The sequence below is a fragment of the Oenanthe melanoleuca genome, chromosome 2 (genome assembly GCF_029582105.1).
Source record: "Oenanthe melanoleuca isolate GR-GAL-2019-014 chromosome 2, OMel1.0, whole genome shotgun sequence".
In the NCBI taxonomy this organism is placed as follows: Eukaryota; Metazoa; Chordata; class Aves; order Passeriformes; family Muscicapidae; genus Oenanthe; species Oenanthe melanoleuca.
In genome coordinates, this window is record NC_079335.1 from 39,339,057 (window position 1) to 39,473,682 (window position 134,626).

At 36.5% G+C, this 134,626-nt stretch overlaps 1 protein-coding gene across 3 annotated transcripts; it reads left to right on the forward strand.

Annotated features, from left to right (window-relative positions):
• The first annotated feature begins 22,740 nt into the window (after positions 1-22,740).
• On the forward strand, positions 22,741-87,860 carry RB1CC1 (RB1 inducible coiled-coil 1). 3 transcript variants are annotated; one of them, XM_056483998.1, is made up of 24 exons: positions 22,741-22,910; positions 35,572-35,690; positions 37,515-37,642; positions 40,021-40,147; positions 40,412-40,582; positions 50,702-50,904; positions 52,036-52,471; positions 56,350-56,520; positions 58,318-58,502; positions 59,439-59,625; positions 59,707-59,788; positions 60,615-60,676; positions 61,555-61,658; positions 64,454-64,580; positions 69,602-71,517; positions 75,181-75,340; positions 77,491-77,599; positions 77,720-77,960; positions 78,945-78,996; positions 80,050-80,097; positions 83,015-83,073; positions 84,835-84,971; positions 86,490-86,560; positions 86,895-87,860. In XM_056483998.1, exons 3-24 carry the CDS (start codon positions 37,572-37,574, stop codon positions 86,970-86,972), a joined length of 4,797 nt encoding a protein of 1,598 aa, XP_056339973.1. In that variant the 5' UTR covers positions 22,741-22,910; positions 35,572-35,690; positions 37,515-37,571; the 3' UTR covers positions 86,973-87,860. The 3 variants fall into 3 exon arrangements, with proteins under 3 accessions (XP_056339973.1, XP_056339975.1, XP_056339974.1); XM_056484000.1 differs by having other exon boundaries at positions 84,835-84,962; XM_056483999.1 differs by lacking the exon at positions 22,741-22,910 and adding an exon at positions 35,083-35,164.
• Positions 87,861-134,626: the final 46,766 nt, after the last annotated feature.

Genomic DNA, 134,626 nt, shown 5'->3' on the forward strand with positions numbered 1-134,626 from the left:
GAAGCATTTTCATCCCCACAATTTTCAGTGACAGACAAAAAATTGCAGGGAAGCAAAGCCTACAACAATCCTAACTTGGTTTAGTGCACATAATTTATCTCTCTATCCACACTCAATTAAACAATATGGTGTGAGGCTCATCTAATTTCCTTGTTCCAGCACACAGACACCCACCACAGAAGTTATTGGGCTTTACATCATTTTACAGAGCTATTCTAACTAAGTTAAATTAACAGCAGCATTTTATTTATTAACCTGCACAGTGCTTGCAGTGGATAGTCTCTTGCCAATCTCAGGGGCATTACAGCTTGGTTCACACACAGGGTGTGTCTGATCAAACACATCCAGGCACTGACACGTGCTCGACTCATCTCATGACCACAGACAAACTGGCTGAATTCTATCCTATGATCAGAGCTCCAAGAAACTTGAGTTAATGTCAATATTACCTTTCTTGCTATTTTCAACCTGCAGAATGAAATTATAACTGCAGCATTTGGGAAAACATCCATAATATTAACCTTTGGATTGAGCACTGATAAAGCAAAGTTGAAGTCATGACAGTTTCTTTAGGGTCTAGAAAACAATTCTTATGAGCAACAGCTCAGGGAGCTGGGGTTGTTTAGTCTGGAGAAGCAAAGGCTCAGGAGTGACCTCATTACCCTCTACAATCACCTGAAAGGAGATTGCAGTGAGGTCGGGTTCAGTCTCCTTTACCATGTCTCTGAAGAAAGGATGACAGGAAATGGCCTCAAATGTCCCAGGGCAGGTTCAGATTACATATTAGAAAAAAAAAAACAACCAAAAAACACTGAAGAAGTCATCAGGCATTGGAATAAATTGTCCAGGGTGGTGGTGGAGTCACCATCTCTGCAGATATCTGGGTGTGGCATCTGGGGATATGGTTTTGGGGTGATTATTTGAGTTGGCAGCTGGATTAGATGATCTTGAAGGTCTCTTCCATCCTTGATGATTCTGTGATTCTGGAGTTCTTGCCTTGTTGTACTTTCTCCAGGATGGAGGTGTAGTTTAATTCATAATTGTACATTGTGAAACATTTGATTTTTTTTTTTTTGTTTGTAATTTTAAGGAATGTTACCTGAATAAAACATCTAATTTTAATGTTCACTTGTCAGTAGGAGCATTCCTGTGAGACCTCTTGTATTTTCCTGTATCAACTCCCATCAAAGATGAAGTAGAAAAAATACAACAGCATCCATTACTGAAAATAAAATTGACTTAAGCCTGCTTAGTCTGAAGTCTTAAATTATGACAAATAGCATTATATATCTAACAGCAGGCAAGTCTATTTTGGAAATAACAGAATTACTATTTGCTATGTATTCCTAGTCTTCTTCAAAAATTGCATTGTCATCAAAAGTCACAGGAAGTGTGATTGTATTAAATGTGTTCAAAGAGTATATTTTCACACTAACCACAAACAGAAAAAAAGTTCTTTACTTTCACACATAATACCCAAAATACCATCCCAAGAAGACAGAGACTGGTTCCTCATCATGAAACAGGGGGAGAATGAGAGAGCACAGGCACAACATTAAACAAGAGAGATGCTGCCTGGATACACAGAAGAACTTTCCCCATGGAAATGTTGTCAGGCACTTACTTGGATCTGGTAAAGCACATCCTGTTCAGCTCCACCACATGAAGTAACCACACACTCAGCCTTGCTTATGGTTTATAGACATAAAATCAGGACAGGTAAAAAAATCAAGCTGTCCTTTGGAGGGTTTCAATTCTTCCTGAAGAATTCTGAAAGATTTATAAGGAAAGTAGTTCAAACTCCAAAACACTTTAGAGATGCTTTAGATACCTATAGCAGATGGAAGAGCCTATGTGTGAACATTTTAGGCATTTGGAAAGGCATAAAAAATCCCTAATTTATTGCTCTATACTGATCATCTAACAAGAAGAGAGAGCATTTCACTTCTCTTCTGTAAGATCTCTGCTTATTTCTTCACTTAATAATCTCCCCTCTTCATTAATAATAGCAATAAGGATTCATATGGAAAAAAAATCGTGGGAGAGGAATTTCACTGTCATTTCTCTTAAGAAATTACACAAATGTTGCACTGAACTGACCCAAAATGTAGCCTGAATTTTGTATTGTATCAATATTTATCAATATATCTAGCTCACTTGCTGTTGTATTTCATGAAAATTATTGTTCATTCAAACTTTCAGTCTTGCAAGGGATCAACTTACCTCAGCTTGCCAATATCTAAAACAGCTCCTTATTCTACCATGACCTTTTCCTTCTGGGTGAACTAGGGGAGGATTTGATGTGGAATACAAGTAAAAGTAAGTAATTTTGGAATTTTCTGCAGGATGGGATTTCTGTTTTTCAGTTCCCTACAAACTCAGTCATTGTCTCTTCCATAATCCTCCCTGGTCATTCTGAGAGGGTAAAATATTGTGATCAAGTTGCACAGACAGATCTCATGGGATGAAAAATGCTAGTGGAGAAAATTAGTAACCTGAAAGCATTTTAACCAAGCAGAAGAATTGAAGTTGTGTTTCAAACAGGAATTTCCATGTCTTGTACATTCCAGATGCCAAATTGTGTCAAATCTCCACACAGAGTTGCCAGCATATTAAGTAATTTCTTACAATAAAAGAATAGGCTGCTTCCAGCCCCAATCCCTGCTTCTGCCCTACTGTTTTATTAATGTATTGTGACCAACTGGAAGGGGAAATTCATGGCTGAAAATTAAACCAGTAGTGAGAACAGGCTATTTTTAACTTGCCCCTATTCCCTGCCTATCAAACAGCTCCACAAACAATATAGATGCAAATGAAGCATAAACTGGAGCAATAGCTGACATGACTGTTCAAAGGAATTTAAGTATAAATTAATGATTTTCCTTCATCATGATGAGCTGGGTATAAGTGCTTGTGAGTCTTCTTTCTCTTTATAAAATTATCCTTTGAGAGCTGCAAACTGTGAACTAATTTTAATGAAATACCAACTCAGAAATTTAAAGATGTTAAGGTTCATACTGCACACCACTTTGTCACTGATCATCCTAGATGAAGCAGCCAGCTAATGGGATCCTCTCCTGATTCTTCATTTCCGTTTCAAATATTTGGAAACCAAAATTACATAAAACACATAATAAAATTATCAAAACCTTCTTATGTTCCTGTTCCCTCACTCCATTTCTTTCCAGACTTTATGGATCTGTTACTGAATAACTGGAACTATGACTTTTCTAAATACATATATATGGTGAAATGGATACTAATATTGGTTCATAGTGTCTTCTTCCCTGAGCATATTTTTGTGCAAAGATTAATATTGAGTAGATACTGTGCCATCTTTACTTTTCAGAACTATATAACTCCTAACATCATTCTTTTCTCTTGCTGAAAGTTTTTCCTTGATTTAGCCTCCTCAGCTTTTCTGCACGTTTCATTTTTCTGCTGTTTGATTACTGAATTGTCTTGAAGACTGAACATCTCAAAATAGCACCAATCTCCTGGCACCAAGTAAAAGATGGACAAACAATCCAAGACGGTTTCTTTCTTTCTGCTCACATTAACATGCAGGTCCTCTCAAGCCAGTAATGAAACATTCACTGAACATATTCACCAGACACTGAGAAAGCATGTGAATAGCTCACTAAAATAATGTAGCATATCTTTCTCTTATGAAGATATGTTTCTTATGAAAAACTGTTAATGCTATTACCTAAAGGAATCCTTAAATACTTCCACTGTGACTATTAGTTCTACTAGTAAATACATAAAATAAAGGTTTTTTTTTTTTCAGTAGCCTTTTGCAATGCAAAAAGTAATTCAACTGACTTTCTGCTGTAAAATTTAAATATAGGTAAGCTATCAGTTTTTTTAACTCTTTTAGATCAAATGCATGCAGAAGTAGGACCACAGATTTCTAATTTGCTTTGATTGACTTATTAGTTTTGAGGGAAAGAGATCTGCTCTGCCCATACAAAATGTATGTGACCATAAATCTGTATTTAGTCATGACTTGTGAAAATAGCACATTCTCACTTTATATTTCAGCCACAGTAGTGCAGAGTAATGCTGTTTCTCCCACATTTCTCACTCCTGTTTGTGCTCCTTCCTGTAAATTCTATGTTGCTATAGTATATTCCCCTTATTTCTCAAAAATTATCTTCCATTTAAGTGCTTTCTTTGCTTTTTTTTTTAATAATGGGTTTCAAAATACTGTTTCAGAGCATTTCTTTAAGCCTGGAATTTCAAGGACTATAATTAGAGTTTTCAGTCATTTATCTTTAATAACTAGAGATTTAAATAAATATCTCTTATTATATCTTCTAATAAATCCCTTAACGAATTTGGAAGAAGCTATGAAAATAATTTTATCTATTAGTTAGCATCATCAAAGAAAGATTTTTTAAAAATTAATTTTCCCCCTTAAATTTTCTTTTGTCTGTATCCCGATTCCCATTATGCACATGGGAAGACAACATTTTTTTAGACAACTATTTCTCAGATATCCCTTATTTTAACATCTCTAAATCAACTTGAACATGACTTTCCATACTAAGAAGTTATTTTTCACTGAGCTGAACTCCATTCACCTTTACTAGCAGCAGGGTGAATTTCTGCAGGGGAGGAAAAACACATCTTTAAATAGATTTGATACTCAGGAATGGAAAAATGAAGATAACAAGTTGTCACAGTTACAGTACATCTATTTCATTTCTCATGAGGTTGCTGCTTTTGAACCTGCAGGCATCAATTTAGAAAGAATTAGCTATGGGCTTGAGTGAATTTATTGGCCTGATACCATAGGAAGAATTCCTAGTCAGTTTGCTCTAGCACCAAAATTCTTTCTGTTCCCTGCCAAAATTTTAGGAGTCTCAGTAACTCAAGCAAATTTTTCAACTTTCACACATTTTTGCCAAGACAAAACTATGGTTCTAATCAGTGGAAGTATCTTTCCTTTAAATATGTACATTACATTTTTTGGTTTTCCATTACCATGGTCTCATCTCCTGCAGAAAAGCAGCTTTTTCTTGCTGACACAGTTCCAAGGTGCTGCTGCTTGAATGGAAGATTATTCAGGTTCCCAGACACTTGTTGCTATCCCAACCCAACTGATGGCACAGCCTTGTCTGAGAAGCTGGCTTGATACTTATTGAGGTTTTACAAGTTAAACCACAACTACAGCTCCTGAAATCTGCCTTAACATGTTTGCTAAACTAAAACTCTAAGTTTTCATTTAAATAGTGCAATCTCTATTCTCATGAAATTAACTGTATTTATAAAATCTAGTTAACAAAATACAACTTTTCTGTAACAAAACTTCACTGATAACACTGAAATTAAAATTAATTCAGTCAAGACACTGAAATTAAAATCGAGGGAATTTTCATATATATAATCTGGAGAAAAATCTGATTTGCTTTTGCAAAATTCTTTGGTTTTTTATCACCTTGGAAATTATTTGATGAAGTGTCAGTACAAGAATGAGTTAATATTTCAGAATCTCAATTAGAGCTGACTTATTTAAATAAATATAATTTTTAAAAATTGTCTTATCAGGAGTAGAGCTTTGGCTCTGGCTGACTGGGGATTTGCCCTACAGAAAATAGCCTGGGATGATGGTAGACAAGAATTTAGGTAAAATTAAAGTGCTCCCCTGTAGTGATGTGGCTGCATTAGCAAGAGTGCATCAAGAAGTCAAGAGAAGTGATTGCTCCTTTCTATTCAGTATTTGCAAGGGTAACTTTGTCCTCTTCTGTGTCCTCCTCCTCCCCAGCACAAAAGAGTCTGAGACAGTGGAAGAAGTCCAGCAGAAAGTTCTAACATGGCTGGGGTGCTGTAGTTTAACATATCAGGAAAAACCCAAAAAAAGTGGCTTTTTTCAGGCTGGAGAAGAGATGACTAAAAGTGTAACTGGTCTTCAGCTACACAAATGCAGGCTATGGAAGGCTCTCACTCCAGCCTCTCTATAGTGCATAGAATGACAGGCAGTACCCTCAAGTAGTAGCAGGGGAAATTCTGACAGGTTCAAGGACAAATGAAAAATAAAAATAGAGTGGTTAAGCACTAGAATATGTTAATCAAAAACGTGAAATCTCCATCCTTGCAAATACCTAAAAGAAGAATGGACAAGCCAAGAAATCCCTTCTGGACTAAAATATTTTGTGATTCTAAGGTTAAGTTAAGCAGAGAGGATATCTGTTCTTTCCCAGGAAAGTAATAAATGGCTACATTTAATCACTCTGATAAGGCCAGCCAAAGCAATAAATGCCTCCCTAGAACTGCTGAAAATTGATTAAACACTGCCTTCAGCTAACCCAACATTAGAGCTATTACAATCTGTCTACTCTTTGCCACTCATTGTCCAGTGACACATTTTGGCAGTGATGATTTATCATATAAATGTATCAATTGCAGAGCTGAAACTTGCTTTGTTTAGTGAAACTTCCCTGGACATCTCTATCATCTCATCAGCACCCCGTGTACTGTGCTTACAATTAGTCTGCCTCAGACATGAAAGGGTTTGTGTATCCTCTATCTATGACACAGGCACTGCTGCATTACATGGACATATACAGGTCTTCATGAAAATGTAACCTTGACCTTATTGAAATGAGTGGTTAATCCCCATAATTGTAGTAAGGAATGCACCCCCATTCCTCTTCATGGAAATGGTGCATGGGAAAAGTCTGGAGAGAAACACCCACAATTATTTCCAACACCCAAAATAAGAAATGATGATGCTTTTCCCAGTCATTTATTCAACAGTAGTAGCTGCAGCAGTTTTATAAATCAGAATATCTCAGAATATATAAAAAAGTTCTGCTGGAGACTGTGCTATTTACTGCAAAAGTATAGAAATGGAAGGTGGCATGTCTATGCAGCAGTAAATTTCCTGTTCTGTCAAAAGATACTTTACACTTTAAAAAGGTTACATAAAAACTTTGAGCTTAGCATTATTTTATGCATTATCTATGAAACATTTCCTTTTCTGTATGTAGCTTGCTTCTACACCTACAAGAGCATTATGTCAGGAATGCCTCAATTTGAATCTTTTCCAAATGATGACACTAACCAGCTGGACTATATTTTCATTTCCCAGGAATACCTCCTGGCCCAAAGCATGACTCTGTTTAACAGTCTTACTTTTGTTAAGTCTGTGAAATAAAACTTGAGCAAAAGGTAGTTATTCCCAGGCAAAAACCCCTGACACATATTATTTGCTATCCAGACAGTGACTGGGGCTGCCTGTAGCCCTGGAGAAATGTCATTTCACCATTTTCAGGTTACCATGAACACTGAGACTTTTGACACTCCTTGAGAGAACTTCTGTAAGGACTCCTCACTGTCTTGCAGCACAGTAGGTGGCTTAGAAAGATATCTCTGTGTTTGTTTAGCTTCACTTACTTTTCAGAGAGAAAAATGTGGGGAAACACTGGTTTAGCATGTTTCAGAATAACCAGTCCTGTCTCCAGTTTGTTTTTGTTTTTTTTTAAGCTGTCTTTTTAAATCAGCATTTTTATCAGCATTTACCATTAACCTTACCTGAGTGTGACAGTAATTAAGCAATTCACTCATCACTTTTGGATTATTTATTGTGCTATAATAAGAACTGGTTGCTGGATATGAGGAGCTCTTTGTACTATCATGACAACCCATACACAACCCATACTGCTTTATTGTACTCAATATACTATTCCACTATCCTGAAACCAATTAAATCATGTGGTATGTTAAAAAATATATATATACTTTCATTCACATGTTGATTTAGATTAACTGAAGAAAATCTGAGATAATTCTATTTGTCATTTGCTCTAGACAAATGTTTCTATGTTTCATAAAAACATCAATATTCTTGAAATACATCTTGGATGTAAATTTGTCACCTTTTAGTAAGACAGGAAATTGGATTTTCTAGTTTCCCTTCTACAGTCTAGATCTGCCTCTCCAGAAGCAATCTGGATCTCACATCAAAACACTCCAAAATCTTCTGAGACCTGGCAAAGGCTTTGTGATCCAGCCTCTGGAGAAGGTTCTCTTTTTCAGTGCCAACTATATGTTTGTAACAAAAATTGTTAACTAGTATTTCCAATTTAACTTTCCAAAACATACTGCCTCCATTTCCCAAAAGGCATCATGATTTTTAAATAAAGTTCTGGTAGGCTATCTCATCCATCTAAAATGCAGTGTCCCATTCTGATAGATTTATATAACTTTTCCATTTTTATTGTAACAGCATGTTTCTTTTCTGTCTGCCCTATTGCTTTTTCTTGTTTTCCTTTGAAACAGAAACATGTTTCCAGTTCCTTGACTTTGCCACATGTTAAATGATTCAGACTGTTTTTATTCTGCTCCTTCCAAAGATGCTTATTAAAAAGTGTTTTTATTCATCTATTATTACACTGGATTTATTATTGATAGCAGGAATAGCTCAAGGCAAGAAAAAAATCCAGTTGAATGCTTTTTCAGACTGCAGAGCTTTGCTGCATTTGAATTAATAGATAAAGTACTTGTTTTAATCTAAATTTCCAAGTCCTTAATGATGAGACTGTCAGAGATGGAAAATTTTGTTTTCTTTCCTTATATACACAATGGAACTTTTTTTATGACTGAATAAAGAATTCAAAAGCACACCTTTTACCAGAGTATAATTTCATTTATCTGACTGTCTTAACTCTGGCTATGAGCTGGATGCAGGGAAAAGGAAGTTGGAAATGATAGAATAGCTCCTTAACAGGAATAGATGTAGACATTCAACATCTAAGATTTTGGATACTGGACTATTTTTCAGAGATTGACATCTAGTTTTAAAATGACCATGAGCCACAAGCTCACTTCACCCAGAAGCTGTGATTTTCAGAAATAATCATGGAGTATAAGAAAAAAACATTTGGCCTTATCAAGATATAATAATGTGAAATACAAAGAATGTTTCTTTATTGTCCATTCAAGTACTTTTTATTTTTCTGCTATGAACCTCTTCTTTCAAGTCTAATATGAAATGAAAGTGCAGTATGGATCCTGTCCTTCTGTTGTACAAGTTCAGCTCTTAGCTCTGTCACAAAACCTTTTATCTTTGAATTAAACATGCCACAACTTTCAAAGAAAATACAGAAAATGAGGTCATTAACATTTAGAATACTAACACAAAAACATATTTAAGCAAAACTGACAACACTGATAATATTGCTTTTTACATGCAAAATATATAACACCATAAATAACACCAGTAATCATAGAAGATAACCCTACAGAATGTGTTTTCAATTATCAGTTATCAAAATCTTGTTTGCAATTACTATCCTTCACTGTCATCTAGTGTACAAAAGTACTTTCTGCAAGTGCTTGGTGAAGAAGAAAAGTGCAAGAATGCACAGAAGAATGAAACACTAATTTTTCCAACTTCATTTAAAAACTTTTAATCAGAAAGTAATTCCTAAGGTTTACTGCTGCCCATCTAGTTACCCAGCCTTGAAAAAAAAATACTGCTGAGTATGCATGGCCAGCAAGGAAATATGAAATGGAGAGGAAATTCAGAGGGTTAAATACCAATACTATTACAGAACATAGTGGAGCAGGGATTTCAGATCTCAGTTGTATCAGGGCTTTAAGGGCTACAAGAAAGTACAGTCAAAATATGTCTGTCAGTTTGAACAGAAGAAATAAGTATCTAGTGTAGAAAAGCACTAGAATATATTGCTAAATAAAACCCCCAACCCCCCTCAACAACTAAAAATTTAATTGCCCAAACAATAACATTCAATATATTAAATATATTAAATATATTAAATATATTAAATATATTAAATATATTAAATACTAATATTAATATTTAATATATCTCATATGTTCCTATGAATTGTTCATCTTTTCTACATAAAGTATTAAGAAAGCAAACATGGCAGGTTCGAGTTAAGTTCTCTTAGGGCATTTGTGAGGTATTTTAGTGAGGAGTATTTCAGTTTGCACAGTGAAAAACAGAGCCATATTCACAGCTTATATGCTTGAGCCTTACTCTTCACAAACACACATGTTTCTAATTTTAATTAGCAAATTTGCACTGAAAATATCTGATCACCTTTTCAAATAAATATTTATTAATTTTCAAAATGAAATACCATATGAAACTGTTGTTTCTACCTACATGTTCTTGCCACAGCCACATGACCAAATTCAGTTTTAATTTCACAACATTCAAACATTGCACAAAGTATTTTGAGTAAAGTGAGGACTATATTCAGGATTGTAAAAGGAAAAAGGATTAAAAAATAAACATGAATATCATGAGATGATGTTAATCTATTTAGTTCTGGTAAACTTGGCCTCAAGGAACCATGACACCAGATACTTAAAATGACAAACTTAATGCAGAGCATTAATATTTGCTCTTGAATGTAAGTTTGATGCCAAATGTTCATTACTGGTTCACTTCATAAATGTTACTCAAAGTGCAAAAGGAAGTATAGTGAAGCTAAGTAACCCAAAATTACGTAAGGGCAATTTATTAACATAAAAAATATTAATTAATTAAAGGGTGAGTATAAATAATAATACTCAAAAAGTTGCCTTTGCAACAAAAAACCAAACCCAAAAATCCACAAAACAGCAAAACCTCACCACTTATTCTTTGAATTAATAATAATAATAATAATAATAATAATAATAATAATAATAATAATAATAATTGAAGAACAGGTAAAAGTTGCACTGATTCAAAATTTAAAAAAGAATGGATTCATATTCATCTTCTCATCCTTGCAAAGTGGCAGAAATATTATTACAGGTTCAGCTGAAGGAATCTGGATTAGTGTCTATACAATTTAAGATGAAAAAAAATAAAGTCCTCACAAAAAATTTAATTTTAGAATAATAATTTGGCAGTTAGTGGAAGAGCAATATAAACTTTGCATTCTCGATTAAGGTAGATATTAAACTTAAAAGGGTAAGGAAAAGAAAAGTTTCAGCCTATTTAATATTACTTTCCTTAATTAATTTTCCCTGCATTTGCTGTGTCTAGAAATAATCAATGACATTGACCAGTTTTCAGCGAGCAAGAAAACAGTTCCTATTTCTTCAGTTAGTAACTAGCAAAATTTCATTAGTTAAAGGTTCTGAAAGTATTTAAACTCATTTTCTGTAAAGAAAACAATTTCTTCTATAAATTTTAAGTGTCATTTCCTTTCATTTTTTTTTTTTTTTGCTATAGTTATCTTTGAATTGTAAACATGGTAATTTTCAATTGGAACATAACTTGGAATCCAGTAAGCATTTCAAAAAACTTCAATCCTTTGTGAAATTAAGTACAATATCTAGTAAAACATCTCTTTATTAGCACCTGAATATTTGATGTCATGCTGCATTGGACCTCTAAAATTCTACTTGCTGTTTAATAGTGCATTAGAAATATTCAAGGATATCAATTTCAGAAATAGTAAAAGACCTTCAGACAACTTTGCAATCATTTGACAGTAAAATAAATAGAATAAACTGAAAATAACTTTCTAGCAACTCTCCTAGCCTCACAAAGGGTTCTACATAAGATATCCTGCATTGGAATACAGTAGATATTCCTAATGCTGTCCTTTAATGAAAAATATAGAAAACTAAATCCATCCTTGCTAAATAAGAGTTTGGAAAAATACTTAAGAATCAGTTAGAGAGAAATACATAAATTGCACAGGACTGGCATGCAGATTGCTAAGACCATTGTTCTTTTTAATATATATATTTTCTTATCTCTTCTGGGACGGCTGTTTTACTCCTAAAATAATAAAATAAAGGAATTATTTTAAAGATACATCCTTAAAAATCCAAAAGGAAGTGTGAAAACTTACGAAACTATATATCAAGACTGGATATACTGCACACCATGCATGTTTAAAGAATTTTAAAAAGCAATTTGTATCACCAAACAGAGAGCTCCCAAAACTTGCTTTCAGACAGATTAAAAATGTAAAGACTAGCAGTGACCTCTAGTGTTGCAGTTTCATTACTGCAAAACACTCTTTGCTAGCAATAAACCACAGCACCCATGGAGCATCCAGGGACTTTTAGAATTTGTATTATTCGGATATTAGTGAAGCACACAAGCAGCTCCTTTAAAAAAGAGAAAATGTTTTGTCTGTTACCTAAAGCTGAGAGCAGCAGAAACACTCTGCTATTTCTCCAGTTGAAAAGAAAAGAAAAGAAAAGAAAAGAGAAAAGAAAAGAAAAGAAAAGAAAAGAAAAGAAAAGAAAAGAAAAGAAAAGAAAAGAAAAGAAAAGAAAAGAAAAGAAAAGAAAAGAAAAGAAAAGAAAAGAAAAGAAAAGAAAAGAAAAGAAAAGAAAAGAAAAGAAAAGAAAAGAAAAGAAAAGAAAAGAAAAGAAAAGAAAAGAAAAGAAAAGAAAAGAAAAGAAAAGAAAAGAAAAGAAAAGAAAAGAAAAGAAAAGAAAAGAAAAGAAAAGAAAAGAAAAGAAAAGAAAAGAAGAAAAGAAAAGAAAAGAAAAGAAAAGAAAAGAAAAGAAAAGAAAAGAAAAGAAAAGAAAAGAAAAGAAAAGAAAAGAAAAGAAAAGAAAAGAAAAGAAAAGAAAAGAAAAGAAAAGAAAAGAAAAGAAAAGAAAAGAAAAGAAAAGAAGGAAAAAAAAGGGGAAAAAAATTACTGTTTGGGTAGGAAGTGCCTATATGTGATGAGACAGTGGGTAACTTTCTGTACTCTTCTTTGCACATGTTTCAAGAACAAGGATTATGTATCAGGTGAGATGCCACTCCTGCTGGTTTATAAGCCCAGGGCAAGTAGGACAAGGGGAACAGGAGATAGTGAATGAAATGATCTTCTGAGGTTTTTCAAGGCTTCCTCTTGTCACCAAGCACAGAAGAGTAATGTTTCTGTGTCTAATTCCACTTTTGGATCTTGCTTACTCTCACTTGTGCCTCATTTTTTTCCTTCTTAATATTTCCTTCTTTTTTTCCCCTCTAACTGTGTTAAACACACTGTTGAATAGTTCCTTATAGTAAGAGTTTTCATGTGCTCTTATGACTTGGGTTTTGTTTAAATGCCTCCATTTTACTGCTGCTTTCTATATCAATGTGGATGTGTTGGTTTGCAAAAACACAGAGCTCAGGCTGGGTTGGCCCATTGAGGATTTCCACTCTGCTGGCTCTGCAGCCTGGCCTGAGCCACACCATCTTCCTACAGTTGTGCAAAGCAAGTTCCCCTCTGCTTTCATGGTCTGAGATCCCATGCAGAGCATTAGCAGTGTGTGCTCATCCTTAGATTGGCTGCCAGCAGTAAAATCACAAAACAATCCCCTTCATGCTGGAATATTCTTCACAAAAAAGTTAACAGGCACAACGATCTTAAGGCTGTGTGGAAAAAAAAAGGGTTTTTGAGATGGTAGTTTGGAGAATTTTTGAATTACAGATAATTGCACAAAATTCTTGAATTTCTATATGGCATTGGAGAGCATAATGCAAAACCAAATTAAGGCAGGCTCAGTTCATAAGAAGCATTTGGGACAGACCAAGGTTTCTCCTCTTCTGCATCCTAAGCAAACTCACAAATTGAGTCAGCACATACAAAAATAACAAAAATTTGTATGACAGTTTCTCCTGCACTGTCTTTAAAAAATAACCTCAGAACTAAGCTGGAACAAAACCATCAACAATTTCTTCTTTAGATAAATCTAGATTAAGTGAGTCTTTGTGACAGTTCAGTGACCAGCAACAGCTTTTATTTTATATTCAAAACAGATACATTTTTTTAAGATGAAGGGACGTATGTAAACTTGGCACTTACTCTTGACTAACTTTCCAGAGATCAAAGTACTGAGAAAAATTAATTGAAAACACACATACAAATTAAAATGTAGATGAAAATTGATTATCTTAGAAAGGTTTTACTAGGCAGATAAAAATACCAAATTTCACAATCTAGAGAGAGCTACTGCTAAGAGCTTTTCCACTTATATAGAAATGCAGTTCAAATTTTAACAACAGCAACAATGAAACTAATCAGTATTATGTAAAAAAACAGAGGAAAAGAGAAACTGATAGGAGTAATGTGAACTCAAAGCTATGAAACATGGTCCACAGCAGTCAAGGCAGGGGTCAGTTGCTCTTTTTGTCCCCAGAGTCCTAGAACTAAACATTGAGCCTACAAAAGAGTGCTGAAACTATTAATGACATGAAAATTATCTTCTAATTAAGAAAGTGACTGGACAGAGATGAAATTTAAGTAAGTTCAGCTAACTTGGGGTTTTATGCTGTGGTCTGCTGAAGTTAGTATTAATAAAAATGTGAAAATTAGAGAAACTTCAGAAGACTGGAAGGATTCATGTTATGGCAATGTTCAAAAAGGGCAAAGAAATAAAACTGCTTAATCTGTACTCAGATCTGAGATCTACAACATACTTTTTCTTTATGATGCCAATGGTGCAATTCAGTTAATACAGCTAGAAGAATTAAGAACAGTAAGTATTGCCCAGAAAGGTTTTGTGAAAATGGACTCCCACAAGTAAATTTTGGCTAAAATTATGCATTTGATTAAAGCACATACCGTTACTGAAGTTAATTTCTTTCTTGTTAAATAAGAAGCAATGCTAAGCTTTATCTAGATTTTGTAGCTAGAGTGTAAAAAAGAAAAAAGAAAATCGAAATCAGTCTTCAAGGAAGCAGGAATATTGTGCCAGGAGCAGGGATTTTGGGCATCTTTAGCTGAAATCTCAAGCCACAAGCCAGCCAACATCACAGCAGTCAGCCTGGAAATGTACATCACCAGGCCCTCCAGTGAGCCAGGCTTGGCATTACAGTTTTGACACAATTTTCCTGCTTTCCTGAGCTCAAATAACTAGGCAGGCATTGATCTTGATTACCTCTAACTTGCTTAGTTCAGTAGAAGACAGTAATTTGTAATTACTAGAGATTTGCATGTGTCAGTTTCTATTTGCTTGTCCTTCATACACTGGTATAAAAATGTACTAGATGAGATAATTTTAGAAATTTATTGTAGAAAGACATGAATTTAAAAGCCTTGGTATTTCTAACTGCAAAATAACCTAACACAATCTCCATATCTCTAAAGAATTCCCTGTGAACACAGATTTGAACAATCTATAGATGCTTTTAAAATGCATGGGAAACATAAATGATGCAATCAAACCATCTGAGCTGCTGTGTTGGAAAGCTCAAGGGAAGAGCAGATTCCAAAGCTGCAAAGCTCTGAAAGAAGATTCTACCAGCACCCACGCCTGATCTCATCAATGAATATAAAAAAGTTCCTAAGAATGAGTAATGAATGCAAGTGCACTCAGAATAGTCAATTTTCTTTTTTTTCTTCTTTTTTTTTAATGATTTAAAATCTAGTTTAAATTATTCTACTCCTACAGTATCTTTTAAAATAATGTAGCTAGGTATTTAGGAATATTTGAAAGGTATAGTCTCTTCTGGAAATGCACAGAATCACCATTTCAGTGCACTCAGTTCATCACTTCAGTTTACTCTGTTAATTGAGGTCAGTGACTAATTCTTTGAATTGAGACCCTGGGAGCTGTAAAAAAAGGAAGATGGTTTTGTTTCTATTCCATTCAGAAATATAAGTGAAAGGAAAAGGATTGAATAGTATAAGTTACCAGAAAAAAGGACAAATAGTATTCAATATGTTAATAGATTGTATTTTCAGTTAGCAATTAACTTTTATGTAAGTACAAAGTGGGTTTTATTTATTTGGTTTAAGGCTCTTTGTAGTTTATTTAAATAAATTAATAAAATATATTAAGGAGTTTCAAGTTTGCATTACTAGAAAGATTGGGAATGAGAGAGGAATTTAGATGCTTAAAGATTTTAAATGCTTTAGATACTTTAGATTTTTAAAAGTACTTATTAACAAAATGTAAAAACCCCCAAATGTCTAAATTAGTGACTCAGATTAAATATAACCATAATTTTTAGCCTCTAAAAATAGACTGCACATTAAAAGCCAAATATAGAAGGAGTGGAAGCATTTAAGTCTAGAAGCATTTAACTCCTGAGTGCCTGATGAGGTACATTTCCAGGCCAGCTGCTGTGATGCTGGCTGGCTTGTGGGCTGTGGTTTCAGCTGGAGATGCTTAAAATCCCTGCTCCTGGCACAGCACTGCCATTTGGATCTGGATTCCCACACTGTTCCACGGGTTATAGTGAGACACAAGTCCACTGGCATGCAGGGCTGGGGGAGAAGCTGAAGCTTGTACCCCTTGGTTTACAGGTTCTGTCTTTATGGTTACCAAACCAGGAGAGTGAGTGATGCAAATGAAGAAAGGACCAGAGTATGTCATCTGTGAACAGAAAGATCATCAGAATGCTGCTTTGTAAATGGGAACAGTATACTTTTTTTTTTTCACAACTGTAAAAAGAAAAATACATTAAGTTTCTAGCAATACAGGCCAAACAAATTCCTGGTATAACTTCTTCAACTGAAATATCTGCATGTGTAATTGATTTTTTTTGTTAGCAGGAATTAAATTTTAAAAGTATGATTTTATATGTGAACAAGGAGATTTGCACAGATTAACAAGGAGCTCCTGGACAAAAACAGAAAAGGGAAGCCTACAGAGGATGGAAGTGAGGTAATCTGGATTGAATACTGGAAAATTGTCCCAGTAACCAGGGATCAGATTAGGACAACTAAGGCCCTGAAAGAATTAAACCTACCAAGGGATCTCAAGGACAACAGCAAAAGCTTCTATAGGTACATAAGAAGTAAAAGAAAGATTAGGGAAAATGTGGGTCCTCTCCAGAAGGGATCAGGGGAGTTCTCCAGGATATGGAGAAGGCTGAGGTACTCAATAACGTTTTTTGCCCCAGTCTTCACTGGCAAGTGCTCCAGCCTTGCAGAAGGTAAAGGCAGTGACTGGAAGTATGAAGAACTGCCCACTATAGCAGAAGAGCAGGTTTGAGACCATCTAAGGAACCTGAAAAGTGGGACCTGAGAAGTTGCATTCATGAGTCTTGAAGGAACTTGCACAGAAAGTGGCTGAGCTACTTTCCATCATATTTGAGGAGTCAGCAAAGTTCCCACTGACTGGAAAAGAGGGAGAAAATCCCTTTAAAAGGGGAAAAAATAGAATACAGGCCTATGAGTAATAACAATTTGCTCACTAGCATCTCCCCAACTCCAGCCCTTAGTAAAAGTCCAAGATATAAGAAAGAAGTTTTTTACACTGAAGGTTTTAAAATGATGGAACAGGCTGCCTGAGAGGTAGTAGATGCCCCATCCCTGGAAACATTCAAGGCCAGGTTGGATGGAGCTCTGAGTAACCTGCTCAGGTTGAAGGTGTCCCTGCCCATGGCAGGAGGGTTGGAAGTAGATGATCTTTAAGGTCCCTTCCAATCCAAACCATTCTATGATTTTATGAACATGACTTCAGTGCTTTAATATAAAAAAACTCAAAGCTGACAGTAAAGAATGGAATTCTATTCTCAGTAACACTAAATATTCAGTAATGCTTACACAGCTATATCTTTCTATCAATATTACTAAGAATATTACTGTTGTTCTATGTAGTCTGCACTGTAAGGCTTGTTTGACCTTGCTGTACTCATTCTCATCTGAGTGCTGAGCAGAAGTGGTGGTACACAAATGGAGCCTCTTAAATGAAAATGCACAACAAGGGATTTTACAGGATTATTCAGGTTATGTGTTTTCCCTTGAGAGCTTCTGTCCTTAACCACTTCTGAGGGTATGTCCATTCCGTCTTTTTAATCTGAGATTTAAATGTCCTTTGCGTATTTCTGCACAGGACCAAGACCTGATCCCATGACCTAGATGTTATATTGAGCCTAACTATTCCATTCCTGCAAGGAACTCTGTCAGCAAACAAGAAAAATCACTCATGAATTCAAAACTTGTGTAGTCAGAATTACTGAAACATTGGGAAGCCACACAATGTTAAAATCACTGGTTAGGAATGATCCATAACGAGGTCAGAGGGAGTGGCATGCTTTCAAAATGGCATCAGCTGTTCTTGAGTCACTGGCCATTCAAAAACAAATTAGTGATTGCTTTTGGACCAGCCAGTGCTCTTGAAAAGAAGCAAGAGATGAGATATGACTTGGTGTTTGCCATGGACTGCCAGGCTGCATTAAAGGATCATTGAAGTCTCTCTCAAAACACGCAGGAGCACTTGTGCTGTTGAAGACTGGTGTTGGCTTTGTGTACTCCAGGTCAGAACAGTACTTTGTCCTTTAAAAATTATTGGTTTCTGAAATGGCTCTTTAGTTGGAGGAAGACTTAAATTGAAAACAAATACTTGTTTAAGATTACTTTGCAAGATGCCACAAAGCATCAACAGAGAAGGAAGGAACTTGGGTTTAAAAAAATCAGCCTGACCTAGCAGAGGAATAAATATTGCTGTTTCCAGTATTTGAAAAAGGGAAAAAAGAAAAAACAAACAAACAAAAACCCCAACAAAACAAAAATCAAGAAAAGTTGATGAAGACAGCAATGTGTTTGGTTTTAACTGGAGCAGAGTTAATTTTCCTCTTAATATCTGGTACAGTGCTGTGGTTTTTTTATTTAGTGCAAGAATTATGTTGATAACACACTGATTGTTTAGTTGTTGCTAAGCAGGGCTTATCCCAAATCAAGGACTTTCCAGTTTCCCATGCTCTAGCAGGTCAGCAGGTGCACAAGAAGCCAGGAGGGAGAATGGCTGGGACAGCTGACCTGAATAGACCAAAGGGATGTTCCATATCATAGAATGTCATGCTTGGTATATAAACTGGAGTTGAGGCTGGGAGGGGCTGATCACTGCTCAAGGCAGGGCTGGGCATCTGTCAGTGGGTGGAGAGCAGCTGATTTAGGCATCACTTGGCTGTTTCAGGTTTTATTTCTCTCTCTTTTTGTAGTTGTTGTTATTAATATTATTATTAGAATTATTTGAATTATTATTATATTACTATTAACTTATTTGAATTATTAAAATGTTTCTATCTCAACTCAAATGTTTTACAATTATTTCCTGCTTCTCCTCCACATCTCACAGCAGAGGGGAGCTGTGTGAGCAGCCAGCTTTGTGGTACTTGGTGGCTGCCTGGGGTTAAACCAAGAGACAGCAGTAAGGGAAGCAGAAGTACACAGGGCAATTTTCTGGCAAGCAGAGCTAAAGAAAATAGGAAGATGTGGGTTTTGAAGTACATTTGGAACTAAATAAATACTGACAGTATTGGTCTGGTACTGGCACGCAGATAACAATTGTACAGAAAAACCATCACCAGACCTCACTGATACTGTGGGACTGTGCCCTGTGTCCATGACAGTGTCCCTTGCTCCCAGCCATGGCTCCTAGTTTGCCTTCCCTTAAAGAGCAGCCTGCTCTTTTTGCTCTCTGATTACAGATGCATATATACGTAGTTTAAGAGACACATTCTTTGGTATGCCAAATTTAGCACTCAAAATTAAAAGCACACAGTGAAAAACCCCTTCAACCTTCTTGGTTACTTTTCAGAATGTGAAAAAATGTATAGGTGGATCCTATAAAAAAAGAATAATAACCTACATTTTGGACAGTACTTTGAAAATGTGAAGAATTCTCAGTAACCCTGATTCAATGGTTTCTTTTCTTATATCCTAGAGTAAAAACTTCTTCATAAAATGCTGCCTTTTTACAATAGGAGTGCTAGATATAATGTTAAATTTTAGGCTTTGTTCAGACAGGCTCATGAAAAACCCTGTAATTAGTTGTTTGGCATTAAGTGGCTCTGGAACACTTTGAGAGGAAGCAACATAATGAAATGTTACAAGAACAAGCCAGAACAACCTGCTCTGCTAGCAGCACTTTGCTTCCTCCCCAGAACTGAAGTTCCTGCTTCAGTTCTGCCTGAGCTGCCTCCCAAATCAATCAACAGTTGTCCCACACGTGCTGTAAAAACCAGAACTGTGCTTAAGTGCCTGAAGCCTCATTTTATGCAATTGTTGAAAGCCTGACTGGCAGAGGTGCTTTGCCAGAAAAGTACAAGCCCTGTCAGTACTGCTGCTGCAGTGTTTGAAGAGATGATGCTGCTTCTCTTGCCAGTGTCTCAGCTTCTCAAACTTCAGGAGGTCACTATAAGTAGTTTCTCCTCAAGAGAATTTTAATGAGACTTATTCATACTTCAGGCTTACAAAACCTCAAAGTTGTTTTTGGTTGTTTTTTCTTTTTTTTTTTTTTTTTTTTTAATTCTGATGGCATGCATGCCAGTTGTTCTATCAAGTTCAATGGATATCATTACTTTAACACTAAAGGTTAGTCCTTCATCACAATAAAAAAATTCATGAAGAAGATGACCATTTCAGGAGATGCACAAAGCAGAAGCTGACATCTGCAGATCTAAAATAACACAGCTTTGACATAATTAGTGTTATATTAGAGAAAGCTGCCTTGAATTGCTTTGATAGAAACTTGTATTATATTTCCCATTACATCTGTTTCAGTACTGATGTCTTTCCAGCTCCATTTATTGTTGTAGCCTGAAGTTCCAAAGGTGTCTTTCAGAATTTGGACACATCTCTCAATAAGCTGCAGAGTTGGGGAGTACTTCTTTATGGGGTGTCACAAGGTGGCAACTGGGGGCTTTCTTTAAGAGGCCAAGCAATTGCTGTGACAATTCAACATAGACTTTAATGTGTCAAACAGGTAGGAAGCTCTCCAACATAGTAGAGGTGGCTGCTATAAGCTTACTGTGAACACCATAAGCCTGGTCCAGTTTGTGAGAAGTACCTTAAGGTACTGGAAGGCTGCAATTAGGTCAGCCTGAAGCCTTTTCTTTTCTGGCATGAGAAAAGTAAATTCTCTCAGCTTTTCCTGATAGGAAAGATCCTCCATCCCTCTACTCAACCTGGTGGCCTCCTCTGGACTCCTTCCTGGCTTGGGACCATGACCTGCTTGCACTCTTTTTTGCAATCCTCCTCTTATGTGCAGAGTATATTCCATATCTGAATATATCCTGGCCGTAACATTATGCTTTGCCATGACCTGCTGCCTATGGTGTATGTTAAGGAGGGAGAGGTGAAGATAGCAGCAAAGTACAATCCAGCTGTATGGTTTTCTCAAGGGATCTTGGCTAGAGGATTTCCTTGATGCACTGTGATCATCTCCTGCATCTCCGAGTCAAACAAAAGCCTTCATCAAAGAAAAGTTCTGTGGGCTAAGCCTCTAAAGGAATGTGCAATAAAACAGAAATCAAAAGTGATGCGTGTGTGAGGTTTACTTTTGTTTTCTCAGGCAGGAGTAAGAGGTCAGTTCCCACCTACAGCTCCTTTATGTCACAAGCTCTCTGAGGGCCCATCCCTGGGGGATGGGAGTCCAGCCTGGACACTGAGTGCACCTGGGGCCACACTCACTTGCTGGCACAGGGATGGATTGAACATTTGCTAAATTCTGCTTAGCAACTGGGAATGCAAACAGCCATCATCTTAAATGCTGAAATAACAGTCAATGCCTATGGCAGGAAAAAGAACAAAGTGATAGACAGCCCTTCATTCCCATGCTGTGAATCCTTCTCTTTTTATTTCTTTCCAGTTATCCTTGCTAGCAGGTCTCAACTTTTAGTCTTAAAAAAAATTCCTGTGTGTTTGGGAAATAGACAGTTTTGGTTAGATTGGCCATAATGATCTTACTTTCTTTACATGACAGGTGATACCTAAAAGTTTGGTAGGAACTGGTATCCCTGTAGATGCAAGTTACATTTCATAGTGTTTAAGTTGCTATATTAAAAGCTGACTTTTTTCTATTTGTGCAGAGTGTAAGAAAGTTTTGCAAGTCATCTGAAAACATCTCTTTTTAAAATTTCTTTCTAAAATTTCCAAATGTCAATGAAGCATACAAGTTATTTCAGTATAGCTCTTTATAATAAAACTCAAAACATACTGGACAGATATCTAAACATCTCTGTAGATTTCCTAAACTTTTGATCTCTTGTCATCTCAGATTAAAATGAAATGGAATAAACCTCCCGCTCGGGTAAGGCCAAGGGCAAACCTGTAAAAGCCAGTTGTGTCCTGGGCTGGATGAAAAGCAGGATTCGGCAGGATCAGGGAGGTGATCCTGCCCCCCTGCTCTGCTCTGGTGAGACCCCACTGCATCCAGCCCTGCATCCCAGCATAGGAGGGACACGGACCTGCTGCAGCCAGTCCAGGGAAGCCGGCAAATCGCCCAGAGGGATGGAGCTCTGCTCCCGGGGGGAAAGGCTGAAAGAACCGGGATTGCTCAGCCGGGAAAACAGAAACCTTTGGGGTGGCCCGATTGTGGCCTTCCAGTACCTTAAGGGAACTTGGAGAAAACACGGGGCAAGACTATTGACAAGGGCATGCGGGGACAGGTTGAATGTATCTAAATTGAAAAAGAGGAGGTTCAGATTAGACACTCGGATAAAAGACTTTAGTGTGACGGCGGTGAAGAAGTGGAAGCAGTTGCCCAGAGGTACGGCGGGACGATCTTGAACACACCCGGGAAGTACTGAGGGCGGATGGCGCTCTAGCAGCCCGGCCCAGCGGAGGGTGCCGTGCCGTGGCACAGAGGGCCGCACCCGCAGGAGCTCAGGAGCTCAGGAGCTCGGGCCGCCGGTCCCACAGCGCTCCCGGATTGCGCCCGCCCGGCCCCGCAGAGCCGCCGCCGCTTCCGCCGCGCGGTCCCTCCCGCGGGCCGCCCCCTCCCGGCAGCCCTCGCGCCGGAAGCGGCTGACGACAACAACAAACACCGGCGGCGGCGGCCGCCCCAGGCAGGGCTCCCTCGGTCCCCGCGGACCCCCGGCCCGCCCCGCCGAGCCGCCTTTCCCGGCCCGCCGCCTCTCCCCGCTCGGCCGCGGGCCCCGCCGAAGCGCTGCGCGCCCCCGCGGAGCCGCCGGGCCCGGCCGCGCGGCGCGGGGGGGACGCGCCGCCACCGCCGCGGGATGAGCGGCGCTGCCCGCGCGGGAGCCGGGGGTGAGTGCCGAGCGCCGCCGGGGCCGTGCGGGCTGCCCGCGGCGCCCCGCTCAGCCCCTCCCAGCCGCGGGGAAGGCGGGGATTCCGGTACCGGGAGGGCGGCCTTGGCGAGGGGCGGCGGTCCCGGCGCCGGGCGCGGGGCTGTGCCCGTGGGGCGGGCGACAAAGAGCCGGGAGGAGGCGAGCGGGGCTCGGGGAGGAGCGGGATCCCGCGGCTGGAGCCGGTCCCGGGCGGCTGCTGTGGGCGGCGGTGGCTGCCGGCCCTCGGAGGGAGCAGTGCTGGGCGGGCCAGGTGCTCGCTGCCCGCCCGGGGCTCCGCTGCCGGGGCGAGGATTCGCAGTGAAGTTACTACGAGCAATGACTCAGCCTGGCAGCGCCTCCGTGCTCGCCCTCGGCGGGGTCGGGCGAGCGCCGTGCAGAAGCCTTGTGTGTTTACAAACGTTGTTCTGCCTCTCCCTCGCTTGTTTACTTGGTCCTGTTCCCGAGGAAGCATGTGTCCTGTCATGAATTTTCCCTTCGGTTTCTCCTTGCTCTTCTTTAGTAGACTTTCAGGCAGTTCTGTGGATTAATGCTCGCTTTTCTTTCTCTCTCACCCCCAAAAGTACTGGGTGCTAGTGATCCAAAGGTAGAAATACTAATATAAATGCTGGGAGAATTAAATGAGCTGACCTTTGGTAGTTCTTATGTTTCTTATTTAAAATCATCTAGATATGAAATAAAAAGTCATGATTGGACCTGAGAAACCTAGAAATGTTAGTTTAGACCTCATGTAACTAAAGCTTTTTTTCTCGTGTGTCATTTGTTTTTGTCTGAAGTAATTACAAGGTATGTCCTGGCCATGAGCCATTTCTTGTGGTTCAAATTTTAAGCTTTCACCTTTATTTCTTTATGGGAAAGAATGAGCAGGTTGAGGTTTGTTTTTTTTTTTTCCTTGTATTCACATATGTGTGTGTCAAAAGTAGATTGTGCTGTTTGGTCTATGGAAGGACTTACGTTTCTGGAGGTGTGTTTAACTGTAGGGTAAAAGGAGCAGTGCTGGAGAAATAACAAGAATGGAAAAACATGTTTCAGACAGTTGAATTTGATACAACTGAGAAGTACTGAGAGGAATAATACTATAAATAGAATTATAGAATGGTCTGGGTTGGAAGGCACCTTAAAGATCATCTAGTTCCAACTCTGCCAGGGGCAGGGACACCCTCCACTATGCCTCTTAGCTCAAAACCCATCCAGCCTGTCCCTGAACACTTCCAGGGATGGGACATCCACAACTTCTCTGGGCAACCTGTTCTAGTGTCTCACCATCTTCACAGTAAGGAACTTCTTCCTTATATTCAGTCTAAACTGATACTCTTAGTATAAAGCTATTGCTGCTTGTCTTCTCCTATACACACTCATACATTAAGGAAGTACTACATAATAATAATGAATATGTGCACTATTATGATATATTTAAGTTGTGAATGTTAAGAATATTTAGTATGTAGTAACTTTGGAAATTTTTAAAAGATGAAACACATTGAAAAAATGACCTTGCTCTTATCTTGTGGTCTAATACAAACTTTTGTGCCAATAAGCAAATATTAACAAGACAAAATTTAGATATTCTAACATCATTAAGTTTAGATTAAAGTAGGCAGAGTTTTGAGTTCCAGGCAGCATTTAGAGTAAGTACCAATATATCTATTGGTACTTACTCTGAATGCTGTCTGGATCTCAAAATGGCTTTATTTTATTATGTTGAGAGTAGTAAAGAAAAAATACTTGGTGAAGAACACATGGTAAGGGACTTCAACTGTGCCAGTTTTAGAGCTGGAAATACAAATGGGATCTTTTGGCATAGTGGATTGTTGTAAGATAGGCCTAATTGCACTTTGGAAGTGTGTTATTGTTGTTCACTCTGTACAAGTAGCTGTGTGTTGTGTAGATTGTAAAATAGTAATCTGTCTTAGATGCAGTTGTGTTGCTCTAGGCTTGTGCTCAGCACAGTTTTGGGTTAGTAGTTTCTGAGATCATATTAAAGGGGCTGTCTCTCTCCTCATGTCAGGTTACTCTATTTATAATTAGAAGTGTATGCAGCAGACTTGTGCTCTGGAGAAGAGGGCAAGGGTTATTTTGAGGTCTTTTGTGGTGTCTGGTGTGTCCCTGCATGTTGTCTGAACACAGCTGTTATGTAGCCTTGCAGAAACTAAGGTGGAAAACATCATTTCTAAGCTGAACTTCAGTTATTTTGTTTAAATAGGGGACTGAGTGTGTGTTGGAGATAAGGGAGTAGTGCATGTTGATTTGTTTTTGATAAGAGTGGCTGTTACAGTGGAATCACTGGAAAGAATCCTTCTGTCTGTTATCAGTGTGTCCTTAAGTCTTTATTTGCTTTTAAACTAACTGTTACTTTCTGTGAAAGACTGGCTTAGAGTGGTGTGAGGGTCTCGAGCCTTAAATTGCACAGGATGGGTTCATTAGCATGTTCAGGTAAAGTGAAAACAAGTTAAAATGAAAAACTGTAGTGTGTGTACCCAGTTGTTACACGAGCCACTTCAGTCATTTGGATAGTGCCCAAGCAGTCACGTGTCCACTTCTGCATTTGCAATATTGCTCAAGAAAGTTGTGCTCCTGATTGTTGGTCCAGAGCTCAATGACATTATACGAACGGTTTCTGAAGATGAGGAGGGGACAAAAAAAATACCTTAATACTTTAATTGAGCCTATTAATAGTTAGCATTCTGATGCAAAGTTGTTCTTCAGTCTTACTGCATAGCAAACACTTGATTACAAGATGCCAACTTACATAATAATATTGTATTATACTGCAGGATGTGATTGAATGCAGTGATACCAAACAAAAAAAAAAATCATTAATATGTAAATTACTAATCCAATTGTAAGAATTACAGAGTGTCTGTAGCTGATTTGCCAGACTAATGATTTTGGTGTACAAGTTGAAAGATCCTCACATGAACTGGGTGTTTTGAAAGCCTATAGCACGATTAATGGTGATAAAGAAATTGCTAGCAATTATTTTTTTGAGCTAATTGACATTCTCTGGTTGCTGAGAAAGTCACTTTATGTCTATTTGTGAGTTAATTTGTAGTGCAGATCCACTCTTTATTTAGTTTTAATTTAAATTTTAGGTTTTTTTAATGTAGTTCAGTTGAAAGGCAAGTTGGAAAACATCATAGCTATGTACCAGCTCTTTCTATCTTTTCTGTTTGTAAGCAGGGTTGGAACTGGATATACTTGGTGTTTTCTGATAGGATTCAAGCATAACTATATTGTTAATAATACATGAATAATATGTCAACGCCAGTTGTTGGAAGTTGCCAACAGAAATATCAAAACAAATTTATTGATCCCACATTTACTTTCATAGATTGAGACAGGGCTGTCAGGGCAGTTCTTACTTGTCTTCTGTCCATTCCAGGTGTGTATTTTCCTTTTGTTGTTCAGGTTCAGGTTTGTGTTCCGTGGTTCAGCAGGGGTCTGAGCTCAAGCTACCAGCTCAAGCAACATCTCAGTGTAGCTTTTCATGTCCATCAGAGATGTTCACAGTTCCTTTTGGAAACAGATTTTGCAGCTGGGCCTGCTGTCTTTATCACATCGAGGCAAAACAATTATGGTGTGCTATATATAAAGTTCTAGTAGTTTGTGCATCTAGAAAATAAGCTATGGTGGACTGTTTTCTAGGAATTAGCACAAATAAGTATAAAAAAGGCATGTTTGAATGCTGTATGAATTTCCTTCTGACCTGTTAATTACTTGCTAATGGAAAGTAAAATGTAAAGCTGCTTTGTTGACTGGTTGTCCTAGTCAAATGTCCTGCATCTGTCTTGCTGTGTAATGCTATGGGATCAATGAGAAGAATGTGTGTGAATATTTGAGAGCAGCTCTGCTTAAGTAATGTTCTAATGGGTTTTTAACTGACTCTAGAACATGGATTTATTTTCTCTTCATAAAATAGCTCATGTTTTCTTGCCTCTTAAGACTTTCTTTTAAAACAGTATCTTTGATTTTTCAAGAGAGTAGGGAAGCTGTGGTGGCCATAGTGGAATAGTATGTTCAGTATTTCGATTGCATGTTGCTTTTATTTGGAGGAATTCGGTGGAATTAGTATTTGTGTGATACATCAATCTTCATTATTTTTCTTGAAGATGTGTTTGACAGGCCAGTATGCTGTTTTCATTTTGAACAGATTGAAAATGATATGTATTTTAGAGGTAGAATGCAGTATTGAAGAACTAATTATAGGGAGAGTTTTTCTTACATCATGGATTCAAAAAGTCATACCACCCTTAGCAAAGCAAAAATGTAGATTCTGTAAGAATTGCACTCTGAGGTCTGATTTTTGAATGTTTGAGGTTGCTGTTTCTAAGTTCCCAAATTCTATTTTGATTTAGTTCTATGATTGAACATGTTATACTCTTTTGTAATTATAGCTGCAGTTTTTTTTCTCTTTATCGTTTGGATGGTGGTTTTTTCCTGGTATTGCAGGCAGTATTTCAGTGTCAGTGGTTTATCTTAAACTTTGAGCTTTTTGGTGCCAAGTAGCTGTGCTGGTACGTCAAAAGTGTGAAAATTTGACCCTTATTTATTGTAGTTGGCTTAGGATAAACAGATCATACTGACAAAATGGTGCTTTTATTGATACAGTTTTTCCTCCATCCTCCACAGTGTGTATTTTTATTAAATTCAGATGAAGATTCTTACATAAGAATATATTGTGTAACAGGACTAGAAGCTGTCTTCTAATACATTGTGCTTATGCTATATTGTAAGTGTTCTACTAGTAAATTCAAGCTGACTTCTCTATTTAAAAATATTCTTTACAAGTACTTGTGTTGTCTGCTGATTGAAAGAGGCTTGATTCTCACCCAGTGGATGGTTTGAAAATATGACTCAAAATTCTCAGTTCTGTCTGAATGAAGGGGGGAGGGGTAGTGTGTAAACTTTCCTTTTTATTTTAAGGGCTTAGTGGTAAAATGCCTATACAATTCAAAAAGAAAATTGATTGTAACAACATTTTCACATGCTCTAAACAGCACAACCAGGGTTCAGTAAGGCAGGAATAGAGTTGTAATACCTCAGTCATTGTAAGTTGTGTTTTTCTGTGGTTTTCTTGGGGTTTCTTTGGTGGTTGTGTAGTTCTCAAGTTGGCAAAACTACATAAAAGAATTTATTGGTGCACGTTGTAGCTGTTATAAGCTACCAAAGATTTATATTCCAGAAGGGCACATGAAAATTAGAAACCACCTTCTTGAGATTAGAGACAATTTAATATTCTGCAAACTATCTTGCATCTTTTCTTGTTTCTCACCACATTGCTGTATCTTTTCTTTCACGCTGTTGCCAATAGAGATCCGAAGGTGATTTGTAAATATGTGATATTCAAGAAGAGTTAATAAACTGATCTGAGAAGATCTAGACATTCCTGAATATGTATTCCTAGGGAGACTGGGGGTTCTATCAGCTCTGCATCTTGCTGATGGTCATTTACTTTCAGATACCACTGACAATAAAAGAAGGTTGATGAATAGGAGGAGATTGGTTTGTGGCATGTGAGTTATAAGTAAATTTAGAATTTATCAAATTTCTCTTTTTTATCTTTAGATCATGAAAGTTAGAATACTAATTTTATAATTATTGTAGGATTCAAAAGTATTCAAAGTATTCAAAGTCTTCCAAACAAGTTTGAGAGTTGCAAACCAATTAAAGAGTTTACCAATAGAGTAGAGGATTTCCTTATTACCAGAAAACTTTAATGCTTTTAAAAAATCTGATTGCTTCTGAATAGAAATGAAGGAAGAACTTGTGACTTTTATGTAGGCTGTCAGACTAAATCACAAGGATCTTTACTTCCCTTACATTTCATTATTGTCAGTCTTTGACTTTCTTTTCCATCTGTAGTGTTTTCATTCCTGTGAAGTTAAATGCCATTTAATCAGTCTTATGTTCTTTATTTTTGTCTTTTAAATAGTTCTGGCCAAGATTTTTCTTTTTTCCATATAAAGGAAAAAAAAAGTTGTAGTATTAATATATTGTATCTGAAGAGTGAAGAAGAGGGGAAATGGCCTCCTAGACTGTATTTTGAGAAAATCTGTCGTTGGTTGCATCTGTAGTAATTGAAGATTTTTAAGTTATCTTAGCCTGCTTTATAAGAGGATACTGGTTTGGATTTTTTACTAGGTTTCCAAGATGTGTTCTGTTAGTAACTGAGGATGGCACGGGCAGTTAGAAATGTGATTGATGTCTTCAGAAAATTGTCACTTGTCTTGAATGATGATTCTGATGTTGAGTATCCTCTGTATTCACTGGCCTCTTTCCAGCCTTAGTTGAAGTGTATTTTGTGGAGTTATGTAATGAGCCAGATCATGGAACTGATTTGAGCTATCAGTATCCTGGAGAAGTGTGCTGGTTTTGACTTGTTACAGCAGTCATCCAGTTTAGTCCACAGAAATATGGGTAGTTGTACCACTGAAAGTTGGTGCAGGGATAGAAGCAGAAGAACTGGCTGAGGAGAGGGATTCATAAGTCTGGTGCTCTTTCTGTTGCCAGAGTTTGTGGTCTTGGCTGATCAGAGAGAGCATTAGTGGAAGTGTTGGTGCTGTCTTGTCTGAGTTGGGTATAAAAAACAATGGAATTTTTGTTGTCTGTTTCTTGCAGAACTGTTTGCAGACACTGGAAGGTTTTACATGCAAATTATTTTAAAGAATATGTACCTACAGGAAGAACCTTCCCACCACTATGGAGTCAGTCAGTAACTGGAATAAAACCACCTGAAGCTCCATGTACCCGAGAGTACCAATCTTTGCAAAGGGAGGCTTGTACTCCACAAATGCTTTGAAATGGCAAAATTATACATTAAAAAAAGAAAAATCTGACAAAGCCTTCAATTAACTTTGTCAAAAACTAAGGTGCAGACAGCTGTGGAGAGACTTGTTTCCATCAATTAAAAACAAAAAAGGGAAAGAAAGAAAAGGGATACTTCTACAGGCTGTGGGCTGTTTCCTAGCAATAAGATTGTCAGAAATCCTAGGTTTGTTTTCTGACTTGTACCTGTTGTCTGAGGCACAGAAGTTTTGATTTCTATCGTGTAAGAGATGTGAAGTTTTAAAAAAATGGGATAAAAGTGTACTTACTATTGGAAGAGTAGATCTTTTGTCTGATCTATTATATAGACTGTTTTGGCAGCTCCTCAAATCAGTGAAAACCAGCGTAAATAGATGCTAACAGTTATTTGAATATTTGAAAGACAAAGATTTGAAGCTTTATAGTCACATCCATATGGAATCATGACACAGTGCCTGATAATGTGCTTGTTGCCTCATGTACATGTTTGGAACTATTGCATTCCTAGAGTTCCTAGAATAAGTTTTGTCTGAACTTGTGAGAAGCTGCATTGTTTTGGGCCACACCAATTTCAAAGCCACTCTTTAATGTACAGTGTTTTCTTGCTTTTGATCTGCTCTTTCACCCTTGATGTTGCTGAGGACTTCTGAAGGCATTGCAGCACTTCCTTAGCTGAATGAGGAGCTTCCATGTAATTCAGAGCTGTAGGAGCTACTCTGAATATGATGGCCGTGTGTAACTGAAGTATTAGGTTAGTAATATATAAAATGATTCATCTTAAAGGGGGGAAGAAGCTTCTTAGACTATGAAATACTGAATTACTGAATTGAAATTCCTATTTATTGAATTGGGAAGTAGGGGTTTAGGAATGTATCCTGGTTGCTCTTCAGGATTGCAGCTTGGCTCTTGGGTTGAGTGGCAAAGACCTGCTTTGCTGACCAGCAGTGAGTTTGAGCGCTGTTAAGAACACAGTGACTGTTGGAGATGCTGTAATTAAGTAACCGCCTCTGTGCCTGATGCACATCTCAACATATAAATAGAGCTCCAGATGGCACCTTACAGATGTCAGGGATTGACAGCCTTTCTTTTAGAATACAGTGTGGCTTGAACATGAGGTTTATAGGCTTTGGTATGAGGTGGTAATGGGAGATAGGATCTCCACCTTCAGTAATATTTATCTCGGTGATTAAATGTGGTCTTCTCGTTAAATTTCTTTTGGGGGAGTAGGAGAATTAAATTTTTGTCTGCAGCTGGGTCAGGAGTATCTACTACTTATTCATCATACATCTTAGGGTTTTGGGTTTTTGTCTTAGTTTTTCCTTTAAGTGCCTTTTAAAGCATATTTCCTTTCACCAGTTGACTATCCAGAAATGGTGTGCATTTGCACTGTGTTTTAGAAACATAGCCGTCTCTGTTGCACAAAGCATTACTAAAGAATGTGTGCCCTCACAATGAGGTCATTCTTTCTATTCTTCTGGTGGTCGTAGTAGTAATGTTCTGCAAAATTAAGGTATTTCTGGTTAGATGCATTAGGTTGCAGTATTGAAGAAAGATCCTTGAAGCCTGCTTTTAGAGAGGGTCATACAACTGACATTAAGAAAAGTGTTAGTTGCATTAATTTTAGCTTCAGTTTTGCTGGGGTCTGCAAGTTGGAGCAAGAGAGCATTTTTTGAGAAGGGCACTTGGGAAAGAAAGGAAGTAGAAGTAGAAGGCAGGTTTATTGAAGAAAAGAAAATTAATTGTAAGGTACATTCTGCACTGGTCTGTGATAGAGTTGCTTAAGGTGAAGCAGGAAATTCTGTTCTGAAAGGTTAAATCACAGGAACTGTAGGCAAATCTTAAGATTTGTGGTATGGAAATGAAGCATAATTTAATAACATGCTAATGTGCTCCAAAGTTTACTCCAGCTTGAGAGGTACTAAAGTTATATTGGCCTTGAGGGGAGATGTTACCCAGATAAGATATTTACTGACTGAAGAATAGCACTTGATTCTTTTTAAGCATGTCACAAACTTGCCAGCCTTTGCCTCACATGAATTGCCCTTTCCACAGACAGAAATTCAGTGGTGATGTCCTGTGAGGCTCCTGACCCTGGCAATGGGGGTAATAACATTTATGACTCATATAGGAGACACTGTTACCTCTAGTGTAGCCTCAGCACTTCTGCAGTAAGGGAAATGAAAATTCTTTATCAGCAGCACACAGATGGTGATCACACAGAAATATGTGAATTTGTAATAGCAGTGTGGAAATGCAGGCACTGTATGCCTCAGGTAATTCAGCTAGTTCTGTCTGCTTTCAGCCTTGAGCCCATTTTGACCTGGAGTTGTATACAGGGGGAAAAAAGAGTTTGGGGCTCTTGGTTCTGTCTGACCTGGCAGGTGAAAGTATACAGATGTGGAGCAACACTTCCCTAGGAACAAAAAGCAAGTTACCTTATACTGCTTGTGTGTTGCTGTTGTGGATGGAATTTTACACCACTGAGTTTAAAGGAAAGTGATTACTTTTGCATAGTTCAGTTTAAATTTTATGGTGTTAAAGAAAAATTTATCACTATCTCTGTTTGCTTAGTTTAGTTTGTAATCCAGATTATAAAGGAAGTATGGGAAGAAGCATAAGCATGAACAATTAAGATAATACAGAGGGAACTTAATGACTAAAGTGAAGTTGATTAATGTCCCATTAAACCCAGATAGCATAAATGTTGATTTCTTTGTCCTGCTCTGAATGCTGAGTTTGTGAAGTTGGAAGGCATTGTACCATGAAACAATGGAACAGTCAGCATTGGATAATTAGAAGCAGGAATTCTCCATTTAAAGGCAAAAATGGGTGGTTAATGTTTCCATAGGATTACTTGTAGTGTGCTGTGAAACCTGTGATGCCTATGCTGTAATGACAGAAAGAGTCTCTAAACAGACATTAATTTCCTTTTGGAGATGTAACAGTGAGCAGATTCTGAACTGAGATACATCTCAATACTTGTAAACAGCATGTGTTGAAAGTATTGATCAACACTGACTTCAGAAGTATTTGGTTGTTGAAGAGTTTGTATTAGAAAAGATTGCAATAACTGCATTGCATTGTAAATAGAGTGTAGAGCTGTGAAATCTGTTACAACCAGCATATATTCATGACTGGTTTTGGTGTTTTATTACCTAATGTGGCAATATACATATTTTCAATTAATTATGGAAACTTCTTATGCTTTGTGCCATTCTTACATTTTTGTCATCTTACCTATTTTCTTTTATTCATGCCTACCATATTCTGTCTGATCTGGCAACTGTTCCAGAAAATTTCAAATGTTCAGCTGTTTTTTAAATGGTCTTACTGATAATTCATGGCAGTTGGTCATACAGAAGTTTATACCATAGTGTGAAGGATCTAGTTTATATGATAGCTTGACTCTAATGCTGCAAGTCACACAGTTTAAATAATCTAGGTGAATTAGTCATTTGTGATTTTGTCTGATTATGTAGTTAGCAGCTCTGTCTTCAGTAGCTGTCAAATTGTGTAGTTGTTGAACCTCTATTAAAACAAAATTAATTTCTTCAATGAAGCACCAAAAGCCTTAAAACTTGTAACACTACATAAGAGTTTCAAGCTAAAAATAAATAAATAAAGCCTGATGCTCTCCTAATGGCCTGCTGTGGTAATACAAACAGAAGACAAGCAAAATATGTATGGATATATTCTGTTGAAACTTGATGGTGTGACTTTCACCCCAAGATTATGTTAAGAACTTGTGTTACTGCTGGGTGATGATAGTATTCTGGAATATTGGAAACAAACTTGGAGGTTCATTTGTGATATGTAGCAGACCTTGCCTATAATAGTCTGCAAGAACCTGACCTTTGAAAGAAAAGAAACTTGGTCAGCTGTGGTAGATTTTCATGTATGCCCTCTGCAACTTTGAACACAGGCAGATGTTGTCCAGAGATGCAAGACTAGGGAGAGCTCTCAAAATTAATTTTCTTCTGCTGTTGTGAAAACAGGCAGCTGGAGAGAGGCACTTGGCATAGTTCCTCCTGAAGGAAGAGCTGCAGCATGTCTTTGTGGGCTATCAGTGAATCTGCAGGAGAGGTTGCTGTTTAAGGCATATATTCTCTGGATTCTCTGGAGCCTTGCTTTACATCATTTTTCTTGTCCTGGAAGTGTTCACTGAAATTTGTAGCAGCCTTGAGAGTGGATGAATTCCATGGAATTTTGTGAATTCTACTTTTTTTTTTTTTTTTTTTTTTTTTTTTTTTTTTTTTTTTTTTTTTTTTTTTTTTTTTGAGCAATTTAATACAAATGTGTTCTACCTGCATTCCCACATTGCATTAGTGTAATTCTTTTCTCCAGCATTGTTTGATGAAATGCTGGGTGAAGAAAGAGCACTTGTTTTTTGTTTTTTGTTTTTTTTTTTTTTTTTTGTTTTTTTTGGATTTTTTTTTTTGTTATCTTAGTGGTTGTAAAAAAATAAAACCGGAGATTGTGTTGTGTTCCTAGTTTGTGGCAGAAGTATTTCAGTAGTTTCATGTTAATGTGAATTACTTTGACCTAAAGCAAGTATTCATAAATTCATTTTGCTCAAGTGCAGCAACTGACTGCTGATAGCTAAATGGGAGGAGGACACTTCAGTTGCAATTTTTTTAATGGTAGCACTTAAACACACTAGTTCTTTCCCTTTTACTGTACCTTTGCTTCTGATAAAATGTCATGTGTGCATTTTGCATAGGAGTGATGAGGGAGTGGACAAAAGGAAGATAATTCTTCTGTTCCATGACCATAAAATAAATTTGCCCTTTATTAAGGTTTTCAAATGTGGGATGGAGTGCTTTTGGTTTATCTGTAGTAGCCTAGGTTGTATAAAATGGTTTACGTGTTCTAATGGTTTTCAGGCTTCAGCAAGCCTATTTTTAGTAATGGATTATCACCCTTTATAGTGCCTGATCATCTTCTCAGAAAGCTTGCTAGGGCATTAACATGATAGAAATAATGTTTGTTTGCAGTTTGGAGTTTGTGCACTTGCTTCACTGCCTTGAGCCCAACAGCTCATGATGTTCTTTGCCAAGGCTCCTTCTCCTTTGGCACTGCTACTTAACTGAACACAGTTAAAATGAACTAGGGTAGCCTAAAAAGGTCTCCTTTCCTGATCTGGCTCGTTTTGGTTGTAGTTTCCATTGTAGTTCAAAAAGCAGTTCTGGGAGAGGAAGCCCCTGGCCAAGATGCAGTGGTGAGCTGCTGGGAGTGGTAACATCTTCAGTTTATTTTCAAAAAAATAGAATAAATAAATCTTTTGAAAGTAGGTGAATGGCTTTTTCAGACCTTTTTTGGTTACCTTTCAGATAAGGAAGGTGATAATAATTCCTGAAGGAATCTGTGGGAGACAACTGCTGGATAAGACTGTTCATTCTACAACAGTAGCATGTATGCCTTTTAATGCTGGGTTTTCTTAGATAAATTACATTGTTAAGACTTTCTCTATTCTGCTCAGTATCACTGTATCAGCATTCTGCACCAGCTCCCAAAATTAATTTCAGTTAATAAAAAAGCAAGCAGTTCTTAATAGTGAACTAAATTTCTCTCCTTGTAAACACTCAAAAGTATGATTGACAGTTATTTTAAACAAAAATATTGAGCAGAAGTATTCAGATGTGTAGCAGATCTGGGCAGACTTGTGACTGGATGGCATTGTTAGTTAACAAAACCCCAAACTACTACCACATAATTATTTTTCTGGCATTAACATACATTGATTTCTGTATTAGATGTAATTATGATCATAAAATCCTGACATTTTAATAGTAATTGCATTTTGAATATTTTCTTTGCAGATCTTCTCTGGCTTTGAACAGCCATGCTACTCTATTGCCAAAAATCAAGTGAAACAAATGTGTGCTGTTACTCTCCTCCTGAATTTGAAGAAGGTGGTAGCTCTGTATAATGCCTGAAGGTAATTCTTTCTTTGTCTGAAGTTAAAAAGTTAGAGACTCCTGATGTATGGCAGATATGTCATAAATATTGTTGATCTTAATAATGTTTCTTCTTTCTATGTTTTAGTAAGGTTTAGTGTTATGAAATGGATGGATAAATGCTTGATTAAAATGTTGCTTTGTCTTGGACAGATTCTGTCTTAAATACTGCTTTATGGTTGGGTAGTAATGTTCATATGAAAACTAGGTCCTGTACAAGCCTTTTACTATGCTTAGATGGAAAAGAGTTTCTTTTTGTGTTTGTTTAAAAATGTTTGTTTCTAATTCTACCTGTATCACAGTCAGGAATACCCTTTGGAAAAAACGGTCTGTACATGAGAACGATCAATTCTGAAACATGGTCTAAAGAATTTATTAATAAAAAAAGGAACTTCTAGATAGTTCTTGGTATTCAACAGTTTTTACCTGTCTAATAACTTACTTTATAGAGTATGTTCTTCTTTTTCTGATTAGAAGTGTAGCTGGTGCCACTGAGTACAGTAGAGTGTAAGGTGTAAGGACAACAAAACTCTCTTCGGATCAAATTACTTAACTGGTCCTTTTTTATTTGATGTGCTTCTGTTTCTGAAGCCTTGTTGTGAAAATGCATGTTTTAACTAGGATTATAATTAATGCTTGCAAAGTGTGAGAATAGCTGCTGTCTTGTAAGCAAACTCTTATGACTTTCTGGAATAAATACTCTGACAAAACCTCTCCCCCCTCCTTCATATTAATGGCATATTTGTTATTTTTCTCTGTGGTTTGTCAATTTTTTTATGCAAATTCAGGCTAATTTTTGTGTCATATGATTAGCTGTGTGTACCCTGTATGTGTATCCTATTAATATTTCAAGGGAAAAGGGATGACTTATATTACCTGTGTAGTAATTTAATCCAAAAAGTCATTTTTATAATGATATAAAAATATTGCTTATTGGCTAAAACTTACAGCTTAACTTTTTGTAATTCCTTCCACATAAAAATCTCAGGTCATTAGTGACTGCAGTGCTTTATTTCTGCAGCAGCTTTAGTAGTGTGGTGGAAATTACTCATAAGCTTCCTAGCTCCTAAGGAGAAGAATGAAGTACTTCAGTGATAGAGCCTCAAATTAAATCTCAGTGTTTTATGAGGCAGGTTAAAGTTTTTCAATCTGTCACACACACTGGAAAAACACGTGCAAAGGTGCCAGGTACTTGTAGGGCACAGAAAATGTGTGTTGGCCTGCTCATTCTTGCTTGAATATTTCATGTTTGCTATGAGTAACAAAGAAAGAAGCTACAGATTTAGTTATGCTGGTAACAGAAGAATTTTTTTTTCCAATCCTTCAGTTTCTGAGGGAGAAAGTATGGATAGGGATAGCAGTGAGCAGATAGACTTAGTAGCTGTAAGTTGAGAAAGTATTAGATTGTGCTGCTGTTCATGAAATCTAGAAAAGATGTCTGAAAATTAGTATCTGTGGCTTTAAAAGGGTATTTAATAATTGAGAAAAGCCAGGTTATGATCTGGGATGATGGATTCTGCAATTGGATGTCATATTTTCTTTTTTTTTTTTTCTAATTTAGTTTCTTTTATTCTTCTCAGTGTATATTCTCATGTGTTCTTCTTACTGTCTGTATATGCAGACTTACCTTGCCCATGTTTCTGGCTAGAGACACAACATCTCTGTCTTTGGTAGTGAATAAAGAACTGTAGGAATGTGAGCACTGATATATTCACACGCTATATGTTTGAAAGACTATTTTTGAAAGCATGTGTGTGTCTTTTTCATAACTCCTGTGAAACTAACACTTGACATTTTTGTTTCAGTTTCTAAATGATTTTAGCAGTGGAAGTTATAAACTTCAGAGACCTAAAGAAATCATCATGAAGCTATATGTATTTTTGGTCAACACTGGAACTACCCTTACATTTGATACTGAACTTGCTGTACAAAAGTAAGAGAGTAAATTAATTGTGTATTGTTTGTTTTAAATTAAAAAGTGTGTGTGCTTTTGTATACTAAGCGTTTGACAGATAAGGATTAGGTTGGTTTTTTTTTTTAGTATGTCATTGTAGTTTTCCTCTAGGTTTTCTGATATTTGAGAGAATTTTGGTGGTGTTTTTTTTTTTTTTTTTTTTTTTTTTTTTTTTTTTGTGATTAGCATTTTCGGTGCCTTGCCAGTTGATTGTGTGATTCCGTGAAAGAGTAGAGAAGTTATTTACTTTCTGGGACAGTGGCAGAGGCTGACCTGCTCCTCACTGGGTGTGGTGTTGTGTTTGGTGCTTCTTGAAAAAAATGTCAGAATGACTTCTGATATTTTGTGCCCTGTTTTTTGAATAGTATTTTTATTTGGGTTTTCTCTGTAAGAGGCTTATTTTTCACTGTCTGACATCACAGAGGGAGTTCTGCATGTTTTTCTTTCTCTTTTAAGAACACTCATCATGAAGAAAATGTGTGCTCTGGAATGTTTTTAGATTAGATGCTAAAGGATTGGCATGAAGGTTTTTGTCTCGTGGCTGAATGGGTAAAAATTGGTTCTGTGCTCCAAACTATTTTTCATTATTTTATATATAAGCCCTGAACTTCTGAATGCCCAACTGTCTGAAGCATGATCAGTGTTAGAGAATCGTGGTCGAGTCCCAGCAGATTTACTTTTCATATTTTTTTTCACTGCATACTAAAAGCATCTTGCAAATGTATAGATGCTTTTTAGAGATGCTTGTATTGTATCCTTTTTCATTGTTCTCATGTGCAAGGCACCTTGGAGGTGTCTTGGCAAGAGCCAAGCTCACCTGCTGTCTTCATATTCTGTCAGTGATGAATGTGTTGTAAGTAACTGGACCAGAAAGATTTCTGCCATGGATTTCTTTTCTAATTTATTGCTTCCTTTGTCCTGAACTCCTATTTGTAATTTTCTGAAAAAAGACTATTTAGACTGTTTTTGTGTGCTCTTCTCTAAAGCCATCTGACAGTCAGGCTGTTACTGAGCATGAAATAGTGTTTCAGCCATTCTTTTTCTACAGAGTCCTTTACAGATGTGCCCACACTTCTGTAAGCTGTCTGATACATTTAGACATTACATTTCTAAATCAAACCTGCCATGCCAAGAGCTTAATAATTTGTTATAGGCCCACTTTTTACTCAGTTGGATTGTTCTTTGAGAAAGCTTTCTAACAACTGGGCCACACAAAATCAAAGACTCTTCAGTTGAACAGTGTACCTGCTTATTCTGTATATCTGTATGTATAGACTCGCTCTTTCTTGTAAGATTAACTTTCTTTGGTTCTTTGCCTGTCTCCTTGTACAGAGACAGGGCAAGTTATCTTCCTAAAGACCATGGAGATGAGAGGTGAATGGTTATTGTAACACAGCTAGCAAGTACGAGCTTGTGCTCATGAGAGATTTGTAATGAATTTTTGATGTCATGCTGAATCATGGTTATTTTAGATAATGGGTCTTTATGATCTTTTTCAAGTAATAGTAACACTGTTGTTTCCTGCCAGTTATACCAAAACTGTTGATACTTATATTGTTCACTTCATACTCTGAAGCTTTTTTATAGCTTTGCACAGGTGCTGCCACAGTGTGTTATGTTAGCTGGGGTCAGTAACTGTATCAGATTAATAAATTCTTGTTTACTTTGCTGTTTACAAGTGTCTTAATGACAAAGACTAGAACTGTCTTTATAATATGCTGTAATGTTGAGATGTCATCAGCTAGAAGGAACTGTGTGAGGCTGGTGAATTAAAACCAGAAATAGTCTATTAATATACTGTTTCTGTGTTAAAGTCTGTGATGTTTATATTAATTTGTTATATATATATATCGATTATTAAATTTCCTGTTATTGTTAAGTGCTTTATGGTATTTCACGTACAGTAAATCAGTCAGAGTTTATTAGGTGGAATTGTGGTTATGTTGTGAATAATGAAGTGTTGATAGTCTTGACTTCTAGAGCTTTAGCAAGTCAACTGTTTGGTCATAAAGTATAAATTCAAGGAACACAATATGTCTTTTACAGCTGTTATCCTAAATGCCTGGTGTGACTTAATCCAGACTTTCAGCATGCTAACAGATCTTGGAAGAAATATTGCTGGTGACTTATCAGCAATGCAAAGGCTGTTTTCTTTTAGTTGATAGCTTATTAACTGGATATTCAGAATGCAACACATCACAAAACTTAGAAATATGTCATTGTGCAGAATAAAAATATTTCTTTTAAAAATGTTCTGCTTTGACACGGACAAGTCGCCTGTTTCTTAGAGAAGTATGTAAAATTAGAGACGTAAGTAATCTGATAGCATCATCTTCTCTTCCCATTTTTTTTTTCAGTGTGGCTGATCTGAAACATGCAATTCAAACCAAGTATAAGATTGCCATTCAGCACCAAGTACTGGTTGTCAATGGTGGAGAGTGTATGGCACCAGACAGAAGAGTGTGTAGCTACAGTGCTGGAACAGTAAGTGCATGCTGCATTCTTAGCCTAAACTTTCATTTAGAGGGGAAGAAAAAGATTTATTACTAAGGGATTTTTAAGTATGTTTACAAAGTGTGTTGTTTGCTGGATATCTTTGACTTGAGAAACAGGCATTTATGTGTTCAGCTTCTAAGTGTAGATTTTAACTTGTTCTCAAGATGTGTTACCCACTTGAGGAAATAATTGATGATTCAACAGTAAGTTGCCTTTACTCAGTGTTTGGCTTTGTTTCCTTTTTGTGTGTAGGACACCAACCCAATTTTTTTATTCAACAAAGAAATGATCTTGTGTGAACGTCCACCAGCTATCCCCAAAACCACATTTTCAGCAGAGAATGAGATGGAATTGAAAGTAGAAGAATCTCTTATGATGCCTGCAGTGTTTCATACAGTAGCATCACGAACACAGCTTGCTGTGGTAAGTAGATTGTTGCTGGATTTGCACACCAAAGGAAAATGTCAGAGGGAAAGCTCAATGTAAAATACGAAATAGTTTCTTCAAAAGGCAGTAAGAATGGTGTATTAGTGATGATATACTCTTCAAAACCTTTGTCTCAGAGTTTCAAGATAAGTTTTAAAATGTGCTTGCTTCTTCAACGTTGTCAGAGCTTCTTTCAAAACTGTAGTGCAGGACACCTTTTGGTGTGTATGTTTGCAGCATTTGCAAAACAAAAGTGATCAGGTTGCTTTGGACCATGCCTTATTGCACTGCCTTGTTTTCAGTGTCCTCAGTCTGCCTCAGCCTGAAATGAGAAAAGTAACTTTGGAAGCGTTGTTAACTCAAGTAGAAAATGAACGCTATCATTTTTAAAAGCATCTTGCCAAGCTTCTGTTCCATATTTTATGTATAAACAACTGGTAGGGAATTAATAAAACTAAGCTTTTCCCCAAAATTCAGGTTGCTTATTATTGAGCACTGCCTTTTACTTGCCTATTGCATATATTTACTTGCAAAGTGGTCAGAAGTCCCATTTGATTATTTCTGTGTTGTTTTGATAGGGAAAAGCCCTGCATCATGGCCAGTAAGATACCAAGAGTGCATGCAGTAAAAACCAGCTGCATGCTAAGGACACTGACACAATGCCTTTAGTAGCTGGACTGATTGTGCTTCTGTATTAATACTGATCTCATTTTCTTTACAAATTTTATATTTACATGGATTAATTATTTTCGTATTTCTAAGGATTGTATAAGATTCCAGTTGCTGGCAACAGAATAGTTATGTGGAGCACTTCACACAAAATGAATAGTGATATGTTTATTGTCTTGGTAATGAAATTTGTTTCAGTGACAGCTTTAATGCAGTCAAGAAGAATATCTAGCGCTTGAAATGGCTGAGATTTAATACTGTACAGCAAAATTAAGAGAAAAGTGTTAATTGTTGCATGTAGAACAGGGATTTTGGTTTCACCCTTGGCATCCTAGCCTGTCAGGAGGGGGAGAGTTCTCCTGAATAATGTGAAATAATGTGACCTTGACATACTGTCTGATTTAAGGCAAGGATTGAGTTCAGGAGACTCTTTTTCTCTCCCACACCTGTTGACAGAGCTGACTTTGTAAATAAGACCTTGAGTTATTAGGTATCTGTGAGTCATAGGACTGTCATAGAGCAGAGTGGATATCTATGTGAATTCAGCTAAGGAGTAGGAGGTTTTCAATTGTGCTCTTCACAGAGTGTGAGGGTTCTGGTTTTACCAGCTGAAACTGAAAGTGCTTTAAAACGTTTTTTTGTGAAGCATTAAGAGGAGGTTGTAAAAGTAAGCAAGACTGATAGCTTCTAAGTACTTTACATTAATTTGATATGAAGAGGGGGCTGTAGTAATTGCTGCAGTCTTTGTGTTTATGTTTTATTGAGGGTAATGGAAGTGAAAGGTGATAAACTCAGTCTCATGTTTCTCACTGTTTTATTTGGTTTCTCTAGTCTGTGCCCTGTTTTCTGCTCTTAGATTCTTAATTTGGCTTTCAGTATGGTAAAAGTACTATACAATGATGGAACATATTTAGTCCCTCTGGAGTAAGATTTTTTTTTTATTTTTTTTTTACTTTTTTTTAATTCCAAGGTTTTATAAAAACTACTCCTATTTAGACTTGTAAATAATTATTGGTGCTGCTTAATCTTCACCCATTTGATTCTGAAGATTGTATTAATATGCAGTGCATATGCCTTTAAATATGTTATTTAGATCTTTACTGGCTCATTCTGGAGGCAGGTCTATAATACTATTAATATTTAGCTACGGACTGGAAAGTTTATGTAGAGAAAGTGATCATGAATTGATTTGCAAGGAGAAAATAAAATTCCATACTTAGTGTCACCTAGTAGTATTGCAGGACTGGAGGAAGTGGGAGGAAGGGGAGGAGTTGCCTTTAAACATGGATCCAGGTGGAATGGAGGTGCTATTTTTAGCTTGCAGATTTATTTTCGGGAAGACTATTATTTGTTCCCCACTTTTGACAGTTCTTCCCTGCTTATCAAATGGTTATAGTGATAGTATTTGTTTTCTCATGAAAAACTTGGAAATTTATTTAAAGATTAAATAGGTGGTAGTATTCTTAAATCTGATTCACCTTTACATCCACAGTTAATTTTATTCAAGATTTTAAGTGTTCAAAAGCCATAGGCTCTGTGTTAGGCTGTGAAAATTAATTGAGTGCTTCTCTGGGATGTCAGGGGACTGATGTATCTGTCATATGTGATAGAAGATAAGTAAATAGTCTGTTGTGATTTTTAGATGCACCAAGGTGTGAAAACTGGATAAAGAAGTATTGCAGTATTGTACTGAAGTAGTTTTTCATGATGCCTGCTTGAAGAATATTGAACAGTAATTCAGAAGAAACTGAGGGAGGACTGGTAATGTGGTTAGAGCATTAATCTTCTCCAAGGTTCACCATAAGCCTCTTGCCTGGGAGGAAGAAGGAACATGGGATATTAATCCTTCTCAAAATTGATTAAGATCTGGGGAGAGCTCTGTGGTTGTGTGATTGATGCACCCAAAGCCACACTGAGAGTACTGTTTGGGAGGATTCCTGCAAAATAGACATGAAAAATCCAAGCTTTGTCTTTTTATTAATTCTAAAGAAAGGGTAACCTGCTTTACCAGAAAAGCAGAAAGGCAGTACTTGAGGATGGAGAGGTTTTTACCTGTTGTAATTATTTAGAGCATTTTAATTAGTAAATTTGATTAATTAAGATTTACTACTAATACGAGTGCTAAATACATGAGGGTAATGTATTATATAGGAGGAAAATAAAAGTTGCAGTCGAAATTGTTGCTCATGAAAAAGTCTTACCTGTTCTTGACAACAACAATAAGCAGTGATGTGTAAATATTAAAAGAAGGGGAGAATATTTGATAGCTACTTGTTTCTATTTAATCTAGTATCTGTTCTGCTCAGAGACTATAGAATATGATCTTTAAAATCAGACTGGTATGTGGTTGCAAACATACAATGATATATGGCCTCTGATTTTTTTTCCTCTCAATAAAAGTCATTCTAGAGTCTCCTTTAACAAGTCTTTTTATGAATCCATGCCATTATGGCCTCTCCATCATTTTTTCTTTTTCTGTAATTGACAATTAATGACTTAAATTATGCTTTTGCTTTCTGCTTTTTTTTTTTTTCCCCATAATCTGTTGTTACTACTGTGTAACTAGAAATCATATTTTAATTCATAATGAAGGTCCAGGCGTTCTTATGGCCTGTTGCATATGTATTTGTAGGATATAAGTCTATGTAAAAGCAGCCATTTTCCCCCCAATTAACACTGATTTCTTTGAGTTACATGTAGTCTTCTTTTAGATTTCATAACTCCTAACCAAAAATTGTTCCTGTGGGGAACTTACCTTGCATTTGGTTTTCCATGGTACTGTGTTTGTCATATCAAGATCCATCTGTTTTCTGTTTCTTTCTGTTTTCATGATTATAACATCTATTACAGATTTTCTTAAGTTCCTGTTCACTACCTGTGATCTCATTATGTAGAATTCACAGCATAAAGATTAGGTAGCTTCAAAGAAGCTACATCTGTTCCCTTAACTCGTTCCTTTGCCATTGTGTCATTTGCAATATAATGTCTTTGCATATATATTTTTTTAAAAGCTCATTAAATCACCTTTCTAAGCCTGTTTTAATTTTATGTCTTGGCATTCTCATTTCTCCTGGACTAAAAACTTACATTTGAGATTGCCTTTTTTACGACTAGCCTGGTCTCCCACCTTTCTTGCAGTTGAGTAGTTCTTGACTTGAGCTGCAAGACCCACACAAGACAGTGGACTCTTGTCTTGTGGACAGTGAGGTGCACACAGTGTTTGCAAAAAGTTATATGCACACCAGCTGAGAAGACAAGCTGTTCTCTACACAGTATGTTGTGCAATAGGTTGTGTTGTGTCAATCTTGTGGTCTTTTAACACCACTGCTTAAAATAATTTCTGGTAGCTTAGCCTTTAGGAAGGGTGTTTTTTGTTGTTGTTGAGGTTTTTTTTGGGCTTTGTTTTGTTTTGTTTTTTTTTTTCTTGTGATCCTGCTGAAGTTCCTATGTCATTTGTCCAGGAAGGATATTGAACTTCTTGTGGGTGGGTACGTTTCACATTTCATGGAATGCTGCTGCTGTCATGATTAAACTGTCAATTCCTGTCAGTTCTTCTTTGAGAAGTGTAAATGAGGATGAGAAACTGTGTGGTCATTTCATTTGGTTGTTTAAAACCACAGCTGTAATCATAGTACATAGTCATAGATCATTCTCAGTTTAGTTTCAAACACTTGAGCTATTTAAGCCAAGAAGTACAGTCATGCTTCCTGAAAGCTCTGGACTTACTATTTAGAGAAATGTTTTTTCTACTAGAAAGTTTCTTTGAGACTCTCTGGAAAGAATTACTGTAAAATATTAATGTTTTTCAAGGTGTAAAGTGCTTGAAATAATTGTGTGGCCAAATTAATTTTGGCTAAATTATTAATCTAAAAGTCAGACACACTTCTGGCTCCTCCTAAGAAGAAGAGATTTCTCTGTAGCTCAGTGATCAGTCTCAGTCTTCTGAAGTAATTGAGAAGGGTGAGGCTAAATGGGTTTTAGTTTATGCTAAGGAACAGTGAAAGATTTACTCTAAGGTATATCTTTGTAAATGCTACTCTAGCATTTTTTTTTGCCTTTGTAACCAAAACTTTAGATCAAGCTTTTTAAAAATTGATCAGAAGGGAGTTGAGTGACTTGGAATCAAGCTAGTGGAAGTTAACACTTACCTTGTACCATGGTTTGACTCCCTGACTGTGGTGGTTTATGTCACTTCTCAATGTGGTTTTTGATGGTAAGTTTTGTCAGTTGATTTTTCCAAACATGCTTATAATATTAGAGAGCACTGGTGAAAGCAGTACTGAATAAAGTCATTAAGCTGTGACTTACAAAATAACTTTTTTGTGCTATGCTGGTAAAAGAAATACTTTCTGAGTAGTAAATAAGTCATGTCAGGAAAAAAAAAAAACAAATGTCAGAAGGTTGCAGTCACCAAAAATAACCAATATTAAAGGAGAATGGAATAATCAGCTGTTTACTGAAAGTAGAGAGGTTGCCATGAAATATCAGTATCCCTCACAGTGAAGTTGACTGCTCCAATTACAGGTTTTGAAAACTGAAATCTTGAGGGTATCTTAGGTCTAGTAGGTTCACAGGTGTTATAGCTGTGGATGTATTAGATAATGGTCTTGGTTACTAATTGTTACTAAGGTAACAGTTCCTTGTTGTGAAAGCCTTTATCTGCTGTTACAGTGTATGAGTTTGTGTAATTTTACTTTCAAGGATCAGTTTTATTGGTCTGAAGTTGATTTTTATGGTGACTGAAACCTGTAAGGAGTCCCTTTTACAGGGTTTCAGACACGTGGCAATAGGACTTTGATGACATATTTCCTCATGCCATAGAGTGTTAGAGAATGGAAAGAACCCTGCATTTCCTGAGAGCTATCTTTAGTGATAAGTCCAAAGACCACTTAAGACAAACAGACCTCATTTTCAGATAAGCAGAATTATGACAGTAGGATTCAGAGACAGTCTTGAAATTGATCCTAAACACTTCACCAGTTAATTTCTGCTTTAGACAGAACATGGTTTGTTGCTTCTACTGATTTTTGGTTGAAACCTAGAAAACAGAATTCATTATGATCAGAAGAGTCACCTAAATTTAAATTGCAATTCTCAAAGGAAATAATTCGATTAAACACTCTGTTACAACACCCAGCCAAAGATTTAATGCATTCTGGTGGCCCTGTGAATTTCTTGAAAAATTGAGTAGTGAAGATGTCTTTATTTACTCTTCAACATAACAGCATGTGGGGATTGGTCTGGGTCTTGGCACTCATGCTCTGGTAGTGGTGTTCTTTGAGGTCCTCATTCCAGTGGTGCAGTGAGGCTGTTGGTGTTCTGGATATGCTGCTGTTGCCCAGTAGGATGAATGCCGCCCTACAAGGCAACTGAAGTTAACTTTTGTGCTCTGTGAGCCACTGGGTGTCTGCCAGTAAGACCTGAGTGTGTCTGTGAACAGTCAATGACAAAAGCAAGCCTCTTGGTAGGCAGGCTTCATTTTCTGTGCTGGAGCTGGCAACCTTACTGGGAAACATTAAAACATATGTTGGATTGCAGGCCTCTACTTCTGTGCCTGATATAATTCAGTTTTTAGACTTTATTCATTTAGCAGAGAGCTGCTTAATTCTTTCTTGCATAGAGCAATGCGGTTATATAAAATAAATTTGTCTAGATCCTTCTAAAGTAGCCTGAGATCTCTCATGGAAATGTTGCATATGGAGGTAGACAGCAGGTAGCAAGAACAAGCCACATCACCTGAAGGTTTATTTCAGAAGTGATGGCAAGATAGGAAAGATACATTTGTGTAGCTTTTAATTTCCTAACTTAAAGAAAATAGCTGTTATGTAGATACTCCAGAGGCAGCAAAACAACTTCTCTGCTTTGTCTTCTTGCTGCGTGCTTTCATGTTTTGAAAGCAGGATTGACTAAAACAAAATAAATGAAATACTTGTTTGACATAGTGTTCTTGTATGCACTAGTATCTGCTTAGTGTAGTCTAAGACTGAAACAGTTCTGGCATGTGGACAAATAGTTACTCCATGTTGTTTGACCTTCATTTAGAACCATCTGTTTGAAACCTCCTGAATTCAGAGTAATATTCTTTCCTATTTGAATGTAATGGGCTTATTTCATGATATGGCTTAAGAAGCCAGATCAAAAGCAGTATGGTGTTTCTGTGGACTCTGGCTGCATTCAGGTTCACCCATGCTGACAGAATTCTCCTGTTTTCCTCCCACCACCTAGACAGAATTTCTTTGGCATGTGTAAAAATAACTTTGAGAGGATGATAATATGGGATGCTGTTGTAATACCTTGCATATGTGCCCTGAAACATGTCTGTTCATTTATGCAATCTCATTTGTAGTCTATTAGCATATGGGTAACTTTGAAAACATTACTTGAAAGAAACTTAACTAATAAATTTTGATCTCAGAGTTAGCTCAGGAAAAAATCTTTTGTTTCTGAGAGACATAGTATGTCTTAGTGCTTATGATTGAGATGTTTTAGGAGCAATATTTATTACAGCTTTCATAAGGGGATTTTTATTTTAATGTCCATATCTCCTGTGTATACATTAAGAAGCTGCAGCTCATCTAACAATGAATACCTGGTTGAATATTTAGATGGTATTAGGGTATTTTTATATATTCTTTGGGCATGTATCTTTTCATATAACAGATTCTGACACTTATTAGAATGTCCTTCTATTGCAAGGTTTCTGAAAAATTAACAAATATTAATTAGCTACTCTGGGAAATACTGTTTTCCCTTGCTTTTCTAGGAGCCAGACTGCTGAGATTGGAGCTCTTAGTTTGGTTAAATTTGGGTAAATTGCCACTGGTTAGACTCTTAGATACAGAGTGTCAGTGTTGGTTTTCAGTTGTGTAACAAACAATCTCAGTTGTGAGTATTTTTTTTTTCTACTTGTAACTTCTGTTTGTATTTGAAAGTGTTTTGCTGGGAAAACAAGCTTGTTAAAACTACAATTAATTTGGTAACACTTAGGTTCTGAAGGGAGTATCAAAAGTGACATATAATCAAGCTTCATACGGCAGCTCTAACATGTAACTTTTGACTGCTATTGTGAACACATGGATCTAGCTGAAAAAGCAAACATTGCCCACAAGATAAGAATGTCTCAGGGTGGAAAGTTTGGTCATATGATGCCTAGTGCATACTTTAATGTGTTAAACATTTGAGCTGTGCTTTGCTAAGTGAGTTTGTCCAAAGGAAAATAGAACTGGCAAAAACCTCTACTCAGGGCTTTAAAGAAACAGCTGCGTCCAGTCTTTACTTTGCCTGGTTGATACTCACTTGGAGGAACTGAATAAAAAGACTTTATGATTAGTTTTGATTTTGTGGGTAGCTTTTGTTGTTTTAAACTGTTTGAAACTCATGTGTGTTTTTGTATTTGCTCTCACTTCTGGAGCTATGTCTTGTAGTGGTTTGGAGTGGTATGGCTCCTCATTTGGAGGAAGGTTGTCTTTGAGCGAGAATAATTTTTGTGAGCTGAAAGTAAAATGTTTGTGTACATTTCCAGGATGTACATTAGAATGCAGCAGAGACATTCAGTTACCTTTTGAGTTCCATATTCTTGGTATACTTTTTTTAGTATATCTTAGGGTAAAACAGCCTGTTCTGTTGGTTCTTAATATGATAATTGAGGAAGCAGTAATTCTGCTTTTTTATATGCTGTGCAATTTGCCTTTGAATATCTTATATACAAAGTGAATTTAAGAGAGTAAAAAAAAGTTCAGATGTTCAAGTCAATTTTGCATTAGTCAGCTTATGTACATTTAAATTGTAGAGCCAAACTGAGAATAGTCCGGAGAAAATGACTTGCAGGTTTCACCATTGTCTGGATACCAGTCCAGTTGTGTTATTGGTTGATTTTTGACTTAAGAAGCAGGAGTTCCTGCTGCAAATAAAATAACCATTCTTTTCAAACCAGAAATCATCATTCTCGCATGCCCAGGAAAAGTTCAGAAAACAAGAAGAGAAATACCATCTTTACTACAAAGTGATAGGAATCTGTAATAACTTCAGATTTTGTTGGAGTTGTATATATAACTATTTTGAATATTCACTGTTCATCTGCTGATTAGCTGTCAGTGATTTGAAGGACAGTAGAATTTTGTCATGCTGCTTGAAACAAGGCTTGGACTTCTGAAACAGGGAGGATGATCATAACTTTCAGGTTTTGTCAGTATGAATTATGAAATGTTTGTTCAAAATGCTGTTCAGTTTTGTGGTTTATTTCAGAATGTAAGTGTTGTTGGTCCCTAGATTTTTTTTGAGTGTGCATATGTGCTGCTAACCATGTGTTCAGCAGCAAATGCATTCTGAAATATGCATCATGAAATGTGTTAGGTTTTTAACACTGCTTTCTCACTGTATTTTGTGTAACTTGTTTTTCCATGCATGGTTTCATCACATGTATGATAGCACAAGAGTGTTCAGTCCTGGTTTAACAGCATGTCAACCCACAAAAAATGAAAAGTCCTTTTTCTTATAGGTGAGATACTAAAACCTAAAGTACAGATGTGTGCAGGGAAGTATTTTCCAAGGAGTCTGTTACTGGTAATGTTTTGAGCTGAAGGATTTATTGTATGACTTTTTAATTGCTTTTCGATATTTTAGTAGGCCCTTTGAGGGGAACAGCCTTTTTCTTGAATTCCTAAACTTAAAATAGTTTCTTTTCCTACTAGTTGAAACTTTGGAATTTGTTACAATGAACATTGCTGTTAGTAGATTTTTATTAAGATCTGGTCATTGCCATATGTAGATCTGTTTTAACTTTGCCAAGTGGGGTGGTAAAGTCGCATCCTCTTATGGCAGTAAAATGCCTCTGTGTCATCCAGTACTTTAACAGAAAAACTTCCACATTGGTTTGCAGATGCCAAATTTCAGGATATGTTTTAGAGTTTTGTGGACACTGTACTGCTGCTCCTCATGTTGCATCTGGTTTATTAATCAATGAAAGACTTAAATTATTTGCCCTGCTGTTTCCTCATGCATCTCTTCTTGTGCTGATCCACCTGTGCTTTTTGCTGGCTGATTGTGCATTTTATTGTCTTGTTCTGAGCTTCTGCTTGGCTCATCAAAAGTGTTCTCCTTATTGGACCTTGATTGCCAGTTTTTTCTATCATATTATTAGTACAAGTGTTATTATTCATGTGTGTGTGTACCCTGAATATTTTTCTATTGCAAGTATTTAATTACTTTTATAAGGTGGTTTTGGAACTACAATTTTTGTCTCTGTGTTATGAAGCTACTTCTCAGTAAATATGCATACTTTTTTGTCATCTAATTAACTTTCTTTATTCTTAAATTTTAAGAAAATGTTATTTTTAATGAAGTTTTAATGTGTACAACTTTTTAGCTGTCTAAATTTCATACTTTTGTGTTAATATCTTCAGTAAAGTTACAGTAGCCTGATTTGTATTTTGTTGATTGTTTTTTCAGGAAATGTATGAGGTTGCCAAGAAGCTTTGCTCCTTTTGTGAAGGTCTTGTACATGATGAACATCTTCAGCATCAAGGCTGGGCTGCCATAATGGCCAACTTGGAAGATTGTACATACTCTTACCAAAAGCTGCTTTACAAGTTTGAAAATGTGTATTCAAGCTATTTGCAGTCCATAGATGATATCAAATTGAAACTTACACAGTAGGTTTGCTATTAAATTCATTCTCAATCTCCAGATTTACTCTATTTTAAACTTAGTTTTTTTGAATGTTTTATGTCTGGTGCTTATTCTGATTAAACAATCATGTATTTGTTTGATTATGTGTCATGGAGAACATTTTTTTCATTCTATGCTAATGACTTTTTGGAACTAGTATTTTTCCTTGTATTTGTCAGCACAAAGAAACCTGTATTGAATTATATGAAAGAGTAGCTCATTAATGAACAGCTGCTTAGGAGCTGGAGTCATTCCATGTGTGCACTACAAAAAGCTGGATAACAAATTTACACATTAACATTTTTAAGTATCTGTTTACACTTTTGGATTAATTGGTTTTTAGTAACTTGAACTGATCTTTAGGATTACAATCTGTGTTGAAAGTATGAAGTCATAACACAAAGTTTGAGTGAATTTGTATACCTCTGAAAGGGTTGGGAAACATGTATGTAAATATATATATATATATATATGTGTGTGTATATATTTATATATAAAATGTGTGTGCATGTATCTGTACTTGTGTCCTTTAAACTCTGGCTGTTACTTCAAAGAAAATATTTTATATCTTTGTAGCCACTGTAGTATTGTGGTATTTCAAGGAGTGCCTTGCTTAACAGAATATAAATGGATATTGTATCCTGTAAAAAATAAGCCATAAATATGTTTTGTGTTTTTAAAAAACAGTTGAGCTTCATAGCTCAAATAGAAACTATTCAAACCCTGCAAAAGTGGTCAGTCAGGACACTCATAGTCCTGATAATAAGTGTTGATATCCATGCAGATAGAAAACATAAGTCCTAGTTGTGTGTTTAAACAAAGAAGTAAGTGTGTGTCTCTCAGTTTATCAAACTGTCCTTTTTTTCCATTCAGTGTAAGCTTAGAAGTGTAGAAGATGTCATATTCAGCAGTAGAAGAGCAAAAACTCTGACTTCTTTAGCTGTCCTTCCATGATGTTGATACTCAGCACAGAAGTTATAAAGAGTAGTTGCAAAATATCTACTTCAATTCTAAAATGAATAGCAGTTCATATTGTGGGTGATTTTTATCTAGGATTTTGTGACATGTTGGCTTTTAGATACTGATGGGTTTTTTCTTTTCACTTTCTCAAAAAGCTTGGGTTCTGCTGTTTCTATCATGGCCAAGATACCTCTGCTGGAGTGCCTAACAAGACATAGTTACAGAGAGTGTTTAGGAAGACTGGAATCTTCACCTGAACATGGAGGAACAGAAAGTGAAGGAACTGAGGATGGAAAATCTGCTGAATTGGTGCTTTATCCTGATGTATCTAAAGTGAACAGTAAATCAATGTTGGCATCATTTTGCAAGTCAGTTGAACATTCAGCTTTGGAAGGCACAGAGCCTGAAAATGTAAAAGATGATAAGGAATCTGGTCAAAATGCTACTGTTCAAGACAATGAGATGTCGGTAGAGTTGAAAGATGAGGATCAGCCTTCCTTCAATGTGTCTTTGTTAGACTGGATAAATGTTCAAGATAGACCTAATGATGTTGAATCCCTGGTCAGAAAATGTTTTGATTCCATGAGCAGGGTAAGTGAAAAATTTTTTAAAAACCAAATTGCATTTTTTCCAGATGCAGGTGCTCTTGAAGTGACTGGCTCAGCTCTTTTGTAACTTGTTTCTCAGATAACTTTCTGAATGAAAGCCAAAGCATAGACTTGGAGGGATTAGTGTGGGGAAAGTGTTTTATAAGTTTGAATGATAAGAATTTGATCTTTGGGAAGATGTATAGCTTTATGAATGCTTGTTATCTTGCTTATTTTTCAAATAGCCATTTCTATTGGAATGCCAAAAGCAAAGTGATGTTATTATTATTTGTTTGCCTATTTCATAGAAACTACATATTTAGTAAATGTAAAGATTTTCCTGGATCAAAATTAATGTTATTTGAGTTCAAAATAGTTAAGCTTTATTAAAATATAGAAAATAATTATATGGTTAATTGGGATAAATTTATATTCTGTATCTCTGAATTCTTTATTAACTTATACAGAGGGGCCAATCAGAAGGGCCCAATCAGTCAGTTTATATTTCTGCTGCTGGAAGAATACAGCAGTGCTCCCTTTGCTTTCAAAATTAGTATTTTAATCAGTGAGCATTATAACCCTTTAAAATTCTTTAGCCTATAGTTGTCCTCTCTTTGCTTTTACTGTGGCTGATATTTCTTACATTGTCTAGCCTTGTTTGCATAGGCATAATATACTATTGCAACACAACATACCTTGAACAAAGAAAACAATTTCTATTGTCTTTGACACTTTATTTTTTCTATAAGGTAGGACTGGAAGACTGAATCAGTGAGTTCTAAAACCCATCTGTTCTAGGGAGTATCATGGTGTGATTGCTACATTGATACTTTGATTCTGTCTTAAATTAATTGGAGTATTTGGCTTAATTTTAAGGTCTAAGATGTTAGTAGTGCAGAAAAGACTAAGGAGAAGATTAAACATGACAAGTTTTTTTTTTTTTATTTTATCAAAAACAAGAATTGATTTTGTCTTAGTAAAAAAGTCTTTGTGAAGATGCCCTATTGGCTGAAGTCTGAGACAGTTCTCCAGTTCTCTGTCCTGTTTGTTTAGTAACACTATAAAGTACTTTCTACTATTTGAAAACGAGAGTAACAGAACCCACTAGATGGGTTGTGAGACAAGAAATTCCATTTCTATGTACAGAACACGAATATATGTTTTAAAAATCAGTATTTGAAGAGGTAGACATTAAACAATTGCTTCCAAATAAATTATAGAGGTCCAAAAGACACAAAAATGCAATACTTTGCTTGAGTATATACTCTCTCTTTTGATTAGCTTGTAGTTTTATCTGACATATATCACATGTTTTAGAGGTGCTGTCTTATACTTGTCTTTTCTGTCTCGTCTAAGATTAGGCAGAAATCCTTTTTTTTTTTTGACTATTGTAATTGTTTTGTAACTGCAGTCAATTTTTATAGCAAAAAGTTGTGTTTGAATCTGCAAAAAATGCAGTTTCTTTTTGTATTCTTGGCATAAGCAAAATTGGCAGGTAGGGAAAGTGCTTCAGTCAGAGTATTCTGGCCACCACCCGAGCAGTTGTGATTGATCAGTCCTCATCCACTTTAGTTCACAAAAAAACTCCAAAGCTTTGAAGTAATGCATTCCTGATTCTCCTTAGGAAAACATTAATTTACTCTGTTTTGATAGCAGCACAGACAAAAGATTAAATCTTTGCTCACCATTGATTTAGCATTAATTGAGTAAAGAAGTGGCCTGCAGCTGAAAAAAGAAAGAAAATCAGTATTATTTTTCTTTTAATATTCATTTGAGATGACACTTTAATATAAAAAAAATAAAATAATAGAATAAAATGACAGCAACTTTTAAAATTTGTTTTGCCTGCATTCTCACTTTGCCTCTTTCTTCTTGGAAATACGAACCATACAAATGGTTTGTGATTGCAGTTCTTATTTTAAAATCTGAATTCAGGTAAGATTTTCCTGAAAGCTTAAAGCACCAGAGTAAGAGCTTTATGCATTTGGTACTGGTAGTTTTGACATAACTGGTGTTGCAGAGAGTCTTGCTAAGTTTCTGATAATTTTAACCTCTGAATGTTTCTACAAAATGGTACTTCTAATTGCATAAACCTTGCCTGCAGTAAAAGCACTGGGTAAGTAGGAGCTAACCAGAGCTTTTTGTTAAGTGCTGTTGCAGCCACTTAAATAAGAGGCTGGAAATGGAAGATGCTTTTAAAAGGTGAAAAGAGCAATATTACCTACCAGTCAAAGTAGAGCTGAATCCTACAGATGCAATTATGTTAAAGGTGGGATGAAAATAGTGGATGGAGGAAATAGGTAGGAAAAGAATGAAAGAAATTCTCATTCATTGTAAAAAGAGATAAAACACCATTAGTTCAAGAAGGTTAAAATAGAAAAAACCCACCATATTGTTTCTTAGTATTTTGTTTGTTAAGAAACTCTTCTGGATGCTGCAGTGGACTAATTCAGGATGCTGTAGGGAGTAATGCAGAACAGGATGGCAGTGAAGATGATCCTGTAAATCAGTCTGGTTAAATACTTCTGTTTCTTGAAGATGGACAAGTGACTTGAGAAAACATTGAGATTCAAAAGATAATCACATACGAAAAGTTAACCTTTGTTTTCAGAGAATTTGGATGTATTTTGTCACATTAATAGCAGCACTGTTTGTTTATTGTAAGGAGTTCTGGGTTAATTACTAGGCTTTGTTACTTTCCCATGAAGTTTTTGGTTGGTTTTGTTTTGATTAGTTTATTTGTTTGTTTCTGAAGTAAATGGGAGACTTATTCTTTATAGTTGCTCCTTAATTTTTAATGTTTCTCGTCTCCAAATTCCTCTCTCTACCCCCCCCCACCAAAGGTTGTTTCCAGAATGAAGTGCTGTGTGTGAAAACTTAGTCAAATAGTACATTGAGGGGAAAATGCACTTTTACTTATGTTACTATTGAGTCAAATGCTTTTTTATTTGAGGATGGTGGTTGATTTGTGTGCCCTTTAAGTGGCATAAACCTGGCATATTGATGGAAGAAGCCAGTGCTGTGACAGCCAGTGTGACCTCACAAATAGCATCCTTTTCACTGGATTCCTTGAAAGAGATAGCATACCATAAGCTTTTTGGATAAATTTGGGCAAATTTGTTAATCTTCTGCTATCACCTAATGGTTTTTATTATGTTCTTTACTGATACATTTCAGGTTTACACTAAACTCTGACCTTCATAAGAGGCAACAGTTACCTACATTGTTTCTAGAACTCTAATTTACTGCTCTTACAGTGGAGCATGAAGAGTCACCCTTAATATCTGTGGACATTGGTAGACCCTTAATGTTTCAAATATATCTTTTTTTCTGAATAATGATGTGTGAAGAAATACTATGAAATAACTTTTAAAATGTGTTTCTGTTAGGAAGAAAACTCTCTAGCTAAAAGTATGACAAATAAACTATTTTTCCATGGGGTCTTTTCCAGTTGCTTAGAAATTACCTGCTTTTTAAGCAACACTCCTTCCTTAGTGGGAAAGGACTGATGGTTCTTGCAGGTTTTTCTCACTACCTTGCCTTCTGCACTTTCCATCGAGCCACATTCATGATTGGTTTTGGTTGTAGTTTTATGGACTCTGTCACAGGTCAGAGTGTCCATTAGCTAGAAAGTGCCTCTTCCTCCTGCACCTTGACTTGTCCCCTCAACTAGTGTCCCTTTATAGGGATCCAAATTGCTGTGGTCTGGTTGTAATACTTCAGAAAAATTCATACTGTGGTATAGAATTACTGAGAATTCTGAAACAGATGATAGATGTAGTCATACATTAGATTAAAAAAAAAAATTGAGGTTAAAACCCCTTATTTAACTAACTAAAATCACCTTTTAGTGTGTCAGCTACTAATAATTTTCTTTTTTAGCTTGATCCAAGGATCATCCAACCCTTTCTGGCAGAATGTCGCCAAACTATCGCCAAACTAGATAATCAGAACATGAAGGCTATTAAAGGTCTTGAGGATAGACTCTATGCATTGGACCAGATGATAGCAAGCTGCAGCAGACTGGTGAATGAACAAAAAGAACTTGCTCAGGTAATACACAATTGTGTGTTCAGCATTGGAATATGGTAGGTTTTTGATTTGTGTGTGCATTGTAAAATTAAAATGAACCAATTGCATGTCTTTATGCAAGATAGTTTTCAATATGTCACACTGTGGCTGATCAATAAGGTGCTATTTCATAATAATTTGGCATTTAAATATTGGCGGTTTTTACACCTTGTTATGTTTTTACATGTTTTAAAGCTACAGCTAGAAAATCAGAACTTTAGTTAGAGGTATCAATCTACTTAACTCTTACTCCATTTTAATTTTGAAGGGAAGTACTGAGTCCTTCATAATTTCACTCAATGATACAGGATCAAGGAATAGGCTAATGGTTCATCATCAGTGTACTAGTAAGGAGAAAAAGTATTATGTATTCATTGGACAGTGTCATTTTAAGTGATAAGAAATTTAGTTAAAGACTCTTTTAAATGTAAAATATGTAGCTCCTATTTTAAAAAAAATTTCAGTATAATATGAAAGTTATTTTATTAAATACAGCTTCTGTAATGAGCTTCAGTTAATTAGGATTGTCCTTATTCAGATATTCAGGATTGTCCTTTAATGTCTTGTTTGCTACTGAAAGTAAAGAACTATCTATGTGGCAATATATGATGTTCAGATTTTTACCATGACCTTGGAGCTGGGACTCTGAAAAAAGGCACGAGTTTCTTACTGCTGCTTGGATACTGATTATTAGTAGGAATAAGTGAACAATCTTGCCTCCCTATTTTGAGGGGGATTAGAGGCCCCCTTTGAGGAGGACAGTGCTGGGCTGAGTTGTGGAGGACCATGCTCCCTATTGCCTCTGGTCTGGTATGTGAAGGTGGATACAACCAGTATTTCTGGCAGCATTGTTTAAAAGTGGAACCTGTCTCCAGATAAGTTCAGTGAGTAAATTTAGGAAGAAGTTTGTGCTAAATCTCAGTCTTGTGGTGTTAATATTGTAGGCTAGTGCTAAGCCCAAGTGAGTTTAGTGTGATGGCTAAGCTAGTCTTCCCATCCCTTTGCTTGGTTGCCTTGAATTGTGCATGGTGCTTTTAGCTATTTTTTCCTTCTTCACTTGGATGAAGAGCCTACCTCAAGTTTACAAGTCCCACTTTGGAGTGAGAAGCCTAGCAGTCAGTTGGAAAAAGACTTTGTCACCTTGTTTAAATGCTACTGTAAATTTAGAATTTGTACCTTTTCAAGACTTGGCAGAGACTTAAATGTTCAAATCTTCATCCTTGCCATTCATTTCTTTTTATAAGTTGTCTCTTCCTTCACTTGTGATGTAAGGGTGCATTCTGCATGCAAATAAGATGTGTGGCTCTTGGGAAGAATTAGTTTCATGTGTGAATTTTTTTAGGCAGGAAATACAAATTCTTTAGCCCACTATAGTATTGAACATGTTCTAAATTGGTGTTAAATCTTTCAAATGCCAGAAGTTAAAATTGTTGTTAGCAGAAGTTAAAATGATGGTTGATCTCTTCCATCCTAGTAAAATTATGTTTCTGCTGCATTAAGTTTTGTTGTTTTCACTGATGTTGGGTAGTTGTGTAAAGTTCTATTATGGTTGTGTTGGTAACTAATTGGGAGTGAAATATGGAAGAGATTGGTTTGGACAAGACGACAGAGTGGAAAGAAAGCAACTTTGATACTTGCTTTCTTTGTGTATCATTCTCTTATACTTCTCAATGGTTACAGTAAGTTTGTTAAAATTGTTGCATTCTTAGAGAAGATGTATCACTTTCACACTTTTTGATTGTCACAAAGCTTATGTAACAAATGTCTCTCTTCCTCTAGGGATTTTTGGCTAATCAGAAGAGAGCTGAGAACTTGAAAGATCCTTCTGTGCTGCCTGATTTGTGTTTGAGTCATGCAAATCAGCTGATGATTATGTTAACTAATCACAGAAAACTGTTAGATATTAAACAGAAATGTACCACTGCCAAACAGGAGCTTGCAAATAATCTGCAAGTCAGACTGAAGTAAGTTAAAACTTTGACTTCATATTACTGCCACTTGCAGCAATGCTGTTTAAGGAATGTGTGTCCTAAGGAAATGGTTACTATGAAAATATCAAGAGTGCATATCTTGTAGTCTCTGTTAGTACATATTCCTCATTGCTCTCTGTTAGTATATATTTTTGACTGCTTAATGTTGACTTGTTTGTATTTGCTGTTTCACTTTTTCTTCAATTCTTCAATTTAATAAAAGTAATTTAATGGTTTTTATTACTTGTGGGATATGCCTTAAGACTTCTCTGGTGGTGAAGTTGCTGTAATGTTTCTTCTCAAGCACACCAGTTGGTCACCTTCTCAGTAGCTATCCTGTGGTTTAATTATACTGATGTCTGTGCTTGAAATTTTTCTGTTGATTGTATGATTAAGGGAATTGAAGATGTGGTTGCAAGACCTGAGGATTTGGTACAGGGACTGTTACTTGTAGTGCATGAGTACGTTGTGTGAACTTATTACCCAGTGTTGTGTTCTTATTTCTTCGACAGCATTCCAATCTTTAATACCTCTTGCTAAAGCTTTTCAATAAGTATTTTTAATACAAACAAAAAGTTGTGACTTTTTTGCTCAGGATGTATCAGGTTCTTTTTTAATTCTACTGGAGAAAGTTGCATTATTACTACTACAAAGGTTATTTATGCTAAGAACCTGTTAAAAACAATGTCTTAACTGAAAATGGTGACAGATGTTCATTTTTGATCACCAATGTGGATATTCTATTGTGAGAAATTAATAGGAAACTACCAGGTGACTACTTAATTCTGAATAGCTTGGTACTTTCAGTTAGCCTGTTGTTGTCCCGTGTGAAATGTTACTGTTCATTTCATCCAGACGTGTTGCTGATCTAATTTAAATGGAAAAAAAACGCTAAGATGTGATATTCTGAAGTCTAACCTGCTTTTGCAGATGGTGTTGTTTTGTAATGCTTCATGCTGACCAAGATGGAGAGAAACTACAAGCATTGCTTCGTCTTGTAACAGAGCTCCTAGAAAGGGTCAAAGTTGTAGAGGCTCTCAGCACTGTTCCTCAGATGTACTGTTTAGCTGTTGTTGAGGTTGTGAGGAGAAAAATGTTCATAAAACACTACAGGGAGGTAAGTAAACAAAACTTTGAGACTAAACCTTTCTATCAGTATATAAATTAACAATTAACTACATATTTTCTGCTTTCACAGTGGGCAGGTGCTTTAATAAAAGATGGGAAACATCTATATGAAGCTGAAAAGGCAAAAAGGGAATCTTTTGGTAAACTCTTTAGTAAGTAATTTTTCTTCTGTGAAGTAAATTGTGTTAAAATATATAGCATGTCTCTATAGTTAAAATAATTTTTATCATATTCTAAATTTCAATATCTGAAAATTTTCTTTTACTTAAATAGGAAGTGCATGCTGGTCCTATTGCAGAGAAAAACTTTTCTGTTAATCAAATCAATTAACTGTTTCATATAGATTATCCAAAATAATGTGAAAGTTGTGATTAGTGGTTGTAAAAGATGTTGTTCGTCATTATCATGTTTGAATGCAGTTTGTGCTTAAACATGCCTTGTGAGCTTTATTGTTCTTTTAAATAACACTTCTAAAACTGTTACTGAATGTTTGGGTACTGCTATGACTTCCTCTGTACTACTCCAGAAGAATGCCAGAATTAATACCCATGTCTAAAGACATTCACCAGAATTTTTTAAAAAATAATTAAAATAAAAGACTCTACTAAAAGAATTTTGATTACTTTTTCTACAAAGTCTGTAATTTATGTTCTGAATGAACAGCTAAAATAAGACAATTGAGTCAAAGTTTACCAAATTTTCTTGGAAAGAAGATGAGTAAGATTAGTGAAAATTTTGAAAATAAGCTGAGGCTTTCGCCTGTGTGACTGTTAAGCAAAAAGATGCTTCAGTGAAAGGAGTTCTGCTTGAATGGTGGGTTTTGCCTGATGTTCTGTGGTCATTTGCTATTTTATGTAGTCATCAATATAAATAGTAATGCTTCCATGTGTAGTTCAGCCATTAAACTGCAGTAGCTTTAGTTGATTTCTCTTGATGTTACATTTCTTCCTTTAAGTTGCTTGTTTGGGTTTTTTATAGGGAAGTCTTTTCTAAGGAATCGTTTGTTTAGAGGACTCGACTCCTGGCCTCCATCCTTTTGTGTATGTAGTCGTATCTTTGGGTTTATTTAATTTCTATATGATTTCATAAATTAAAAACTTGGGCTTAACTCATTGGGCTTTATTGAAAGGTCTGTGGTATTGAAAAAAACATTACTCTTGATGATCAGAAAAAAGAAGCCAGGAGAATAATTTGATCATCTAATTGTCTTGTGAATAATAGAGCAATAAAATTAATTGGATGGTAAAAGCAAGTAAAAGTTTTCCATGTAATCACTGGATGAGTGGAAAAGCATTTTTGCCTCTTAATTGGCTGATAATATGAGGGCATTGTAATTAAGCATTGCCTGTTAGCTTTGATTTTGTATAGCTTGGTTAATTGAAGTAAGCTTACTCCCTGATTCTGATGTTGCCATTGCACTTTGCCTTTTTAACCTTTTCAGCTTCTCCTTTTCAACTTTTTTTGTTTGTTTGTTTTTTTGTTTTGTTTTTGTTTAAAGGGTACTTGGAAAATAAGAATGCTACTCATTTCAATGTTTCAAATACTGAACTGAATTAATATTGGTATGTGTAGCAGCAAATAAATAAAGCTTCACTTGCCATTGCTTGTTCCTTAACTTCTAAATGCATCCATAATATTTCTGAAGCTTGGTAAGAGAGAGGAAGTTGAATTGGATGCTCATTGTAGGTCCCTTCCAACTGGAATATTCTATTCCACTGCTGCCCAAGCACTGTGATTAATTAATCATTACAAGTATAAGGGACTTTATTAGGGACACAGGACTAGACATTGTTTCTTAAAAATCTTTTGAGTAAGAGATGAGTTTACTGCTGACTTTTCTGTGTTATTAAGCTCTTTTTAATCTTCTTTAGTAATCTGATACTTGACAGTAATGTGTAAATTAATATCTTCTTTACAGACACGAAAACCTCGCAGATTTGACAGTGAGCTTCCAGATATCTCTTTGAGTGACTTGCAGTTTTTGCAATCTTTCTGCCCTTCAGAAGTACAGCCATTACTCAGGTAAGGCCCCTTTTTACACTTTGTATGTTATGGAAATAGAGGGTGTTTCCCCTATTTCCTGGGAGTCCCATCCCTATCAGTTTTTCACCTTCTTAGGTAATTTTCCATAAAGAACAAACATGGATATTTTCTAATTTATTACCGTTCTTAAGCAATGATCTTCCCTCACTTAATGCAGATACATATGTACTCAAGTCTGATGATTTGAACATGTCTATTCTGTATAGAGATGTGAAGGATTTCGGCTGTTCCTTTGATCTACCTCAGAGCAAAAAAAGCAAAAAAAAATTGCTATCAGTTTTAAACTGAAATAAACTCATAACTATGTTTTGTCAGATCTGAATGAGTTTTGGTTCTTTTTTCTTTTGCACTTTGTTTTGTGGTATTCTAGGGGAGGTAAAATAAATGTCTCCAGCTCAGCATGAGATCATAGACATCTCCTATATATTTACTTTTTCACCAATTTTATTAAACTGATTTTACTAAAAAGTGTATTCTCTTAAGTGCCTCTGCTGTCTGTGGAATGAGTAGAAGCTCTGTTTCTATGTTTCATACTTCCCAACAATGAGGCAGATGTGCATATGTAGGCAGGAATGCTACTGGTTTGTCTCACAAGCAATTTACAGGATTAGTTCCTTATCTAGAACTTGGAGATATCTTTGTGAAAAAGATGACTGCTAGAGTGAGCTTCCAAACTCAGAGCAGTCAAGGTGGAGAAATGCCAACCAAGATAATGGGCCAGAAATGGGCAGTAGCAAGTTCTATGGCAGGTTCTGCCTAGGAGGAGATTTTTCAGTATGAACACATTCAGATGCTGCATTCATCATAATCCTTCTCCTAAAAGAGATCTGCAGTTAGAGGTTAGAGATTTGAGATTTGCTGTGATATTTTTTTTTTTTCTTAAAGCCCTGAGGCTACAGTTCCACAAAGTTGGGATTGCATTTACAAAGGTAAATGCAAGAGGAAGATGCCATCTGTCAGGTTCACCAGCAGTGTCAGCCTAATACCTGTTACTGGTACATAAGGCAAGAGCTGAATTCACTGCTTTTTTTCACCTGTATTTTGGACTGGCAATCTTTTTGATTCAGAATTCCTGACTATCTTTATGGTGGTATTGGTGTAGTTAACAAGTGTAGTGAGCTCAGTCACCTTGACAGTGGATTTGCCATAGGTCATGTTATAGCTGATGTACCCTTTTAATTTCTCTTATTCTGCTCCTTGGCTTTCTCCTCATCAATTTTGTGGGGAAAAAAGTGCAACAATATGATCTTATTCCTAATGTTTGCCTGATTTTTTAATTTGTGAGAATTTTACAACCTCCCTGCAAGTTAATACTGAGTTCAGGAAGAATTTTGCCCTCCTATTGTCAGAAAACGTATCACTGACTTAAGATGTTTTAGTTGGTTTGAATTGTAGTGACATAGTTTTCCACTTGATGGCAATAGAGGTGGGATTATGTCATTCCTCCTGATCTCTGGGCTCAGGGTTGCATTTGGTGAAAAATACAGAGGGTAGTGGTGAACTTGCAACTCGAGTGGGCAAAAGCTGTCACACACCTTGGGTAGATGCTGATCTTCAGAGGAAACTTGAGAGCAGTACTTTCTTTGGTGTTTTCATTTAACATGTAAAGAGCAAGCAACAGGCAAAACTGAGACCTTGCACTAAGCTTTTTTCTGTCAGCACTGAACCTCTCAGCTGCCTAATTAAAATGATGTTTTAATTTACAGTCCTTCAGGCTTCTGAAATTATGTGTTTGGGCAGCTATTGAAATCTTAATTCTTCAAAAATACACTTGATGCCACTTGCCCTATATACTGAATAGAGAATGCAGAATACATTGAAGTGTAATCTGCTTTTACTATATTGTTAGTCTAAATGAACTCCTGCTTTGTGTTTTTAGCTTTCAACACTTGAAATTTGATCATTTAGCTTATCTGTCATGAAAATAAAATAGTAGAGAATTAATTGCTTCTTCAAAGGAAGAGCTGGATCGAAGAGAATCCAACTGGAGACAAGATATAGCCATTTACAAACACAAGTGCTTCAATTAGAGATCTAATCACTTCTGTTGCTGTGATTAGATCTCTAGGTACTACTGGCAAATGCTTTCCTTGGGAGGAAAGACTGGAATTACTTCCTCATCACTGTTTATTATTGTTGCCTTTAGGAGCTGGAACAGAGATCACACAGAGTTAGGGGAAATAAATGGGTATTTATTGAAAGGCCTTCAAAGGCCACACCCCGGCAGCAACAGTGCCACAGCGTGGCCCCTGCCCTGCCCAAGTGGCTCCAAGGTGGATGCAAAAGAGAGCTTGGTCACATGATTTTACATTTTTATAGACTTCAGTCCATTTACATACAGGAGTCAACCATCCAATTAATAGTTTCAAATTGTAAGGTGTCCTCCTCCTCTTCTCTTGGCTGGCCTGCCCTCCTCTTCTCACGTTGTTTATACTTTGGGCCTGGAGTCTGAAGAAACTGTCCTTGAGCCCATAGCTGGTATCAGACTGTTTCACCTTTATCACCCTAAAGCACAACGGAAAGTATACCCAAGCAGAACAGAAAGCTGGGATCTGAAGGCATCATTATGACTCCTTTAAACTGCCCAATTATTAAAAGAAAAATACCAGGAAGTCTTAGTAGACATTTTTCAATATAAAATAGATTAAATTAAGAAAGTATGGACCTTACAGAGAAGAAAGCCTAGTGTTTTTAAAATATGCACCTAATAATTTCATGGATTGGAGTATTAAACTAACAGTGTGAAAAAAAAGTAATCCTGTACTGTTTTTAAGGGTTCCCATACTTTGTGACTTTGAACCTCTTCACCAGCATGTACGTGCTCTACATAACCTGGTCAAGGCAGCACAGAGTTTGGATGAAATGTCACAAACCATTACAGACCTGCTGAATGAACAAAAGGTACTTTTGGTTTTCTTTATCAGTAAAAATTTAAGAGAATATTATATTTAAGACAGAATATTTTCATAATACGGTTACATCAAACACTTTAGAATGCATCTTTGTTTTTCCCAATTTAAAAATTAACTGCATAAGTTTCCTTTCTAAACATGAACTTGTAAATATTCTGAGAATATTTAACAGGTGTTTTTATTCCACACAAGTTGTAGAAGTAGAATTGCACTGTTTATATTTTGTTTTGTGATTTTCAAATCTTCTGTGTGCAGAATGTGTTCATTCTGCCTTTATTGCTTAGTTTGTATTCAGAAAATTTGTTACTTCTCTGGATTTCTGCATTGTTTCTTAGGTCCTTCTGCCACAAGCAGTTAAGGAGATTTTAGGGCTTTGGTTGGCTGTTGTGCAGTCTTTTCCTTTGAGTATAGGAGGAACAGATGGTAAAAAGATTTCTTCCTAGCTTTACTCTGCCTGTCAAAAAGATTCCTTCCCCTAGAAACTGTATTTCTGCCAATCACTTTTGTTTCTGTGCATGCAGCCTTTAACTTTCAAGGTACACGTAATAGGTTCCTTTTAGATTCTGACTGTGGCCTTTCTCAGGGAGAATTTAGCAATGCTTAAGATTTTTTCTGAAGTTGTCTGATTCAAACTGGGCTTTCTTTGCTGTAGAAAATCAGTAGGTTTTTCCAGGAGCTGTGTTATCGTCTGCAGTGTAAATTGTTCTATGCACTTGGCTTACTGGAAGCATCTTATATAACAGATAAGTCTATGGACATGTTTAATTTTGAATGGCAGTTTTCTGCTTAAACCAAGTGACATGAAGTTCTCTATCTTTTTATTTCTCTGGGATTTGGACAGCTGATTTATTGGAAATCTTTTATTTGTGTAAAATATGAAATCTGGGCTGCTCTTTATTCTGCAGTTTAGAAAAGGTGTGTCACTTAAGTAATTTCACAGCTATTTGCTCTCTTTATGAAGATTGCTTTTCAAATGAACAGTCATTAAGAATAAAAATATTAGGGCCTGAACACTAACAGCCATTGAAATTGCAGGAAGTGAAATTTTGCCATTTTCTGAACGTGCCTTTACAACAGACCTTGCTCTAAAATACAGAAGTTTACTCCCAACATGGAGCATCCTCAAATTTTTCTTGTAAGAAGCCAGGATAGTATTAGATGTTCTAATAAATTATTTTTTTCACTAAGGTTTACTGTGCCAGAAGAATGTGAAATTTGTTTTAATTCAAAATATGAATAGTAACAGTGGAAAGAAACAGAAAATGTGCCTGAATTTTTTTAAGTCTTTTTAGTTTCCCCTTCTTTGTTCTGACATACTTATCTGGAAAAATTTTATCAGTGTCTGGCTGTACTGAAAAAGATGTTTGCCAAATCAGGAAAATACTCTTTTCTTTTGCTTTTGTTTGACTAATTTGGATTCTTCACTCACACAGAAATGTCAGGTGCTTAGACAGATTTGGATAATTGTCTCTTTCCTTAGAGTAAATTGCATTGCACAGTCAGAGCTGGACCATTCATGATGTCATCTTGAAAATACCCATCTCTGTGTGTCATTTCAGTGATTCATTTGAACTGCTTTTGGAATTGTAGCAAACAGATTTGTCAGAGTTTTTTTCTTTTCAAAGGCAGTGTTCTTGTTGCTACTTCATGAAAGACACAAGGTCTTTCTCTGTTATTTTGCTCTGCAGATAATCTAAAGTGTTTTTTTAAATTATATTACTTTTGCCGGTGTAGAATTAAGTAATTTTTAAAGTGCTCCTTTTTATAGCTTCAGTATTGCTGGGAATTCACAATAAATAATTAGAAGGATGACCAAACATTTCATAATTGTCCTGAAGATGCCTACATCTTCATGCATCCACTTGTTGTGGTGGTGAACTGTCCCAGCTTGGTGCAGAGTTGGCAATAACTGTGCAGGTTAAGCATTGAGCCATATTATTATTCTCATACTCCTACCAAGGAGGCACATCCAACTTCTTTCCATACTAGTAGCAGCAGAAACCTGGTTCTTCAAATTTGACTGGGATGGTTTCCCTGGATTGTTGGTAGTACAGCAGTTGAATTCTGTCTGAGTCAAGTGGAAGTTCATCCTACTGCATCAGCCACAGCAACTGTCTTTTAATAGTTGCTTTAGGCAGAAGGGAAAAGTTGTGACTGCAGACAAGTGAGAAAACAGCAAGTCAGAGGAGATACCTTACCCCCAGAATACTGGGGGTGTTGGGAGTATTTCTTTTCAAGTGTCTCCATAGCTCTTACTGTTTCAGCTTTCAAGTTCATAGAACATTAATGATAATGTTTTACTTTAGTATTACACAGGAGTAGTTAAAGGACGTTTTTGTGGATAGTTGTTTAATTTGTTAGTACTTCAAAATCTGTTTCATTTTTAAGATCTTCTGCTTATTCTTTGTAATTTAATAGCCTCCCATCAAAGATGTTGCTGTGCCCTCTTGTTTCCATAATACAGAGTTTAAGCAGATCAGCAAATGGGTTAAAGATGTCCAGGAAAAGCTAAGGTGCTCGTGGGTAAGATGATTAAGGTGTCTTCTCAATGGTTAGTAGTTAATTAACATATGCAATCCTTCAGTATTTAAAGTTTTTCTTATAAGAGAAACTGGCTTTTCAAATCAGATCATAAATCTACCAATTCTTCTATTTGAGTTTGGAATTGAAACACTGCTTGTAATCTTTCTGAGAATTGCAGCATTCCCAGACTACTGTTTTTTGTAGTAACATAATTCGAGCAAGGCATGTAATCCTGCAATACCTGAGAACTTGGAAATTAATTCTGCTTTTCTCTATGTTTTTATTGTTTGCTCTTGACTCCTCTTCCTTTGTCATTACAAAAATTGGTGTGTGACATGTGCATACATTGCATAGATTGTAAACAGACTAGATAGCAGGCACGGGCTTCTCAGTAAACAAAGTCTTTGTGTACTTTCAGCCACTCATAATGTGAGGTTTAACTCCTCTCTAAGCAGTAGCTGGGTGCTCTCATTAGGCACCCAGCAGCCACTGCTGAGGCATGTGTTATTTTACAGGCTCAGATCATGAAGAAACAGAGTTCATTATTGTTCTACAGAGTGACAATTTTTCTTTAATTTCTCCTTTATGATATATCCTTACTCTTTACCTTCTAGGACAATTATGCAAGGTTGCCAAAAGTAGATACTATCATTCCTTTGCATGTGGATTTCTGTAGGACTTTCCTGTATTCAAAGTCTTTGAAGTGCTTTTTGTAGTGTTTGCCTGATGTGTCTGATGCTAGTTTTTGTTATTGTTAAAGCTCTGGTTTATTGATGGTAATGTTTGTCACTTAAAGCATGCTTTGAACCCAGGTATGTATCAGAATACACGCTACCCTTCAACACCTCTGTTTGTAAGTTTTCTTAGATAAACAAGCTGACATTAAATCCAAGGGAAATGCTTAAACCTGGGCTAATCAAATAATTTAAAAATGAGCATTTCCTTTCCATTTTTGTCTCATGTCCTGTTCACTTTTCATAAATACAGTATTCTCTGTGTGCAGTGACCACAAGGTTTTTTTTTCACAATGATGTAAAAATCATTGTATGATTTAGATTCATTAAAGATGCAAAAACTAAGCGAGCTGAGGTGCAAATGCAGCTCTGCTAAATAAATGAGCATTGAAACTGGAAATAGAATCACAGTTGAGAATTGTTAAACACACTTTATCTCCATTAAGAAAAGATTTGCTTGGTACAGAGGAAGACAGGGTCCCTTTTTGAGTAACAATCATTTGTACAAGATCAAGAAAGCAAAAAATAGCTATTTATGTGGCAGCAGATCAGTATTTGTCACTTCTGGGATTTTTGGAGTTCTGTTGCTGAACATTTATTGCCAAGCTCCACTAACTGTTGCCAGTCAAGTAGCTGAAATCAGTGAATGGCAGAAGTTTCTTCAATAATAGCTAACAGAGTGAAGAACACCAGACTTGCATTTTAGGTGCATGGAGGCAGTGGGAAATGTTTGGGAAAGAGGCCTGAGCGGGATCACAGAATTATCAGCTGGAGGCAGTGTTGGCTTTGTGAAGAAGAGCACCACCAGATTCCCAGCACTTTGAGACTGAACATCTTATGGGAATTTTCTACTGGAAAAATTCCCATGAGTTTTCCTTCATGAACTATTTCTTTTCAAGGTGGTCGCATTTCATAGATGAATAAAATCAAAGGAGTTCTTGGTGATGAAGGATGGAAGAGCAAGGTAATGGTTGAGCTATGGTGTTACAGAGAATACATCTAGGATCTTTCAGAGCACCAAAAACTGTTTAGAAAGCTTTGCATCTCTTCCAGGTTGTGATCCTGATGATCCTGTGCATACCCTTTAATTCTGTGTCTCACAGCTACTTACTTTATGTATTTTCACTGTCTCTGCTTCACTGTAATTTTCCTAGGAAAAATTGCTGTCCATCCTATTACAAACTATTTCAGGAATGCATCCTTGGTGGATACTGAGGCTGTACATTGCTTTTGCTTTTTGACTTACACTGGAATGTGTTCTAAACTTGCTGAAGCTTAAGGTTTATATTTTTGTCTTAAGAATCTACAGATGTATTATTGGCATTAGGGCTTCCATATTCTCTGTTGTATATGATAGTTAATAGCATAAGGTACAAAAGGAGTTTTAATATTTTGGCAATAAAAAAAATATTTTAGTAACAAAATTATTAGGAAATTTGAAATAAGTAGGCTGTAAGAACCAAGGCCTATTTCTGACTGTTAAGATACAGTTGGGTATGTTCTACATAGGACTTTTGGCTGGGTGAACATTTAGTATTTATTTATGTGTTTACAAATGATGCTTTTCTGAAACTTAATGGAAGATTTTGACTTTCTGCAATTTTTACTTAAGTTTTAGTAGTACATATTTTGGATTGTTACAAATAATAAGGCTGATTTTTAAGTTCTTGTTTTGCCTGGTGGTTTTGAATTAATTTTTAAAATTAATAGTTCCGCTTATCACTTTGTGTTTATTTCTTGTTATAACTTGTAGGCCTCCAATAGCCAAGCATCGCCACAATCTGCTACCACACCAAGGATGGAAAGTACTACAGGAACTGCAATTGCTACCTCTTCAAGAACTCCTCCATCACTCAGTCTTCAGGGTCCCCTGTGTCCTCCTGTGTGTCCCCCAGCTCCATTAGAAGAATTGTCTCCAGACAGCATTGATGCTCACACGTTCGATTTTGAGACTATTGCCCATCCAAACTTGGAGCAAGCTCTTAAGCAAGGATCATTAGACTTGGATTCATTAGCAGAGAGTCCAGAATCTGACTTTATGTCAGCAGTAAATGAATTTGTGATAGAAGAGAATCCAGCGTCTCCTAATGTAATAAGTGACCCACAGAGCCCGGAAATGATGGTGGAATCTCTTTATTCTTCAGTTATCAATGCAATAGACAGTAGACGTATGCAAGATACAAGTTCTTGTGTTAAGGATGTTTCAGTAGAAAATGCTTCTCTCAGTGTTCGTGTGGAGAAGTGTAGGGTTATTGCTCAAGACTCAAAGGTACATTTAAGAGGCATAAAAGAAGATCTTTGCCATTTCAGAACACTTGTACAAAGAGAACAGTGTGACTTTTCTAATTCTTTAAAATGTACTTCCTTAGAAATAGTAAATACGATTGAAAAGGTAAAACTTTCACTTGAAAAAGCACTAAATGATAAACATCAAAATGAATTGCAGTCTTTGAAAAGTGAGTATGAAACTAAAATTAATAAATTATTGGAGGATGGTGAAGAAAGTAAAAAGAAAATCAAAAAGTTAAAAGGGGATCTGTTAGGCCTTGAGGAAGTTCTTCAGAATAAAAATGATGAATTTGCAATAGTAAAGAATGAGAAAGAAGCTGTAGTTTGCCTTCAGAATGAAAAAGACCAGAAATTACTTGAATTGGAATGCCAAATGGAGACACAAAGTTCTGAAATCAAGGAATTGAGGCAGTCACGTGAAATAGTTCTTGAAGACTTGAAAAAACTTCATGTTGAAAATAACGAGAAACTGCAACTCCTGAGGGCAGAACTTGAGAGTTTAGAGCAAAGCCATTTAAAAGAACTGGAAAGCAACCTACAAGCCAGGCATTTACAGGAGTTTGAGAAGGTCTTAGCTGAGCACAAGGACTGTTTGGATAAATTAAATAAAGAGAACCAGCATAAACTTGAACAAATGCAGGAATCTCATAAAGTAGTTATGCAAGAGAAACAACAACAAGTAGAAGAGTTACAACTCAAAGTTTCAGATCTGTCTGATTTGAGGTGTAAGCTAGAAGTTGAACTTGCCCTGAAAGAGGCAGAAACTGATGAAATGAAGCTTCTTTTGGAAGAAAGCAGAAACCAGCAACAAGAGACGTTAAGATCTCAGATTGACAAGGAAACAGAAAGCTTAAGAAAGGAGATAGATGAATTAAACAATAAAATACAAATCAGCAGTGATGAATATCAAGTGGGCTTATCAGAACTAAGGACTCTGATGACAATTGAGAAAGATCAGTGTATTTCTGAGCTAGTAAATAGATATGAAGAAGAATCAAATTTGCTTAGAACTGAATTAAATAAAGTAACTCTTCTTCATCAAAAAACTGCTGAGGCAGAAAAAAGACTTTCAGAGCAAATGACAGAACTGCAAAGTAAGTTAGAGTTGGAAACGAGTGCACTAGAGAAGGAAAAAACAGAAAAATTATCTCTCTGTGAGCAGCAGGAAAAATATGAAGCCATTATCCATAAGCTAAAGGAAGAGAAAGAACTGTTAGTATCTAACCACGAACAAGACAGGCAGTTGCTCATTCAGAAGCTCAGTTGTGAAAAAGAGGATGCAGTGCAAACTGCTTGTAAAGAGTTGGAGTTGCAGAGGGAAGCTGCTGAAAAAGGGCTTTTGGAAAAAATACTACAACTTGAGATGCAAGTGAATCAGAGGTACTGTAACAATTAAGTTACTGTGTTTTTCTACTATTTTAATCAATATGTTATATCCAGGACACTCTGTGCAGTAACTAAAATAGTTTTATTTCTACATTCACATTTCAAGTTGCTTCCTTTTTATAGGTACTGATGTCCCCATCAGTCTGGAGTTAATCTCAAAGATTGTAAAATATGTTGTACAGGATGATTTCAAGACAGCCATGAAAGTTTTATATTTCAGTCGTGCTGATAGAGTGTTTCCACAGTAGCAAGTTACTTGAAATTCTGATTTTGATGGTCTCAGCCCCTCTCTCTTTTCCCAACCTTGCTCTGCTAGCACTTTGAGAACATGCAGTGGCTGGCTTTTAGGTTAGCCTGATAACTTTCTTTATTGGATAGCTGTACAGTAGGTTGGTGATAATGGTCTATGAAAACTTGTGTTGGAATTTATACAGGATTGACTGAGACCTGTCCCATGGCCACATGGACTTCCATAGACTTTTGTTGCCCCATTTACATACTTCAGGATCCTCAGTTTAAGCTTCATATGAAACACAAAGGTGCAACATAGTCATAAAGAACACTCTAACATCACTGTTTTTCTTTGTTAATTTCTGCAGAGATTTTCCTTTGCCAAGAATGCATAGAATTATTCATTCTGACTTCTCGTATTTTATGTACTTATGAGCTCATAATGCCTGCCAGCAGCCTAGATTGTGCTGTCTTAGAATGGAAATAGAATTTTTCAGTGTGACTAAGGCTTAGCAACAGTATTTTTTTTTTTTTTAAATACTAGCATTACTTATTTATATTCTTGTAGTGTGAATCAATGCAACATATAGGTCTTGTTTGTAAAATATCTAAACAGATTAATTTTTTTCCCAGGTATTAGGCTATACCAGGTATGTGAAATGGGCAAAGATCAATAAAATGGGCAGAATGGGCATAAAAGCAAAAATACTGCAAAAGATTAAGTTAGCTTTTAAATTTTGAGTGTCAATGTACTGTTAAAAAAAAAAGGTAAGAGAGGGGGGAGGTCATGCACAGTCCAAGGGAAATGGGAGTATCTTCACTGGAATTGTCTGCTACCTCACGTTTTTCAAATGCAAGCAAATCCGTCATTAATTATGTGATGTGTTAGTGCCTGTGTTTTCTTGTCAATGCATAAAGAAATGCATCAAGATAATATTGTTCTTTGAATTAAGATTGGGATATAATGAAACTTTAAAACAGCCCTTAATTGAAGAAAATATTCTCTTAATGAAATACAGTGAAATGAGAAGAAAAATTATAAATTCTGCATTCTTTCCCTTTTCTGTGTATTGATTCGTTGTAGAAATTTGAAGAACTTGACTCAGCAGGAAAAAGATGTAGCTATGTCATCAGACTTTCTAAAAATCCACCCACACTTAAATTTGAACTTGTAAGCACAGCTGTGTGTCTTCTATCCAAACTGGATAAAACAGATAATGTATTTAAAAGAAATATTACGTGCTTCAATCTAAAGAAGTGCTGTTAGTTATAAGTTTTGTCAAATAATTTAATTTTTAGTGTGCTGTTGGAATATATTTTGCCTCCTAATGCTTCTTTTTATGCTTTTAGTCTGCTGGTAGTTTTTTTTTTTTTTCTCTATGAATCGAGATACCTTTTATCTCCAAAGGGCATATATGTTAAGTAAATCTGTCCTAATATTTCAAAGTCACTATTTAGTTGTTTGTAATGGTAGAAAGCAACTTTTATTTAGCATGTGACTGTTTGTTGTTTTGGCAAGAGTAATGTTACATTAGCCATTCAGAAGGTACAGGCAGAAAGAGGGATTGTTAAATTTGATCTGAGTATTGCGCTGGTGTCAGGGATTTACTTTTTGAACTTTTATGAAAATGAACAAAAATATTTAGAGGCAACAAAGAAGTGTTTGCTATCCATGCATTACCACAGTGTAAAAATTAATGTGGTTTGGTGTGTCTGAAAATCAAGTCATTTTGATTAGGAAAGATAATAAAACTGTAAGGCATTTGTAGTTCCATTTTCTGCACTATGTAGTAGTGTAAAACAGTAGAGAAAACGCCAATATCTTTAATGATTTGTTGTTAAACATTTTGAAGCTGTTTTCTGGTTAGTTAAAATATATATAATACTGTAAAGTAAATATTATAATACTGTAAAGAATGTCAGACATAGAATAGGAATCCCAGCTGCTTTGAAGATGGAATTACTGCTTGGTATCTTCCAGTCTTGGTATTGTCCAGCCACTTCTGTCAGACCACAGCAGAGCACATGTCCTCTGTCTCTTTTAGCTAGGCTTCATTTAGAAATGAATTGAAATTTAATCAAGCATGAAAATGTTTTCTTGGTGGCACAAAAAAAAGACTTGCCTGAGTGTTTAATGACTTTCTTCACTCTGCTTGTTTTACTTCTGACTTCTAGAATGTCAGAGGCTCTTTACCACTCTGAGAACTTCAGTTGGCTTCCAGAGCTCTTTTATTTAAAGCTTCTTATGGGCTTTTTGAGTGCTTAGCTGCTGCGTAATAGTTTGTATATTCAGTATATGCCCATTTGGTAGAACAGCAGTATTGTTAAGTACATCCTTTGTCATCTTAGAGCACAAGTGTTTGCTTGCAAAGAAACCCCAATCTGAAGATAGGTACTTTTGGTATCTAGAAAACAATAAAGCTAGGCATTGTCACTGTTGCTGTAGTTGATAGACCTTTCTAGATTAAATACTTAAACTGCCTGGTACAGTGATGAGGTATAAAAACTGGTAATGTGCTAGCATCATTTGCAGAAAAGCAATATCCTTTACTTGGCTGTTATTTGCAAATAGTACTCCAGGCAATCCATCTGAGAGGCAGATGATTCCTGCTTTGGTTTAGTTCAGCTAAGAGCTTTGGGTTTAAATATGATTAATTTTAATATCCATATGGTTTGCATATGATTCTGGTGAAGATGAATAACAAAAAAATAAAATAATGCAGTTTTTCACAATTCTTGCCCTACATAGGGGTTTCTCTATTCTGAAGTTCTTGTGGGAGGTTCTTGATAATTCAGGCTGAAACACAGAAGAGTGTAGTTAGTTTTTGCTTCAGTGGTGAAAAGTACTTAGCCTATGTAACAATGTTTCAAAAGCCATTTAATGTTATCCTTAAACCATTATTTTTCCTGCCTTTGTGACTGTTGATGGTTTCCTTCATTTATGATCACTACTGCTTTCTTCCAGATTCTGCATTCCAGAGTTCTGAATTTCACATCTGGATTCCTTAGCATTAGATTTATTGCTGAATTGGTTTCCTTATGTGATATTTCTGAAGGCTTTGCCTTTTGACATACTCTGTATCTTTGTAAAGTTGATAGTTGTTTGTTCTTTTTATCACTTTCCACGCCTTCTGTTACATTTGTAAAAGTATAAACAGAAGTCCTCCCCCCACAACAAAACTTCAAAGTTAGAGCCAGTGTGCTACACCAAAAGCACAGAATGCCCAAGAGTAAGAATTGGTGAGATGCTCATGATTAAAAGTAGAATTGAAGTCAGTAATGGCTGAATTGCAATATAGTATTTATTAAATATTTCAGGAATAATGTCTCAAAATGAATGTCTGACATTTTTAGTGTGTGCTTGTTTCATACATTGTGGGGCTTGGTATATGCTGCACATTTAAAGCCTAAACATTTTCTTTTAAGTCCTCCTGCTGAATCATCTGCTGAATCAAACTTAGTTGCTGAACTTCAGGAGAAGCTTCAGGAAGAAAAAATGAAGTTCTTAGAGCAACTTGAAGAACAAGAGAAAAGAAAGAATGAGGAAATGCAGAACATCAGAACGTCGCTCACTGCAGAGCAGCAGGTAAAGCTGATTTTTTAAAAATTATTTTTGCTCCCATGACAGTTGTGTTCTTTTGCTGCTTTGAAATTAGAGTACAGCTTTCTCTTTTGCTCTGTAACACTTGCACATTCTAAACCTGTGTGATTATCTGAAGGCAGGATAGGATGTGTTAATAGAATCAAACATTTAATCATTAAAAAAAAATCCAAAAAACCCAAGCAAACGAAAAAACCCCTCTGAAAAAAATAAGACCAAAAGGCCAAACCAATTACCAAACAAATGGCAATCCAAATTCAGTTTTTAAGTGCTTGAAATTCATATTCATTCATCTCTTTAACTGCAGAAAGATACCAGGTGTTACAAAATTTGTGGACAACACTAAATTAATTATTTGAAATACTAATTGTTTTGGAAGGCTGCTTACTGGCTTTTAAAGTTTATTGCCATGGACAGGTGGTGTTTTGAGGTTCAAAGCATAAATACATTGTATTTTGAGGTTCAAAGTATGTTGCATTTTACATAATAAACTTTAAGCCATTTTGTACTCCTTATCTTGATTAAACAATCATGTTGCACTGGATTAATATTTTAATATCTGTATCCACACTTTTTTTTTTCCTTTCAAAACATCTTGAGCCTCTTAGTTTCTGTAGATGAGTCTTGAGTTCTTAAATTAAATCTCTGTTAGTTACAGCTATTATCTGCAGCTTTATTGCCTTTGAACACTGAGAAAGGATTTTCTGTTTTAAGCACTTCTCCATACTGTAGCTGTGTTAGGATCAAATAAGGACAAAGAGACAAAGGTGGTGATCAGCCAGCTTAGTGAATGAATGCTATGAATCACTTTTGTTGCAGGGAACACAGAACTGCAGATGGCTATAAAGAAAGGAGAATTATTGCAATTGGGCTGTAAGCATTAATACTGAACTTAGCCTTACATAATAAATCTAATGGGAAATTTTTCCTGCATTGGTAATCATTAGATTCATTTTACCAATATTCCTTAGTATTCCATTTTTCTCATTATCTAATAGTATTTTTCATTTTTGCAGCAGAGCAGGGAAGGGAAGGTTCTGAGGCTTTGACAGCAAATTCCAGGGAAAGCTGGAACTTTTTAAAGACATAACAAGAACAACCTACCACCCCCCCAGAAAGACCCTAACCAAAGCAGACAAATACCCCAAAAACAGAAAAATGGTGCATCAGTCAGTGCTGATGGTTTACTTCACTGGCTGTGCTGATTACTGAACGTTTTGGGTATTTAGTCTTGCCTTTGTCTTTTTTGAGTTCTGTTTTCTTTCCTCTATGTGGTTTCCTTAGTGATGTCACTTATGCTTGAGGTGTGAGAGTTTTGTTATGCATACATACAACAAAAGCTGCTGTGCCCTGTGTAAGGTGTGGAGCCAACCAAATAGTTTGCGTTTTAAGACTGAGAGTTGATAGGCATATATCAATACAATCTTCAAATTCACAGAAAAATGAAAGTTAGTTTGAAATACCCTTTTAATAGATGTTGTTGGTAGATTTTGTCTGTCTCTTCAGCAGCACCCTAAGAGTAAAAGGGCACAATGGTCAATAGAGGGAAAGATTTGTCAGACTGGTACTGAAGGCTATGCTGGCCTCTTTTTATGTTCACCTATTCAAGCTATTAACCAGGATTCCTGTGTATCTTTTGCAACAATTAATTGTTCACTGACTTGAAACATGTTTTAAATTCAGTTTATAGTGTATCGATAATGGTATTTTTCTTTTTCATTGTATGTAATATATCTGGATGCAGTTCAGCTTTATCTTAATAATTTGAACCCTTCAAGTAACTCTTAAATACAGATTTTCAACTATTTTACATTAGCTGGAAAGAAAGTATTATAGTTAAAGAAAAAACAACAACTTATGATTTTAAAAATTATGTCTTTACTGATACTGTATGTATCAGGCTTGAGGGAATGAGGGTTAAAAATAAAATTAATTGCAAGAAAATTTTACAAACAAACATAAAAATAAAATGTACAGGCATTTTATCTCTTCACCAAAGCAACAAGTGAAAAAGTTGTAATTTTCTGTTTAACTATAATGTAGAAAACTGAAATGTATGCTGTCTTTTGTACTATTTTGCATTGTATTTTTACAGTACGTTCCTTATTTCAGTAATACATCCTTTCTGTTTTCAGACCAACTTTAACACTGTTCTGGCAAGAGAGAAGATGAAAAAAGAAAATATAATTAATGATCTTAGTGACAAATTAAAAGTGCTTACACAACAGCAAGAAAAAGATAAGGGTAAGCAAAGTTCTGAAGAAATATTCATATTTTCTAATAGGGCTATTCCATTCTGTGCAGATTGGTTTTGATCCCTAGTGCTGCTATAATTAAAAGAAATTTTGTTTATTTGTGTCATAGATTTGATTGAAACACTTTCTGAAGATCGAGCTCGCTTACTTGAAGAGAAGAAGAAGCTTGAAGAAGAAGTTAATAAGCTGAGAAGTAGTAATTTTTCTCCATCAACCTACTTGGCAGCAGTGTCAGAAGCTTGTGGAGCCTGTGCAGCTGATGTGCCCACTGACACAGACAGATTGGTTGCTGACTTTGGGGCTGAAGGGAGAATGGACTCCACCATGGAAACCAGTATGATGGCTGTGCAGTAAGTGTGGGGCATTAGAGTAGAAATACACAAAGCATGCTCTCATTCTGGGTGGTGTGAAGCACAGATGAGCGTGTTTAACTGTCCCCCTGCCTTTGATACCCTTCCTGAAAATATTCTTTTAAAAATACATGTGCATCAAAATGTACAGTGTGGGTTTGATGACTTTGAAGAATGCAGCTTCAAGGTGAAACTTGGCTCCACAATCATGGCATGAAAGAATATACCTCAGTACAGAAAATCTTAAGCTAAAGAGAAGGAAAACTGTAATGGTGAATGAGCTGGGAGGCTGCTTGTTACTGACACATCTTTTGAGCAGTGTCTCCCTTTCATGCCACTAGTGTTTTAAGGAATCCCAGGCATCTCCCCCAGACCTTTCACAGAAGAAACCTGACTGGGACCCAGACAAGAGGAGCAAGGTTTTTACCTGAGGAACAAGAATAGAATTGTTAGATGTGTTTACATTGACTTTAGTCTGTCCATCACAACTGATGCTGCCTAACCCAGAATCACATACCCAGAGCACTAAAGGGCTTTGTGGAAGTGAAGATGAAAACAGTTTGTCCTTGCCAAACTAAATTTGCATTCATAATAAAACAAGGAACTACTCTCTCTTTAGAAAAAGAGCTGTTTCTTATAGTAATCATTCTATCCATTCATTCATTCATTTGCATTCTCAAAACAAATGTACAAAAAAATTAAAGTGAGCTTGTGAACAAAAAATTTATGGCTCAACATATGATTAGACAGACACTTTTACAGGTTTCTGTTGACTGCTTCCTATTACATGAGAGCTAAGCAGCTTTTTAACTAAAATGGAGTAATGATTAGTATGGTTCAATGCTGATTCTTTCAGCATGTGTCTGTCAATGCTAGCAAAAATACAGTACTGTTCACTGAGTGAGGATGGCAGGTAGATGTGTAAAAGACAGTTTTTGATGATCAAAAAAAGTTTTTAACCTATCCATTTTCTTTCTCTTTTAGTGAAAATGTTCATATGTCTGAAGAAAAGCAGAGGATAATGTTGTTAGAAAGAGTGAGTAGATTGTTTGTGAGGTTAAGTGTTTTGACTAAGTACTTAAAAATATATGCATGTGAAGTTGTGACTTTCTCAGTTATATGCTCTGATGCAATATAGTGTCTGCAAGAATTATAAATATGATTTCAGGGAATGTTTTTTTGTTGTGCTTTTGGGTCACTGTAATTCAGTGATATCTTGTAATTCAAGATAACTATTAAAACATTACTCTTGGTCTATCCTTGTTATGTTTAGGTAGGCTTTAGTATGAATGACTCAGGTGTAATGTCTCTTTTTGGGAGTGGCAGATCATTGACTCAAAGAATTCCTCTACAAGATAAAAGTTACAATTTATTTTTCTATTAAGCCATACAAAACAGCTGGATAGGATTTAAGATTGTTTTTTGAGTTTTTCATGAAAATGGGTAATTTCTCCTTGTAGGCTGTATTCTTGGTAAAATGTGAGATTTACCTCTAGTAGTTACACTGGAGTATTTCAGATTCTAGTAATTTTTAACTGACCAGTCATATCTAAGTTCATTTCAGTTGTCTTTTTAAAGTCGACCTTTTTTTTTATAAAAAAGATGTCATTAACTTCCAGGATCACTTGGACTAAAATCTGTGACCAAATAAAGAACAGAACTGCTTTCTGTTAATGATGCAGCTTCCTGGATTTTTCTGACTATGAGCACATACATGCTGTTTTCTGTCATCTGATTACAAAGGATTTGTTGTAGAAAGCTATAGAAGCTATTTGTTGTAGAAGCTATAACATAGTAATATATTACATTTCTTTTGCTGTTCTCTCATTGACATGTTTTTCTAACTGAAAGAGGAATATGAGTATGGAGGTAAAATCTTAACAGTAGAGTTTGTAACACTAGGATAATTACTAGACTTCAAGGGGAGTTTTGCATGTTTTTGTTCAAAAGATATTTTGATAATTGTTTTAGAACTGAAAAATATAGTATTGTACAAGTAGGGCTCTAGTCATATCAGAACATTTAAAAAAAAATGTTTATACTGTATAAAGTATAATATCCAATTAATCAGATTAAGATTTTCTTGTAGACTTTGCAGTTGAAAGAGGAGGAAAATAAGAGATTAAATCAAAGATTGGTAAGTACTTGTGTAATACATTTTTTAAGCCTCATGAAAAATAAAAAAAGCTTTAAAATGCTAAGTTTGTTAAAACCTAAAAATTTTTTTTTATTAATTTTAGAAATATTTTAAGGGTTAAGCAAGTGGTAAATAGGTAAGCTGATAACCTTCCAGAGGTACCTGAGCTTAGTCTTCTCATGGAAAAACATTCACAGGACTGGAGAGTGACTTCTTCCCAAAGAACACAGACCACCCAGAATTGGAGTTAGGGGGTGTGACTTTCCAGGGCACCATGACTCAGTTTTCAGTAGCTTGAAGGCCAGTTTACAAGAATATAAATATGCCTGCACTTTAAACATAATTGGGAGTGTTAGCAATAACTTACAGATTGTTTTGTGAAAACTGCACCTGCCTGCTTTGTAAGGTGTGAAACTGTAATTCTGCTTAGTAGTAGACAGCCACCATATGAAATGCTCAAATACAGTAAATGCCTATGGAAGGAAAAATAATTTAGTGACAGAGTTCCCTTTATTCCTGCACTATAATTTCTTCTCCTTTTATTTATTCCCACTTTATCCTTGCTAGCAGGTCTCAGTTTTAAATCTTAAAAAAATTCCTGTATGTGTGGGAAACAGGTGCATCCTTCGGTTGGACTGGCCATGGAGATCACACTTTAAGTGATAGGTGATACCTAGAAGTTTGGTAGGAATTGATATCTGTGTTGTGGGAAGTTGCACTTCATGTCAGGTGTAAGAAAGGATTGCAAGACACATACAAGTAAAATTTTTAAAGGATTTTTTTAAATTCAGAATGTCAGTAAAGTACACAGAATTTATTCAAGTATAGATTTTACAATAACACTTAAAATACACCCAGACAGTTTTCTAAACCTCTCTGTAGATTTCCTGAATCAAACTGTTGATCTGTCATATTAGAGTAAAATAAAATGGAACAAACACTGTACAAGACAAATAGAAGATTATTCTTGTTATGATTAATACAAAGCAATGTAGGAGAAATTGGCAGCTCATTGGTCTCTAAAGCAATTCAAATTTGATTTCTGAATGGGCACAGGAACTTCATATCTTTTCAATTCCTTACTTATAAAATGAGTTTTTACATAGATAAGTTTGTCTTTTCATCCTTCTTTCCCTCTCCCCTCCTTTTAAATGCAATTCTAAAATTGAAAGACACATCAACACTTAAATACCAATGGTTATTTTAATTGAGGTACTTTAGATAAGGAGCTCAGAAGGCATTCTGTGTGAAAAAGTAAATCTTCATAGGTCACTGGCTTTTGCAGAAGAACTTGTGTATTATTTCTACAATGAACTAAAAGGAGCTCCTTTTAATACTTGGAATTTTATTACAGGATTTTTGTTACAGTAAATTACTGAGAAATTTTTCTTTATAAAGGCTATTACAATTGTACTTATAAAACATTCCTTACTTGGTTTTAATGTAACTATTCTCAACACTCTAATTTGTTCTATTTTTCTTGAAGTTAGAAATTAGGGGAAAATGCAGAAGTCAAGCTATTTTGTGTTTTCATTTAACACTTACTCCAGTTTTGAAAAAATAGCAAAAAATTACCTGCTCTGGGTATTTGAGGAGAACTCTCAAACATTTTTGTGAACAGCCTAAGCAAATTTGACAAATGTCATGCTAGCTGCAACTTTTTCAAGAATGAAAGGTAGCCTTAAAAAAATCTGAAGATGGATCGTGTAAAGAAAACTGCTAAAAGTGTTATCAGAATTTGAGAGCTTTCTGTGATGTATTGCATTCAATTTGGACCCATTCTTTGAAGAAATTAAGAAAATGAGCTGTGAATAGGCTTCAAGCTCATATGGAGACAGGGGCTGGTACTGCCTCTGGGGAAGGCAGGGGGCAACATTGACAATAGGAAGGAAATTCACTGTAGGGAACAATATTTGAGTTACAGCTGAAAAATCACATGCTAATCTTCAAGTGTGAGCAATCTAGATTTGAATAGCAAGTATAAATGGTCCAGGAAGTGGGAATGGATGGAAAATCTGCAGGATCTCTAGTCAGAGTTTCTGTGGAGCAGTTATGAATTGTCTTTTGTGAGGAGGTTACCAGAGGGTAATGGAACTGATACATTTACATCTGACAGCTTCCCCTGCTACTTGCCTGCCTGTGGGATAGGTGTTCCTTTAGAGATAGAAGTAGCATTAGTCAGACATTGTCATTTCTTGTTATCACAGTTGTTATAGAAACTTTGTGTGCACTTACATGTATTTTTAGATTTAGTTTGTCTTATTGAAGTTGATCCATGTGCTAGTATGCTATAAATTTAAACAGAATTAATGGTAAGTATACATGTATGAGATAATAGTTATGTCAAAACCTTACAGAAGTGAACCTTGGTTTGTTCTTAGTAAATCTGACTCCAGTTTTGTTCCAGGGAGTGCTGCCCTGTTGATTACAATAAAATTTAGATTTTGTGACAGTTTGTACAAAAAATTGAGAGACTGTGTTGAGCTCAACATCTAGAGTTTAATTGTAATAAATGTTTAATCTCTGGTGTTCTATCATCAGCCTTTTCTAGTGGCAGTGACTTCTCTGTTAGAATTAACAGTTTTGTCATAGGTCTTGTGTATGCCCAGAATAAATCTTCACTGGCACTGATATGAAAAGCCCTTCCTGGTTTTTAAATAATGAAGAAGTTAGTTATGCAGGAACTTTTATAATCAAAGGTAGCTATTAAAAAAGACCATACAATAATAAAAACCAGAACCAAATCACAAACCACCAAACTTGCTACAGAGCAGGATGACAAAAGTATGGTCAGTTTTCTGAGTGAATATAAAATCTGCAAGACTAGGCACTCTTTGAAATCAATGAAAATTCCTCTTGATGTAGTCTTACCTGCAATGTACATTTCATCATAGCTTGCTTTTATATTTTTTTATAGATGTCCCAAAGCATGTCATCAGTATCCTCAAGACATTCTGAAAAAATAGCAATTAGAGAGTAAGTACCTGTTAATTTTCATATAAACAGATGGATATGCTTTCAATAAAATAAGTGTATAGTTAATGCTATAGTTCTTCTGTTCTTGCTCTGTGGTGAAAAGGTGCATAAATTACTATAATTTAGCCATCAGCTATTGAACAATCCCAGTTGAGCATAAATCAAATTTTATAAAGCCTTTTTATAAACAATAAAATGGCCTTTTGGAATTCTGTCAGTGACTTTCTTGAGTTCTGTACTTCATGGGATTTCTAGAATTCTGAGGCTTTTTTAAGATTACTTTTTTTGTTTATCTTTAACCTTGAAGTCATGCTAAGAAAAAGGAAATCTATCCATCCTGAATATGCATAGTGCTGTATTATATTTCAAGAGAAGTCTTACCTTCCTGAAGTTTTCAAAGTTCTTGTCTTACTCCAACAGAATGAAATAAAATTAGCTCAAGCATTTTGTTTTATCATATACAAACATTTTCTATTGTCAATCTGTTAGCAGCTGCATGTAAAATTGTTGCTGAAAAAAGAAGTATTCTTGTAAAATGTGAAAGCTACAGACAACTTCTTAATTAATATTAGGCTTATAAATTATTCGAGTAATAGAAAAAAATCTTTTGAGAAAGAAAACATTAAAAGAGGAATCTGTGCAGGTTTTCTGAATGACACCAATTTCCATTTTTGCTGTAACAAGATCAGCAGATGAGGAATCACTTTTCCCCTCTAGCATCTGAAAGTTGTTGCCAGTATCTTGGTAGTTTTGAGGAAGAAAATGGTGTGTCTGTCCAGTAGAAATGTTTTTATGTCAATGTAGCCTGTCTTCAAGGTCAGTCCAGACAGAAAAGCTTGGAGTATTGTTTATTTAATCTAGAAATGAACTTTAAAGATGATGACCTAAATTTCTCTAGTTTTACTCAGTTGACTGACTGTGTATCTGTAGTCTTCTCCTATGGAGAAGTTTTTTAATTTTCTTTGCACTGCCTCCCTTGTCCCCAGAGGAGTAGTAATATTTATTCTTAGAGCTTCCTCTTGTTCTAATGCTTAATTTGTAGCTATTATAGACTTCCTGTCATTAATGGGTAAATAATATACTTCCAACACTTTACACTGTGTAACAAGAAGTTTGGAGACAGAAGTTCTCTGAATTCTGTTACTGAAATGAGTAATGAGAACTTCTTATGTTACCCTGGTGTCAGGAAGAAGCAGAGTTTTAAAATTTCTTTTTTTTTGGCACAGTTGCCACAGTGTTTTCTTTGGCCTTTTATCATTAGATCAAAGATGAACACTTCATCCCTTCTTTATCTTGTGTGCTTAAAATTCTGAGATTGAAAGCCATAGAAATGTTTCTGCTGTATTTTTCGGTGTTCAAATATGCTTCAGTTTAAAACAGCAAAAGAATGTTTGTAAACACTACTAGACAGTGATGGTTGCCTTAAGTACTGTTGAATAAAAATAATACAAAACTGAAATATTAGCATTTAGTTAGGTACTTCTGATTATCTTCTAAAGCAAAACTGATAGTTCTTTTGAGAAAAATAATTTGAGCTGATGGGTGTAGAAGATTTGAAAGACACTTTTTGAAGATAGCCTGCTTTTGTTGACTTCAGAAAATAGATGAATATGAGTTGATGTAGCAAGTGGAAATGTCTACTGCTGTTCAGCTTTGTCTCATGCAATAGATGGGGGGAAAATGTAGTGTAATTAAAGTAGTTTTAAGCTTCTGTACTTTTTATAGTTAAGTTCTGTGATTTTATTTTCTTTCCCCCCCCAGTTTTCAGGTTGGCGATTTGGTTCTCATCATCTTGGATGAAAGGCATGACAACTATGTGTTGTTTACTGTTAGTCCAACCTTGTATTTCTTGCACTCAGAGTCCCTTGCTGCATTGGATCTCAAACCAGGTGAGTGTGGTAAGTGTCAGATTTTTTTCTAATTATTACCTCCTCTTACAACTAACACTCTTAACTTTCTAACATAAATGGTTTTTATAACTATGTATGTGATAAATACAAGAAGCATGTAATAGTTGTCAGCTATCTTTGTAGCTTTTGATACTTGGTCTGATGCAAAATGTCTTTCAAAGCAGAACATTTTAAAGTAAAAATTTATATAGATGTTAATCTCTTGGAAAACTGGGGAAAAATATCTGCCTCTTCAAAGTAAGCTGTAAAAAAAAAAAGGGAGAATATGCCAATTTGGTACATGCAGAGAGTATGTTAACATTCCCATCAGGCTGCTTTAACTACTCAGCATAAATAATAAATAAAAAAATGTAGACAACAGTGTATGGGAATTTGCAAGCAATATTTTTACTCATAGTTTTTCCACCAAATTTAAATGGTATTTATTACAAATTTTCAGAGAAGACTTTCTGTATTTCTTTATGTTCAAGTTGATGGCACATTTACTTTTTTCTCCCTTAATTTTCAAGGCTCTTTGTTGGCTTTTTTTTGGCAGCTATCTAAACTTAGCTAAACTGAAATCCTTTTAAATGAGGAAAAAATAGCAATGCTTTCCCTTAAACCATGAACTGCATGAAGTGGATTCATGGAAATGTCTTTAAACTATCATGTGTTTTTTGCAAACCCACTTGTGCTCCCAGCTTTGTAAAAACGTCTAAGAATATGCATCAAAAGAAAATGTGAACTAATTCTAACTTATCAGTGAAAGTTTCTATGTTATTGCATGTCACAAGCTGTCAAATAATTTCCCTGAGAAGACTCACTTGTAGGTTGCAGTTGTGTTGGAAGATGATAGATCTTGAGTAATTGTGTAGTCTCCAGAAGACCACTAAGCCCTAACTGGATTCTGAGTTTGCTGAAGGATTGGTGCCATCTGTCATCTATGAAACATAAGGGAAAAATACCTGTCTTGATTCCAGGTGTAATACATAGCTGTGTAAAATACAGTAGACTTTTCTTACTGATTTTTTTACATATTATAAGGTGAAAGCCATGTCAATTTGTACATTACTTCAAGTACCTTATTCACTGACCTGTCTGTTTCAAATGGACTTAGCTTGTTGTAGTCCTTACCAATTACTGAACAGAGTTAATCTCAAATCTGAGAAAACTACACATAAAACAAACATAAAGACTTATCAATTGCCTGAGGGACATTTGTCTTTGTCTCAGTGCTTCAGGAAACCCTGTCTTGATTCTATTTCTGCATTGGGAAAGTGGGGAAAATGAAATTCAGAACAGTAATTGTATTTGTGATAGGCTAATATTGGTATTGGTCTAGCTACTGCAAATTATTTTTTCAAGGGCCACCAAAATGTTGCATTTAAACCTGACCTTACTTAATGTTGTTCTGTTTATTTAAACTGAGGGTGTTTTTTTTTTAATTCAGCTTTTAATGAAAACTTAATGTAATATCCTGGTACCTGTAGTTGCTTATCCAAAATATTAAATATATTTTCTCTTTAGCATCGGGTGCATCTAGGAGACCTTGGGTGCTAGGAAAAGTGATGGAAAAGGAATATTGCCAGGCAAAAAAGGTAAGAAAATAGTAATGACAAACCATCTGTATTAATAGAGAAGAGTGTCAGTTTTAGTATTTTTAACAGTTGTGACAAATTCTCTCTGCAGAAGAAGTTAGATGAAAATTGCCCTAAGTTCTGCTATTCTTGCTTTTCTTTTGAGTCAGTGAATATCAAGAGTAGGGGAACCAGAAGAACAAGTGGGTTGGATATTTGCATCCACACTGTCCAGAGCCTTGCCAGATATCTGAGAGTCTCCTGAATACTGAGTAGTGGGAATCAGTTTGAGCTTAAAAATACAAAAATCAGTAGAATAATTCCACATTTTAATTTTCTTATTCTTTTTTTATAGGCACAAAACAGATTCAAAGTTCCTTTGGGTACAAAGTTCTACAGAGTGAAAGCAGTACCATGGAACAAGAAAGTATAACACAGCAAAGTTTTAGTTCATTCTGTCTATTCTTTTTTGACTTGTCCTTCAGTGCTCGTTCATCGCTCCAAATGCCAGGCCATCTTTTTATACTGAGGTCATGTGACAAGATACGTCATTGATGTACTGCTTTTACTTTTTAACAGGTGACATTTTAGAAATTCATCAAAAACTCTGGCCCTAACTGCTTCGATTTTTTTACCCAGATAACTTTAAGAGTGTGGACCAAATGAGTTCATTTTCTCGAAGGGCAACCACATGAAACATGGTTTGTTTGCCATGTTAATTGCCTGTTAAATATACATTAGCTTGTATTTAGATGTTAAATGTTAGTTACCATTATTACCAGCATATGTCCTTTTGTGAAATCATTATCAAAGTACTTGCACTCTTTAACAGATTCTTTATATGTGTAAAATTCATCAACTATTTAAAGAGGGTGTTCATTGCATGCAGATAATCATATAATTTTTCTTCAACATGAGTTTGCCTCAGTAGATGAATAAAAATAACTACTGCAGCTTGTTTCATTACATGAAAATGCTCTTTAATGTTAAAAAACCCTTGTAATTTGATGGACTGATTTTTGAAAATCAGTCACAGTTAGATCTGCAATCTTCAAAAGCACTTTCGATGGATTGATCACACAGATTCTGAAGGGAAGACACCTGTGCCATTTATTCAAGGTGGAGCACTTGTTCTTCCCAAGAAAACAGAAGTCTTGTATTAATCTATTTAGAAAAATCATATTGATGAAATTGTATTTCATGGTTGAGTTTCAGGAAAAAACTCATTGTACATTAACCATACAAGAGTCATTTAAGTAACAAATTATTGTAATTGTAAAAGACATGTAGAATTTTAAAACAATAAAGATTTGAAACTGTATGTGTTTGAAGTATTTGTGTGCCTTTAAAATACTCTCTCCCTTATTTATTTCATGTTAATTTGTTACTTCTTCTTTGTGATTTCATTACATAGAAATACCCAGATTTTCCATGAGAGGCAGTAATTTTCAAAAAAACTTCGGGAATTACAAGAATTACCTTGTAATCTTATAATTACCATAAAAATGAATTTGTCAGCATATTAAATGGATAAAGGACAATTTTAGTAGTGATATACTGCCTACATTTTTAAAATGTAGTCTTATTTATTTTATTTTTCATAACAGTATAAAAGGGATGTACTATAAATATGTAGCCAGTAGGAAGTAAAATTATGAGGTCAGTTATGAGTTTATACCTAGGATTCAATCCATAGGGTTATTCAGCTGTAATTTATCTTCAGGTGTGGAGTGAAAGAGGAAGAAAAAAGAAATGAAAATCTCAGTGCTTCTGCTCATATGTTGCAAATAATATTTCTCTAGACTTATCAGTCCAGAATATACAGAAACATCTGTGTATGTTTTATTTAAAATTTTGTTCCATAAAAATTTTAAGTTGAGATTTTTATGAAATGCATGAGCTTGTAACTGTATCATATCTTTGATTAAATAAATCTGAGACAATTGATCTGTGGAAAACAGAATGTCGTTTCATCAAGTTGCATTCTCACCTGGTTGTTTAATTTACTAGTTGATGTACTGACTTCTTAAAATTAGTTTTCAAATGTGCATTGTTCTTCAAGAATTGTGTTACCATAGTTGAGTACTGCACAGTGTCAAATGTGTAAATAGCATAGATCTATAGGACAGGTTTAATGCATATAAAAGCAAGCCAAAGAAACAACCCATGATGCAATGTTTTTTATAATTGAATTTTTCATCTTCTGCTAAGTGGGAAGTCAATGCTGTCTGCAATTTGGTGCAGTCTTGTTCCTTAAGTCAGCTGAGTCACAATTGGTTTAAAAAGCTGCACACATAGCATAATTAATTTCTTTTAATATGCCAAATGTTGAGAAGCCTTGATGTCTTTTACCCATTGACAAAACTTTCCCAGCCTCAAATACTGCTGCTGTGAATATTATAAGTCTTCCATGGATTAGTTATCTCTTGGAAGCCATCAGGCCTTGCTAAGAGGCACTGAATCCTTCAATTTCTGGGATTGTAGTTATTCCTTGAGCAGCATCAATGAATCTGTGTAGGAAGGGGCAGTCCAGTTCTGTAACATAAGACCCCACTATTTTGTTATTGAATAATCTACTTCAAAGATAAGTAAAATGTTGCTTAGAATTTTCTCCATGGAGGAAAGGTGTTGTCAATCAAGTTCTTCCAGGTTGGATAAAACTGCTGATTTGGTGATGGCCCTGCATGACAGAGAACATACAAGAGGCACCCCTTTTAGGGCATACAAAAATAAGCATTTTTCTTACACTGTGAGTCATTAAGCACTAAGGTTTATGTGTCTTTCTGCTTTGTGTTGATGACATACCATGAAGTTCATTTGTTGCAGGCTCTGAGATGGTGCCCTGAGTGCTGAAGTGAGGTGAGTACAAAACTCGTGCGGAGAATTGACCTCCTTGCCAAAAAATTCCTTCATCTTTGTCTATAAAAACAGCTAAACTTTATAGTCTCATTTTACTGTTGCCTAGATTAAAAATACTTTTAAGCTTATATATGGACAGTAGCAGTGATGATTTATGATACAATGAAAATTGGCTTGATTTCTAATTTAAGCTAAAAAGACATGTCTGAGGTTTATATAACTCAGTAACACATGAACAATATATGAAAGTGAACTTGGGAAGCACCTAAATAAATTGATTAAAATAAAGTGCTGTAATGCAAACTATGAGGGAAGAAAAACTCCTTCCCTGCTGATATCTGCCACTTAAAAGGATGCCAGGATGTATCTGTTATTGTTACATGACATCATATTTTTAAAATATAAATAAACAGCAGTGGCTTTGGGTTTTAGGAATATTTGTCATGTGTTTCATTTTATAATCTTTATGTATATTCAAAATGGAAATTCTGTCAAACAAACTCCTAATGTATTCAGTAATGATTCTGAACAGTCATTGAGAAAAATGTAGTTTACATATTTTTTGTATGTCACAGCCTTACTAGTTCTTGAAAGTATGTTTGTTATGTACCATCTATGTGCTTCATCTTGCTCCATAATAAAACTTTGTGTATAGCTATAGAATTTGGATAAGGAGCATGGTCAGGAGGAGTGGGGGAGAAGCTGGAGATAAATTTGATCTCAAATTTCCCTAATTCTTTTGTGGAGCAGCATGTTGGAAACTTAACAAATACTAAAAATAAAAGCTTCTTGTGCTACTGCTAATACATGTTTATTCCAAAGGCTGGCTTTAAAGAGAGGAAACTTATTTTTCTGAACTGCAAAAAGGAAAATGAATGGTAGAGAAAGTTGATTGAAAGCAAATGCTGTCCTGCAGACTTAACACAGAAAGGATGTGATAATTTAAAAGGGTTTTTTTTTCCAGTGTTCCTGGAAAGCTGTATCCATTTGAATACTGAGAAGTGTATCAGTTTTTGCACTGCTCTGCAGTTGGTCTCCTGTCAGGATCTTGTGCTGTTTAGAATTCAGCTGTGTTGCATTTGAATCTTAAAATGGTCTGAGTAGGAGCATTTTTACACTGAAGTATACACTTTTCTCTAAGTTACCTTTGTTGCATAGTAGAACTGGGTAGTCTGCCCTCTGCAGAATTTTGTGTGCCTTTTTGCAGTGCTAGTTTTCTTTGTGAACTACATTGCACCCCTTTTTTGTGGAGTTTAGCTAGAAGTCAGATTGGCTGTAAACAGCTATGGCAAAAATTGATTAGTACTTTGGAGTGCTGTATATTCCTATATTTTTTTTCATTAGTCAATTGCAATGCAGGGAATTATTGCTTAGTGCCAAATTAATAATTCCAGAAATGGAGCATTCTCCATAAAAGAACTTCCTTGTCTTCTCAAGCCTGATCTATCTCAATGCTGCATTTTAAGTCACTTTACAAGCCATTCTGCAGTCCTGAAGCAGCAATGATAAATGTTAAAGAGTAAACAGTTACTTCCTTTAGCACTCACTCATATTAACACTCACTCATATTAATAACATCCACAAAAAATACTGAGTAGCATGGGAACATCTAGTCCCCAGACTCCAAATACTGGCTAAGAATTGAGTTCTGTTCAAGCAGCATCACGTTTAGAGAACAGTTGAGGTTGTAAGGAGCCTCATGAAGTTGTCTTGCCCAACTCTCTGCTGTGGCTGGAATCCTAGGATGTTTTTAAAAAAGGTCTTGAGTTTGCAATTAATTTGGAAATTGAATGTTTGCAACATTCAATTTAGTCCTTTGTTTGAAAGCCTGAATTAAAACTGCTGTTGTAACTTGACTAAGTTTTAAATTCTCCTATATTTCTGGCTCAATTTTCTGATGTTATCATGGGTGGCACCCTTGCTTTCCTTTTCTTGACTTTTGCTTCTTGGACTTAAATTCACTGTCTGACTTTTGAGGCAAAATTACTTAGTAGTAGGTTTTTTTCTGCTGTGGGAAGAGCTAGTTTCTTATCTCCTAGTCAAAAATTTGTACTCTTTGCAAAAGGGTGTTTACAAAAATTTGTACTCTTTGCAAAAGGGTGTTTACAAAGAACTTTTTTTCACCATGCTCAGATTAGTAAATTGGGTTTCTGTCCAAAATCTCTACATGAGATCTACCTATTCTGAACACATGGATGCATGCTTGTGCACACAGCTTTAGCAAATACTACAACAAGCATATAAATAAGCTTTGGGCTTATTTACATATGTGCTGGGAGTATTAAAGGTGCAGAAAAAAATTGATAAGTAATGCCTCATTTTTATTTTTTAGTAAAGAATTAGGTATAGAGCTATGAGTTACATATAACCAAAACATTCTGCTGCATTGGAATTAAAATGGTAGAAAAAGGTTATATTGAATACAGTGCTGAATACTGCAAATAACAAGTGAGAATTTTGTAGACAATGGGTAGCTTTTTAAGCTTTAAAAGAGACATTTATATAACTATACAGAAAAAAAAAGGTCTTTCTTTTCAGTTGAAACCAGATAGAATCAAATGTCTGCTTTTAAAAGGCTGTAAGTTAGAAATAGCCTTTTTTGGTATATACTACGATTTCTTGAATTGAACTCGAGTAATTTTTCAGAGATTGTATTTCTAAAAGTATTTGATCAACAAAACAGCTAAGCAGTAAAATATTCTCTTTTAATTTTAGACCATGGAATACTAAGAATATTTCTATTCCTTATGTTTGTAGCTCTTATAAGTGAATTTTTGGAAGCTCAAATAATTTGCACCAGATATGATAAATGCAGTTAAATGTGCTTCTGTTGACCTAGCACCACATTGTAGAGTTTGAAAAAAATTTCCAATTTAACAGTAGAATAACAGTAGAACAGTGTGTTGGTTTTAAACCAAAAGAGGGTAGATTTAAACCAGATAAAACCAGTTTTTTGTGGTGAGGATGGTGGAACACTGGGTTCGGTTGGCCATAGAGGTGGTGCATACCTAATCCCTGCAAACATTCAGTGCCAGACTGGATGGGGCTCTGAGCAACCTGATCTAGTTGAAGATGTCCACTCACATTTCATAGGGGTTGGACTAGACATCCTTTAGAAAGGCTCTGCCAATCCAGAATATTCCCACACAATTCTATGTATGGTTACAGTATGTATGTCTATACTGTAATGGCATATGCTTCGATTTTGGCATTTTTTAAGTGCTGAAAAATTGAGAAATATCAGTTTATGACTACTTGTCAAACTTGGATTTTATATGCCTGAGGATGCACTTTATAATTAGTTAATTAGGTTCTTTTTTCCTGTGCTTGTGCTTTCACATCTGTTTTCAGTTACGCATTAAAACCTTGCCTTGAACATACGATTACATTCTTGTCCTTTTTATGGTGGCAGTTTCTGAGCAGAATGCTTGCTATGTGTCTTGTACGTAAGACCTGAGTTTCTCCAGATAATTTACTTATTTTTGGTACCTGACAACCAGGGTGACCAGTTTGGGATACTTGGGCTGCTCTTTCAGACCAAAGCAGTTTTATATCTTCACATCCTGTGCTCTCACCATTTTGCTCTTTCCATTATGCAAGCAAGAAGGTAAAGCAGTGTGTTCAAAGGCATGTGACACTTCAAGTAAAACTTACAGCCTTGCTTCTCTGCTCTCTTTTATACTTGTGGTTCTCAGGCACCTCTGGAAACTGTGTGTCAGTGTCTGTGTGGTCAGTTCTTACTCTATTGGCCCGTTTTCCATATTAAGACATGCAGATGTATTGTGTGTGTGGTAAAACACATAGTTAGTACTTTTCTTTGACTCAGACCTAATACACACACAAAAAAACTTTTTTTACAGTTGTGTACCTGGAAATGGTAATTTATTTTCAGTGGACTTTTATTTGATTTCTGTCTAGAGATCTGCATTATTCAGCTTTTTATTAGACTTCCGTAATGTATTTTCTAAAAAGTAAGGGGGAAAAAATTCAATCTTGGTGCTTCTCCATCTGCCAGATTATATCTCTGCTAAACTACAAGAATCATATTGAACTTTCAGTTTTTGTTCCTATTATCACCTAAAAATCATCCTGAGAAATTTTGTTGAAGTTATCACGCAATACTGCACAGGAAACATGATGAGCCATAATTCTTACATGGTGCCTTTGGACTGTCTATTTTAATATTTCCTCTTCTGCTTCTCCTCTTCCCAGCTCTTCAGTGAGTTCAGAAAGAGGAACTTATAGTTGACAGCTCAAGTCCATTCCCTGTATCCCTGTATGGTTAAATGAAGCAAGTGTGTTGGTCTCATTGAGTAGATGAATCGCATTTTCCATTGCATGTAGGTAATTTAACCTATTGACTGGTGACCAAAAAAAAGTTGTGCAGAAGCTTTGATGTGCTGGTGCTGAAGCTGGTTGGTTAGCATGTAGAACAAAGTACTTTTCTGGAAAATCTCAACTCCTAGGAGCTTGAAATGTTCCATAGATGTACATGGAAAGTACTGTGAGTAGAGATGCCACAGTGTGGTCAGGCATGAAAGGGGCCATCTGCTCTTGAGGGAAGACACCTCACTTCTGACTGCTGGGCCATTGATTAAATAGCTTTCTCCAAGGGGTCTTAGTTTTTGGGGTTTGGTTGGGTTTTTTGGTTTTTTTTCTCCTTAACTGCAAAAGTTAACCATCAAAATGGCAATGCTTTCTGTGCAGAGGAATAGCTGTTTAGTAGTCATTGGTAGCACCATTCTTGCCTACAAAACATTCTTATAACAAATATTTTAATGGATATGTTAAGAAACTATGAGAAGGGGAGATATTAAAATGGTTTTATTTTCTTTAACTGTTAAAAAATAAGTGTATTTTAAACTTTTTTACCAACTTATTTTATTATGTTGTGTTCCCTTACCCATTAGACAGTGACTTATTTATTGTTTTGGTGTTTCTCAAGGAGCTGAAATCATCTGTTATTTAATATCTTTTGTTTTAAACCACAGGTTATGACAGTTTATTCTGCAGAAACATCTTGGGATGTCACAGACTCTCAGCCTAGCTTAGGTAATTCTGTAATTTCACTGGCAACCAAATTTTGAGACAAAAATAAACATTTTAGAGATGGCATTGTCTATTCCATCCTTGCTTCCTATGCTGTAGAGGATGAAATCATAAGCCTATTCAGATGTTCAGTGCATAATTTGTTTTTTTTCCCTAACTATAGACTTTTTTGTTCAAGCATCCTCAATATTGATATAGATAACCAAAGTTATAACTAGGAAGTATTATTTTTATTGTAAGGAAAATAAATCTGAAAAGTATGTCTTGTACTTCTAAGCATAAATTAATATAAATAGAAAGGGAATGTAAAGAAGGGGTTGTTCAGTCATTGTCCAGTAGATGTTCTGGAAATTATTTAAAAGATGAGGTGAGAAAATTACTAACCTGCTGTGTTGGGTTAATGGCCACATTTCTCATTTGCTGGACTTTACATGTTGACCAGTGAAAGAAGAATATCCTTAAGAGATTGATAACCATCTTCACTGGGGACTGCTCCTTTCTGCTTGCAGCAGAATTTTCATCACCTTTTATAAATACTCTTCACCTGCCCTTTATGTTTTCAGTTGCTCCAAATTTGTTATATTTAACTTGTTTAATTATTTCTCTGGGTTGGTGGGATTTTATTTTTTCTTTTTTCTTCTCTGGAAAAACCAAGTTGCTTTGCAATGGGCTGGATGTTGTTTTCCTTTATGGCTGTACTTTGCATGTTCAGTAAATGTGGCACAAAGGAGGGAGTGGATATTGGATGTACACTCAGGACTCAATGGGATCAGAGCTCTGATGCTGACAGTGGCCTGGGATCACAGTCTCAGCACAGGGTCACAGGCAAGTTCTTTAGGATGATGATTTGCTGCTGGTCTCCTTGCATTGATCCAGGCTTCTGTGGCTGTTCTGACCCTGGATGTAGGGGTGAGGAAGACAACATCAGGAAGAGGAGGGGGTTGAAATTGCTGTGCCAGAAGCTTCCTGTGATTCCTCTTAACAATAGTCAGAGAAATTGGTACCCAGATGGAAAAAACATTTTAGCACTGGTTTTAGAGCCCTGGCCAGGGGAACTAAAAGTAATTTCTGAAACTGTTCTTGAGTTTAACCCTGAAGCATGTCTTCTGCAGGATCACTGGAAAAGCAGTTCTGCACATGTTCTGGAAGAAAGTAAACCAAGGACACTGTTGAAAGCTCACCCCCTTTCACACAAAGTGTGATGCTGCAAGAGGCTGAGGTTTATGAGCCCCTCAAAAATGCAGTTGGCTGCTCTGCGAGCTCTGACGTTTCCCAGCCACAAAATACTCAGTTCCAATGACTTGTGGTTGTGGCATTTCCATACCCTTAACACCTCCAGAAGGTACAGTCTCCACATTTTAGCGTCCTGAAATAGCTGAATAGTTTCAGCAGGGTGATGTCTGTCACTGTTGCATAACTTCTGTTGAATTCTTTCCAAGAGAGTATTTGTTTTAAAGTCTATGAGCACAGTTATTAGATAAATGACAGAGCAATGGTATCACTTCCATTTCTGCATGCTTAGTTGCTCCTTTTGAAACAGGCATGTGATTATGCTTCCACATGGAAGGAGTTGATTTACTAGTTATTTTCATTTGAAAACCTTTCTAGATGTGGAAAAAGAAAAAAAAAAAAGGAAATTCCAACTCAGGGGAGGTCTATTATTAAATTTTTGAATGCAGAAATGAATTGTGGTGAGTTACTATTTTAAATCCCAAGAATCCAGGAGTCTTTTTATAATGCAAAATCTGTGAGTTACTTCAATGAAAAGCAAAAAAAAAAAAACCCATGCTATTTTTCTCATGCAATTCTTTGACATAAGTAATATTTAAATTAATTTTTAAATATATAGAATTAGGTGCTTTCTTATTTTAAAGAAATAAAAGTCTCTTCTTTTGAACTGCATCCAATTCTGTATGCAGGGTAGTTAAACAGTTATTTTGTGGGTTTGAGACAGTTTCTGGTTTTGGTGATCAGTAAAAGTAGACAACAAATCTGGAAGCCCCTTCAGTGGAATTCCCTGCTTTCTTCCTTCTGTGCTTCATTCTTTGACTAATATGACTGAGCTGCCTCTCTCATGTGTTTCTGTATAGGTTATGTAGCATGAATAGGGCATTGATATGTGGATAGCTGTGTTACTCTGTGATTTTTTGAATAGGCTTAATATAAAGCTGATAATTCCCCTTGTCTGTTTTTGTCTGACTTGAGATTAGTCCTTTCATTAGACCAACTTCCTCCAGGCCTGCTTTTAAAAGTTGCATGTGTTGAAGACAGGCATAAAAAAAACGATAATTTCCTGCAAGGAATTCATTTAGCTCCCTGTTTCCTCTCTTTCCACCAAGTTCTAATTTTGACTTGTGAGTGAAAATATTTTTTAAAAAGTTATTTAAAAAGAATTATAAGGGTAGCATGGGTCTACACACTCTTTGTGCTTTGAAAGAAGCAAAATGCATAGTTTTTTGATAAATACCAGTTTTGGAGCAAATCCCAAGGGGAGAGCTACAGATAATGGATAAAGTAACTTGCTGGCTATTGGCTGATTTCTTTCCTATTATTAGAAAATACTATCCTGAGAATAAGTAACAATATTTTACTATAATTAAAGGATACTTTCTTAAAGATAAGTAACTCTGTTTTACTATACTGTAGTTTTACTTCTTAAGAGCTTAATTCCAATCACTTCTCTGCATCCCTTTTTGGCAGGTGGAAATAAGGGTCTCAGTTGAATTGCTTCTCAAGGTCCTTGTTTCATATAAACCAGGCCTTACAAGTCTGCAGCTGCTCAGCATATTTTTTTATTCTCCATTTGAGATTTTTTGCATCTTCTTAGCCTTCGTTTTTTTCCCCTTGTCTCCTGATTTCTCATTTCTTTATTTGATTCTGTGAGAGAGTATGTATAGATTTTTTTTTTTTTTTTTTTTTTTTTTTTTTTTTTGGCTGGTGGCTTAGAAAAGATCAATGTTATGCTGGCTGGTTTGTGGGGAAAATAGGCCCTTGCCTTACACTTTGACCCTTGATTTCTTGTACCATTATCCTTGTTTAGGCTTTGGTGCAATGTTACCTAAAACAGAGAAACATCACGAGGATGAAGGAGGGTCTAATGTTTGTAATGAGTCACAGTTTGAGCATGAAGTACAGGCCTTTGCAGAGAAGTTCAGGCTTAGATATGTGATTCCTTTGGGATTTCTCATCCCAAAACAATGGGGGGAAGAAAATTTCCATAGCCTTCAAAGATCTAGGATCTGTACCCTCAAGGGTTTTTTGCCATTTTCTGATTTGTTTAAAGAAAAACCTAGAATTACTGTGTTAGAAACCTACCCATCTGCAGTTCCTCTAACACTGAAGTGTCAAAACATGCAGTGGTAAAAAATTAAAAAAAAAAAAAAGGATGAATCAATCCTTGTTTTTTTAGGATGCCAGGAGCTGACGTTGTGGCAGTAGAATGATGGATGAGAGGGAAAGGTGGTGCTTTCTGATAACAGTGTTTACAAATAAGATACCTTCCTTTTTTTACAAGATTATCTTCAGAGAAGGGCAGATAGAGGATTAAATTGCTTCAAGACACACAAGAAGGTGAATTAAAAGTGCCAGTGCTTTGAGGCCCAGTGATGCCAAAGCAAATTGATGTAATGTCTCCTGATGGCCGAGCAGTGCTATTTAAAGAAAGACCCACAAATCCAGGCAAAAGCAAAGCTCACCTATAAAATGAATTTAGAAGACTGATCCTAGCAAATCAGAATTTGGAATGTTTTTTGTCAACTTTCAGGAGGCATAGATTTATCTTTTTTTTTTTTTTTTTTTTTTTTTGGTCTCTTTTTGCCTATAGTAGGAATTTGTACACAGCTGTTTCTTTATTAGTGGGAGAAAGGAGTAGAGAATATTCTTTGAGAAAGCAGTCGCAACTGGATGGGCATCTGTGAGAACAGCAAAAATTTTTTTGATGCTTTATAGGTTTAAATATCATAACCACAATAAAATGGGAAATTCCCATGAAGTTATGAAACTAATAAAAAACCCAGCTGTTGCTTTGAAATATTGTTTTCCAAATTAGGAAAAAGTCGTCTGTGACAGGAAATATGTGCCAAAAGGCAACTGATTAAATTGACTTTGATTTTTATTTTTTCATTATTTATGAGAAGCCTTATCTTTAGTAAGAATGGTTTCTATTAGTGTCTTGCTGAGAGAAACCTTTGCCTGCTCTAATATCTGTAATGCCATGGACAAGATTGTCTGTTAACTGATATGGAGTGTTCTGCAAGAATTCAAGCAGTCCTGGATATTAAACACACCATGGGAGATGTTGCAAGATCATGCAGCTTGGTCAAAAAAATGGTGCAGCAGCCTTTCTCCAACATATGCAAAATAATAAAGGGAACCAGCAACCACCTACAAAGAAATAAATGCACCAAAATAAAAATACTCTTGGTGCCTTTTGGAATTTTATTAAAGCTATCTGTTTGACCTAATTTAAATGTTTAATTTTCAAGAATTAAAAAAATAAAAATCTAATATTGTCTCTGAAAAAGAATTTTAAATTTGATCCAACTATATTCTTAAAAATCATCTTGCACATCTGATACTTGAAGAAAGGTGTTGTAAGAGGGAAAAAAAGCTGCTAATTTATCTTGGGAGAAATAAAACAATCATGTAAGAAATTCTTGGCATTATGTTGTGAGACTAAACAAGTGTACATTCATTATAACTATCTTAAACATCTAGATAACTATTTTGGGAACTGACCCTTCAGAGCAGTCTTCCACTACAACATAATGAGATGAAGTGCCTTCAGAAACAAAAACAGCCATTGAGCAGTGAACATTAGCTAGAATTTATGTCCTTAGAGTAATCTTTGTGGTGACAAAGTGTCTCCATTATGGATAAAGATTAATTTATTTTTAGTAATTCAATAGAAGTCCTTATGTTAAAAAGTAGATAATGAAAAGCATAAATAATAGTTTTTTCTGTACACTGATCTATTGCTACAGTGTTAAGGGAATGGTTTAGAATAAAACCTTTAGGCAGCATGAGGAAATCTTCCATCTGCTAGAAAAGCAAGGGATAACATCTCTTGCTCATGTTCTAAAGAGTATTTTCATACTTATTTATTTATTTATTTATGCATTTTTTTTTTAAATTTTATAGCATTTAAGTCAGAAAACTGATTAGGTCACTTAATTTGGCCTTAGTTTGGCACTTTACAGGCTGTTATATTTTTTCTCTATTAGGCCAGACCTGAACTAGACTTGCCTAAATAAAAATAGCTTAAAACACAAGTCTGTCTTCCATAAGGACACAGTCTTGATGTCGAGGCTCCCACTAATTCATAAGTATTTGTAGCAGTGGTTAATCCTACCTTCTAAAAATAAGAACACCAACAAAAAAATGTTCCTGACTTCTAAATCCAATGCACGTGGCTTATTTTCCAGCTGATGGTTCTTGGTTTTTTTTTTTGCTGGTTGCTGGCCCAGGGTACTTTAGAGAGGGACTGGAGTGTGTGTTAGACTCAAAAAATGGTTGAGCAGGAAAGCATATTCCCTTCCTGGAGGTCTTTGTGTCTTATTCCTGGTTTTGACTGGCTTGCATAGATTGATCTCTAGAAGTATGTAAGATGTTGGTTTGTGTTTGTTGGGTTTTTCCTGTCTGTGGGAATCTACTGTACATTCAAAACCATCTACCAGCCAGTCTCTAACTGGATGCACCTCCAGGGGCAGAGGTTCCCATCTCTCAGGAGGAACATTGGTCCAGTTCTTGTGTCTGCTGTATGTGTCTGCCCATTCTCCTCTGGGGTTTGTACAGCTTAGAAGTCCCAGAGATGGCTGTCAGTCCTGAGGGTGGATTTCAAACTATTTCTAGGTCTCTATGGCAGATCTGCATTGGCTCTGTTGCCAGGGGAGAAAATTATTGTTGAATGTGTAGACATCATGCTGAAGTATTTATTTAAAAATGTTAGAAATTAGAATATTTTTTAAATTAGTCTCTATTATATTCAAAAGCAGTAACCAGAACTGATGTGTTGAACAAGTTGAATACTGACAAAAAGTGACTCTTAAGTTTCAGTGCTCACATGACTGACAAACCTCCCAGGAGATGGTTCTCCCCAAGTCCAATTAGATATGATAGAAAAATGATTTATCAGTCTCTTCATGCTGGCCTTCTTGAAATGTGATGAACATGACAAGCTGTGTTTGTTGTTTGGGTTTTGTTCCTCTTAATTGTGTTTGAAGCTGTATTTAGCCTTTTGAACTTTCTCTGATCTGGTTTTGTTAAGTAAAATGTTTTCCTAATTACTTTGATAGTATAGATATAATCTGGATTAATTTAATGACAGGCTTCTTGACAGCCAATGAATGGCATAGCTTCCCACACCTTGGGATTTGAGCCTTAGTGGAGCAGCATGCCAGTGCTGGGAAGGAGCAGTTGAGTGGGAGATAGTGTGCTCCTCCTCTCTGAGCATCTTTGCAGCTGCTGCAGGTGCCAGATGTGCTGAGACCTCCAAACAGGGAACATCTCCTGAGACACTCATGCTGTGGGAGGTGGAAAACATCTGTACAGTGTGAGAGGTTACTAGAACCCATGAAAGATAATAAATATGCCTTTTTAAAAAAAGAAGTTTTCTCAGATATTAATCCATCCAGAGAATTTGTCACTGGGATAGCAACAGCCCTATTTAGCAAGATATAAACTTCCCTTTTTCCTAAACATTACGGGCGTTATGGAATTTGCAGCTTAAACAGCTGAAAGGAGCAGCTGAGCTATTTGAGGAACTGCATTGCATAGACAAGTAGGGTCATAACTTATTAAAGCATTTGCAAAACACATTCCAGTGAGATGAAGTTAAACTGTTAGAGCATCTTCCCACGTAAGAAAGCCATTGTGGAGCAGGATGGGTAATCATGGAAATAGGCTGCTCAGACACATTCCCCGGATTGTTGAACCCCCTTTTGATACCTCTGAGCTCACCATCACTGGCTTTCAGGGCAAATTCAATTGGTATTACGGGAAGTGATGCTGGAGCTTATGTAAGAATTCATTCCCCCCTGCCACACTGTATTTCTAGGCTGTATGTGGTTGTAGGCTGCCTTGAAAGCATATGTTTGGGTCAGAAATAGAGCAGTGTGCAGCATACACTCCTGAACCTCCTGCATATAAATAGCACAGGTGGGAAAGATGAACTCAGTTGTCCTCTAGTTCAATGGCAGCTTGCAAACTGGTCTGGCTGTCCTAGTGCAGTGATGTAACATTGGCAGTGGTAAGCAGGAGGAGAGCCAGAGACTTCAAGACCGTGCACAGAGCCAAGGCTGCTTCCCTGTGCCCCATCCAGTGCCCAGTCAGTGCAGCAGCAGGGTCATGGCTCTGTCCCCTTCCATCCATTTTGAGGGGCTGGAGCACTGGATGGTGTATCCTCCAAAGAAGAAGCAGAATAGGTGGGAAGATTCTCTCTATCACTTCCTAAGGTAACTGTGCAGTACCTGTAGTGGAAGTGCCTATCCTGCAATGGCAAATGCAATGTTCACAGTGTGCAGAAATATGTCCTCTTGGTGAAGATGAAAGTGGAAGTTCTCTCTGCAGTTTCAGAGGTGTTAGGTGAGCTGGAAACACAAATCTCTTCAGAAAGCTGCAGGCATTGTTCTGAGGGCATGTTAGAAAGATTTTGTTTATTTGTCTCGTGTCACAAAGTTGTTGTGAATATTAAATGATATTCACTGTCATACACAGAATATATTCAGACTCTATACTCTTCACTCTTACCATTTAACCACATTAAATTTATTTAATCACCTCACTTCCTAACTGCAGAATTTAAGAGCATCATCATTGCTTGAATGCTTAGTTGAATAATGCTTGTACACAGTAATGAGTAAAATCTGCAAATAAATCAATGAATACTGTAACTGAAAGTGAACAAATAAGCAAAGATCCTGGTTGTCATTGGCCAGTTCCTTAAGATGTGCAGAGCTAGGATTAGTTACTCTTTAATCAGCAATACACTTCTGCAAGGCTGGGTGCTGATAAACGTCACATTCTGTTGTATTAAGTGTAAAAAATGGATTGTTTTTCTGGCTCTAAGGCTAATTGCTATTAGGCCAAATGAGCTATCAAGGTGATATGATAAAGGCCCTGTTGAATATGTATACAGAATTCAATTAAATACGCATGTGCCACTTGCTCTACCAAGAACATAAGGGAAAATGTGACTAATACATAGGAGGAAAGATTAGTTTACTTGTCAGTTCATGATCATGATATAGATGGAATTTCCTTCCATAAAAACAGCATGACAAAGAGTTCATGAATATTTTCATCAGTAGCTAATGTTTCCATTCCCAGAGGGAGAGCTCTAGGCCCCAAACAAGAACGGCTGCTGCATTTGAGATTCAAGGGAATGTCACCACAAAATGTGAACTGTCTGTAAGAAACTTCCAGCTTCGATAGTTTTACCTCAAGTGTAAAGAGAGAGACAAGTGCATCCCAGCTGTGAAGGGCTTCATAGCACAGACCTGACCCATATTTATAAAAATGTTTGGCTAATGCAGCATTTTGTTATATTGGAAATCTATGCTGGGCTCCACTGGGAGCAAAGAGAGTTTGTAGGTGGGGGGCAGTATTTTGTTTCCATTTTGTTATCATTTTCGCATTAAAAGTGCATCTTCTACACTGCTACAAGTGTGAGGACATATTTTGAGAGAAAGACATAATGAACTTCAATGCATTTACTGTCTGACATTTGGGTTTTTTCCTAAATATAATAGATTCAAATATAGGTCAGAAAGTAACATATAGGTGCAACATATATATGTTTTGATTTTGGCTGTGTCATAAAAATAATTGACTTGGTTTAATAGTAAACTAATTCTCTCCTATAATAATGATAGCTCTCATAAGTAAATATGGATTAGTTAATTACAGTCTGACTTTGAAGCCTTGTGTAAACTGTTTATGCACTGAGGTGGTTTGAAATAGCATTATCAAGTATTTGGAGCTCTGTTAGCTTCTGCCAAAATGATACCTGTGTATTATTTTGATTATCCTTGTGTATTTTTCTCAGGCTTTTTATCTCTTCCTCTTGAAACTGGGAGGGATAGGCAAATAAAATTGGAAGAAATTTCCCCAAATATGGGTAATAAATAGTGCTGCAGTAGATTTGCAGAAACTGGCACATAAGTGAGAGTAGCCCTGATGGTAAATGAAGGAGAAGGGTGAGGGTAAAGTTGGAACAATATTCTTAAAAGTGGATACTTAGCAGAATGACTTAGAGATTACATAGGTGGGGGAATAGTTTTACAAAATATATTGTGGGAAAAGGCTGGCAGCTTTCAAAATGTGATAATGAGAAAATCAGCAAGTTTCTATAAAGGGAAAACATCCACAACCATCTAGAAATATTTTTATTTTCAGTTGAGTGCTCTGACATCTTTTCCACAGAAGGAGTACAGAAATTGAGGAAGAAGTTCTTATTATAACTGCTGAGCAAACCCAAATGGGCAAACACTTAGTTTTTTCCAAATACACACAAGCTCTAATGTTGCAAGGTTCTAAGAAAATTAGATAATTAAGTTATGGGATCACAGTCATTCAGTCCTAAGGCAGACTTATAGAGCATTTTGCTACATTCCCATTGTTTATATTATTTTAACATCTCTGCTTAAGAGGCAGCTGGCCTGTGCCTGTAGTCCATGTTAGTACAGTCTGCTACTATCCTGTTTCATGTGCAGTGTGGTCCCAGAAGCAGCCAGGCTGTCTCTGGAGTGGGACACAGAGAGATGCATCCAGAAGAAGCAGGGGTGTCTGGGCTGCCCTGCTGATGCTCTGTGCTGAGGGGACCCTTGGAGGCAGCTCAGGGTGAGCCCACAGTGCCAGGAACCTACACACCCAGCAGGGCATGGGCACTCGTCCCCTGATGCCCTCTGGAAATTTGTCCTGCCAGTTTGCCCAGGATTCCCAAAAGTTCATGAAAATAACAGTCATGTTGGGAAATACAAACCATGAGCAGAATGATAATCTCTGGGCTTTTCCAGCTGGGTTGCTAGACAGCAGTTGAAATCTATCTTCCCTGTCTCAGTTTGGAGGTACTTTTTTGCTAAATGTTGTGTTAGTGAGCAACAAGGCCCAAAAGCAGAGCATGAAGGAAGAGAGCAGAATCACATGAATACAGTTAGTGTGCATTAATACATCATGTTATTATCTTGCTCAAAATCAAATAATTGTAGTAGATTTAATCACATGCAGTCAATATCACTTGAGGGCTAAAACATTAATTTTTTGATATATGAGAAAGATGCTGCATTTTGCCCTCTTGTGCAGCAAGAATTATCTAGGTCCATTGCAGTTTGGTTTGCTTTGTAATCCTTGGGCACAAGCACAGGAAATACTCTTTATTTGCAGAATCTCTATTTTTGAAGCATCTCCTGAGAAAAAGCAGAAACTAGCTCTAAATGCTTTTTCTGCACCTCATAGCCTAAACACACAGACAGTTGTCTTTGCTGAGCAACAACATCTGTTACTCTGGGAAAACAGATGTGTGAAGTATATTAGCAGTTGGGAAGTATCAAAAAAGGTGAAGATAAGGCTTCAGCAGCTTCAGAAGCAGCAAAGAAACTGGGACAGATGAACAAGGCATGCAAAAGAGAAAAAAAATACTGTGTGAATTGGTTAATTTGGAATGATAAAGGAAAGTTCTGGGAAGAAAAGCACAATATTGTGAGGCCTTGCTTATATTTTGTTATCTTCAATCACATTCCTTATTTCTAAGAGAGTTGATGACTTAGAGGTTTCCCAGGAATCCTTTCATAGTTCTGGGTGCTGATTTGTGCTGAATCCCAAGGGCTTGCTATGAAGGGATGTTGGATTAGTTGAACAATGGCTGGGTATAATTCTTGGCCATGTTATAACAATTCATGAGATGAAAGTCTGGCCCCAGGAGATCAAATAGTAGGTTTTTATTTGATATCAGGACTTTGCTCTGTTTTTTCATTTTTTTTCACAGCTTGATCAGAGAAGAGGAAAAAAAGAAAAAAGGTGCTGGTATGCTGAATGTTTGTAGTGTAGAACTGAGAACTGCCAGCCCTTGTAATCTTGTGATTACTTTAAACAAAATAACCTCTTGAACCATGGAATTTAATGCTTTATGGGTGTTTTTAAATCTGGAAAATTAGCTTGACTAAATGTTTTAATTTCAGATTTGTAAATTGAAACTTAATTATTAAGAGAAAAATGATTATGCTTTTGAGTGTATTAAAGGATGCTGACCCATAGTACTGGAATGCTTGAAAAAGACAGTCCTGGGTCTCCCCAGGCTTCTCCAAACCTGATGTCTTTCAAAACAGCCTTTTGGATGGGGCAAAAGTTGGCTAGAGGTCTTTTCCCTTTCTATCCAAGTCCAGCATGAAAACCCCAGTGTTCAGAAAAAATATTAAATCAGTAAGAATAGTCCAGACAGCACATTTGAACTTTTAAAAGTTTTGATCTATTCTCAGTTTGAATATTTTCTTCTCCCTTTTCAGTGCTTAGAAATATGGAAACAGATATATTTTGATACATTTCTTCCTTGGAGTGAGGATTCCTGACCCTTATATGAGGCACTGGCTCTTTGTGTGACTTTGAGAGTTTAGTTTAGGCTCAAGGCTGCAAGTTAAAACAAATGCTGGCAATAGTTGCTGTGTTTCTGGGCACCCTGGAGAGAGTTAGCAGAAAAGCTAAAAGTAGAATTGAGCTGGCAAATAGGAAATACATCTTGGATTAGGTCCAAACTTTACCTAATGCCATACCATGTCTCCAGCAATGATTAGTGTCATATACCTCAGACAAAAATGGGGTTACATGGTCTTGACTAATGCACAGACATTTGAAGGCTTATTCTGGGTTGTAGTCATTTGAAATTTGCTTAAATCCTGAAGGCTGTGGTTTAATGTCTCATGCACTGAATTAGTTGTAATGAATGTTACTGTGGATGTTCCTGTCATCTGCAGAAGTGTCCACCCTGTCTCAAACTTTGTTGATGTCTTGACCCTAGCAGTTTTTCATCACATCCATACTCTAAACACAGTTGGGGTGGAAGCAGTTTTGGAAGTCTGCTTGTGAAGGAGCAGAGAAATTTCTTGACTACATTCTCTAGAGCACTGGTTATTTCTGGTTATTGTATGCTGTTGTAATGCACCACATTTCCTCTTGTTTTCAGGATATTTCACATGACTGGGGGTTTTATTTCTTATTTGATCATGTTCAGGGCGTTGCTTAGACTTCCCATGTCTGCTCTTGTCTGACACTGATTTTCAGGATTGCCTAAGGTGGGAGGAATTTGTTAAGCAAGGCGTGCAGGTAGTAGGTTCAGAGAACCTTCAATGGCAGAGTAAGGACTTTTTGGCTAAGAAATAACAATGAAAAATGTCTCAAAAACAAAGATGTGGGAGAGTGAGAGGCAAGTGTATATTAACAGAAGCAGTGACAACTCAGAGCAAGGATGTCTTGTGCTAGGAGGGACAGAGCAAGCAGAAAATTTTGCAGGCACCCAGTCTGGGATGAAATGTCTGAGAAAAAAACTATTATAAAATGTGATGCTGAAGTAAATTTTCATATAATTTACTTTCATCCTACTGTTTCCAATTTTGTAGCAAAAAAGTTACCCCATTTTTTTAAGAGTCAATAAAGACTACAAATAGTGCTGTGTTTTATATTATCAAGATAGTGTTAGACAACTACAGATCACCATATACAGAAAAAAATACTGTAAAACTACTGCATAAACCTTACTGACAAAATTTTTAAAGTATGGTTTTGAGAGGAGACAATCACCTTTCATTGATTTGGAAACATTGAATTTAGGAAATGGTAAATGGCTTATTTGTTTCGAAGAACAGTGTTTTTTCAGGCAGCTCTTGCATTTTGGTCTGTTGAGCTTATCTATGCTAAATTGCATGAACGTGTTTGTATTAACTGCATCAAAATACAAGCAGCAGTTAACTGAAACAATTTCCAGCCACAATCCAACCTCTGTTGCCTATTTTTTGTAAAATAGTTGCAGCTAAGGGCTGTTTTTGTTTGTGGTGATGTTTCAGCCTCTTTCAAAGAATCACACGTGGGGTATCTGAAATTGTTTTTTAGACTGTGTACAGTTGCTTGGATAATTTCTTAACTCTGCCACAGTAGGAGAATTCTATTCTCAGCAATACATGTGCTGTGCCCAAAATACTTGTCAGTCCTATATCGTGGTTTTAAGGACAGGTGTCTGCCAATAAAGGCAGAAGCTTCTCTTTGAAATGGGGAATGTAAACCCCCTCCCACGAAATTAATATAACTTTGAAATCAGGGGCTCTCAGGCAAAGATATGGGAATTAGGAATAACAGTTCTTTACTAGGAAAATTAAAATACAAAAACAGTATTACAAAGAACAATCCCAAAACACTGACAGAGTCAGAATACAACCTGAACACCCTGTCAGTCAGTCAGAGTGTTGGCAGCAGTCTCATTAAATGGTGGCTGCATCCTCCTGCAGTGGCAGGTGTGGTTCAGCTGAAGCAGTGCTCCTGTAGAAGGTGCAGTTTTCCTCTGAAGGTCCAGGGATGATGTGGAAAGGTCCAGTTTTCCCCTGGAATCCAGTGGAAAGAAGGTATCTTGCTGTTCAAAATCTCAGTTTTTATCTAGGTAGGAAAGGCTTGACTCCTCTCCCTGGCTGGAGCATCTCCCAGTGGGATGATGTAATTTTATCAGTCACACAGTGGGACTCAATGGGCCAGCAGCAGATGATATCTTCCTGCAGGGAGGATGGGTTGTGGAAAAGGTAAAGATAATTGTGCCACCTGGTTTCAAAGATGGCACATTAGCAGATGATATGTGCCACAGAGATAAGGGTCACTACCCCACCCAAATTCAACAGATGGGGATAGAATACACATTGCTGGCCACATCCTGTATTACAACCCAAGAGAGGCTGTCACACGAGGGTAAGTGCAGTGCTCCTTGCTGTGCAAACCACTGTTACCAGCCTTACTGGCCAGGCTTGGGATGCACCTGAGGGTGGCAGAAACCTGTCTCTAAGGCTGCCACAGAGGTACACACAGGCAACAATTATTCACTGGGTTTCTTGGTGCAAAAAGTGGGGCAACCAAATGCAATTAGTAGGCAGCAAATGAAAAGCAAAATCAAGGAGGTCTCTTTACATAAAGCAGAGTAAAGTGGTGTTGCTTACTGCAGAAAGATATGTCTGTGCATAAAGGTTGAATACAACTTCTCCTTGGGGTGCTGGAAATTGGACACAGGCAGTGCTCATAGTTAAATTCCTTCTCTTCTCTTTTGTGACTCGCCATCATGAGAACTAACTGGGGCAAAGCTCCAGAGCTAAGGACCTTTGTTTGGACCTTATGGTCATTCCCAGTTTCTTAGCTCGACAAGGTGAGCTTTGCACCTTTTGTTTGATTATATCACACACAACCATTTAAGAATTGGCTTCTCTGTTTTTTTTCCCAAATGTTTCATCAGATAAGCACTTGTGATTCTGTATAAAGTAAATGAAATTAAACCAAATAAACCAAACAACACCCCCCCTTCTCCAAAGTACCCTCAAAACCTGTGGTTGCAACTATGCATTAATTGTCTTTTCGCTTGTAGTGATGCTATGGGCATGGAAGAAACTGTTTACCTGACAGTTCAGGATCCAACAGGGTTTTCAAAATGTGAAAGCAACTGCAAATAATAGAGTTGAAAACTACTTACCTAAAGTTTGTAATTTTTCTAGGTACTCTGTGAGGTGCCCAATTCAGTACCAAGCATTTTAAAGAGGAAACTTTTTCCTCTCTCCAGTATCCTTTTTAAAAAAGAAAGGAGAAGAGGAGACATTTTCAAAGCAGTAAATTAAAATAGAGAGTTGTGTGATTTTGCTCTGATCTATTGGTCTCAAAGCATTTTTCAGATGACTCTCAGTGTAAAAATTACTGCACCCATATGCTTATCTTGCTTTTACTTCACTATCAGTCCTGGGGCAGCTAGAACAATCTGTAAGCTCCAGGCAGCAAGGAGATGGGCTGAGTTTATGTCTAACTAGTGAAACCAGTCTAGGCCAAAGGTTCTCAGACATCACCTGAGAATTCCTCAAAGTTCCCATTGCATGTGACCATTTTCCATAAATCTTTAAGGGAAGGCAGTCACACAAGCAATGACTAAAACATCAACACCCTGTTAAGGGATGTGTTAGTGACCTTCTGGTTTCTCTGTAGGTTCTACTGAGCTTAATTCTGAACCACAGGGGGCCCGTGAGGAAAAGGTATTTGAATAAGCTGCTCTAGCTTTGATCTATGTGTGTATTTCTATCTAGATTATGGACCAGCTTGTGCAAATAAAATAAATTGAGAAATCAATATGTGCCAGAGACTATTCAAATGTCAAGGATTTAGCCATATCTGTAAGAATGCTCACATCTTTTTACTGTGTTGCCAGGATTGTTAATATAAATTTTGTGGTAGCTTGAAAAAACCAGGCTCTGTCTTTTCAAAGCCACCTCCAGGCTTTAACACAGAGCAAAACATTCCTGCTGAGTAAGCCAAATTTTTTAAAATAAAACAACACCAAAGGAAGTAACTATAATTGTGTGAGACCTGAACTACAGCCTGTTTGATTAAATGTTTAATATCTTTCCTTAGCTGGTTGCCTGTTTACTTGCTGTGATACTGCATCTTCTGTGGGGCTGCTAAAGCTCTAAAACACAATTCCAATCCTATACACAGTTCCAAATCTAATTCCAATAAACACAGTTCAGATCCAGTGCTTAAGCCTGAAGGTTTATGAATGGAAACCTATTATCTACTGAGCACTGCAGGTGGTGTTTCAGAAGCTTGTGGGCTTGTTGCTCATCTTAAGTGATGACTTTAAGACTTTATATTTATACAAAAGTAAAAATTAAACCTCCACCAGTTCAAAACTTTGAACTGTTTTTCAGCTGTAATAGAAACAGGCAAACCAGGTTAAAACTCAGCTGCATGTCCTGAATTGGATTAAAATCACTTTTCTGGTTTCAATGGATGTGTTGGTGCTGTAGAAGTCATCCCCACCTTCTAACCACCTTTAACTCTTCTAAGAAAATTCATTGACTTTTTTAACAGAAATTGCTACAATTAAATTGGAAGGAGCAAAATTCTTCAAAATATTGATTGGCTTTATGTGCAAGTTATAAAAACATTCAAACAGAAACTTATAATTTGGAGAAAAAATAGTAAATTTGAATGATTAAAGAAGGTTTAGTTGGAGTGATTCCTGTTGAGCTTTGTGTTCTTGCACTTCGTTGAAAAGACATCCTTTCCTAGGCAATCCTTCACTATTTCAATTTATTTATGAGTCTTATAAATCATAATGAACTAGGTAATTTCCTGCCAAGGTCCTAGTTGGTATAAGCTTCTGAGTTCTCTGACTGTTAACTGAAGCAATTACACACTTTAAATAATGGCTGAGCTGACTAAATTGACATTTATAAAATAAGTGTTTTTTTATATGGGAAGTGTTTAATGATTTATCACAAGCATGTTCTTAAATTCGTGTTTCTTTGAAGGCATTTAAAATACTACAAGAAGAGAAATACATAAACCACTTCATTTTTCAGAATAGGAAAAAATGTCACTTTCCACATAAAAATTAACAGGAGGGTTCTTCATTGCTGACCTTAGTGTTATTTAAATTGGTATTATAGAAATCTATTTACTGTATCTAAGTGTACTCTTGTTCTAAAACTACCACATTCAATTCAATATTCAAACATTCTTTGACAAGCAAAAAAAAATTGGTGAAACTTCTGGTTTGGCCTTTTTATCAAGAAATTAGATTTTGTTCACACCACTTTTATTTTAACTTTTTTTCACCTTTTGGATGGGTGTGTTGGATAGTGTGAGTTTAGAAATAAAAGATGGCAAAGTTTGCCAGTTGAGATATTTAATATGTAAATCAGAGGTATTTGGAGGCTTCATTCTGCCTTAATTACAAAGATGGTAAAATGGTCACTGTTACTTGCCCTGACAGCTCTAATGATGACCCTTTTTTGTCTTTGCTGTTGTGGATGAGCTGGGATGTGGCCAAATGTCTGAACTTCAGTTTTTAGAAGACAACACAATCTCTTCCAGAGAGTCCACAGCCTGCCCTGCTCCCTGTTTCCAATGTTAAAACATGCATTAGTCCTGCTGGAAAAATAGCAAAAAGGAACTTCTGAGTTCTGGGAGCTGCTGTCTGTCTAGGGAGCAGGGATAACATGGAAGAGTTTTCCAGACTTCCTCCAATGATCTTCAGAGTGTGGCTTGTGCCCTGTGTGATGCTGTCAGTGCTTGGCCTCAAAGGATTCAAAGGTTCCATTTCTTCTCAGACCATCCTCTGCTCCAAAAATTTTGTCACTATTCTGCCTTATCACTTGAAAAATTAACTGATCACCAAATTTTCCCCACTTTTGTGGTTTTTGGCCATTACAAATATGGACTGAATTGATTCTGTCAGTACACATATATCCCTATATGCTGGTTTAAAACTGATTATGGCATTTCCAAAGTCTTTTTCAAAACTCTACCTGATGACACTACTTTAAAGGCATTTTTTCTTTAAGTTCAAACTTCATCTCAAAGAAGTTGGAATATTTATATTAGTGCCTTGTTCCTGAAGGCCCCCATTAAGCTAAAGCATTTGGTGGTTGTAGAGAGCATGAGTAGCTCCAGAGCAGGCAGCAGGACTGTGAAATTTCTTGGCATTTTGGGCTCTGAAGGCTGGAATAGTTTGCTGGCACTAATGCACATGAATGTGTCTGACTTTAAAGACTTTACAGCTCCATTTGGCCGATGAGGTAGAGAAAGTTTAGGGTTCCTAAACTTGCTTTTTCACCTCTCAATTCAATTGTGCTGATTCCTTGTCCCCCAAATGTTGTGTTAGACCAGGATGAGTAGCTGTCAGCTCAGCAGGCAGGTCTGAGCTGCTCCAGGTTTGTATTTTTGTAACAGAGCAAGTATTCAGTTACTGCTGGTCTTTTTCACACTAACTCAACTAAAAGCATTGCAAAACAAAAACAATCCTTTTATTTCAAAGGGCAGGATTGTTAAAGTTGATGAGGGATGTTGGTTTGAATGCTCGCTGACACAGACTACTCTTCCAAGGTAAATGAAAGCTTTATTTTTAAAGTTTAGCTATCTTTTATTGGCTTTTATTATTCATACTGTGGTAAAAGCAAACAAAGTCAGTTTCTGGGAATGATAAATCCTTCTAGAAAAAAATATCTATTAGACAAACAAAACCAAACTAAGCTATTAGTAGTTCTCTATCTCTAAGACCAATCAGAAAGAACAAATGATGATGGTTTATTTTGCTTTTATTGTTGCAAAAAGTGGAATAGAAGAGGGTGTTATCTTCTCTACCTACCCTTAGAAAAATTTCTGCTGATCTGGAGCCCTGTACTGAAGAGGAGAAAAGTGGGGCCAGCTGAAGAGTCCAAAAGAAACTGGTTGGACTCCTACCTGGGACTGTGTACTTTCTTTTGGAGGATGTCTTTGTGCTGTCACTCCAGTGGAGCCAGGAGGAGCTGCTGGGGTGTTTTCTGTAACAGGACCAGGCCACCTGGTTTATTTGCTTGGTGAAAGGAAGCATTTGCTGGCATTGACATGGTATGGAAACAGAAGAAGGTAAAGAAGAGGAGCAAAAGATCATTTGATTTAGGTATGAGAAATAACTTGAATTTCTATAAATTAGAGTCTGTGAAAATGAGTCTGTGAAGATTCTATGATGTTTTATGAGATTCAGGCCCAGAAAAAATGCCTTTTCTACTAACTTGCAGAGCCACATGTGTTTTGTTACATTTATTTTCAGTAGCTTCCAATCAGACTAAGGATTACTTTTAAATCAAAGTGATGAGGTTTCAACAGAGAAAACATCACACATTTTGAGCTATTTTCCCATAACTTTCTGTCCAACAGAATGTTTTGCAAGGGAGTTTGCAGTGTGATGAACTCTGAGGAGTTTTTCTGTTCATTTGCAGGTGTCCACCACAGAAAGAATGAGAGCATTTCCCAGAGGATGCTCTTCAGACATGTGATCCACAGATCTGAGTGAAACTGCTGTGTAGAAAGTTCCATGTGAGGGAAAAGAGATCAGACCAAAGAGTCAGTACTTGAAGAGTCAGCTAAGTAATCAGGAAGTTTGGTCTTCTGATAAATATTTTCTCATCTGAGATGAAAAAAAAGTTTATAAGAAACAGAAAGAAAAATGTAGATGTATCCCTCACAACAAAATTTGGTTGATCTTTACAAAACAAGAATTTGAAAAATGTGAGTATTTTACCTTAACAACATAAGTACTCAAGGACTGTTAAAAGCTGTGAAAAAACTTGATGTATTTTAAAGATCTCAATTTTATTTATCAGCACCAGAAACAAAATGCTACTTTGTTATGATCAAGGTTTTGCATATTAACACTATAATGATTAAAAAAAAACAGATTAGGTTTGTTATGAGAAAAGTATCACTTTTTGTGATTTTGGTGAAGTAGATGACAGTTAATCTCTGGCACTGTACATATCTGAGGATACTTTACATTCTAGCTACTTCTTCAAAGGTGAATTTAAAGATGAGCCTAATTGAGAATTTGGGAACTCAAAATTCAATAGAGGACTGGCCTGTGGCTTAGTTGAAGGCACTTTTTGCCCAGTTCTTGTTTGCTGCTGAGCTAAGAAATTAATGCTTTTAATTTGGCTCATGCCTGTTTTGGCAATTTTTAAACTTATTAATAGTTATGGCTGAATCTGTGTGCAGATACCCAAGTTGCCTGGTAGCCTGTGTGTGATTTAGGAAACACTTCTCTTTGTCTTTGGAATGGAAATCACCCCTCCCCTCACACTCCCATTGTTGGGAATGTCTGTGAGCACCAGCACCCAGGGAATGAGTCCTGGCCAGGCTCTCAGTAACCCACAGAAAAGTGGTGTGTGACTGGGATTTTCCCATCCTCAGCTCCATCAGGAAAGGTTGGTACAGACTGCTCTGGGGCTTCCCTGACCCCAGAGAGCAACTGGGTGCTGCAGGCTCAGGCAGGTCAAGAAAAGCAAGTGTAAGTCTGGGAGTTTCATGAGGAGAAGGGAGCAGATGGGTGGCAATTTCTTCCTCCACTTTGCCCTACCACCCTCTCACAAATGGATAGAACAAGGGTATTCAAGTGGACAAACATGTGCAGATATGAACATGTCAGCTGTAACAAATGCCTGGAAATTAATGACATGCTCAGAGTCACAGTAGCTAACCAGCAGTGGCCTAGACCTTTCAGAGCATTGCCCTCCTCAGTCAAGGACTACAGAAACACCCCTCAGCAAGTGAACACTTCCTTCTGGGAAGAATGCCACAAGCAAATTAGGGGAATTGTAAACAGCACTGGGTTTATGTGTTTGACATCAATGCTAACATTAAAAAAAAAGTTTCTATCTTTTTCTATTTAATTTCAGCTGCTTATGTTGTTCTTTCTGGAGTGTGTTGCCGACATCTGTATGTTGCTGACAAAACAAACTGAATTTATGTTGCTGAAATCATCACAATGAGTCATTAAAATCACTAAAATGAGTCAATAATATGAGTCATCGAGCGAGAGAGTTACACCTGCAACCAGCTCCTATCCCCCTGTTATGCAATTAAGTTTTTGATGATGGGCTTAAAACTCATGACTGTCACATTGAAGTGTTTCTTAACAGCTCATACTGCCACTGGAGTTATCATATTTAGCACTGCTGAATGAATCTTTGTGATTGAATTAAACTGTTAGTCATAGAAACAGAACCTGCCACACACAAAGGGAACCTCATTGCTCAAAGGGAAGTGTTCTTCTGAAAAAGTTGTAATAAGCCAAAGCTTAGGCAGAAATTATTGATGTATCAGAGCTGGCTTTCAAAACTAGTATGTGTTATGAAGATATACCCTGCTTTCTAGATTTGAGTTTATTTACACCTTCATTCTTGTGCTGGTAAATTTTTGTATGTATGTGAATTAAAATGGTTTCATTTTTTTGGGGAGGAAAATTATATTGGAGAATTATATATTGTATATACTTGTGTTACATAAACTAAACACTTGAGCTTTTTAAGGAAGGGGACGACACATTATAGGCATCTGTAAAATGCCTGCTATACCTCTTTCTCCTTCTTATACTTGGTGCCTTATTAATTAAAAAAAAGAACAAGTATTATCCTTATTTTTATGTGCTGGGTATTATTTGCCAAATACTGAAGATTAGAATAAGTTTCAAAAAGTTCTAATGATTGAAGATGCATCATTCATTTTAACAAAAATTTGGTCTGTGCATTATTGGAGTTTTTTTTTCTAACCATAAGACACATTATTTAAAACAGCAAATTTTCAAATTTGCTTATGTAAATACTGACTTAAATTCAGGGACCTAAACTTTTGTTGTCTCCCTTTACAAAGCCGTTAATGAATAATTTGTCTTTAAGTATTGACATCAGGTTTTGGAAAGGTTAGACCAGAAGAAAAAGAATTGTTTAACCATTCTTTTTTATCATTCTGATACTCTCCATATTTTCTCTGTTAGTACTCTGAGATATGAACAAGCTTGTAAGAAAAAACACATTTACAATTCTTAGCTGATTAATAAGAGGAAAATTAAAAAGGAAAAAGATGAAAAAGCCCAGTGGATCAACTCTTTTAAAAGAGTTTGGGCTGTTTCATAAGCAGTGTAAGATGGTGGGGAAGGAATTTGCATCTTTCTTGTGCCTGCCCAGTGCTTTTTCATGAGTGGCTTTAAGAAGTTCACTGAGAATTAAGGAGTTTCAGCCTTTCTTAGTTTCTTCAGCAGAAATTTATACCATACTACAAAATGCCTTTGCCAGACAGATTACACATTTGTTCTATGAGTCTATTTCATAGTCTGTCAGATCACAGAGAAATACCAATGGGAACTGCCTTTTCTTTTGCTAAGCTTCTATTTAAAAAGTGATTTACAATTCTTGGACAGAAAACCAGAATGATAGAGCTATAAAATTTATTATTGTGATCATATCACCTTTCTCAGTGGACTTCTGAGTATTTAGTAAGTAAAGGAGAGAAAATCCATCTTTCATGGGTAGTATATAATCTACGCAGTGATGGCAATTTTTCATTTTATTTTGGCTTGCATGAACAGGGGGAAACCATTTCTATGGGGAAAATCTCTGTCAGGTGGTGACATCATTGGAGCTTTCTGGAGCAAACATTGTGCTTTTAATTCATTTTTACCAGCCACATACCATGAAGAAGAATAGTAGTTTGGCCACTAAATAATGATGTTCTTCTGCATAGCTGTTTGCTACTCAAGTACACTGATTGTGGGTGGACATGTAATGAAAGTCATGCTTGCAATTAACATCCAATACATCTTTCTCAGAAGAGGGAAGGAGAAAAAAGGAGATTTTAAGAAGACTCATTTTTGGAGGAATCCTTTCTGTAAGGCTCTTTGTGAAGCTAGAGTCAGATTTGCTAAGCTAAGGCAAAGCAACACTAGCAAGAGCTCCAGATCTGTGAAAATGCTGATACTTTTACATTAAATTCCCTTGCTTTTCTAACTGCTAGTGTCAGAACTTTTCAAGTAAATACATCTTCCAAAAATAATGCCTCCAGCTGAATTCTCTGCCTTGCTTTATATTTGCTTTCAAGTTAAATAACACAAGACTAAAATCAAGAGCACTTTTATTTCTGTTCTTTTCTCAGTCTTAATGTTTCAAAAGTCTTAAGGGAAATTCTCAAAGGACTCTAATAGGCAATTTCAGTAATACAGCAATGTTATAGATTCTTGGCTTTTCTGTAAGGTGGACTATGATTTAAGAGACAGATCTTTTTTATTTGCCTTGGTCTTCTATTAAGGGGTTTCTGCCTTCCTGGAAAAATGCTTATTTCTATCATTGATTGATGTCTTCAGTGAATCACAGTTTAAAACCTGGTTCAAGGGTTAGGTAATTCTTAGTGATTTGATTTAATATTTCTAGACAGTAACTTTTGCCTTTAAAATCTAAAATATTTATATATTTTGGGAGATGATGCAGACTTTGTTTTACCAGCCATAACAAGAGTCAAGCCTGCAGCAATGGTCGTGAATATTTTCTTGCAGAAAAACCTTCCAAATGATAAAAAGTCAGAGTTTCTCTGGGATTCCCTATTATGTCATGGGCCCTCAGAAAGAAAATAACAGTCATGGTCACTTGTCCTCCATAAAAATGGGTGCTACTGAAGGGAAGAGAAGATTTGAGGAAGATTTCACAGAATCGCTAAGTTGGAAGAGATCTTCAAGATCATCAAGTCCAACCCAAAGACTATTTGATAATAGTCTTCAGTTAGTTAAAGGTAGATGTGGAAGAGTAACCCTGCTTTAACTGGGGTTAGTAATAATAGGTTTAGGCTATAATTAGTGGCAATAAATTATATAGAGGAAAACTTTCTCACAGCATTAAAGTTTGCTTTTAGGGATGGGAGAGTCTCCCAGCACTGCAGGCTCTACAGAATAGACTGTGCAAGCATCTGCACAAATGGCAGTGCTGTGTTTTGGAGAAGGCTGGGAGACTAGATGTTAAGGGATAATCACTTCCAGCCCTACTTTCCTATGAGAAGAGGGAACTCAAGAACTGCATGTAGGAAGAGTAACACTCTTCTAAAACAGGAGAGTGGAGAGGATGCTCCCCATGGTGCCAATGCTGGACCATCAAGCTCTGAGGCAAGAGGGAGAGCAGCATTATGACCTGTAATGGAAGGATGATGAGGAAGGCAGTGCCATTTCTTTATTGTGTCTAAGCTCCTTCTGCTTCCATCTGTGCTAATGGAAGAGGAAGCATTTGCTGGCTGCAGGCTGCCTCCAGAGGAGACAGTGACACAATTCCTGCTCACACAGTGCCATCCCTGCAGGCAGCAGGCTCTGAGAACTCAGCCACTGCTGCTGGCTCTCAGCAGTCACCACTCAGCCAAGACAGGCACAACTGCACTTACACAAAGCCTCTGCTGAGGATCTCAGGGTGCTACTCAAGCAATTTTACCCCATTCTGCAGAGAAAGGAAATGGCTCACAGAGTGCCTGAGTGACAGCTCAAGACCACACAAAAGCAGTCAGGTGCTCACTCCCTGCCAACCTTGGGCAAAACACAGGTTTGCTCTGGAGTTTTTCCCTGAATGAAGCATACTCTTGTCCCTATTGCTGAATGGACCAGCACTGTATCCCCAGCAGACCCTCAAAGAAATTTGTTGAGACTTCTTCAAGTTTAAGCATTCCTTACATGTGTTGGATAATTCCAGCCTTGATAAACACAGAACAGTGAAAAATGCCTTCTCCCTGGAGATATTTAAAAGACTTGTGGATGTGGCACTTGGGAACATGGTTTAGTGATGAGCATGGGGGTGTGGAGTTAAAGGTTCAACCCAGCTATCTTGGAGGTATTTTCCAGCCCTTACAGTTCTATGATTCTCTATTACTAAACATAAACTAGGGGGATTCTTTTAGGATATGTTTAAAACAGCAATGGAATAAAAAAAAATAAAAAAATGAAAGGAAATGGGTGATTTTAAGTACATGTTACTGAGTATAGTGATATTGCAATAATTTTGAGAGACTAAAGTTGTGAAAAAATATTTCACAACCAGGCTTCTTCCCTTGTACAATCCATCAATGACTTGTTCCATATCCACTTCTGATGTTTACATTAGCTATGGTGGACTACAGTAAAACATGTCAAATTTAAACTAGAGCTACATTGAAAGTTTTGGTGAAATCAAAAACTAAGAAGTTTACAGGAAAAATCACTCTGCAGACCTAGTCTGAAGTTCAATTGCACAATTCCAACTTTTCCCATGGGTGTTACTGCAGATCTCTTCCTTTATGAGGTGACTGAACCTTGCTTTAGGTACCTGCTGCTTGTGCTGTCTCTGTGCCTCACAGTCAGTGCAGCAGGTAGTTGAATGTTTGCAAAGCCTTTCCTGATCTTGAATTTACATTTCTACCAGCTGTGATGGGTGACTGCAGGGAAGATCTGTCACAGGGCCCCTTTGAAGGAAAAGTGGCAAGAGAAGCAAGTCAGAGGGAATGGGATGGTTCTGAAACTTATTCTCCTAGCATCTCTTTTCTGAAATAAAGATCATCTGACTTGACCATCCTCTTGATCAGACTTGACCAGAGCTCAAGAGGAAGTGGATCAGGGGTGTTTTGTCTCAAAGGCACTAGATGTATTGCCTACTAGGGAATTGCCTGTTCTCCCAGAGTCCTATTTAGGGCATTTGGATTCTCAAGTGGATGTTGGTATGTTAACCATGTAAACCTTTTTTATTTTGTCATCCAGTTGCATATCCCTAAGGTCTGTGGCTGTAATATTACTGGTTTTACCACCTTTTTCTATTTGCAGCAGCTTGTACTCTCAATAACTTGGCCAACTCTAGATCTAATATTTTCAAAATTTATTTAGAGCTTCTAATTAATTATTTTTCCCAGATGATAATTTTGTTTTAGTAATGTGACCTTTATTGCATTTACCTTTACTAAACTTTGTAGGTTAGAACTGTATGGTGTTTTAATAAGTACTTTGAGTTTTTAAAGTCTATTTATATGCCTGAGAAAGTGTTTATTCTTCTAAGATTTAATTCCTGTTTATGAAGAGATTGTGTTGTGTTTAAATATTAATGGGTTAATATGAAATGTTTGCAGTTCAAAAATAAGATTTTTCTAATTAGAGCACAGCAAGTTAGCCAGAAACTAGGAGAGAAAGGTATTACATATCTACATGATTGAACAAGTCTATGTTATCACCAAGATAACTATTCTAGGACAGATCTTATATGCCAGTTGCAAATTTTGGGTGAAATATTAGAATTAATTCATATTTTTAAGGCGTGTTGAATTTGATTTTTTATTTTAGCCTGGCCATTCCTTTGAAATGAGAAGATTGAGACCTAGCCCCTCTCTGTAAACTTTATTCTAGCTATGTCAGTGAATAGCACACACAAGAGGAAAGGAACCTTAAAAAAAACTGCTGAAGGTGATAAACCACCTAGAGTTAACAGGATGAGCATCCACTGGAACTTCTCTGTGACCTGGGCATGATCCTGGCTGGTGAAGATGTGATAGCATCAGTCCCAGGTTGTATCACTTTGCCTTCCCTCCCATCCTGGTGCATTTGGTAAAAGAGAACAACACATATATATTAACTCAACTAGTGTTTCAGTTAAGTATTTTTCTAACTCAAATGCAATCTCTGTTGTAAAAGAGGGATGGACAGAGAAGCTCTGATCTTTGGAAACCTTGGAATGATTTGCTTTTATAAAGAGATATCAACCAAAACACATTTCTGTCAGTGACTGACTACTCTGGGTTGATTTTCTCTTTTAAAAGTCTGGATGTTGTGCATGGGACCTCATTAAATAGAGGGCTGTTCCTCACCCAAATACAGGTTATATAAATATATATATTATTGAGCTGCTGTTGTGTTCTCTCTGTGCATGTCCCACTGAATCAAGAACTTTATGGTAAGAGCAACAGTTTGACACCTGTGCTCAATTACCAGTCTTAGTTTACTAATCTTTAATAATCTTTATTATGAATGGATTGATTCTAATATATTAAGTACATTATGAAATATGCTTTTTATAGGTCTCAATATAGAATTAAATATCTAATAACGTTTTCTTACTTTTCCAAGAATTCAAAATTTAAAAAGTGTGTTTTCAGACTCTTAATGACTTCATTTCCATTGATATTTATCTTAGATTACAACAACAAATCTGGCACTCTAATCTTGAAGTCAGTAAAACCATAAGTGTTATTCTCAAGCCAATTAGATGAAGAGCTTGTATGCTTCAGAGCTACTGTAACAGATTAAAAAATGAGGTAGATTCTTAGGTTTCTGAAATCAAAAACCCTCAGGCAGATTTAAACCATGCACTAATCACTCTGGAATTATTCAGATGTGAATGAGAAACCAATGGAATTCATAAATAAACAGAAGTACTGCTGTTCTGGCAACTCTTCTGGCACAGTCTGGACACTCAAGATATCATCAAGGCAATCTGTAGCTGGAGTTTAGGAGTGAGAAGCCTGAACTTCTTTCTAAAAAGGTCAAAGAAGAATTGTTGACACTAATCAAGGCTCTCATGAAAAAAAGGCATTTTGAACTGAGAAAACTTCCTGGCATCTTGTCTTGATGACTCTAAGTTCTGTGTCATAAATTATATTATTTATGGATGTCTTGCACTGAGTCAGCTGTGAAAGTCTGGGCCACAGCTAAGTTAAATATAAGTGGAATAAAGTCTAGTGAAACACATGGCAAAAGTATGATCTATGATTCTGGCTGATTCTTTAGTCTCAAAGCAGAAAAGAGGTCTAATGATAAATTAAACACAGATTTATACATGAAGAGAAATTAGGCAATACATGTACACTCAATTTTAAAAGCTTCCTGGCTAATTAGTTATGAAAGCTCAGGCAGGGGGGCAGAGAAAATTCAACTAATTTTCTTTGTCTTCTGTTTCAGATTCTATCTCTTCTTCTCCATTCTCTTCTCCTTTTGAATAGTATTGAGAGTTGAATATTATTGGTAGCAACTATGAAACAGATGCAATAAAGCAATAAGATGTTATAAAGGAAATTGGATAAAAGTTCTGTGTTTTGGGTTCAAATTTTGCCCAACTCAGCTGAGCCTGTCATGTTGGAGGTATCCTAAAAATACAATTAATTATTTGCTATTTTCCTTTTTTCTTTCATGAGCTGTTTGTACCATGGTAATTATTAGTTCTCCTGAGAATTAGATTAGTTTACATGGGAAGAAATATCAGATTACATTGGTTTCTACTTCAAAAAAAAGTAAGGGAAGTCCCATTTGAAGTTACTCAGTTCTGTATCTTGTACTTTCACACCTAAACTGTCACAGCTTGAATTTCATTATTTGGGTTGTAGTGAGTGAAAAATAAAATTGGGTTGCTCTTAGTTTCATTGAGCTGGGGAGAACCTATGGATAACTTAGAAATTTTGCTGTATTTTATCAAGTGCCATTTATAGGAACACAAATTTAAAAAGAGGCAATTGGGTTATATTTAATACATCTTATAATAATAAAAAAATAGTTAATAAATGTCACTGAATGAAATGATGCTTTTTTCATTGTTGTAGCAGGACCTAGAGTCAGCCAAAGCTGCCTGCACATTTCCTAACATTGCTAAAACTAAAGCTTTAGAAGATGACCTTGGACAGCATCCCTTTTGCATTGTTGGTCTGTGACCTCCTCAACTGAAGTATTCACTTGTGGTCCTAATGTATAATATGATGACTAAACTGCTAAAAGTGCTGTCATCACTACCTCTGGCACTTTGATAATCTTGGGCGACTCTCAGGAGAGAGGCAAGAGGCAAAAAATTAAAGTTCATGGGTTTTTTACAAAATAAAAAAAATCTTTGCATAGATGATTTCATTAGCTCCCATGATTTCTATTACTGTTGTTGTACCAATTTCTCTGGTTTGTCTTTTAATCTGTTCATTCACTTTGAAGTTCAGACTCCTCTCCAGCAGTCTTGCTATCCATGTAAGGATGCTAACTCCTTTTCCATTGCAGTGTTGTCCCTCCCCTTTTCTCCTGCTGCTTCTGGCAATACTTCTGGCTTTGTCCATTGAGTCTGTCTGTCTGCAGTTTCCTCCTTCTTCCTTGAATCTTATATTTAAACTGCACCCAATGCTTTCTGTCTCCTCAGACATAAGTGTTCAGAATTCCTCTTGACATTTCTGTCCCAATGTTTTCAAATCTTAATGGGTTTGTTCTCTCCTTTGCCAGGAAAGAAAATGAACCCTTTCAAGGTTTAGATTAAGGAGTCGATGCAAAGTACAGAGTGGAGGCAGCACCAGAGGCAAAAGGCAAGGATTTGATGACAACAGATTAAACATGTGCTTGTTTGTGTTACCCTCTTCTCTTTTTTAGGACAAAGTAAACCAAGTTTTTTGAATGGGAACTTAATATTTAGGTACTGGTCTTTTGTGCTTCAAGGTAAGGATGGAAGCAACCAATTCCAAAAATAGATTTTCTGCCACATAGGCAAAACAAATATATACTTCTTTTAGAGGAATAATGTAAACTTTTCAGTGGTAAAAATAGCAGTTCAAATGGATGTAGTGAGATGTTTTCCACAAGGGTTGATCAAAACAGTCAGTGTAAAAATAGTAGTTTTTTCTGAATGTATTGTGCAAAGAAAGAAAAAAAATGAGATGAATCTTTGTCTTACAAACTTATTCAGAACTGTTTAAATTGCCAACATATTTGTGCATATTTTAAGACATTTCTTAGTGTAGTTGGCAACCTTTGACTGATCTGTTTTTCTGAAGGCTTGTTCAGTCTTCCATTAAATGTTTTCTCATGTATGGATGCATTCTCTGAATTAGGAGAAGTGGGAACATTCAAGCCTTTCAACAAAAATGGACCATGAAGACTTTGCTTTCTGTAGCATCTTTGCCTTCCAGATGGGCATGTGAGTGCAAATATCAAAATATCTTGGTTCTGGTGATATTATGGATCTAAATGAAAAACCCACTATATCAGCTGATTCATCACTGAGCCACAGAGAGAAAATTACCATCTATGTGCTTAGAATGATGCATTTGAAGTTTGGTAGGTGAGAAATGCCTGTTCATCCCTACCATGATCTGTCTTAAACCCCAGAGATGTTCCCATTCTAAGACACTAAAATTACTAACTAGTTCTCCTCACATATTTACTGGTTCATCTACAGATGAGACCTGGAGAACCTAGTTCTTTGAGTAGAGGAGACCTTTGTGACCAGGGAATGTGTTCTGGATCCAAATTCAGTCAGTTGTACTAGAAATGAAGCAGAAATTCAAGTTGGTACTTGCAGTACTAGAGGTACACATCCCTTTTTTCTTTCTGTAAGTCTCTGACATGGATCTTCAGCCATCACTAGTTCCTCTAGGAAGTCTGACATTTTTCTCAAGGCTGGAAAATAAGTATTTCTTCTTATGGTGTCCATATCCATGATGCTTGTCATGTAGTTAGGAAAACATTCATGCAGTCAAATGGTGGTGAGAAACAGAAAAGAGGTATTGAAAGGAAAAATGAGTCAATGGCTTGGGAAATTTTTAGAAAGGAGGAGAAATGTGCTCACCTCCTGTGAATTCCTGTGAATTAGCAGCTGTACAGATTGGAGCAGCTGTCAAATTTCAAAGCTTTTTATTTTCAAGCAGGAAAGGGAGATAGCTTTGATTTTCTTCATTCCAAGTAAATTTTTATCCACAGTATTAATAAGCAAAAATATGCTGCCATTGTCACTTCCCTTTTGCTGGAGTGTGTGCAAATACTGTTCTGAGAGTTGCCTCATTCAACTCGGAAGAGAAGCTCCAAATTTGTTGGCTTTGCTGGAACTCCAGTACAGTGACAATGTCTGGCTGATCAGCAAATATATAGACTCCATAAGAACAGAAGTGCCTTCAGACTACAGATGGAACCATGATTAGGTGACAGATAACTGTGGTATTTTGAGGATCTAGAGATTTGACTTAGGTATTTAAAGGAGAAATAAAATGTCTAAGTCCCTTAATGAATCTGTGGTGATTAGTCAATTTAAAATCTCCTGAAGACACAAGAAATGTTTGGGAAGGTTCATTTTCCTCTAGGACAGTGGAAGGAAAACAACTGAGAGTGGTCATGGAAGTAGTTAAAACAAAGAAAATGGTTAACTCCTTTACCAAAGCTATGAGATGTTTTGATATGGATTGAAATATGTTGAGAGAAGATACATCTGTCAGAGATAATATTTGAGCTGAAGTCACCTTGTGTCTTGGCAAGCTGTACAAATGCTGAAAGTGAAAATTTTGGATGTGTTGCATATTTCACCATTTGCATACTCAGACCCTTCAAGAGGCTGGCTGATCTTTGTGAAGGAGTGAATGTTTGCGTGCTCTGAGTCACTCAACAAAAATACATCCATTCTGCTGAGAGCCACAGAGGACTCATCCCAGTAGGTACCATCTGGATCAGAAAAGAACCCACGAGTGACTTGGGGAGGATTTGCTTTTCTCTTCTGTTGCTTTCATGCTGATGGCACAGCAATCCAGCTGATTTCTGTTTTGCTTACAGGAAGTGAGTGAAAGGGGAAATTCTGAATCTATTTCATACTCCAGATGAGGAGATCCTTTGCATCACCAGTGACACAAATAATTCAGGCAGTTCACCATTCTCCTGCCCCAAAGTTTCCTGTCCATCAAGTCTGCTTTTGACAGCACCTTTCCAAAGAGAGTGGCAGCTGCCCATTAAGCAAGAGGGACATGCCAAAACCAGAAAGGGAAGGTGGTAAGGAAGACAACAAACAGTGATATGAGCTAGCAAAGGAAGGACACCTGTTGTGTGCCTCCTGAGGAGGGATGAGTAGTGCTTCAGTCCAGCAGGCTGACACTGACACCATGCCATGAAATTGACCTCAAAGGAAGCATCAAAACAGGTTTCCTTAATCCAAGGACTACCTGATACTGGAACATATAAAAGTATGGAAATGTTCTGGTTAAATGCCCAATAGTAACAACTTCAGGACTTACAGAAGGGACTGCCTGAATACCTATCCATCTCCCAACACTTGATTTGTTATACAATTTTTATTCCTGAAGGAAACTAAGTGATCACTGCCATCTATTGGCAACAAATAAGTTAACATTACTATCCCACAGAGAAAATGCGCTAGAAATTAAACAGTTGACCTGAAATTGAATGTGCTGCTGCTAAAGTTGTTTTGTTCTTTTGGGTTTTTTTTTTTTAATGAGAGTATTATCCCATGTGAAATGTACACTTCTCATGCTAGTTTTCTTTGTCTTAGTTGGATGTTTTTGTCTTTTACGACACAAATCTCCATTTCTATGATTCGCATGAGATTATGCTCCTGTTTCCAATAAACACCAGGCTAGGACAGCTCCAGGGGATTAAAAATTTGAAATTTCCAAGTATGAGACAACTTGGTTGCCTGAGGGAAAAAATTCGTGGTCATGACACAAATCTTGTGAGAAGGAACACCATGAGATATTCTCAAAGAAAGCAATGATCACCACATTTAGTTCCTTGCTCATGACGCAAATCTTGTGAGAAGAAACACCATAAGATCTTCTAAAAGAAATACACTTATTGTCACATTTTTTTTAAATATTATCATCATACTGGTCTTAAGAGAAAAGAAAACCCTTGCTGCATGGGTTTAAACATGTGAAGGAGAACTGACCCTACCAGCAACTATCAAATTAATCACAGGCAAAACAATGTAAGTGACAACAAACCCCTTATTAATATCTTAAACATTTGTCTTTGATATCTGAATATTTAAGGGCATTAATTGTACAGAACTAACAAATGTAATAATGCACTAAGTAATGCTCTTCAAAACCTTTGTTTTGAATGTTCTATATTCCAAAGATTTTCATACCTACATATAATAATTCAAAACTAAAAGAATTTAAATAATTCAAAACTAATTTTAGACACATCCTCAATGCCTCAATGTCACTAACTTTATTAGAAGTTGGAGCTATTTGCTCTAGAAAGATATAATATAAATTCACCTTGAGTAATGCCATAACTGCAGTTGTGCTGTAGCTAACACAAAAATAAGTTTTTCTTCTGTGTGTAAGTTTATACTTCAGTGACATTATTGTGACTATAGATTAGGGAATTAGTCAAAATAAATTTGGAAGAAAGAATTTTTTTTCCAGTTTTTAGTCAGTGGCATATAGATGTTCCTAAACACATTGAAGGAAATTAGTTCCTCTTGAAAATTAACAGATGTGTTTTTTCAGAAGCCCCCAGTTTTATCCATATTTGTGTTACAATGATAGATTGGAATTTGAATTACTTCAGCTGACTTACTTTCCTCTAAACAATCACTGTAGATTCACCAAGTAAAATGAAAACTGATATTCTGTGTAAAATCAGAATGGTGATTCAAATAGCTGAAAATTTAATTTTTCATTTGTTTAAGATGAATGTTTTTCAGGTGCTTAAAGCCGTAAAGAAAACTTTGTCAACTTGAACCAAAATAAAATTTAAGACTACTAGCTTGCAGGAGGAAACTGCTCAGCACAGACCAAGGATTTCAGGATCTTGTGCTATGGAAGTACATGGCAAGTAAAGCTGCCTGACAAGCTTTATGAATGGTTGTTTGAATTCTGTAAGAGAATATTTTCATAGAGTTGTAATCCTTTTATCTTGAAAGGATTGCTGCCTAAATTACTGTTAACAAAATCAAGAGTGGGAGGCAACAGAGGCCTGCCAGTATTAAGGGGATCAAGGCATGCTGGCATCAATAGATATATTTATGTTGCAGGTTTACTGTATTAAATTATTGAGGTATTTCAGAAGAGAAGAAAAATTCACTATCAATAAAAGAAATATTATATTGTTAACTTTGGTTTGAACTTATTTCTCTTAAAAAAGAAAGCCTTGTTAATTTGCCATTATCTAATATCAACAGCAGATTAGGAGGAGCTGTCAAATCTCTCAAGGGCAAAGATAAATTAGAGGCTTGAGAAATCATCAACAATATGAAGTTCAATGGGGAATGTGCTGGATTCTGCACCTGGGATGGGGCAACCCTGAAAGTGTGAGGACTGGGGAGGAAGATGCTGAAGAGCAGCTGCAGAAAGGGACCTGGGGGTCCTGGCTGGTGGCAATTTGAACATAACCCAGCAGTGCCCTGGAGCCAGGAGAGCCAATCATGTCCTGGGGAGCATCAGGCACAGCATCACAGCCAGGCAAGGGAGGGGATTGTCCTGCTCTGAGCTGGGGCAGCCTCACCTCCAGTGCTGGGGGCAACTCTGGCCACCACAACATAAGGAAGACATCAAGGTACTAGAGAGTGTTGAAAGAAGGAATAAGAGCATGGTGAAGGGTCTGAAGGGGAAAACTTATCAGGAGAGACTGAGGTCTCTTGGTCTGCTTGGAGAAGAGGAAACACAGGGGAAACCTCATTGCACTCTCCAACTTCCTTGAGAAGGGAGAGGAGGGGACAGGTAATCCCTTCACTCTTGTGACAGTGACAGACCCAAGAAAAGGGCCTGGAGTTGTGTCAGGGGATATTTAGGTTGGAACAGTTGGAACTCAGGAGGAAGTTTTTCACCCAGAGCATGGCTGGATACTGGAATGGGCTCCCCAGGGCAGAGGTCACAGCACCAAGCCTGACAGAGCTCAAGGAGTTTTTGGACAATGCTCTAAGGCCCATGGTGTTGTCCTTGGGGTGTCCTGCTCAGGGCCACAAGTTGGACTCAAGGATCCTGGTGGGTCCCTTACAATATTGCATATTCTATGATTCTATGAAATAAGATCCAATTATTTTTTTCTTTAAAAGAAAACAAAATGTAACATTTTTCTGTATTTAAGGCTTAGGGGAAGGAATGATTTCCATATCAAGACAACAAATCTTCACGTGAGGAGGTTTCCTGCATCTTTTACGCTTTCTTGTTATAATTTCCCCTTTTTCTACATAGAAGGGGAGGAAAAGAGTTTCTAAAATGCAGTAATTGTGTCTTTGTATTGTCCTTTGGGCCAGTAACCTGTGCTTCCAAGACATGGAATCTCACAGAACCAGAGAATGGCTCAGGTGGGAAGTAACCATAGGAGCCATCTGGTCCAACCTCCCTGCTCGAGCAGGGTCACCCTGGAGAGCATGGTACAGGATTGTATCCAGATGGTTCTTGAGTATCTTCAGAGAGGGAGGCTCCCAGCCTCTCTGGGCACTCTGCTCCAGTGCATGGTCACCCACACCTCTGTGTCTCTGCCCCCCTTCCCTGCTCATGGGTAGACAAAACCACTGGCTGGTGGACTGGCAGGGCTGCATTCCTCAAACACTGCTTGTGCTTCTGGCCAGCTGAAAGCAACATCCTCAGGATATTACCATGGCTCTGTGGACACTCCCATCAGTAGCTGCCAAAATGGAGAGCTTGCTCCTCTGTCTGAAGCAGTGATGTACATATTATAGCATTTTCAGCCTTTGCTATTGTTTCTTTTAGTATTTCCATAAATTTGCCCTTTGGTTTAAAGAACCAGGATCAGAAAGTCCTCAGAAAGAGTTTATGATCTTCTCAGCTCATGCTTTATTTTTTCCTCAATGTTGCCAAATCAAGGAATGTTTTTTCTTACATATAGGAACCAGAGAAATGTAAGAGCAAACACTGCTGACATGGAAGCCCTACTTCACATAAAGATAGATTTTTAAATTTAATTAAATTACTTACATTTATTTCCTCTTGCCTTCCTATTTTCCTCACACTTAATAAAGCTTGAAAAAGCATTTTGTGATGATTGTTTAATGTAGGACCAAACAAGTCTGCTCTATCAATTTAACCTTGTGCCCTAGATCATATTTTATTCTCATAATTTGCAGTGACAACATCATGACATTTTTTATAATCAGCTGGGGGCCCTGAAATTATCTTGCTTAGTTTTGGCCTTTAGTTGCCTCCTTAGAAACTTCGTGGCAGAGAACAGCAAAAATTCATGATGGTCAACTGGAATAAGGATTTCATTTCTCCCCCAAAAAAATAGCATTTTAAAATAAATGTACATATATGCAGACATATGTATATATGACTTTTTTTTTTGCTTATACATAGACATATGTACATGCATGTGTGTATTTCATTGGGGATCTGGATGAAAAGTCAGAAACCTGATACTTTTCATGGGAATGAGATCCTTCTATTGTCTCTCTTGATTAGCTAGCTGCCAGGCTCCTTTGCTTCCCACCCTCCAACTGCTGTCCTGGATGCCCAGCTGCTCCAACAGGGAAGTGCAGGATTATGGGGGAGCAGGCAACCTCCCCACCCCACTGCCAGCTGTCTGCAGCCTTGTTTAAGGAAACCTGCATTATTTCTGTTGAATTTTTTATGGACTCCTGCAGGATCCATATGTGCTGTTTAATCTCCCCAGTGGAGCAGCAACCCTTCAGGGACAAAAAAGTGATTTTCCTCAGTAGAACAAGTAATTTTCTGAGGCATGCAGGAGTGCTCTTCTCAAAGTAAACTTTAGCTGAGACTGCACTAAGTGTGCTCAGCACACTTCCAGGATGTCCCAATGGATCAGAACTCTATTCAAATAGGGCTCAGGAAAAACTGGAAAAGAGCCACAGAGGTCCTGAAAGCAGACAACAGTGAGAGACACTCAGGTGTTTCAAAATATGAGCAAGCAGGGCTTGATAGCAATGGGAAGAATCTGCGGGGAACTCCTGACAAGCCAGTGTCTTCAGCTTTTAGACATAGAAAGCTATAGGTGTGTCATGCTCCAGAAATGCCCAAAGTCAATTTATAAAAGCTCAGGGTTGTTGCATGAGCAGAAGGTAGCTAAAGACCATCACCCCTAATTATGCAACAGCAAAACTGGGTTCATCATCTTTCATGTACCTCAGTAGCAAACCAAATTCCTCTATAATGCCCTATGCCAGAGAAAATGTTTTGCTTTGGGATTTTTTTCAGCTAGTAAATGACATAAAATCCAACTAACATACCAACCAGAATCTATTTAACACAATTTATATTTGAGAAGAGTGCATGAAAAGAATCTGACGCGTCTGTATATGTCTGTATTTGGTGACATTTTGACAGTGGTCTTTCTCCATAAATTATTATATTTGAAATGGTATTTCTCCTGTAAACACCTCTCCCTCAGTCCATAAAAGTAGTTTTCCTTGGGCTTTATAACTCCTGTTTTCAGTTGTTCAATTCCAATTTAACTCTCCCTGTGAAAAGACCCCTTCATTTTCTAGAAAATACAGTGAATATAATATTTGAACCAATACCTCAGCTTCTTCCCCTTCATATGTTAAACACATGTTTTTTCTTTTAATAATTTCCTTTTCTACCACAACCTACTATTCTTTTCTTCTTGTCTATCTCCTGTATTCCAATTCCTTCATTCCTTCTTAATTTGCTTCAGTTTCTTCACCTTGTAAAAAAGGTGTGGAGCAGAACTTCCTTCCTTCAGCCTATTCAGCCTATTCTGTCTTTTCATTTCTTTCTCCTTGCCATTCTGATTTCACTGTAAGAAAAGTCTTCTTTCTTTTTCACATTCAACTTTTTGTTTCTTCTTAATCACCTCCTCCTACTCTGCATTGACTCAGACTTTATTTTGCTCCTCTTTTAACCCTTTTGTGCCCTGCATCTTTCCTCCTCCCTGCATCACTGCTCCTCACTGCACTCACTCAATGTTCTTTTACATTTTTTTCTACCTCCTCCACTAGCTTGTTACCTTCCCTAGTTAAATTCTCTCCTTGACTCATTCAGTGCTATTATTTATAATAATAATAGTAGAAAAAGAAGCTTTCCATAGAAAGCAAAAGAGGTCTCTGCCAATGAACCGGACAATATAGAAAGTGATTATGGAGACAAAGGTGAGGTGAATGGAACTGAAGAAGGCAATGGCAGCTAATGGGACAATGAAATCCTTGTTTAGTTCTGCATCATGTTGTTGTTTCTGTAATCTTCTACTGGGGGAAAATTGGGCTAGGGGTTAATGTACTGCAAAGCTCACTTTAGACAGGTAGCTGTTTCAGATAACCAAGTGGGAGTGCTTTGACTGTGTCACTGGAGCCATTTGTCAGAGACATCCATATTCTTCTTTCTTTTCCAGTATTGTCTGCAGTATTTATTCTTCTGCATTACAGAGCTGACATTTTGTCATACAAAGCAAAAGAAGGTTTGTCCTTTTTTTGTTTTTACTCTAAATTGCTCTTCAAATATTTTTTAGGGCTTACATCCAAACAAGTTAAACCTACTGAAATCAGATTTAGTAAAGGCCCATATGTTGCAGGCAGGCAGTGTGGCAGGCTATCCCTAATCTTAGTCCTGCTCCTCAAACAGCTGAGGGTCTTTGTCTGGGCCAAGGAGATCTGCTTATCTTAGATCCACCAGCTTTAGCAACACATTTTTTCACAGTGTTTTATAAACTGCCTAAACATTGCATCTGGCAGATAAAAATCTATTTAATCTTATTTATTTTTTTTAAGAAGTGTAAGGAAGAAAGGGCTTGGGAATTATGATCTTTGCCTAGCTTTCTGTTAGTTTTTGCATGTCTTGGTGTTGCCTACCAGGTGAGTAGGCAGCACAGAAGGAGCCCAGTGCAGTTTTCTGGGCAGCATATTCAAATTCCTGCAATGATAATGAAATGAGAGTTGTGGAAGAAGGAAAACAGGAGATGAGACAGGAGAGATGGAGCAGTAGTGAATACAGTCCTGGGTCCTGAATACAGATCCTGCTGAGCCAGTTCTGTCTTGGCCTGGGAAGGAGAACAGAGAGCATGGCATCCCTCACAAAGGTCTTCAGCTCCTTTTGCTCTGTCTGCCTCTGTCTTTTATATTTAGAAAAATTTAAATTTATAAGGATACCTTTAACTGCTATACATTTGTCAATATGGTTGAAATCTCCAGTGTACTCAAAACTTGTTGAGATGGGCAGAGGGCACCACAGTCTCATCTGCACCCACAAATTTATGAACAATATAAGACAGCAGCCCTTCTGGAAGAGGCACTGCTGCTCTCCTTTGCTACCAGCAATTCACTGACCTCTCCATGTTATCTTCTTCTTCATATTCTTCCCAAGAGGAGTTGTGAGCTATGCAGTGGGCCTGGTGGGGGAACCAGCCATGAGGAACTAATTCTGGCTCAAAATGGTTACTGGAGCCAGTTCAGCTTCTCTTTTTCTAACTCAGGTTATTCTATGACTCTGTGGTCATGGTGTGCCTCGTATTAATCCTGTCTATGACTGGAAAGCATTGATTGATTGATATTTGGGGTTTTTTCTTTATTTTCTGCTCCATTTGGTCTTTTCTATATCAGAAGTGGTCCCATTTTGACAGAGATGACACTGATGTGAGGTGGCTTACCTGAATTGTGGAGCTCCTTCAGTGGTGAACAGAACAGGATCCAGTGGAAACCATCAGGTAGGCACAGCTTAGCTCCCACAGGGTCTCACTGCCAGGAGAGGCAAAAGATGCAGTAATTCAGAATAAGGAATTTACAACCTCAGCACAACTTCCAGTTTTAATATTAGTTTCAACTAGACTGAAAATAATCTCCAGCAACAATAGACTGTGTAATTAACACAGCTTGATTTTCTGTCAGTCAATCTTTATTCTTTTAGAAATGTCCAAGCCAATTTAGGAAAAGAACCCCACAGAAAAAAAAGAAACACATCACCACCACCAAAATTAAATTACTACTAAAATGAAATAACTGAAAAAACATTAGAATTGTTACTGAGCTTCTTTATTAAGGTGTTGTAGATGAGGACAAAAATTAATGTTTGGAAGAAATTTTGCATATGCTTAATATGGTTTCTTTTTCCTTTCCTTGGTAACACAGAACTTATAAATGGCTTTCTGTTTGTTAGAAATACGAGGGACATGTAAAAAACTGCATGTGTGAACTCATTTGATATTTCAGCTGTAGTGTCATGTCATTTTAAATGAAAAGGAAAAAAAAGGAAAAAAAATGGGATGAATGGCTGAGAAGAGGAAGGCAGGATCAAAAAATGTATATCAAGGAGAAGCTGGGGCACTTGAAGGAACAGGTTAAGTGATGTTTTTAGATTTAGGAATAGCATGACAGAAAGGGCATTAGAAAAGAGGACAAAAAAGGACAAATTGAAGAGGGTTAGGAAGACTTAATTATTTTATTTTTTATATGATTTTGGAGCTGAATTCTTCAACACTCTTGCAACACAGTAGAAAGGAAGTAAAATTAAATGCTTGTTCTTTTCAAATTTATCAGAAGAAACTCACATACAAGTTACATAATGTGTAATTGATTCGTTTCTCTTATGATAATCAAAAGCTTCGTTTGGGATCAGAGATATGGCAGGGTCCTTAAAAGCATTTCAAACCTGATGCTAACAAATTAAAAAGTTTATTTCTTTTATTTATAAGGTCCAAAAACACTTTAATGTATTTTAATATAAGGTGAATTTTCTCTGACATTGGCAGGGGCTTTTACAAAATAGGTTTTCTACAAGGATGAAAATTTTAAGAAATAAGGAAGATCTATGATCAATTATTTCTTTGAACCATTATTTAATTTAATAAGAAATCTAGGGGGTGGGAATGGGGAGGGAGAAGATAAAGCCATTGGTCCCACTGCCCCTTCTACCAGAAGAGTGCCAGACCTAGAATAAGTTAAAAATAACTGTGACTGTATCTAGGTGAATTTAGAAGCTATAGGAACA

Excerpts from the sequence above, each read along its gene's own strand:
- RB1CC1 (XM_056483998.1), top strand. The coding sequence starts at position 37,572 with ATGAAGCTATATGTATTTTTGGTCAACACTGGAACTACCCTTACATTT. Across the intron at positions 50,905-52,035 it reads ATCAAATTGAAACTTACACA|CTTGGGTTCTGCTGTTTCTA; the intron begins GTAGGTTTGCTA and ends TTTCTCAAAAAG. Across the intron at positions 64,581-69,601 it reads ACCTGCTGAATGAACAAAAG|GCCTCCAATAGCCAAGCATC; the intron begins GTACTTTTGGTT and ends TATAACTTGTAG.